Here is a 144179-nt window from a genome sequence, read left to right as displayed (position 1 = left end):
CCAACTAAGTGCATAGTTATAATGAGCAAGAGTGTCTCTACCAAAATTGTGAATTTAATGGCCCCAGGGTCGGGGTTCTGGTGTTAGGGTGGGGCTCTATAGATTATATAGTGAAAATACATGAATTCTTTGAAAATCTTCTTCTCTGCTCCTAGGTATTAAATAAATAAACTAAGTGCATAGTTATTATGAGCAAGGGTGCCTCTACCAAAATTGTGAATTTTATGGCCCCAGGGTCAGGGGTTCTGGTGTTAGGGCGGGGTTCTATAAATAATATAGAGAAAATACATGAATTCTTTGGAAATCTTCTTCTCTGCTTCTAGGTATTAAATAAACTATGTAAGTGCATAGTTTTTATGAGCAAAGGTGCCTCTACAAAAATTGTGAATTTTATGGCCCCAGGGTCAGGGGTTCTGGTGTTAGGGCGGGGTTCTATAAATAATATAGAGAAAATACATGAATTCTTTGGAAATCTTCTTCTCTGCTCCTAGGTATTAAATAAACTATGTAAGTGCATAGTTTTTATGAGCAAGGGTGCCTCTACAAAAATTATGAATTTTATGGCCCCAGGGTTAGGTTTCTGGTGTTTGGGCGGGGCTCTATTGATATTATAGTGAAAATACATGAATTTTTTGAAAATTTTCCTTTCTGCTCCTAGGTATTATGCAGGTGAACATACCTATATAGATATGATGAGCAAGGGTCCTAATCTTCCAGAATTGTGAATTTCAAGGCCCCTGGGTCAGGGGTACCATAGACGAGGGGGGGGACTTATATAGTGAAAATGAATGAATTGTTTGAAATCTACTCCTTGGTATTAATCAAATATTTCTGAAAAGCAAGGATGCCTTTTTAAAAATTGTGCAATGTGTGGATCTAGGCCTAAAGGTCAGGGGTTCATGTGTGAAAGGGGCACTACTGATTAGTTGACATGCATTTTTTGCTCCCCTACCCTGCCTTTGGGTATTAAGTAACCAGACTAAGCAACTACTAAATGTATTGTTAAAATGATCAATGGTGCCTCCTTCAAAATTGTGAATGCTATAGCATCTGGCTTAAAACATGAATCAAATTCAGTCACTGGAAAGTTGTTGCATAATGCTCAGGTGACCTATAAGGCCCATGGGCCTCTTGTATTTATTTAAGTCGTATATATTATAAACAATAAATAATTATTATATGTTTTGTCATCTCACTTCATTGAAGCTCTTTTAATATTTTGTGTACAGGACAAAGCTTTTTTGTATTACTTTAAACAAGAGGCCAAGGGGCCACAGCACTCACCTGAGCACATCAGCCAGGAAAAAAACACATATCAGATCAGAACTGTAAGTTAACTTAAGTGGGGGGGGGGCTTGAATTTTAACCCCGAAGGGGATCATAATTTGAACTAGAATCTACATTACCTGAGGATGATTCCATATAAATATTACTAATCATGGCTTTGAAGTGCTTGAAAAGAAGATTTAAAAAAGTTTCCCTATATATTTCTATGTAAAACTATGGTCGGCCATTTTGGCCCCGCCCTACCCTCGGGGGTCATGACTTGAACAAACTTGAATCTACATTACCTGAGGATGATTCCACATGAGTTTCATCTTTCCTGGCCCAGTGGTTCTTAAAAAGAAGATTTTTAAAGATTTTTCCTATTTATTCCTATGTAAAATTTGATCCGCCATTTTGGCCCCGCCCTACCCCCGGGGGTCATGACTTGAACAAACTTAAATCTACACTACCTGATGATGATTCCATATGAGTTTCATCTTTCCTGGACCAGTGGTTCTTGAGAAGAAGATTTTTAAAGATTTTTCCTATACATGTATGTTCCTTTATAAAACTTTGATCCGCCATTTTGGCCCTGCCCTACCCCCTGGGGTCATGACTTGAACAAATTTGAATCTATACTACCTGAGGATGATTCCACATGAGTTTCATCTTTCCTGGCCCAGTGGTTCAGGAGAAGAAGATTTTTAAAGATTTTTCCTATATATTCCTATGTAAAATTTTGATGGGCCATTTTGGCCCCGCCCTACCCCGGGGGGTCATGACTTGAACAAACTTGAATCTACACTACCTGAGGATGATTCCACATGAGTTTCATTTTTCCTGGCCCAGGGGTTCTTGAGAAGAAGATTTTTTAAAACATACCATCAAATTTTCATTATTTCTTAATTATCTCTCCTTGAATAAGGGTGTGGCCCTTCATTTGAACAAACTTGAATCCCCTTGACCTAAGGATACTTTGTGCCAAGTTTGGTTGAAATTGGCCCAGTGGTTCTTGAGAAGAAGTCGAAAATGTGAAAAGTTTACAACGACGACTACGACGACGACAACGACGACGACAACAACGACAGACAACGGACAAATTTTGATCAGAAAAGCTCACTTGAGCCTTTGGCTCAGGTGAGCTAAAAAAAAGACGGGGGGGGGGGGGGCACTCACACTGAACACAAAGAAGCACTGAATTGACGACCAAAAAAAACCGACAATATTTGGCATTTTTGGGAGGGGGTAAAAAAAACATTTGAAAGAAATAAAATGCACAGGTTCAAAAATAATGCAAATTATAAATTATGTTTGAAATAATACCAAAAACGTAATTATTAGCTGAGGGGTTATATTTTTGTTATAAATGTTAAGTGCCTGTGAGTATTACTTTATAGAAAATAATTCATTTGAAAGAAAAAAATTAAACAATATAGATGTGTTAGAATCGGTTTGAATGAAAAATAATATTAAGAAAAAAAAATCAACACCGAGGATTTTACTGGGTACATGTATGTGGCTGATTTTTATTTAAGTACCAGTCCACATAAAAATCAGACAAAACTGTAAAAAAGTGATACATGAAGGTTTTCAGAATTTGATGATTTTCCACTCATAGATTTATTTTGAAGCATGAACAATGTATGTAAAATGAAAAATGTTTTGAGTCATGGTAACCATGGAAACCCGGCCAAAGAAATTTCCTTAGCAACCGGCGGATTTTTCAGTGTTGAAGGACAAAAAATCACCTATCTTTGAGGCTTAAAATAACACGTAAATACCATGAAAATTATTCTTACTTATTTGTGTAATAAAGATACACATTTATTGTGTTCTAATAATGTAATAAAAAATATTTAGATCTTAAGTCAGTTCTGTGGTAGACATTGGAAGGTACGCATGTTTTACAAGTTTTGCTGATTCAGCATTTTTCGTGATTTTGGCAATATTCAAGGCCAAATTTTGAAAATGGCCAGATTAATACAGTTGTTGTATGTATCTCACATAAAAGTAGAGGTATTTCTCTTTTAGAATTTGAAGTCAAATCCATGGGCTCTTTTGAAAATCGAATCTGTTGCCTAGCAACAAAAATGGACTTTTTGATGCATAAAATGAGAAACAATGTAAAAAGTTTACGGAAAAATCAAATGACGGTTATTTATGATAAACGAGATACAAATTTTAGAATTGTATAATTAAATTCGGTCTCCCTAGCACATTATTGAATATTGCATAATTCTTTATCTCCATAGCAACGGCAGGTTCTCCATAGCAACAAGGCAAAGAAAGGTAATTTTGGCGTGTATTCGTGTAATCTTATTAAGGCTTATTCAAATTAAGTCAGAAAAATGTGATTGAGCAAAACTGACAATGAAATGTTGGTCAATCTTAATTTTTTTTTCATCTTTAATCAACACATGGCAACGATTCCCAGTGCGTGGCAACCAATGTACCCTATGCCTCCTGTAAAGAGATTTGACTTTTGGATCAGTGTTCGTCATGGAAATGAATATTAAATTAATGTGTTGATGATTGTATTTGTGGAGAGTGCTGAAAAAAATATATGAAATGTTCCATCAATTGTTGTCATGGCAACAACTACATGTACATGTGAGTGAATTTAAAATGGAGCGAGTTCAAAAAACACAATATAACTTCTTAAACAGAACTGTGACTGGACGAATTTAAAACGGGGCAAAATTTCTTGTATGTGTGAACGGGCAAAAATCATATGATACCAAATTCAGGATGTTTTCCATAGATAATGTTTTAATGTAAATGTACGATATTGTGGATTAGATTCAAGACACTCACGGTGCATTGTTTCAATGGCTGCATTTTATTTCCGGAACTATTTTCATTTCCGATATTTTAAAGTTTTCATCTCTGACATTTTTCAAGCAGTACTTTTCTGCAATGAAAGTAGCTAGGATTTAAGACTTAACTCATGAAAAATATTACAGAATAAATCATGAATAAATCATTGAAATCCAAAATAATGAGTTTTGCAATTGACTTTGGGTTATGTTTTAAACCAAAGGCCATGACCTTAGGGGGGGGGGGGGGTTAGGTTCGATATTCAGTACCAAATTTTTTTCCAAACAGCACCACTTTGAATTCCTAATTTTAAACCTGTTCTGCAACGTGTCTGTGGAAAGTGGGGGGCTAAACCTACGCAGCAATATTCAATGTCTATACTAGGAAAAGGCTAAGTCCCTAGCCCCCCCCCCCCCCCCCCCCCCCCTCGGTTCCGACGCCTATGTAGTTTGGAAACTTTATAACCATAGACAGAGTAGGGGAATAAAAAAATGCATTTCAACCACTCTAAGTAATATTCGGCATTACTCAGTAGTGTCCCCACCTCACAAGAACCCCTGACCCACAGGTCCACACATTTCACTTCTTGCTCATCATAAATGTTTGATTTAAGAAATAATTCATTATTAGTATATAGTCAAAAAGACCCCCCCCCCCCCCCCCCCAACCCCAGCCCTCTATGATACCCCTCTTCCGGGGGGCTTGGAATTCACAATTCTGGAAGAACGATCATAGCTATAATGTCTGTAGTCAGTTTGTTAAATACCTGGGAGCAAAGAAGAAGATTAATTATAAAAGATTTATTGCAATTTCACCATTTGATGATTAGAGCCCCACCCTAAGTAACACCAGAAATCCTGGTCCTTGCGCCATGAAATTCACAACCTGATCCTTTGGCCATGAAATTCACAATTTTCAAAGAGGCACTCTTCCTCATTGTAACTACGCATGTAGTTAGTTGTTTAATACCCAGGGACAGAGAAGAAGATTTTCCATTTTAAAAATGCATGTTTACTATATAATCAAAAGAGCCCTGCACCTTAACACCAGAACTCCTGACCCTGGGGCCATGAAGTTCACGATTTTAGATGAGACACCCTTTCTCATCATAACTATGTATTTTTCAAAGAACTAATGCATGTTACCTATATAATCATTTAAGCCCCGTCCTAACACCAAAACCTCTGTCCAAAGGCCATGAAATTCACTACCGTAGAACAGGAATTCTTTCTCATCGATGAACAGATGTGTTATGCTGGTTCTAAAATATCTATTAAATTATTTCTTATGAATTCTATCAACAAAGTGTGACAAATAAAGTAAATATATTCTGAAAATTCGTGGAAAAATTGAGCCAATTTTAACGTAAAACTGACACTTTTTTTAGTAATATCTAAAAATTTGCATCAAATACCCCCCCCCCCCTTTTGATGTTCTTTTCTAAATATTCAAGATAAATTTGGCCTATTTGCTTAAAATCAATAAAGGTTTAAGACTTTAAAATACCTTTCTTGCTAATTAAATTTTCAATGCCAGAAAACTCACTTTTTATTGGTGCAGAAAGTTCAAATAATTGATTTGCGAAGCAATTTGAAACTTTTTCTTAGTCACAATTTTTAAGTGTCTTTTTTAAAACAAACTTAAAGTTCATTTTGTTTCATGCTTTATTTGGATAAAAATATTGGAGTGAAAACGTCAAAAATTTTATTTTTAATTAAGACACAAATGTCAGTGCAAAAAGGTCATATTAAATGTACTGTAGCGCCAAAAGAAGCGTATTGACCCCCATTTTTTAATTTGAATTTTAATTAAGCTATGTATGTAGAAACTAAAAATATACTTGGCAAAAAAAGTTTAAGACTTTAAATATCAGGATCGAACGTTGTTAATTAATCTTACCCAGGAGCAGAGAAGATTTTCAAAGAAATAATGTATTTTCACTATATAATCTATTTAGCCCAGCCCTAGCATATAGAACCCATGACCCTGGGGCAAAGAATTTTACTATTTTGGTACAATGTAGATGACTCAATGCTTATTACAATCATTCCAGCAGTTTCACTGCTTGATGTCTAGAAGTAAAGAAGACTTTTAAAGAATGCATTAATTTTAGTGGTTTTGGTCCCACCCCGCAGGCCCCAGGGACCCTGAAATTCACAATTTTGTGTTCCTCTTTTACCCATAGATGGGTTATTTCAAATTTGGTTGAAACTGGTTCAGTGGTTCCAGAAAAGAATCTAAAAATGTTCAAATGTTTACGACCGCCGAATGACGTACGACGACGAACGAACAGAGATAGCAATAGGTCACCTGAAAGACTCAGGTGACCTTAAATTCTCAGAGACACATCTCCCTTTTAAAGTGCAGTTTTAAGTTTGAACTCAGATATGCAAGGATGGAAATTAAAAGGCATACAGAAACCACTTCTGGTAAATAGAGACCCGTAGTAAGCAATTTCGGGGGTGGGGTTGGGGTGGGGGTTACAAACATATATTTTCAGTTTGGGCACTATCAACAACCGAAAATTGCTTGGCAAACAAACCAAAAAATAGAAGATCGTCAGATATTATTATTATTGAGGGGGCACATTTATATTGTAGTGAAGTTTTCAATAGTATTCTATAGTTATGTATCGGCATAATAGCCTCCCCCAGAGCTTCAAACGCTATTACCCAGAGAACAGGCCTATAGCAACGCGTATCAAAGTAGTGGGAGCAACCTCCAACATCGCTCACCTGAGCACATGGGCTAGGTAAAAACTAGGGATGTCAATGAATATTCGAATATTCATTCGATGAGTTGATATTCGAATATAAAATTATGATTCGAATTTTCGGATTTTAAGTATACAAGCATCAAAGAGAAAAAAATATGGTAAAAACTGAAGCTTTATCAGAATTTGAATCAAATTCTTATCGTTGACCAACAATAAGATCTTAATTAAAACAAAATTAAAAGACACTCCTCTTGGATTATCTTTAAGGGGTGAAGAGAGTGTTTATTAAAATAATTTAAATTATTCATTTGATCATTTAATTAGAGGTTTAACAGTGTCCAGTACTTGAATTAGTTTGTATTGTTGAAAGGACACATTTTTAAAGTAACAAACATCCCTTGTTTATGTATACATTATTTAAAATCATTAACAGGAAATTAATTAGCCAAGTGTAATTGCTTTTAGCATTTTAATATTTCTCCATTAGATAATTGTTCTGTGTGGTATAAATCTGTAGGATTATCAGTGTACACTTTGGTAAGATGATTAATTAATCTGGAGCTTATTAAAAGAATCTTTAAATTTGAATTTTCGTGGGAAATTTTGTTTATTATATTTTAGATGTAAAGTCTACATTTATTCTGTAAAATATTTTAAGAATATAACTATAGTGCATTTACAAAACACTACATGAATTGAAATTATATTCCAAAATAATGGTATAAAAGGTATATTGCTTGACAAGAGAGTGAAGATATACATATTATAATGCAAGATGTACTTATTTTATCTTATTTTATCGAATATTCGAATATATTCGAATACTACTATCGAATATTCGAATATCAATTATTGACAATTTTGACATACCTACTAAAAACAAATCAGCTCAGCACTCAAAAGTTTACTTGGGGAAGGGTGGGATGGACTTGAATTTTATACTTCTTGCCACCATATCAATATAAATTACTAGTATTAATGTAAAAACTTTGGGCCAGGAAAGATGAAACTTATGTAGAAGCATCCTCAGGTAGTGTACATTCAAGTTTATTCAAGTCATGACCCCCGGTGGTAGGGTGGGGCCACAATGGACGACGACCGTTTTACATAGGAATATATAGGCAAAATCTTCTTCTTAATAACAGCAAAGCTATGATTGGTCATGTTTATATGGAAGCATTCTCAGGTAGCGTACAATGGATGATCAAAGTTTTACATAGGAAAATATAGGAAAAACATATAAAAATCTTGATTGATCTTGTTCAAAATTTAGCATCCTCAGGTAGTTAAGATAAAGATTTGTTAAAATCATGACCCCCAGGATTGGGTGGGACCACAAAAGTACATAACTTATTTGGAATAAAGCCACAGTTAGTCAAAATATATGTAAGCACCCTTAGTTAGTGTGGATTTAAGTATGCACAGATTCAAGTTTGTTCAAATCATCCCCCCCCCCCTTTAAGGATCGGGACCACTTAGGCATTTACTGAATTGATTTTTCCTAGCCACAGTGCTCAGGTGAGCGATGTGGCCCATGGGCCCCGTGTTACATGGATGAGTTCGATGTCAATTGTTTTGTTTTTGTTGCATAATATTTCCATTTTAAGACATGAACTAACCGGATACATGAAGATGACCCTCTGACCATTGTTTGCATAATTTTTGAAATATGTTTGCACTACATTAATGCATATCTCACCAAACAACATACAAAAATAAAGTTTCTACTTGTGTGACTAGCCATGTTTTAAATTCATCTGTATTTGATCTAGCTTTGGACATCTTGCAATATTTCTTTCAAATGGTATAAACTTCAATTTTACGCAAATAACCGTACCTGACTGCGATTTTAATGTGCGTCGCCCTCATGGAGCAGTGGATAAAGCGTCTTCTCTAGAGTCACGAAGTAAGGAGCTGATCCTTACGTCGCGGGTTCGAAACCCACTGTGGGACGCAGTAGATGCTACCTTTGAGCTACCGCGAACGGTTCTTCTCGTTTGGAAAAAAAAAACTCTCCAATCTATGACAAGTATCAATAGAATAATTAAAACCTGATCTTCCTATTCATTTGGAAATATCATTGGAAATGTTTCCATAGTAACGTTATTCATTTTATTTATCTATTTATTTTTTAATGAGGAATTAATTCATACATTGTAATACTTTCTGAGAAATCTATGACAAGTGCCGAATCTTTCAATATTATGAATAACGACTACAGAGTATCCCATACTGAAAATGTAACATTGTTTGCTATGTGCTAGAAATAGTTGTTATGGATTAAATGGGTCTAAAAATACATGTACTTTCAAAAAACAAATATTTCAACATCATTTTTTCCTTCATGACGTGATTTAGATAAAGATTTACAGGTAGCATGAATATGCGTCAAACTTTCTTTGTGTCGTTGCTAGTGTTGTGGTGTTGTTGCTATGGTAAATATTCAATAACTTGATACAACATTTTAAAGTCTTTCCGAACTATCACCATGCAATTATCAGCATATTACTTGAATATCCAATTCCATGACAAACAATACAATCCCAAAATCAAATCTGTTTTACAGGAGACCTAGGAACTTTGGTTGCCATGTACACGGAATCCTTGCTATATGGGTTGATAAAGTACAAAAAAAATAACAATAATAAAACCAACATTTAATTGTCAATTTTGCTCAACCGGATTTTTCTAATTTATTTTGAATAAGTCTTAATAAGATTACACGAATACACGCCAAAATTACCTTTCTTTGCCTTGTTGCTATGGAGAACCTGCCGTTGCTATGGAAATAAAGAATTATGCAATATTCAATAATAAGCTAGGGAGACCGAATTTAATTATACTATTTTAAAATTTGTATGTTGTTTAACATAAATAACCGTTCAATTGATCTTTCCATAAACTTTTTACATTGTTTCCCATTTTATGCATCAAAAAAGCCCATTTTTGTTGCTAGGCAACAGATTCGATTTTCAAAAGAGCCCATGGATTTGACTTCAAATTCTAAAAGAGAAATACCTCTACTTTTATGTGAGATACATACAACAACTGTATTAATCTGGCCATTTTCAAAATTTGGCCTTGAATATTGCCAAAATCACGAAAAATGCTGAATCAGCAAAACTTGTAAAACATGCGTACCTTCCAATGTCTACCACAGAACTGACTTAAGATCTAAATATTTTTTATTACATTATTAGAACACAATAAATGTGTATCTTTATTACACCCATAAGTAAGAATAATTCTCGTGGTATTTACGTGTTATTTTAAGCCTCAAAGATAGGTGATTTTTTGTCCTTCAACACTGAAAAATCCGCCGGTTGCTAAGGAAATTTCTTTGGCCGGGTTTCCATGGTTACCATGACTCAAAACATTTTTCATTTTACATACATTGTTCATACTTCAAAATAAATCTATGAGTGAAAAATCATCAAATTCTGAGAACCCTCATATATCACCCTTTGTCTGATTTTTATGTGGACTGGTACTTAAATGAATCCTACGTACAAAATAAGCATGCTTTATTCTTGGTATCAGTTAAAATTTTTCATTGAATAAAAATGTAAAGACTTTGATGGAATCATTGAATCACGATTTATTAGAAAATTAGATGTTGTTCTTGTTTTATTGTTTAAAAATCAATTATCTGAATCAAGAAATAAAGAATTTAATAGATACCTTTACCCGTTTATGTCGAACGTATAGACTGTATTACACGTTCTAAACTTTTAGCTACACGTTGGATTTGACGCCATGATCTCGAAAAACACAATTGATGACGTCATCCGTACAAGTTTTTCACAAAACGTGTGATTAAACCTCTCTAAAATCTACAGTACGAAAGCCAACAAAAACACCTATAAATTTCCAAAAGACCTTAAAAAATTCTGAGGTAAAGCCATCTGAGCCAGGTGATTTATTTGATTTCATCCTAAAAAGTGTTTCTCCTGCCTCCTTCAGTGTAATTTGACCTTCTAATGACCTTGACTCTTCATTGGAAAGCTTTTATATATTTGAAAAATTCATTTCCTCCTGAAGGTTAACATTTTCAACGACATCATCTACATTTCTATACAAATTTTCATAATATTGTTTGGTTGTTTTTAAGATATCTGACTGATTATAAACTGTCTCCGAATTTTCGAATTTAATTTTTGGAATAATTTTACTTAAGAAATTTCTTGATTCGAGATTACAGAAATATTTTGTCGGTTTCTCCCCTTCTTCTATCCATCTTGCCCTTGACCTTATATATACACCAGCCATTTTTTCTTCTCTAATATCTTCCAACTCTTTTTTTTCTTGAAGAGTTTCATTATTACTTGTAGATCCCTGTGCCAATTCCTCCAGGGAACTTATTTCTTTTATAAGTTTTTCTTCTTTGAAAAGTATTCCCGTGCGGATCCGGGTTAGAATAGGTCCTCAGTACCCCCTTGCTTGTCGTAAAAGGCGACTAAATGGGGCGGTCCTTCGGATGAGACCGTTTAAACCGAGGCCCCGTGTCACAGCAGGTGTGGCACGATAAAGATCCCTCCCTGCTCAAAGGCCCTGAGTGCCGAGCATAGGCCAAAATTTGCAGCCCTTCACCGGCAATGGTGACGTCTCCATATCAGTGAAATATTCTGGAGAGGGACGTTAAACAGTATACAATCAATCAATCAATCAATCTTTGAAAAGTCTGGATTTTTTTTAAAAAGACGAATACGAAATACATTTCCCTCTAATTTCCATAAGAAGTGTTTCTAAAAATAACTGGTCATTGACTAAAAAAAAACAATATTTTCATCTTCAATGGAATGCAAGTTATCTGTATTATATACTGGAGCTGCATACTGCTCTTTAACCCTTTGTATCACCCCCTTAATTGAGTTTAGAAATTGTTCATCATATAAAAGTTCCATAATCCTTTGCCTTTTGTAAAATCATTGAACTTTAAACATAAGGTAATAATTGAGTGGTCGGACCTATAACTAGGTTCTATAGAACTTGTTGTAACACTTGACAGTAAATTCTCTGATACAAGAAAAAAATCTTATCTACTTTGCTTAATGGGACTTTTTTTTCTCCAAGTGTATCTCAAAGCATCTGGATTGTTTTGTTTATAAATATCAACTAAGTTATTATCTTCCATAAGCTCTTTAACCCTCTGTCTTGCATTAGAGTTATTTACATGTTTATGATTATAGTAATCTAATTCAGCATTTAAAACAAGGTTAAAGTCACCACATAATAAAACATTTTCACAATCAAAGTCATTAATGTACTCATGTAATCTCTCATAAAAATCAGGGTTATCATTGTTTGGTCCATATATACAACATAAGAGAGACCTTTTTTCTTCTGCAGTAAAATCTAAAAGAAGAAAATTACCATCCACATCTCGTTTTTCCTTAGACATTTTAACCTCAAAATTATTATTGAATAGAATTGCTATACCTCTTACATTTGATGAAAAAGAACTAAAGTAACAGTCATAACCCCACATGCTTCTGATTTCATTTTCTATTTCAGGTGTAAAATGAGTGTCTTGAAGGCAGTAAATATTATAATTCATTCCTCTTATATAATTTAATACATCTCTTCGTTTGCTGATATCCCCCAATCCTTGACAGTAAGCTGATAATATTTTCAAAGACATAATGGATAATTAAGAATTTTACCTCTGACGGAACCTGGAACTTCTGTACGAATCTTGAATAAACAAATAATGAGTTGTAAATAGAAAGATAGAGTAGAAAGGATAGAAATAGCAGAACAGGAAAAAGTTTGTAAAAAGCATTCAAACAGTTCAAAAATTGGCTAGCTCGAAAATTGTCAATGGGCAATATTCGTGTTCTGGCAAAAAGTCACAACAGGAATTTAATATTTGAAAGTAATAGTAAAAACTTCGATGTAAATGGACCTCAAAGTTCCAGAATAATCACATGGATGGAAATTAAAATTCCGAGTTGTTTAAATAACGCTTTACACTATTTTAATTTTTTCTTCAAGATTGTCCAAAAGTCAAACTTCTTTCGTTTACCGTTCACCAGTCCATAAACACTTCCATTAAAGTACCACGCATTGTCTATTTTTGGGTGGTCTTTTAATCGCTTTATGAGGATCCCATTTAGTCTGGTCACATCGTCTGTCAGCCAGGTCTTACCATTTGTTTTTTTTTTAATATCTGATCTTTTGCGCATTATATTCGCTTTATTACGTTGTTCTTTAGTTTCACCAGGATAGGCCTTTTTTCGGAAATTCTGTGAATTGCTATGATGTCCTTCTCCTGAATTCCAACCCCGCACCCATTAACTAGCACATTCTGAACCACTTCTACGACATCGTCTTTTTCTTCCTGAGGAATACCATTGATCTTAAACGTATTTTTCCTTGAATATTGCTCATTACGATTAGCGGTCAGATATGCCTCCCGAGCGAGTTGTTTTGTGTCGCTCAAATCTGCCTTTAACTTTCTCTCTTAATCTACCTATCGTCCCGCTTTGTTCTTCTAATACCTTCTTTCTTTATTACAGTACGAAACCCTATTAGGATCAATCTAAAGAGAAAAAAAATTAAAAGGCGTTATAACGCCTTTCAAAAAGGCGTAATTATGCTAAAAAAGGGCGTTAAAACGCCTTTTGAAAAGGCGTTATTACGCCTTTCCATTCCAAAAGGCGTCATTACACCTTTTTAAAAGGCGTTATAACGCCTTTCTAAAAGGCATTATTACGCCTTTCAATTCTAAAAGGCATTATTACGCCTTCCAAAGGCGTTATAACGCCTTTTGAAAAGGCGTTACTACGTCTTTCCAAAAGGCGTTATTACGCCTTTCCAAAAGGAGTTATTACGCCTTTCTTAAAGGCGTTATTACGTTATAACACCTTTGAAAAGGCGTAATTACGCCTTTTTAAAAGGCGTTATTACGCCTTTTGAAAAGTTGTTATTACGCCTTTCTAAAAGGCGTTGTTACGCCTTTTGAAAAGGCGTTATTACGCCTTTTGAAAAGGCGTTATTACGCCTTTCTAAAAGGTGACATTACGCCTTTCCAAATGGTGTTTATACGCCTTTCTAAAAGGCGTTATTACGCCTTTCCAAAAGTGTTATTACTCTTTTTGAATAATCATTATTTTGCATTTAACAGGCCCATGCTTTCAACCCCCACCCCCCACTTTAGTGGCCAAACCTGTGTGTGTGGGGGGGGGGGGGGGGTTCTCGGTAAAACTTTGTTTAAATACAATAATTTGCTACAGTTTTACACACTGCATCAAAATGTTCAGGAACCAAGCACCCAATAGTTAATTATATCTAAACTGTAGCACTGAAGACTTTTCCCCAAAAGTGCGTATGGGTGAAGGGGGAGGGGTACCCCATTCGCACTCGTATTACTGGCCTACTTGAAAAGGAAAATGGAAAGGCGTTATTTTATGCTAATAAATATATGAAAGATTTAATTAAAACGATCTTTATTTATGCAATTCTCTATATTCCTGCAAATCACACTGACAACTGTTTGCATTCGTATTTTGGGAAGGCAACACTCTACTTGTGAAGATACGATATAGACAGATGTATCTTGGAGCATTGCTTGCCATGGATTAAAATTCATGTCATTTCAAGATATTTTTCTCTCTTCTTGGAAAAAAGTAGGCAAACTGTTTGCATAGGTATAATGAGCAATGGAAATCAATGAACCTTGTTAGAGGTGTGTCTGGTATTAAAGAAGGACTTAGTTGGTTCAACATCGAAAATATATGACGCATTTAAAAATCTTTTTTCCTGGAAATCAAATTGTAATCTGTTTAAATTATTTTTTGAGAAATTACATGCAGTCCTATATCAAATTGTAAAATTAATGTCCCAAAGGTAAGATTTCTGCATCCCCCCACCCCTCGGTTGGGCTAAAAATGTTTAGTCATGTATTCAAAATAAAGACGTAATAATGCCTTTTGGAAATGCGTAATAACGCTTTTTGGAAGGCGGAATAACGCCTTTTAGAATGGAAAGGCGTAATAACGCCTTTTGGAAAAGTGTAATAACGCCTTTTACAAAGGCGTAATAACGCCACCTGGAAAGGCGTAATAACGCCTTTAAGAAATGTGTAATAAAGCCTTTTCTGCGTAATAACGCCTTTTAGAAAGATGTAATAATGCCTTTTCAAAAGGCGCAATAACGCCTTTTAGAAAGGCGTTATAATGCCTTTTAGAAAGGCGTAATAACGCCTTTAAGAAAGGTGTAATAACGCCTTTTCGGCGTAATAACGCATTTTAGGAAGGCGTAATAACGCCTTTTCAAAAGGCGTTATGACGGCTTTGGAAGGCGTAATAACGCCTTTTAGAATGGAAAGGCGTAATCACGCCTTTTAGAAAGGCGTCATAACGCCTTTTGGAATGGAAAGGCGTAATAACGCTTTTCAAAAGGCGTTATTACGCCTTTTTTAGCGTTATTACGCCTTTTCGAAAGGCGTTTTAACGCCCTAATTTTAATTTTTTTTCTCTCTAGATTGATCCTAACAGGCTTTCGTACAACAGAACTAGTACTAGTAAAGAAATAAAATATTTCTTTAAAAAGTTACTATTACATGTTCCCTATGCCTTTCTGATAAAATAAAATTTATAGCCAAAAATAAAATTACGGAGGGGACTGCAAAAAGGAGCATTCCCTCAAAGAACATATCTACAAATCAAGACATTTAGCATCGATCCTGATGGTAATCAAGTCAATTCTGTTTGGCACAGGAACAAACCATCACATACTAACACACCTTGGGGCATTTTCAAACTCACTCAACTATATTGCTAGAGGATGAAAAAATTCAAATACAACACCAAAGCAAGGTTTAAAAATTGATTGAATATTTAGCATATACGCTTAACACTGCTACTTCAGGCAGAAATATTTCTAATCGAAAAGTAAAAAAATTGTATTCGGTTCAAATTAAGAGAACACAACAAAAGTCAAAATATCATTTTTAATTACGAAGTTCAAACACAGAGATTAACTATAGTCCTACACCACCATGCTAAAATAGTGTGTAAATTTTCACGATTATTTTCTGTGAAATTCTTTACTTTTACTCTTTGCCCCTTGCGCTGTCTGTGACGTAATAGTAGCATTAATTGTTACTTTTTGATGACGTTATCCTTTTCCCCGCAGCGCACTTGCGATTACGTGCTGTAAAGACGTGCTTATTTACACGGTGAAGTATGGATAATACCCCCCTTTTTTTAATGAAAAAAAAGTGTAAGAGTGTATAATACCTCGAAAATATAAAATTTCCCCGTCAAACACATCTATATGTCGTTATATGCAAGCAGATTGTACTTTTTCTCACGTTTAAAGAATGGCCTTATTCGTGTAGTGTATTTTTTTTATACCGAATAAGGCCATTCTTTAAACGTGAGAAAAAGTACAATCTGCTTGCATATAACGACATGTTATATTTGTTGGACTAATAGACATACAATAATTGCTGTATCTGGAAATGAAACGGGGGCGTGACGAGTGCCCGCAGGGCACGAGGTCACGACGTTTCATTTCCAGATACAGCAATTATTGTATGTCTATTGGTCCAGCAAATGTTTTGTGGCACGCCTACTTTCACGAGCTTCAGTGGCATTTTTCGCGCTACAATTTAGACCGGGATCGAATCAAGCTGAAAGATGGACGTAGATTTTTTGGATAATGACTTCAAAGTTGAAGAAATTGACGACATGACACTGTCTCAAGTTTGCGACGTAGATTTTTTGGATAATGACTTCAAAGTTGAGGAAATAGACGACCTGACATTATCTCAAGTTTGCGACGAAATGGAAGCTTTTGACGGATTACAGAATATGAGCCTTACACAGACGCTTGCAGAGTACGACACAGGATTGGAGCATGTTGAATTTAAGCTTGAATATGACTTTTTGAGAGAAAATGAAAATAGTCCGAATTTGCTGACCACATCAGGTGATCGTTTTGCGGCCCCAGTGACGGAGAGTGAACTGAAATCTCTAATTGAAAGCCAGGAAAATATTAACACTAAACAAAACACTAGATGGGCGGTCAATGTTTTTGAGAAATGGCGAACCGGCAGATCCGAAACTATTCCAGAACTTCAATTCCAGGGCAGCGAGGAAATGAATTACTGGTTACAACGTTTTATAGTAGAAGCTAGACGACAGGATGGTAAGGACTACCCCCCTAAAAGCCTGTACTTGATTTCATGTGGACTACTTTGTTTTTTGCGAGACAAAGGTGTGTACGATAAAAACTTTTTAGACGAAAAAAACACAACTTTCATTGAATTTCGGAAAGTTCTAGATGCAAAAATGAAGTCGCTGATTGAAAAAGGCATAGGGTGTACTACGAAGCAGGCTGATCCTATTTTACCAGAAGATGAGGCCAAGTTGTGGGATGTTGGAGTGTTTGGAAAGAAAAATGCAGAACAACTTCAGAAAACGATTTTCTTTTACGCATGTAAAATCTTTGGTCTGCGTGGATGTGACGAACATCATAACCTAGCATGTGAACAGTTTACTATTGGATCAGATAAGCTGGGAAAATTTATTGAGTTTACGGGTCGAAAAACCAAAACGTACAAAGGTGGGCTCGGACAGCTAAATGTGTGCAACAAGACCATTAAACATCACTGCCAGTCCGGTAAGAGAATCTCTCTCTCTCTCTCTCTCTCTCTCTGTGAGGATGTACAATTACTCGTTCACTTGGCTAACAAATTCAAAATTTTCTTGTAGGGGAGAGATGCATTGCTGACTATTTTGATCTATATCTGAATTCCCTTGGACGTCGGGGAGCATTCTATCGAAGACCTCTGCCCGCAATACCTGAGGTGCCAATTCGATACGGAAATCAGGTCATGGGAATTAATAAGCTGAAAAACTTCATGCGAATCATTTGCACGGAAGGTGGTTTACAGGGTATTTATTCGAATCATAGCGGCAAACGTACTTGTGCGACCCAGCTATATATGTCTGGTGTTGAGGAGCAGCAGATAATGGATCGGACTGGTCATCGTTCTCAAGCAGGTGTCCGTAAATACAAAAGATCCAGTGTGCAAATGGAAGCAAACGTGTCAAAGATCTTGGATCCGCCCACGGAGTGTACCGAGAATTCCACCGAGAATTCCACTCCGATGAATTCGCTAGATGGATGCGCTCCGTATATTACAGACAAGTGTCCCGCTATTCCACTGACTGCAGCAAGCGTCCAGGGTGAGGAGAAATCTCAGAGCAAGAGATTCAAACCGAACAGATTCCCGTTTGGAGAATTTAAAAATTGTAACATTACATTCCAGTTTAAAAGTGAGGATTTCACAAAAATCAATTACTAGTCAGATAGATTGTTAAATTACTCAAACCAAAATTTTTAGAATTGAGGTTTTTTTGACTTTTTTTGTTTTCAACTTGCTTGTAAGAATTGTACAAGGACATCAAATTTAATTGAAAGGTGGTTTTTTGGAAAAAAAAAGAAAAAAAAAGCTTTACAATGGTTGATTAAAGGATAATTTTTGTGAGGATTTGATTTCTTTTCTTACCTTACAATAATTCTAAAATTATTGTACGGTACAATTACCACGCCCCCTTTGATACAGTGCAATAACTTGCAGTTTCTAAAGTTATTGTACAATGGTAGGCCACGCCTACCTGGAAATAGAACAGGTATTGGAAATTACAGTACACTTATCATCAAAGAAAATACACCGCATAAGTGCCACAAATAGATGTGTTTGACGGGGAAATTTTATATTTTCGAGGTATTATACACTCTTACACTTTTTTTCATTAAAAAAAAAGGGGGGGGGTATTATCCATACTTCAGGTGCCTGTGGTATATATCGCCTTAGTATTTATGCAACCATCTGTAAAATGAATTCAAGTATTTTGATGATGATCTAATTCTGTGTTTAAATAATTCTTTTATGTGGACTTTTACAAACTTAATATATTATATCATAGTTTACAAGTAATTCATAATAAATTTTAAATGTAAATCAAAAACGTCGTTCAAAATAATTATATGAGTTTCCAGACAGGGTATCATTTTTATTTTCGGGTTAAAATGACAGACAACGATACTACCCCCCCTTTTTTTTTTATTTCTTCAGTCACATGCATTTTTTAGTACAAAAAAGTAGACGTAGCTTTCCGCACAATAAGCTTAATTTATTTGTTTGATAGTTTTTTTTTTTTTTTTTTTTTTTTTTTTTTTTTTTTTTTTTTAGTTTTTGTTTTGTTTTGTTTGTTTGTTGTTGTTGTTTTTTTTTTTTTTGATTTAAAAATTTAAATGGAATATCGCTTAATTTCTATTGAACAATACAATTTAGCGCACTGCCGACGGAAAACATTTGAATTTTTAAAATACATAAAGTAAAAATATTAACCGTAGAGATCATGCACATCTTCTTATTAATATTTTGGCCGATGTACGGATGAAATACTGCCGTCGGACTCGGCATTAAAAGTTTCCGATCCGACATTAAGTGCATGGTGGAGATGTGAAGCGCATCGGGATCTTTACACCTACAGGTACCTGTGGACTAAATTGTTTAAAAATAAAGAAAAACTTGGGAGGAGAGGCTAAAGGCAAAAAGTGAATAAATTGATAAAGAAAAATAAAAAAATCGAAAAGAAGTACATGTAATTCTTTGGAATGTAATTTTGACACATTTTTAAAGATAGAATAGTTTACAAAAGAGTCCAAGAACTCCTCGGACGTAGCGATCGGTACTCAACATTTTCCCGATGTTGTCCTAAGTATTCCAATTATTTGTGGATTGAGCAAATCATGCAGTACTCTTAAAAATGTTTCTATGGAAACGCATTAATTGCAACTGTATTTATAGAGAAATATAGAAAATATTTCCACAATTTTTCCAAGGGTTGCCAAAAAGATTTCTATGACACGATGAATGTAATGAACATGCGGCGTCAATTTACACGAAAACTTCTCCTCTTCTTTATTGATATAAAATTTATTCAAACTTTCATAAAATAAAGTCAAATTCAGAAACATGGTATACAATAAAAATTATTCAATCACTAAGGATCTATCAGGAGTTGGTGCGTAGTATATATTCAGATTTTTCAATATCTTTACTTTTGTGATTGCTCGGTTATCCCTATGTTCATCATATTATTAAAATTAATATACAAGTTAACGGCATAAAAAGAAATTGATTGTGTTTATAAAAAATATGCAATTCTGATCGAAAAAAATATTCATATAAATCAGAATGGAGAATAAACAGATTATCTCAATAATTTGACTGCATTTTATTTCAGTATAATATTGAAAAAAATATATTCATTATTAGTACTTTTCTTTACGATATTTCATAATTTATTGTCATTTTTTAGTAAACTTTTATTTTCCGACATTTTTGAAAGAGAAAAACTGGGACTGAAGACTTTTCTTACTGATAATCAAAATCGAACAATAAATTATTGACATTAATTCAAAGTAATAAAGGTAAAAGCTTTGTTTCGTTTTTAAGGAAGAAGGATATGGAAATAACGAACAGTATTCAATCTCAACGTCCATTAAACAAATATACAAAATAAGAGCAGAGCAAACACGGACCTCCGAAACATCAGAGGTGGGATCAGGTGCCATGGAGGAGTGAGCATCCCCTGCCGACCGGTCACACCCGCCGTGTGCTCGTTGTCATAATCAGGAAATAACGGAAAAAATCCGTGGTCAATTCAGTGTATAAATAATGGACTAACAATTGGTATGAAAAACATCAGTCAGCATTTCACTCAATGATAAATTGTATTTGCTGACAAGGTCATTGTATCGACCATAGAATTTACGAAATGATGACTTTAAACGAGACTGTTGATATTCTTGTTTCATTAACTTGCTTGTCAATAATTTACCTCGTTTAAGAAATTGTTCATACGTAGAGCATGCTCTTGCGTATCGAATCAACTGAGATATAAATACTCCGTATGCAGGTGATGAAGGTATATTGCTGCATAAGTAAGGGAAGTTGACGATAGAAAAGTTAAAGTCATCACGTTTATCATATAGCTTGGTTGTTAGATTACCATTAGTGTCTTTTTCAAGTAAAATATGAAGTATGAAGCAGAAGTGTCGGACTCTGTGGTATCCTTTATCTCAAGCTCACCAGGATATATCGTGTCGACGTAGGAATGGAAATTATCATTATTAATTGACAATACGTCGTCGATATATCTAAATGTCGAGTAATCATGTTAAATCAGAGATCAGTTTCATGTGTCTCCGACAAAGTTCAATCTTTGACATACATGTAACATGAGTCAAGTGTACTTGGTTTTTTCTTACCTATCGATTATTCATAAACTTGGTAGACATAAAACTCACCCTCAACCCCCGAAAAAAATAAACAAACCGGAAACACAAACTATGTCGGAAATGCTGAGCATAATTCCTGAGATTATATAAATGAAGTACATAATTTATAATCAGTTCTTCTATTGAGCAAGCTGTTGATCGAAGAAAAAAAACCGAAATGCTGAATATACCGGTAATTCCGGAGATAGATTCAGGAAATAATTTAGATCGCTGTTGGTCAAAGATGTTTACCCCCCCCCCCCACCACCAAGAATGGAGTTTTTAGCGCCTGTATGCATTGCTCCTCATACATGTATATCTGCACTCCATTTGAATACAGTCACAAGGTGGATGTCAATCAAATGTTTTCTTTTCTGTGTATCACATAGACATATAGCTGGTGGAAGAGTCGCATCAGACCACATCGTTGTCCTCTTATGGAGAGTTTACTCCCCTATTAAGTTCTTTTTTTTTTTTATAATTCTTTATTTTTGTTTTACACATTCTGTTATTTAATACAATAAATGATTACTAACAAATACAGAAGGTGTATTTTTTTCATTTTGGAAAGAAGAGATAGAGAGGGAGAGAGGAGGGGGAAGAAGAGGGGAGAGAAAGATAGGGAGGGGGAGAAGAGAGAGAGGAGTGCATGCATCCACAATATTTATATTAATCTAAATATTCATTGAAATAAAAGCTTCCAGTAGTTCCAGCAGGTATCAAACATATCCTTTTCACCCTTTTTGTAAGCAATATATTTTTTAGTTTCATAAAATGTATTCATAAGCGATATCACAGCAGGTACATTAAGTGTTTTTATCTGTGTACCTCATTGTGTAGATATAATATTTAAGCCATAGAACGAGATTATTTTGTGTCTTTTTCCTATTATCTAAGAATCCAAAAATGAAATTATTTTTTGCTACTGATATATGAAGATTTGTTTTATTTTCAAGGTAATTTTCAAATTCTCTTAAAAAATCTTGTACATATGCATGATCACACTCCCAAAGAAAATGTTCGATTGTTTCTTCTTCTACTTGACAGAAGCTACAATTTTTGTTGTCTATGATTTTGATTTTGAATAGATATGAGTTTGAGGCCAAAATTTTGTTCAGAATTCGGTACTGGAACCATTGCAGTTTGCAATTATTTGTAACTTTAAAAGGCAAGTAAAAAATCAATTTCCATTCTTTGTCGTTCAGTTCAAATATTTCATTCCATTTTCTTTTACCAGTAGGTTCTGTGCTATTTTGGTTGAGAAGATTATAAAATTGCCTTGATTTTTTGCATTTTAAAAGATTATTCATATTTGACATAACCATAGGGTTTTGTGACTTAGTTACACTTCCATCAAAATTCACTTTTTTCATCCATGCTTTAAGAGCACTTATAATACTCATATATTCTAAAAAATTAATTTTCACTTGTGGATATATATCACAAACAGATTCATAAGTCAAGAAAACTCCCTCTTCATTTATAACATCATTAAGGTGTCGGATATTAACATCAAACATGGATTTATTGAAAAATACTTTCCCCCCTACAAGGATGTTGGTATTATAAAAAAGAGGAGCATTTGATGTAACTACAGTTGGGTTTTGTTTATGATGCAGCTCAATCCATGAGTCAAATACATCAACCCAAAATTTGATCTTTAGTGATTTTTTAATATTTTTAATATATTCAATTCCACATGTTGCAACTTTATTTATATCTACTATTGGTATAAAATCATGTAGATCTCTATTTGACAATAGGAGTTTTCGCATCCAAAATAATTTTAAGGAAGATGTAAAAGCCTTTACATTTATCATCTTTAATCCCCCATCTTCATATGTTTTAACAATTACATCCTTTTTTATTCTACGTTGAGAGTGGTTCCACAGGAAGGAAAAAAAAATACTTTTTCCAACTCTTTATAAAAAATTTCATCTGGGTTTGGAATTGCCATAAAAATATGGTTTAATAAAGGCAGAACGAAAGTTTTTATAACAGTGATTTTTCCTATTGGTGTTAAGTGTCTTTTCTCCCACTGATGCAAGATTGATTTTATTCTGCTTAACTTTGGCTGATAATTCAATTTAGACATATTTTGAAGATCTACATCAAAATTAATTCCAAGTAAAGTGAATCTATTCGTCCCCCATTTCAGATTAAAATCTCTATAAATTATATCTTGACTATATTTTTTGGATCCAATCCATACTGTATTAGTTTTCGAAAAATTAACTCTTAAAGTGACTCCTTGCTACCATCAAGGATAATTGAGGTATCATCAGCTAGTTGTGAAATTTTCTTTTCATTATAACATACAGTTATTCCTTTAATTTTTTTTATTTTCTCTAATTTGTATAGCTAAAATTTCTGCACAAAATAGAAAAATATATGGTAATAACGGATCCCCTTGTCTACAGCCTCTATGGATATTGAAGAATGCTGAGAGATTGCCACCTTGATTAATAGCAGAAGTTTTATTATGGTAGAATAATTTTACCCATTTGTGTATATCAGGTCCAAACTGAAAATATGTTAAGGTTTTTTGTATCAATTCCGATGAAACAAGGCTTTTTCAAAATCAATAAGTAGTAGAAGACCAGAAATTTCCCCTATATATCTGTTAGAAATAAAACCTGTTTGATCAGGATTGATAAGTTTATCCAGATAAGTCTTAAGTCTATTTGCAATAGAACCAGAAGCTATTTTATAAACAGTATTTAAGAGTGTAATTGGACGCCAGTTTTTCAGATATTGTCTTGGTTTTTCTCCTTTAGGCAAAAATTGTAATAATTCCATGTCTCTGTGTTACTGACAGACTATTATTTTCATAAGCATAATTAATTGACCTTATAACAAAAGCTCCGAGAAATCGCCAAAAGACCTTAAAAAACTGTGCTGAAAACCCATCAGACCCAGGTGATTTATTTGCTTTCATTTTGCTAAGTGTATAAGAAGTCTCCTGTAATGTAATTTTACCCTCCAAAGATGCACATTCATCTAATGATAACTTTGATATATTTTTGAAACTATATTCAGAATTTGAGTCATATTGTTTTAACTCTCTGTTAGGTGTAGAGTATAAATTTTCATAAATTGCTTTGTTTCATCCAAAATTTCAATTTGGTTTTGAGTTATCTCCCCATTGTCTTTAACAAGTTTTGGAATTATTTTACAAGTAAAATTTCTTGATTCTAGACCACAAATATAATGAGATGGTTTTTCCCCCTCTTCCACTCATTTTGCTCTACTTCTTATATATGTTCCTTGAAGTTTGTGTTTTCTAAGTTTTTCTAACTTTTGCTTTTTTTTCATTCATTTCCTCCACATTGTGTTCATAAACATTTTCTTCTAATGTCTTTATTTCTTCAAGTAATGCTTTCTCTTCATTAACTTGTTTCTATTTTTAGATATGCAGAGTATGATATGCTTTTCCCTCTTATTTCCATAAGTAGAGTTTCTAGAAATAATTGATCGTCAATGGTGAAATAGATGTTTTCATCTAGAATAGTATCAAGATTATCATGATCATAAACAGGAAGTGCGTATTGCTTTTCCATCTTTGAGATAACATCTCTGATACATTTTAAGTATTGCTTATCACTAAGAAGGGAGTTGTTAATTTTCCAAAGACCCCTTCCCTTTTTAAAGTCATTAAAAGTTAAAACCATAGATATCATAGAGTGATCAGACCTGTAACTTGGTTCAACTGTACATGCATTAAGACAAGGTAGCAATGACTCATATATTATAAAAAAAATCTAACCTACTTTGTTTGAAAGGATTTTTTTTTCTCCATGTGTACCTTCGAAGTGTTTCATGAAGCTGTCTAAAAGGATCTACATAACCAATTCCTTCCATGATTTCTAATACTTTTTCTCTAGCCTTCGGATTATTAATTGATTTGTAATTATAGCAGTCTAACTGTGGATTAACACTAAGTTAAAGTCTCCACACCATATGACATTATTACAGTTCATTTCTTCAATTGACTCTTGAATATTTTCATAAAAATTTGGTGTATCAGTATTTGGACCATACACTGTGCATAAAACAACCTCATGACCTTCTATGCATAATTTCAAAATGTGATAATTTCAATCTTAATCACCCTTTTCGAGACAAACTTTAAAGTCAAAATTATTATTCAAAAGTATTGCTACCCCTCTTGAGTTTGAAGTATAGGAGCTAAAGTAACATTGGAATCCCCACATATTTTTAACCTCATTTTCTACATTATTTGCGAAGTGAGTATCTTGAAGACAATAAATATTATAATCCAGACTCCTTAAGTAGTTAAAAACATCTTTGCGTTTAGTGATATCGCCTAAACCTTGACAATTAACAGATAAGAATTTAATCCCCATAAAGATTTATAGACGGAAGTTTTTGAGACCTGCTGGAATGTGATCTGAAATAGGTATGTTCACCAATGCATGCATATACAGAGAAAAAAAGGGATAGTTAAGAAGTACAAGATAGTACAGAGAGAAGACTGAAAGAAACAGAGCATAAAAAAACAAGATAGTGTAATGACAACGAGTCCTTGCTTTTTCTAACTACAGGCAAGTGTCCAAATGATCTTTAATCTATGTCGAGCATGTCCGAGTGTAAACCGGAAGTTGTATAGTGATTCCAAAACAAAACAGTATTTAAGATCGGATAAACGATTTCCGGAAGGGAAACATTAATTCAGGTTGGCGATTTTCTCCTTAATATCGTCAAAAATATCGAACATGACTCTTCCGTCGCCGATTTGTCCGTACACATGGCCATTAAAATACCAGGCTGCTTTAACATAATCGTTTTCCAACAGTTAATTAATCAGCTTACCGTTGAGCAATGTCACATCGTCACTAAGCCTGATTTCGTTTTCAGTATTTTTCTTTAGAGTTGAACGGTGTCTCATAACTCTTGCTTTGGAGGAATTGTTCCCAAGTTTCATTATTATCGGTCTGTGATACCCTCTTCTGCCAGGAATTCTATGTATTGCCATAATATCGTTATCCGTTATTTCTACACCTGTATTTTCAAGGATGATATGTTGTGCAAGTTGTGTAACATTTTCCTCAGGCAATTCTTTTACTCCGTGAATTTTCACATTGTTTTTCCTGGAATATTGTTCATTCAAATTTGCCTTACTCATTGCTGCCCTAGCTAAATTTTTCAGTTCATTATTTTCTGTAGACATCACCCGCATTTTATCTTTTAATTCCTCGATTTCCGTCTTTTGTGAGTCAATTATATCAATCAGAACTTTGTTTTTCCCCTCAATGAGTTCTTCCATTTCGCTTTTGTGATCTGAGAGAATTTCTCTGACAATCGGGCCAACAATATCCTTGATATCGTCCGTCTTAACTGTTTTTCCGACGCTTTCTTTGAGGGATTTAAGATCCGCCAATATATTTCTTAAAGATTCGTCATGGTTGGACTGTTTTTCATGTTTTTCATGTTCGCTCAAACTCGTATTTACTGATTTTGATCTATTGGTATTTGTTGACTTACCACTGGTTGATCTGGTACTGATGTTTTGTGTTGACATGGCTCAATACAATAACCATACAAATTTAGAATCTTTGGTGTGGATACGATAGGAGATTTTTAGATGAAAACTAATTACTCACTCGCTGTTCTCACAGTTCACACGACGCTCAACTCTTAAATATCCAACACCGAGTACACCGTGCGTCTAAAAATTGTTATAAAACGGCAACTGCATTATACCTAATGTTTTTTATCATAGCGTTGCTGCCCATATTACACAAGAAGACACACTAAACACTTGCCTTTCTACGGAGCCCACTAAACGTGCATAACACACACGGCCATTACCGGAAGTTCTTATTAAACCTATCATTTCTCGTGTATGCAGTGTTGACAAACTTGAGTCACTGTTTTACCCTAGTGTGTTTGTCCGTCTGTCTAACTGTTTGTGTAGCTGTCCATAACAAAGTTTTGGTTGTAGTTTTTGCAGCAACTACTCGACACAGATGCTTGAAATTTTAGCACATTCTTCACTGAGGTATGCTATATATCGTGGGATCCATTTTTTAAAAATCCGATTTAAAAATCAACTGCCTGTTAATCCGTGCGTCTGTCGTACAGTACACAACACATTTCCTTCGCATTTTTTCCCAGCAACTACGTGTATTGTAGATGCTTAAAATTTTAACATTTACTTTGTTGTGGCATGCCATATGATGAGATTTATTTTTGTTTGAATCTGATGTCAACTTCCTATTTGTCCGTGTTATTCCAGTAACTGAACTTGTGTACATTTTAATTAACATATCAGTGTATTTTCACATCATGGCGGGGTATTACTAGCGAGCATTGGCTCACAGACTTGTTGTTTGTCAAGTCCTGTTTAAAAAATATCAAACAAGCATGTAGTATACTTGCATAACATTTTCCCGAATACCTTGTTTTATGTACATGTAGTGAAATACATTTTTATATGCATGTACGTATATTTTTAAAAATCAATACATACGAGTAAGTGCAACACTTTTTTTTACGAATATTGGAAACGTTGACTTGATAACGAAATCAATCAAATTAAATTTAGATCAACCTACATCTTTTTCAACATGATATTGTCATTTCTTTAGGTTTTTTCCCTTTCCAAGTGTGTATGTATTTTTTTATTGCTGTGTAATAAGGTTGTTTTTTTACGAATCTGAATTTAAATCGAACAAGAAATTAGATTAAATGTAAAATAAAGCAAAGCTTTATTCTATGAACAAAACCTCTTTTATCATCAGTTGTATGCGTATGTATTAACTTAAATATTCCTTTGTAATTTTATACGGTCCTTCTGTCGATTTCTGCACGGGCTTTTATGAAACAATTTACATAAAAAAAACATTTGTCGAATTCGATAAATTCTGGATCAAGGGTTCCATCTCACAAAAGATCGAGGGACTTCCACATCACTAAACCAGTGGATCAAGTGGTGAGCTTATTAAGACATTCTTAATATTTGTCTCGCATCCCAAGTTTCGTCAAATATATCGAACGACTCGGACATATTTAATTGAGGAAAAATATTCGTACTTTCGAAATACATGTTTATTAGAATGGAATTACAAAAATTATTATCTAATCATTTATTATCATACCATCAAAAATATACGCCTAATTAGAGCAGAAAACGTCAAAAACGAAATGTGCGTTAAAGTGCGTGATTGCAGGGAAACGGTATATGCGTTAAAATGCGTGATTGCGGGGATGGGGGTTAATGGCTGAAATGTATTAAAAATGACATGAAATTTTAAAAATGGACCTTATTATGGTTAAAAACTACTCACTGTAGACTGTCGCCTGAGCTGTTGCTTTGACAGGTAGATATACATTTGAGTAGATTGATTGATTGTATACTGTTTAACGTCCCACTCCATAATATTTCACTGATATGGAGACTTCTCTCGGCACTTAAGCTCTTTGAGCAGGGAGGGATCTTTATCGTGCCACACCTGCTGTGACACGGGGCCTCGGTTTATACGGTCTCATCCGAAGGACCGCCCCATTTAGTGGCCTTCTACGACAAGCAAGGGTGTATTGAGGACCTATTCTAACCTGGATCGCCACGGTGTACTTTTGAGTGGATAATTGTAACATCTGGGCTTGTACAAAATGGTACAAGAAAGGAGTAAAACAAGTAACAAACAACGATTGTAATGAAATAGATAGAGACACAAAGGGTTTGATTTCACTTGTGAATCATGTATCTATCCGTTGAAAAAAACTCATTTTTTTTCGTCATTTGGATCAAAAACATCAAATACATCTTCCCCCTCCATCATTCTTCGAATTTATTATTTTTCTTTTCAGACAATTAGTTTTTACTATATGCTTTCAATCAAATAAGATTTTTTTGCAGCTTAGTTTATATAATGTTTTAATTTCTCCTTGTCAATACTTTTTTGAATTTAAAATGCTTTTAAACAATATCAGAATATTTAATACACGATAGATTTTAAGGTAAGATAGAATGCATGTTGTTTTACGTCCCTCTTGAGAATTTTTCACTCCTATGGAGATGCAACATCTTACTGGTGAAGAGCTGCAAAATTAGTCCTATGCTCTTTTTAGGGCGATTGAGCAGTACGGAATCTTTTTTCGTGCCAGCACCTACTGCGACATGGGACCTCGGTTTTTACGGTCCCATCCGAAGAACCGGTCTTCAAGTCTAACACTGAGATTCAAACCCGCGACGTAAGGATCAACTCCTTACTAAGCGGCTCTATAGCGGACACTCTAATCACTGCACCACACGTGCGACTTTAAGGTAAGAAAATAGGTCCTATACGGTAAGAAAAATAGGTCTCAAATTGGGTAGGATACCGAAACATGCCACCTAAATATGTAAACAAACAAAACAATTTAGTTAACGTCAAAGTTACCCATCCCTTCCACAAATCTGATTATAAAACCGAGATAATAAGCACCAACCCCAGATTTACCTTGTTTGTATTCCCCCGTCAATCAAATAAATCAAGGTCCGTCATTGAGTACTTGAAATTGATTAACATTAAGCTGCTAGTCCCTGTGTATATCTCTTTCACCTTGTTTGACACGCATGGCCAGCATTAAATTAACTTTCAGTCTTTTGATTTTTACCGCTCAATTACCATCGCACTGCAAAAGCCATTTCAATGTAAACAATTTTAGCATCATTATAATTTATATTATAATTATCTGTATTACAAACATGTCATTGAAAAATGAAAATTAGTTCATAGTGTTTCAATAAAATAAATCAATATTGTGTATATTTTTTCGTATGAAAAGTGAATAGGTGACTGAAATCTTGTTTTCACTCGTTAAAAGATTTTTGTTTTGTGACTCGGTGAAAAAATTACGATAAAACTCAAAATAAAGAAGAAAATAAGCTGGAAACACTTTTTGCAATGCATTGGATAGGAAGGTAGAAAACAAAATGTCAGATTAGTAATAACTTTGCCCGAACAAGTATTATAAGGTATTTTCAGGCAAGTATTATAAAGTATTTAGAGTTTCTTTCTTTTCATTTTTTTTTTTTTTTTTTTTTTTTGCTACGTGGAGTTCATCCTCACAACGTCAGGGGTCCTGAGTCAACAGGTTGCCGTTAGACCCCTGACTTATTTCATTCGAAATCTGCGGGTTGACTACAGCGACGTCTTTCGGGGAAATTACAATCTCTCGACCAATCAAATTAAGCCTAACACATTACCTTTCGGTAAGGCAGCCAATATGGCCGATATAGAAGTTGTAAACAGAATTTGTCAGAAATTCAATCTGAAGTCACTTACAGATCAACAAATTTCGGCGATCGATGCCCTGAAGAAAGGAAAAGACACATTTGTTGGGACAAAGACGGGGAGTGGGAAATCTCTGGTCTACGAAAGCTCGCCTATTGTTTTGGGAGAGAATGGTGTTACAACTGTGCTTGCTCCGCTGAACAGTATTATGTCTGAACAAATAGAGAGACTGAACAGGCTTGGATACAGAGCTGTGCAAGTATCGAATGACACTGATAAGCAAGCTGTTATGAACGGATATTTCCAGTTCGTGTTTGGAAGCCCCGAACTTCTCGTTGGTGATGACAAATGGAGAGAAGTTTTGAGAAATCCAATCTTCACATCAAAAAACCAATTGATTGTGGTCGATGAGGCTCACACCGTAATTCAATGGTAATTTAATAAGAATACATCAATCATTTGAATATAGAATAGAATATAGAATTGCATCACCTTGAAATTGCCCCTTTTTAACAATGCATGTTTTAAAACTTCCTCACATGTCAAATGATGTTTCTTTAATTAAATTTAGTTTTCCAGGAAATCGATTATTAATTTATTAAAATTGAAAGTTTGTGTATACTTTTAGGGGGCTAGAGCATCAACAAGAAGGGCCATTTCGAGAGTGGTTTGCTCACATAGGAGAGATGCGATCACTTTGCATTGGGGTACCTATACTGGCGCTCACCGCGACAGCTAGCCCTACACACAGACGCCAAATTATGCAGAAACTGTGTTTTCGTCATCCATCCTGTGTAATTCTAGACAGTCCAGATAGATCAAACATTAAATTGAATGTACTGAAAGTGAAAAATAATGTAGAATTAGAAAATGTATTTCAGTGGTTAACAGCTGCATTAGTTGAGAATGGGCAAGAATTACAGAGGCATCTCATATTTTGTAACTCAATTAAAGACTGTGCTATGATTTATATGCTGTTCTTAAAAATCTGTGGGCCTACAAATCATTTTAACATGTATCACAGTAAAACAACTGATGCCACTAAAGAAAAAATCCGTAAAGACATGAATGAAGCGAATGGTAGAATAAAAGTGTTAATATGTACAAATGCAGCAGGGATGGGAGTGAATTTCCAAAACTTAAATAACATTGTTCATTATGGTCCACCCAGAGACCTTGACAATTTAGTGCAGCAGATGGGCCGTGCCGGCAGGGATGGATCCCCATCAAATGAACTGATTATCTACAAGGCAAATCAATTACAAAAGGTGGATGATGATGTGATTAAGCTTCTTAAAAGTACTAGTACATGTAGGCGAAAAATTCTAAATGAAGCTTACATGAAGAAACACACAAGAGATTGTGATCACCTCTGTTGTGACATCTGTGAATTAATGTGCAAATGTCAAAGTGAAGGTTGTCCGTCAAAGCATTCTGCAAAGGAAACATTTTTGAATTTGAGAGATGAAGATAATGAATTAGACATGAGAAGAGAAATAGGAGGAGAAGAGAAAGCCATTGTTCAACAAAGACTTCAGTCATTGAAGGACAACATATTTGAAGGAACCAAATCTTTCATTCACAGTGACATTGTTTGTGGGTTTTCTGTTCAAGAAATCATAGCAAAGTTACCTTTTTTATTTACTGTAAATGATATACTAGATAAAACAAGTGTTGATTCTTTCTCATTAGCCAGCAAGATAATCCAAATAATTACAGAAATATTCAATGACAATGAAATGTATGCATTAGAGGAGATTGACTCTGATTAATAAATATAAAAAAAACAAAAACATAGTTAATCGGTTATTAGTTATTCATTGTCCTTTTTTATTTGGTTCATTCATGATCATTTTATTTATTTCTATACATTTTCAAAATACTTGGGATTCATTTCACATACATGTAGTCTAATTTATAGAGCTTAGATCATTTAATTCTCTGTTTAATTTCATTTTTGAGCACAATCTGGCTGGATGGATTAAATTATACCATTAAAAAAAATTATGTTATTTTGGGAACTTATTTTAAACAAGGAAAATAATTGTTTTCCAGTGTAATGAAACTGGATAAAAATAATAATCCAGTGCTAAGTCTTTGTTGAGATGCTGGTAATATTGCAAGACTCTGAAAACTCTTTTAATACAATGATTTTTTTTTTCAATAAATAGTGAAGCTACGAAAGGTTAACTAAAATCATCGATATTCACAGGAAGTAATTATAATATATGATCAATTTCACAAATTTTCATTTAAATGTTGAAAGTAGATTTAGATACAGTTTGCTTTAGGTCTAACATAAAAAATATGTTTTTAGGCCATTCAAAGTTTTTCCTATGTTGTCAGTCAAAGGATTTGATTTCAATTTTTTTTTCTTGTAGAAAGACCTTAACTTTAGCAAAATTAAGGTATTTAATGCTTAAGATATACCTAATATGACATACTGTAGACAAATCATTACAGAAAATGGCCAAATTCAAAGAAGTCAACCAGAATAATCGATTTTGGTTCTTTCGATTTTGTTTGTTTTTTCTGATATTGGGTGTCAAAAACCTAGGCGGCCATGCTAATCATAGAAATAACTTGGAATGGCATTACCTGACTGACCCATACTTTAGGAACAAAGTTTATTTTTAAAGAAAATACTTCTATACTTTTTATGTCAATAAAACGTTAATACTAATAAGAGGTACATATGAAGAAAGCCAAAAATACAACTTTCACTTTTGGAAATCTGCTGGTCATTTTGTGTACCGCTATGGCAAGCAAAAATATTAAAACATGGCAATGAAATAGCTTTCAAATATATATAAATTAAAAATGATCAGTATATTTGACCATTGATTTATATGTGTATTTTTGTCAATTTTCTTTAAACAGTAATTCGTAGAATCTTATCTCTCTGTTTTCTTTCCAATTAACAGTAAACACTTTTTCTCCTTCCTTCCCACCTTAATCATGTTAATTGATGAAAAAAAAGAATGAAGTTTAATTGATATTTTAATTATGAACATGACAAATCACACAAAAACACATCAAACTGTTACTGTTCATAACTTGCTCTTTCTTTTTGTTTTGTTATCCATTTGTGAAGTTGAACCACATTAACACGCGAAAAAATGTCCTGAAAACTTTTAAAAGCACTGAATTCCCTCCCAGGAATGTAACTGAAAATGTCATTAGCTTTAAGTTCCATAATGATCAGTTGAAGATCTTTTTTCTTATCCACAGTAGGTTTGGATTGACCTGAGGTTTTCATGCCAAGCTGTTTCTGAACACTGGACTTTATTTCTTCCTGCATTTGCACACACGAGGCAATCTTCTTAGCACTTTCAAAAGTTAGATTTGCACCCTGCTGTCTCATTTTCTTCTTTATAACATGTACGCATATTTCAACGAGATTGTCATTAGGGATATTTTTCCCAGTCCCTCCATGAATATTTGAGGAACAATTCCACTTGTACTCAAATGCCTCACGTGGTGATAGGAGAGAACACTCGTAGGCTAAGAGTCGCCAAAGCCACAGTTTATATTTGGAATGGTTAGCAATATCAGCACACATCATTTCAAACTTTGCATTTCTAAATATACGTATTCCATCACCAAATTTGAAAGCATCCTCTGTGTCCCTAAGTAATAATGCAAGTTTCATAAATAATGAACGCCACAGAGCTATGTGGTCTTGCTTTGATGTTGCTGATTCGGGAGTTTCCTCTTCTGTTGTATGAAACACCCAGTTGTGTTCATTTTGCAGATGTCTCTTGAAGTGACCTTTTTGTCTTGTACTTTCGGTTACAGGTGCAAACATACTGCTTTGATTCATCTTGATACATTTCACTCATCAAAAGCTCCTTGTTGTCCATTTCTGCAGCTTGTGCTGTGACAGTTTGCAAACTATCTGCAAATTAAATTTTTACTGTGCTTTAGGTCACATACATGATATCTCACATTGCCAAACAGAACAAAAATTACTATTACAGCACAACACATTTGACTGAGCCAAATATATTAGGACTCTGACCCCTCCTCCTGAACATGACAAAAGTATCCAACAACTTCATTGTGAATAAGTATAATCTGAATTATGAATTATGGCTTTAATCTGACAATTAAATGTAGGTATTATATGATGCAGATGTAAAAGTCATATTACATTTATAGATAGACAGATGCAGATAGAATGTGAGCCCAAATCAGTCATCTACTAAATACCTTCTTCAATGTAGACAAAAGTGTTCAAGATCTGGAAACAAAGCTCTTTTATCCAATCATACTGGTCTTCTTTACTTTGAAGATGTAATAATTCTGGAAGAATGGTCCTTTTAGGTTTTTCATCAAGGCTCTTGATGTCCAACACCTCCATACAGGCTGTGAGAAGAAAGGCATCTAAACAGTCCCTGATGAATGTCATGTGAGACCTGTTGGAGTAAAAATGTGATTCTGAGTATCATTTTAGTAATCATCTTTGAGCTATATTTAATTCATATAGAACATGTAGGTTACTCTGTCTACAGATCTGTGTATTAAAGTGTAGAAATATTTTAATAGACCAATGATGATCCATCCATATTTTTCAGACCACTGACCTACAATTGTGAAGCATATACTACTCTCCCAGAACTCCCAATAAACTACTTACTATAATATAAAAGAGATTTACCTAAAATTCTCAGTGACACCATCTGGTCCACTAACGTCTCGTCTCTGCAGGACATTGCGCAATTGAAACAAAGTCCCTTGATCTGCAGCGGATGAAGGCTTGTAGAATTGCTGATAAATGGTCTGAATATAGAATTTTAGAGATCCTTAACATTTGTTAATTATGTTAAATACTGATATATCAATTTGCAAATAATGTCAAAAATGTAAATAACAAAATTTAAATTCAAATTACTATTAAATTAAACTCTGGTTTATATTATTAAATTTATTTTTTTTTAATTTTGGCTTTTACTGTGATTTGGTATTTATTAATAGTCGTGAAATCCAAATCAAAAGACAAATAACTGCATAATAAAATTAGTAAAACTACAATCAACTGCATGCTTAATTAGTAAAAATGTAATCAAATGCATGATTACATTTATAGAAATATAATCAACATTTCATATGAAAATGGAAAAGGGGGGGGGGAATGAAAGAATAAGAGGACCTTCACCAATGTCTGAAAAACATTGCAGTAACAAAACTACTAAAACTTACTAAAATAAAGCATCCGATATGAAATTCAATATAGAAAATGCAAACATCAATAACATCTTGAACAGGGAATAATTGTTTTACTGGATACCAAGAGTAAATTCATGATCCGATGGAGACCCTCTGGCCTATGAACAATTCCTGTAAGGCGACTAAAATCACTTTCATTGTTTATCATAGCCAGCTGGCTAGAGTATGCCCGTTCATTGGTGAGGACATCCCCACCAAATACAATTTTCTCTACAATATCTTCACCAGAATGTGGGACATAATGTTTATGCACATGTTCGAGAATTGAAATCATGTCATCAGACTTATTTTCACTTTTATCGAGTAGGTCTACAATGTTATACACTGATTTTTCAGACAGCTCTTTCAAATACGGATGATCAATATATTTGGGGACACATTGTGCAAATGGCTGCAGACAGTCAATGTTCTTAGTAACAACTAATGCAATATGATAGATCATATTGATGTGGAAACTTTCACAGTCTTCCCTGCTAGGTAAAAACTCACTATTAGGTACCTTCAAAATATCTGCTTTAGGCTTATCACTAGGTAAATCATCTGCCAACACTCTTCTTTGAACTGCCACATTAAGAAACCAATGGAGGCTTTTCCTCTGTTTATCTTTAGTCATGTTTGTTGGTGATATAGTGTGGTCTAAGTTGTCTCCAATGATTTCAAACCTTGGTATAGTGGGTGACATCTGATCAGCATTTCTTGTTATAAAGTCTTTCAAAATCATGCTACTTCTATCATGCTTGGCAATTACATTGACCGGTTCTTCTAACTGAAAATGCTTCAGTGGTCTTGAGGGTAAACTTGGAAACTCTATACTGCCAAGTTTGGTGTTCAAAGTCAGTGATTTCACCTCTGTGGTTGGATTACGTAATACATGTACCTGCGCTGACTCGGGTAAAGTGTTTTGGCCGTAGACATCGATAAACATTTTCTTTCTCATCTCATAATCATTGCTTGATATTGTCAAGCAAGAATGCTCAGATGGGCTCGTAAAGGACTGATTTGTTTGGGATGTCTTAAAGGAATTGACCAAATCAAAATACTGAATATCAGATGTACCTGATTCTGTTTTTTCCGCCGGCTCTGGTTCATACTCCAAAATGGATTTTTCTGCACTCTTGCTTAATGATATGCAATGCTTCAAAACAGTCTGATCAATCTGTTTCTGGAAAATATCATTTAGCTTCTCTTTATTTATTTGGACAAGTTTTCCTCTCTTAATTGAGACTGACTGTGGCCCAATGGACAATCCCATTTCCGAAAGAGTTTGAATAGTCTGAAATTAGAGAGAGACTTACTTTCAAGGGAAAATTTTATATTCAATTCACTTGAAATATTTTTTTTTAAATCAACTTTCATCACATATAGATGCTTGGTGTAGTATTTCTCTAATTTGCATGACTGTTTTAATGTATTTTTAATCGGGTAAAAAAAAATACCTCATCTGTTGCACCTCCATGATCTAGAATCTGCCCAATGATGTGATGTAGTTGTGACATGTGCTTATTTCTGTTCCAAAGCAAAACTGATGCAGCAACAGATAATCGGCAATCATTTTTCTTCTTGGTAACTGTTTGAAGTACATCATACAGCATTGGTGCTTTCTCTTTCAGCTCTTCACATACACTCTTAAACTTAAAGTGAACTTCATCGTTACTACGCAAAACTGAGGGGTGCGATATTTTGCATAAATCTTGGCATTGAGTGTTCAGTTCAGACAGCATCAACTTAATCATTTCTGTCTTAAGAACCTCTATTTTGTAAATTTTTTGGAGATGATCTCTGCTTTATTGCCTCTTACCAGGGATTTTAATACTGCCACCCAAGGACTGTCTTTAATAAAGCATGTCCTTACTTTTGAATCATTTTTTCCTCTAAAATGCACCTACAAAAAATAATAAAATTAACTGTTGCATTTTTTTCATGTACCATGCTTACATTAAATCTTACTGCTAATCTAAACATGTGTAACAGGAGAAAAATGTAACAGATCAGACCAGGATTTGAACCCTGAATCTCCAGTCAGATACTCTACCGAGCTATCTGGCCAATGGCCATGGAACCTGTCTGCCACAAGTTACAAAAATTAAAAAGAATGAAAAAGATATATGTACAATATCAAGATGCACATTGTGTGATAAATTTGTCTTAAAACTGTATATACATATGTTTCTTGGGAATATTTTATTCTTTATTCATAAGACCAAACCATCAATTGAAAAATTTAAAAATGTTTACATTGAAGGGAAATATTTTTATTTCCTATTTGTACAAAAATAGAATATGTACCTTTACTTTGCTTGGTGTCAGCTGATCGTCTGCTAGTCTTTTCCTGACTGTTTTTTTAATATTTTGCTGTGGATCTCGAAAGACTTTCTTATTTTTGCGTGGTGTGGGAGTCCTTAAGATGACACGTTTTGTTAACTTCCTTGGAGTTTGGATGGAACTAGAGGCACCGCCAAAATTGACCGAGGGGACTTTCTTTGCTGGAGACAATAAAACATTCCGACTTGGTCTAAGTTCATTGATAATGTCACATTTTTCTCTTTTAAGTGCTGATAATTTGTTTTCTAATTCATATTCAATCTTGCATAGCTTATTCAGTTTGTTAAAACACCTGTAGCAAGTGTATTGGGGCGATGAATGCTTTCCCTGTTCGGGTACAAAACCTAATACCTCATTTAACTGTTTCTTCACAAAAAACGTGTCACTGTAAATATTTCTTCTGTTCTTTTTCGGTAATTTTTCCAAACACAAAATACAATCATCCATGCTTGTGCGCCATATTTGTTTACGTCTTATGTAACGGGCAATTTGATTGGTGCTTCTCAATGAGAGAAGCAAACCCGCAGATTTCGAATGAAATAAGTCAGGGGTCCAACGGCAACCTGTTGACTCAGGACCCCTGACGTTGTGAAGATGCGTGGAGTTGTTCCTCCGATCAAAGTCACAGGTGTAAGCTTGTTGACTTTTTGAAAGTAACTTGTTTTGCTTATTTATAAAAATTTAACAAAATAATTTAATTATAGGTATAAAAATGTAAATTACAGTTTTATATAACTGATTTTCTTACTGATTTTGCCACTGATAGGTAGGTTGACGTCGTTACAGTGTGTTTTTGACGTTATGATAAACTGAAGCTCTTAAAGAAAAGGGTAATAAAATTAAGAATAAAGAAAAAGTAATAAACATATGCACTTTGAATTTAAAACATACAAATTTGAGAATATCTCCATTATTTTTATTTTGTTTTCATATAATTTCTTGTGCCTCATATTTTGTAGTACTCTATAAAAGCAGGAAATTTCGTTAATTTTTGGGTATTGAGATGCCCTCTCTAATAACAAGACGGTAGAATTTTTTGTTTCGTACATTGTATAATACTGTATTTCTCATTAAGTATTATAGTTTGAACAAAAAGAATATTTTAGTATTTGTATAATATGCATTAAATTGCTAAAAATTGGCATTTTCCTATATAATCCTATAGAAAATGAACCTGCATTTTGAGACGTAATAAAGAGTTTTGGTATTGTAGTTTTCCCACAATAAAACACCAGTCGGTTCCCTTAAGTTGTTTAATTATTATAATTTAAATTCACTTAACATACGCACACAATATATGTTATTTTAACTTTACGAAACTGGACCAGGAAAGCTGAAACATATGTGGAAGCATTCTTGAGTAGTGTACATATTGAATTGTTCAAATCATGACCCGATTTTTCACACTTGGATACAGACTGTACATTCGCAAAAAATTGGACTTCGAGACTTTTTATGCAAACAGCTGTATACAGAATGTGCATTTGCTAAAAATAGGACCACGCGACTTTTGTACAAACAGTGAGTAACTGTTGATATAAGTGTGAAAGGGAATTTTACAGTTATTAATTTTATAAATCACTAAAGATATTTCCTTTATTTACGATGTCGAGATGTACTAATATTATGATGAAGCAGGCCAACAAGCTGTAGAGGGTCTTCACACGGTCTTCACGACCGCCAATGCCTCGGGTTGCTATGCATGCAAAATTAGATTTCTAACTTTATCTTGAGAAAACCGTACGGTTCAAAATCTCGGCCTTAAGGTTTAAGGGAAATTTATTTACATGCATTTATGTATTATTATATATACATCACACACGCAAGATGTAAAAATATTCTGTTGATAAACGAGTTATTCAAGTTAATATGCGAGATAATTAATGTAAATATGCGACTTTTATATGTCATAGCAAAAAATATGCAAGATGTGCATGGCGACATGCAACTTATTATCTTACATGTTACATGTACATATATTACAGATTTTTTTTAACCATTGCTGGGTGCCAGTTCTGAACTCTACAAATTGAGATAAGGATTTTACTCACTTTCCCAAGCTTGTAGGAAACCATTTATCTGACACATCCAAATTGCCCCCCACCCCATCCCCTAAAGAGAATGAAACGTCCTGATCTCTTTAGGAGTACCGACACTAATTGATTAATCATTCTGATATGTTTAATTTATAAGCACACATTCAAGTACACATTCAAGTTTTCCATTAAATCTCAGCACCTATTTAATAAATACATGTAATGAAATTTTACATGTTTAGGACATACTTATAGCCATATTAAAATAAGGATGTAACGACTAAGTGTATAGAAAAGTGTTTGGATTCTAAAATAATTTCTTGCAGTGTAATCCAAGCTAGTACGAAGCCATGCATCTGACACCTTCACACGTGCTTTCATTACTATCTTGTATATTAAAGGGGACTGGACACAGTTTCAACTGATTTTTTTGAAAACCAATTTTAATGTTTACAATTCCTACCCAAGGCATCATCAATTGATATGCAAAAAGTGAACATCATTTGTTTATCATCAGACAAAATACAGAACTTAAAGTTCTTCATAATGTTAACAAGGCTCGTCCTTTGTTTTTTTTTTTTTTTACACATAGAAAATATCATATTTCTAACAAAATGAAGTTCAGCAAATCAATATACATGTATTAACTGTCGAATCGTATTAAGAATTAACTTATACTGAAATTATCTTCTTTGAATGAACATATATTAGTATATAAACCCGTGTAAACAAAAACATGACACAAGCTTTGTTTACATAACAAAGACTTGGAGCTCTAAATCTGTCTTGTATGGTGGCATATATATGCCATCTACATATTATTTTGTAAACATAAGATATAACGTCAAGTAAAGATAACTATCGTATCAAGTCATTAACTTTCTGGTTTGTCGTCAAATACAAACTTTTTTTTGTACAGTCAAGATTTGCGATAGCTATCTCTACAAAACGAGATAATTTATATTGTATCGCGATTAAAAGTTATAATTCATCATGTCAAGATAGCTATTGCAACGAAACGTGATAGCTTATCTTGATTTGGCAAAAAATAAAGTCGGTGTTTGTCGACAAACCAGAAAGTTATCATCACTTGACGAGATAGTTACATGTATCTTGAATTGACATGATATGCTATGTTAACAAAAAATTAAGTGGATGGCATAAATATGCCACCATAGTCTTGTATCTAGACAACTGTCGTTCAAATTTACCCTCGATTCAGATGAGCTTAAACTGATTAATTAAATGCATTAATATACAGAAGAGGGATAAAAATCAGTATCAAATTAATCATCAGTATTCAGCATTGCATTGATAAAAAAAACCCAGCATTACCAGGATGAATATTAGTCAGAAAAGGATAAAACCAGCATTGACCTACTTACATGTAATTAATATTTCTTTAGTATTCCACAAGCATAAGTTTGATTCAGTAAAAACATGAAAACAGAGAAAGCAAATTAGTTAAAATATTCAATTCATTATTACATACATGTAGTGAGATATCATAACCAATAATTATAATAGGCACTCTCATTTCTTTAAACGTCAATGCTGAAATTCATGATTTACTCTTGGTAACATGATGTTTCTTTCCGTGGAATTGACCTAATTTTAAAACAGCATCAGGATAAGAATATTTGGACATTTGCGGATAAGTGACAAGCGCTATATTATAGCTCAATTCGCAGAGAAGAAAGGTTAAACCTGTGCATTCTTTAATTAATTAAATAAGAACAAGCAGCTGACTATTAAGTATAAAAGAAATCTAGATTTTTTTTTTCAATTAAATTTTTCAAAGTCGAAGGATCACATTTGGATGTCTTCAGATACCACATTATAATATACGAGGGTTGTCCCAAAATTCCGTAGACTGAACTCATATCTTTTAAGGAAATGAACGTATCTTTATAAAATTTATAGGGTGTATAAAACATGTTCTTGGTAGATAAATTACGAAGTTTTATCATGTTAACTTGAAAAATTGTCGAATAATAACACTTAAAGTGATATAGTTCTCTGACACCCGGAGCAATCTGCAACGTCAAAAAATACAAATGCCGATGGTTCAAATTTTTGGAAAAAATATTTCAATTCCCAGAATCAAATTCTTAAATTAAATGAACAGTTATGGTTATAAAATGTAAAATATATTAATAACTATTATATGATAAAACATTAAAATATGTAAACAAAGTATATGCATTTAAACGTATTAAATAATAATAATTCTAAAACGGTATATTTCTACGGGTTTATCGTCTGTTTTCTCTAATTGACTTGCACAATGGAACTCTTGACCATTTCTCTGTCCTGTCATTTATTTTAGTTACTGTTATTCACATATGCATGGAGAAACCGTTTTAGTTATTTTAAATACTAAGGACGAGAAAAAGTTTCCTAATATACCAATGTATAAAAATATACATTTTTGACTATTACATTTCTGTAAGAGTAAATTCAGGATTATAACACTTGATCATAGTCCAGTGCGCCGCCTGGGCCAACGCAGCCGCCATTTTTCAAAAATTCGGATTTCAACCCCATGGATATAAAACTTTATAAAATTCATATTTATCAAAGCATAAACACGAAAATTTGAGAAAATATAGTTAATTAAACAATATTAAGAATTTTCAGTTCCATTAAAAAAATATGACGTATTAATTACTTTTCCTTAGGATTTCATACATGATATATCAAATTTTAAATGCAACTTTTGGGTATTGCGCCGCCTTCCTACACCAGACAATTGAATATGTCTTTTATATTGGAATATTTTGTATAGTTACTCCATATTTGTCCGTAAATTTATTAGATACTGTTTGTTTAATCTATATAAGAAGTTTTATTAATGTATGACATAAGGTTCCTACAAAACAACGCTTGTCTACGGAATTTTGGGACAACCCTCATATGTATTTATATGTATGATTGTATGAATTAAGTTTTATTTTTCCAATGAATCATTCGAATGCTGGATACATTGCATATTGAAATAATTCTGATGATTTTTTGGTATGACTCGATCGATTTGTTGCTATGTAAAAATTGTCACAATAGTATTTTTGTACCTCAATAGAACACATTACAGTGTTTCCGGAAACGGTAGGTTTTTACTATCATATTGATGTCCAGGAAATTTAGAGCAGATGTTAAAGATCGGTACCCTGTTGTATACAACTACCTGGAAAATATTTGAGATTCCAACTATGGCCCCTACTGTATATGCTGTATAGGACAGTTCTTACCTCCTACATGTACCAGTATTTTTCTTTCATGATACAAAAGAGCTACAATATATGTGTAAGAGGTTCAGAAGTGTTTCTCCTTACAAGACCTGAGAGTTATTTCAATTTAGGGAATAGATATAGAAGACGGTATTTCTTGTAACATTTTAGTCATATAAAAAAAGAAAGGTGTTTTTATTTGGATTTGGTATGCAGGATTTATTCTTAACAAAACAAAAGTACCATGAACAATGTCCAAGAAATAGGATTCCGTTTCTTCTCTAGTTACGTTATGAAAAAAAAATTTTTGCGGGGTGCTAATTTTGGCTTATTTTGGTGTGTTGATGATAGCCTTTAATATTTTTTATCGCTCAATATTCAGAACACTTCATCTGCTAGGGTAAAGGAAAACGAATATATAGCTGTTTTGTAAACACGTTTATCTTAAAAAAAGATATGTCAAAATCCTCTCAAAATTTGTTGTAGTAAAGTCATCTGACTCCGATAACAGTTAAAAATTGCTAAAATTGCATTAAAAAATCTAACAAGCATTCTGGGAGAATAGCATTAGCAATATGTGACCCCTACCGGAATCCCCAATTTTCTTGAGGATGTCATTTAATAATATTCTGTATAAAAAGTGCCCCCAAAAAGTGTATATTTCGGTAATTACTTGTTTATTTAAACAACAAAATGCTTTCATTTTTTGTTATTACTGGAATTAACGGCAGCAGCTGTTGCAGAAAAAATACATAACCCGAGTAAGTGGGTTACGTAAATTTTTTCTACAATAGATAAGACCGTTAATTCCAGTGATAACGAACAAAGAAAGGCATTTTATTGTTTATATTTATATCTGTTTCAATAATCATTTAAAGTAGGATTAAAAGATTAATAATTGTATTTATGATGCAACATCTTTATACGTTTCATTGATGGAACAGCCACTGATCAAGAAATCTATACAGACTAATGTAGTTCATGCAGTAATTAACGCAATGGGATTTCCAAAGAAATAAAGGAGAAAATATTCAGTGAATGTAAATATAAATAAAATATAAGAGAATTGTTTTCGAATGCCATTAGATATATACATGTATATGTCTGCTAGTCCCTAAACATATAGAAGTTCACTCCCAAGCAAATGTCCATTTGCACAAAATTAAAAAGTAAAGCATCAGTGAATGCTGTTACAGAATTGGAACTGTGCACTGCATATATACATGTACATGACATGTTTTTATAAATTATATTTGCTTTCAAAGTATAATTATTTCGTTCTGTTCACTGCCTTATCAACATGCACAATGATTACATTACTTCATATAATTATAATTTTTTTGTAGAAACTTCTTACTTCAAAGACTGGATATCAGCGATGAATGACTGTAAAACATACGAGAATTCAACTTATCTATTTAAGAATCTACAACTCAATAATATAACTACTGATTGTGAAAATCTTCACAAAGTCCCCGGCTCCCCTACCGCACAAAATTGGATAGGCGTTGCTCGTCAAGTTTATATAACCGAGGATCGTGGTAAGATTTTTCAACATTTTGGATATCGGTATCTTTTTTTTAAATGGAATGTCTTAGTCTAAAGAAATACACGCGCTTACTCTCGATTCCCGCCTACATTTTGGAACCGTTTAATTCAGTTAAAATTAAAATTTGGCCATAAAATCTTTGTTAAATACAAAGAACAGTTCAATGGTAATTGATGCAGTGTCTTAATACCAGCGCTAAACAGTAAATTATCCATGATTCCAGCTCTTGAAAAAAGGGGGGTTGACGATATTTTCCATTGTACTCGGAGTTTCAAGCATGACCATATATTGAAATAGTCTTGGATATGATTAATTGTTCATTATATATTTTCTTATGATTTAAGCAAATAAATAAACATAAATATATAAATAAAATATATTGTTTCAGATGAAAATCTCTTTGAAATTGGTAAAAATTATAGCATTTTTATCGTTTTTGTTTAAAAACATGTTTCCCCCCGTGTCACATAAAAGTCTTTGGTATGAATTTGTGAAATAACATTCCATATAACCTGTCGAAAGGAATTTTTTTTGACACGGGGGATGGGGGGGGGGTTAAAAACATTTTCCGTTTCCGTGATTTCTATAGCGAAAACACATCAAGTTTTACCTATATTTTACAGTTATCTCTCTTTGTTTTCTTAAATAAGTAATGTTTTATGAAAATCCATATAATTATCTATTAAAAATATCAAATATTCATTGAATATGTTAACTTTTGAAAATTGACTTGGAGGTAGGCGGGTGAACAATACTATCATTCACAGTTCTTTGTCTGTGTACAGGTACACTTTCTTGTGAAAAAAATGCTCGGATTTGTTCTTCATGAGATAAACATGTAAGCTATAAAATTAATTTTTCGAAGGTGAGTTCACGCGATATCAACATAGGATTATTTTTTGTGTGACCTAACAAATTTTTTTTTTAACTTTTGAATTTTGATATCTTTTAAAAGAAAAAAGACTTTAGGGGATATAATTTGACAAAAGTTGAAACAATTCATGGACAATTATTTCTCAAAAGGAGAACGAATATTTTTTTTCTCGATTAGAATCGGACTAAGCGGCTTTAAATTTGTTTCTCGTAAAATAATTCGCTCACTTTGAAACAAGTCTTAATGCCACAAACAATGCGGTCACAGAAAAACAACTCCTTCCATTGGCAAAAGCTACAATGTGCTGCTTAGAACTAAAGGCTGTGAATCAGACATATAACTGTGATTTTCGACCATTTGTTTATTCCTAGAATCAACTTTAAACGTCTCTAAAATAACCTTTAATGTGCTGTTTTCTTTGGCATTTGTGAATGTTAAGTTGTATTTTTCCCCCAGATTTTCTTAATTTTTTTCTTTTTGTTTCTGCATTTCATTTTTTGTTCTATATTTTTTCTCACTTCTACTTTTGTACGTTGATATTTACAACAAAGCAAAACATGTTTGCTGTAGTAAAAAATATTGAAATCAATGCTTTATCTTTTTCAGGCTATGAGATTAATGACACATTAATATCCTGCCAGTCTTGTAGAGGAAAGCAATGCAACTTCTCTGACTGCAATGGAAATTTTTTCTTTCAGTGTGTCCCGCATGTACGAGTTTTGTTCTGTTTTATTTTATTATTCTCTAAACATTTGTAAACTTTTCTTTGACCTGACCAAAAATAAGCACTTTTTTTCATTTTTAAACGTATTTAAGTTGATGAAAATTCTCATCTATTACATTTAGAAGCTATGGAAATCATTTAATGGTCCATGGAGAAAATGCTTTTAAGAGAAGAGTTCTAGGGTTTTCCGGAAAGTACTTGGACTACTGTCACAGATTTTTAAATAAACATCATATCGTATTCAAATTTTGTATTCAATGTCTCATTAATGAATTTAAATGCAATGTACATGTATAGAGTGGTTATTAGATAATGTTAATTTAAAAAAAAAAAACCTATTTACATTTAAATTGATGAAAATCGGATCGCACAGTCGGTAAAATTTTCATGTAATAACATGCAATGCACCAAATGATGTCTGCATTCATTTGCTCAATCTGTAAACTGCGCACAAATGAAAAATAAATTCTGAATACTTGATATTGCGATTACTTATCTAAGCGGAAGTCTTTGGGATGGAGGTAGGAAACGTCCATTGGCAGGGGACAAATGTGCTATTGAATACAATGCAAGACAGATCATTGCAGAATGCACAAGGACAGACAAGTGAAAAAAATCCTGGCGGAATACCTTGCTCTACAATCGCTAAACCAGCCTAATTAATTTTTCGAAGAGCTTATCCTAAAATATTATATTAAATTTAATAACGATATTTTGAAATAGTAAGTGGGCTCTTCTCAATAAATTTTCATTGAAAATCGTTGCATTTAAACGCTGATATTATATAATATATTATATAAATGTATATTTAATATATAATATAAATATTATAATAATATCATATAATAATAAATAAATATAAACTTTCCCTATTTGACAATTTACTCTTTGGAGTTCATTTCTTGGCAATACATTGTACACTTTCGGCATAAAATTGTTCAAATTGTTCAAATCATTCGATTGTTACTACTGCAAACAACGTCATATGCTTCAGTAATCTTGCAAAAGAGCGATAGTATTAGATAACTGCAAGGTACTCTCGATATTTCGACCCAATTTTAAATTAATAAATGATTTTTTTTACCTTTGACAATAAAAAAACAACCACAATGTTTTATGATTCTTTTCAGGATGATAATATTTAAAACCAAATTTCCAAAATAAAAAAGAAATGATTAAAGACGGTTTTTTTTATGATGCATAATTTAATTTAGATAAAAAGTCAGAGGCAACAACAAAAAAAAATTATGGAATTTTTTTTAAAAAACTGTATATCTTTATATGTATAATGTACGATCTTACTACCAACCTACTCAAATGTTTTTTAGGATTATGATATTTCAACGCCAAGAAATTCGAACACAACTCTAAATCCTACCACAACCATTGGTGTATCGACTGTATTTCAAGAGTCACTTTCCATCTCAAGTGAACATGTTACAAATACAAAGCAAGACTCATCCACAGAAAATTCAAACTGGACAGTTTCTCAGACAATATCAAGTTTTTATTCAACAGAATCTATTACAAATGGCGTTTTGAAATCTGAAGGTAAAGAACTTTTTTTTTACAAAAAGAAAAAAAGCTATGTTATTATGGGCTTATTTAAGAAAAAAATGTTTGTAAGGATTCACTTTATACGGTCTTGCTAAATGTAGAACAAAACATGAATATCCAAGGAATCTCCTAAGTTCAACAAGCTACAACATTATTTTGACAATTTAAATCGATGTAAGCCATTGATTTTTTTATAATACAGATTGGGATAAAGTATACCATAGAGACTGACACATCTGTTTCATACTTGGATATTTTATTTGAAAAAGACATTAATGGTAATCTAATATTCAAGCTCTATGATAAACGCGATAATTTAAACTTTTCTATCGTCAACTTTCCTTGAAGCATTATACTTTCATCACCTGCATACCGAATTTTATATTTCAGTTGATTTGATAAGTAAGAGCATGCTCTTCGTATGAACAACTTCTAGAACGAGGTAAATTGTTGACAAACAAGTTGATGAAACAAGAATATCAGCAGTCTCGTTTAAAGCAATCATTTTGCAAGTTCTATGGCCGATACGATGACCTTGTCAATAAATACAGTTTATCATTTAGTCAAATGCTGACTGACGTTTTTCATACTAATTATTAATAACTGTTAGTGCATTATTGATTCTCAGTACACTGAATTTACGTAGGATTTCTGGGTTATGTCCCGATCATGAAAAGAAGCACACGGGGGGGGGGGGGCTGCTGGCAGAGGATGCTCACTCCTCCAGGGCACCTGATCTAACCTCTGATGTTTTTGAGGTCCGTGTTTGCCTCTTGTGTTGTTCTATGGACTTTTGATCTTGAAAACTGTTCGTTATATCCACATTTCATCAAAAACCTGAAAGAATTTTAAATATAGATCAGTATTTTTGTAATTCCTTACTTTTTGCGAGACCCAATCCTAAGGTAAAAATAAATGGTTTATTTAAGCAATCTAGAATTCATCATCGGAAAATGATAAGGATGACCAAATGTCCATGTTTGTAATTCTGCCAAGGTAGAAGAGTGAAATTGGCTCAATTATCCAGATGCCGTTTCTCCCAAAACTTGTTTATTATCATTTGAGACTTGACAAAGGAACTCTATTTATATATGTAAATCATTACATAATGAATGTTAGTTAAATAGAAAAAAATGGTTTGTGAAACTCTATAATTCCTGCCCACACCGGATTTGAAAGTTTAATGATATTATGAGGAGTTTCGTTACGATTCCCTTAATGATATTAAGTAGCTAGTTTTTTTACGTTAAATGATACTGGTATATTACGGTTATATGTACAGTGTACATGTATATATAGCAAGTCTGGAACAAATAATGAATTTTTTCTAAGACTGACTTTTATTTTACTGTATCAGTGATGAAAAAAATTACAATAATAATTTATTCCTTTCGAAGGAAAAATCACGGTGTAAAAAAAACATGTAAATAAATTTCATTTAACTAATAACATTAATCAGTAAAGTCTATTGATAAAAGAGTTGATAAATAATAAATATCTTAATCATAGGTAATAAAAAAAAGAAAAACGTATTACAATTATGAATAAAAATGTAAGCAATTTATATGTATGCAACATTCTAAGCTATCTGTTTTGAATCACAGTTAAGGTAAGTCACTCCTGAAATTTGTTATATCAAGGATTTTTTGACAAGTATATTTTAGATAAGTACTAATAAAGTGTAACTCAAAATCGCAAAGAAAATATGGGGTCAGTGTGCATCCTACTGATCTACGGTACATTTAAGTTGACCTTTTTGCACTTAAATTTCATCTCTTTGGTTAATTACTTTAACACTTATTATATTTGCTTAGATGTAAGCATGGCAATAAATATAATCTTATTTTACGTAAAATAGTTTGAATAATATTTATCATTAAACATATCTTGCAAATCAATGCGCGTAAATTATTGTGTGACCTTTTTGCACTAAGAAAATAACATATTTGGGGTATTAAAAAACTTAATAGGCAATAAAAAATTTTCTTATATCAAACTTTTTACGACTTGAGTGCTGATCAGTCACAAGTATCAAGTAGTTTAAAATAATGAAAGAAAAAGGTGGGGTCAGTGATGTTAATTTTGAAATATTTGTCAAAATATGTGATTTTCGGGCAAAAAATGGTGTAAATTTGACCTTGACTTCTTTCATATATTTTCATTTTTTTGGAAAAGTTTGTTGAGGGAAGGTGTAAAACTTAGTCTAAAAATATAAATTAAGACCTATATTAAAAATTTTGAGCAATATCAGAACGGAAAATATTCTCCGAGTAAAAGTATGTGAGGCTAAATTTCCATTACATCAAATTTTACAAATGAGCAGATTTGCAGAATTTTCTGCTAAATATCCTTCCACCAAAAGAAATAGTCCCTCATAAATCTTGCTTCTTTGTAGATTTTTGAGCAGTTTTTTCTTTGAATGTTAAAAAATTTACATTGTTGAATTTAAATATGTTATAAAAATTGAATTTTAATAAGTAGTTTTGAAGTAAAAGCTTCTGCGTGAACTTTTCTAAAAAGCTGACGAGTGACTTACCTTAAGGACGTTCGATCCTTTGCTTTTGATTCGATTTTGGTCTAGACCTTTATTTATAAAATCCTGCATCGTTTTTAAGTTTTAGGGTTGGATTTAGATTTTACAATGCAAATTAAACTATATCCATTGCAAGAACAGCAGTTAAATTCCATTCAAGAAGGGTTAAGCCAGGGACTATATTTTGTGGCGGAAGGTTTTTTAAAAGAAAATTATCAATTTCTCCCTTTTGAACTTTATACCGTACTGTTAATTTTAGATTCCTATCTTTCCAATCTGGTTGCACACAAAGCTGTTTTTTGCAGTGAAATGTGTTGTGCGTGTTCTAAAATTTCTATTAATTTTTTTCTTATGAATTTTTTCGACAAATTGATGACAAATATAGTAAATATATTCTAAAAGTCCGGGAAAAAGTTGAGCCAATTGTATCAGGAAATTGACAAATTTTTCGTAATATCTAAAAATTTACATCATATACCCCCACTTTTGATGTTCTTTTCTAAATATTTAAGATATCTTTGACCTATTTTCTAAAATTCAGCAAAAATTTAAGACTTTAAAATAATTTTCTTGCTTATTAAATTTTTAATGCAAGAAAAATCCCATTTTGTGAGTGCAGAAAGGTCAAATAATCAATTATGCGTAGGAATTTGAAACTTTTTCTTTGTCACAATTTGAAAGTGTCTTTTTTAAAATAAACTTATAGTTTATTTTGTTCAATGCTTTATTTGGATAAAAAAATATTAGAAGGAAAACGTTTAAGGTGTAATTTTTTATTAAGACAAAGATTTCAGTGCAAAAAGGTCATATTTAATGTACTGTAGCTCCAAAAGAAGCGCATTGACCCCCATATTTTGATTTGATTTTTAATTAAGCTATGTGTGTAGAAATTAAAAATATGCTTGACAAAAAAAGTTTAAGACTTTAAATATAAGGATCGAACGTCCTTAAATTAAAAAAAAATTCTCGTGTAAATTAAACTGACTTATAGATATATGTATAGTTACACAATTTCATATTTCAGATAAAGGCGAAAGTACAACTGTTATAGTGTCGTCGGTTGTCGTTGTTTTTGGAATAGCTGTTACAGTTTTTATATTTATTTTACTTTGGTAAGAAACTAATATGGTCCAGAAATGATTTTTTTGTTGGAAATTTAAAATGATATATTTTTGGAAAATGTCAACATAAAAACTTTTTTAAGTTTATACATTTCTTCGGTCAAATATTTTCCGCTTCACTTTTTTGAATATCTATTCAATTGCCTGATATGTCTTGAAATAATTAATAACAAAAAAATCTGAATTTTGTTCATGTTTTTTTAACAGGAAAAAATTTAGAAGTTCAGAGAAAGAAACTACCAGGCATGATCAAAAAGCTGATAATGAAAGTCATTACGCAGAGGTGGAAAACTCCCAAAACTACAATTACTTTGTTCTGACACCTCTAAACGAAAAATCAATGGCATACAGTTGCAAAGAAGAGCCAAATACAGAAAGCCCATATGATCACACGGAAGGGGAATATGATCATCTAGGAGAAGCTCGCTCTAAACAGAACTGTGCTGAAGACACATATAATCATGCTAACTTTACTAAAGGAGCCGATGAAGGCGACTACGATGTTTCAAACACATGTCAGATGATGGAGGATAATGGGGAAACATACGATATAGCTAGTCCTTCAGCATCAGGAGAAACAGCAATTGGTGCTAATAATTATGGATGCATATTAACAATGGAGAGAACTAATAATACTGATTGCGATTACTCTTCATCAAGTAGGATACATTAGTTGAATTGAATACATTATATTATGCTTCACGTGTTAAGTTAATAAATATTTCACCGTGACATGTGATTTAAAAACTTTACTTATTTTCTAGAATATATGCAGTGAAAGGGAAAATATGACATAACTTTCTTAAACGATTACCTTAAAAGATTCAAGTACAAGTACACATTGAAAATTTCATTGCGCACAGGTTTCACTTGCAAAATTTAAATCTAGGAATGTGAAAAAACCCTCAAATTTTCTTCAATACATATATATACGAGGGCCGTTCAAAAATTACGCGGACTGTGCTATTATTTACTCTTATAGATGTCATATAGTTATGAAAATTCACAGAAATGTGTATCTTAAAGATTTCAATAAATTTTAGGCAAAATTTCTGCATTTAAGAAAAATTCAACTAAAATAATCGCTATGTTGATATCACTGACGAAGAGGTACGGAGCAAGACAAAAAATTTGAAGCAAAAGCATGCGGAATCCAAAATTTAACTCATTTATTTTCTATAATTCGCGATATTTTTCGACAATTTTCTCAAATGTATCTTTAAACTGTTCTATTATTATGTATTTAGATTTCTGACATGATATTCGAAGTACTAACAGAAATATAGTGATTTTTCCCTGATGTGATCCCCGAGCAAACGACTGTAAAAATGACGTCTCCTGAATTGACGGCGCACTACACTTTGTTAAATTATGTGTAATGCTCAAGATATCGCCAAAATAGATCCAAAATATGCAAAATTAAATATGTAGTAAACCAGGGTATTTGTGACATTCGTCTACAAATAGCTTATTGAAATTTTAGACCGTTAGACCTCTGTAAAAAGGCTATATGGGAGGACGGGAAGAAGATTATCGGCGAAAACTTTATCCGGTGTAAAGACGAATAATGACCCCCATCGAATAATGACCGGGGGTCATTTTTCGCTGTCGAAAAATAACCCCCGGTCATTATTCGACGTCGAAAAATGACCCTTTTGCCCGTAGAAAAAGTGCCACTTCCCTAAAAATTTGCAGAACCCACGTGAAGAAAAATGACCCCCGTAGAAAAATGACTCCCTGTGGATTAAAGCTGAACTTTTTAGAGGGCAAAAAAAAAGATAAAAAGAGCATATTGGCTAAAATGCTCACCTGAGCTATAGCTAATTCAGAATAAATTGATGATATGTTCATCTCATAACATTATACAATAACAGCTATATTTTAAGGTCAATATGATGATTCAGAATCTAAAGGAGTGAAAGATTTATCGAGCCTAAAGGGTTAGGTAAACGTTGTTTTTCGATGGTGTAAATCATCGTACTGACAGAAAAAATCAGCAGTATTATATATTATCATATCCTCCGCTTGAAAAGCGGGGGGGGGGGGGGGTATATAGTGATCGGGATATCCGTTCGTCCATCTGTTACGCTTTGGGGTATCAATCTCTTATCCGCAACTCCTCTTATATAAAAAAAAGATGTGTTTGTGAAACAGCTATGCCCCTGTATGGCAACATAGCGAAGATTAAACTTTTCTTAAATGCAATTTAAATATATTGGTACCCAAAGTAGGATCTTCTCACAAGAAAAACAATTATAAAATAGGAAAGCCCTAGCACCACTTGTTCAAAAGTCATGGCTAAGGATAAGTTTTTGAAAGGTAGGTCAAACTCAAAGGGTCAAAGTTGATGGTTTCTTAAGAAAGGTTTAATGTAACAAGGATTACATATGCTAAGTATGAAAATCCTAGCCCTTACCATTCAAAAGTTATGGCCAAGGTTATAAAGTTTTTTTCATAAGTACGGAAATCTCCAAGGTCAAGGTCAAAAGGTCAAAGTTTTTAGTATGCAATGAAAGGTCATGCCAAAAAATACATATGTGAAGTATGAGAGTTGGCATTTTTGTGTTAAATGGGACAAACTCCAAGGTAAAGGTCAAAAGGTCAAATTTGGTGGTACCCAAAGTAAAGTCTTGTCAGAAGGAATACACATATTGAATATGAAAGTCATCGCTCCAATAAATGAAAAGTTGTGGTCAAGGTTAAAAGTTTTTGCGAACAAACAGACCGCCAGATAGACAGACAGACATACAGACGGACACGATAAAACTATATACCCCCGAATCTTCGATTTTGGGGACATAAAAAGAAATGGTCTTCAATTAACTTTTCATATTATGATACAATATAAAGGAGACGTTACAAAAATGAAAGTGTTTGTTCTGATTTTCATATTAAATTCTCTGAAAAATATACTCAGAACTGAGTAAAAGGGTGGAGTAAAACAAGAATTAAGAAATGTAATGAATATTATGTGCTAAATCAAAAAATTATGTTTACATGTATAGTTTTTGCATTAGAATGTGTATTTTACGCTAGCCCATAGCTTTACAAAGCATATTTTTTGGTGTTATACCCTTCCCACCCCTTTGCTTATTTAGGAGGAAGTCGATTATCAACGAAAGCAACAAAAAAACTACCCTACCTTTTTTTCTATAAGGCGGGACTAAAAATAAGTTTGAAATAATCTACTATTAAGCTTATACTAATTTTCAACTGTTACTATGCGACAATACTTTCAAGTATACCCCCACCAATATTTAAAGTATGCTTTAATCATGGCGAAGTAAATTATGATATGATAGTACTTGTGGGAAGGCTTAACTTCATTTCTATTTTTATCTAGAGCCTCTTTCAGTATTATTGAAAAGTATTGAGTTTTATCTATATATTTGCTTTTCATTTATTAGGTCTTTCCACCTTTCTGTGGAAAGACCTATTGATATTCTTCTGTTTATTATTAGGTCTTTCCACCTTTCTGTGGAAAGACCTATTGATTTCCTTCTGTTTCTTCTTTTTTATTATTTTTCCGCCGTGTGATTTTTTGTTTCAAGATTTATCGAAAAGATTTTTAGTCGATGAGAATGTACTTCGTAAAAGATTATTGCAGTTCACCCTGCGTAAATGAAACTTGACCCCTTTTGAAGTTATTGCCCCTTTTGCAAGAAATGCTTGTTATCGCTACTCCTCTGAAACCGTAAACCCTAGAGGTATGAAACTTTCACCAATGTCTTCGACTAATTATGGAGACTCTTCAATCTATTCATTGTGAAAGCATTCGGTGATCCCTTCAATGAGTTTTTGCCCCTGAAACTTTTTGAATTTAACATATAATTAAAAATTTTCAAAATGACAAGTCGTAGAGACATGGAACCAACTGCATAAGATTTATGGACCTTTGACCTTAAAATTCATGTAAAAGTCAAAGGTCAAGGTCATTCCAAAACTGAGAAATTAAGCTCTTTTTTATATCTCTTTTGTGTTTCAACATATACTTAATGTCTATGCATGATTAATATGTACTCTTAAAACTGTTTCAAAGATTTCATTCTTGTCCCCTAACATTAACGCCTATAAAAGTTATTGCCCCTTGTGCTGAAAACCTTGTTATCGCTACTCCTCCTAAACCGTAGACCGTAGAGACATCAAACCTTCACTAATGTCTTAAGGGTGTTTAGGCCTTACTTCACTGTATAAGTGCAAAAGGATCTGATGACCCCTTATATGAGTTATTGCCCTTTAACTTCTTTGTACTTACTATTAAACCTTATAACTTGAAAACTATAAGTCATAGAAGCATGGAGTTAATTGCATTGTGACCCATGACCTTTGACCTTGAACAATTTTTCAAGGTCAAAGGTCAAGGTCAATCTTTTTTTTTTTTTAAATTTCCATTTTTTCTATGCTTTTCTATGCGCTTTGTTTTTTTTTTCATGGAATTTAATTTTTAGGAGTCAGATGTTAAAAAAAATTTGAAATTCAAAGAAGGTGGAAAGACCTCTTATTGTTCTGTGAACAATAAGTCTCCTAGTTCTTTTTTCTTTTTTTTATTATTTTTCCGCCGCATGTTTTTGAGTTTCAAGATTTATCGAAAAGATTTATAGACCAAAAAGATGTACTTTGTAAATGATTTTTGCAGTTGACCCTGCATATATGAACTTTGACGTCTCAAGGAGTTATGACCCCTTTCGCAATAAATGTTTGTTATCGCTACTTCTCCGAAACCATAAGACGTAGAGTCACAAAACCTTTATTAATGTCTACGACTAATTTAGTAGATGCTTCAATCTGTCTTTTCGAAAGAATTCGTAAACTCCTTTTATGAATTATTGCCCCTGAATGTTTGCGATGTTTATGAATGTCGAGATCTTTTCTTAAACCACAAGTCGTACAGACATGGGACCAACTGCAAAAGGTTCATTGACCCTTGACCTTGAAATTTAGGTCAAGGTCAAAGGTCAAGGTCATTCAAAGTATGAAAAATTAAGCTCTTTTAATAACTCTTTTGTTCTTCACCAAATTCTTAACATCTTTGCATCTTTAATATGTACTCTTAAAACCATTTTAAAGATTTCAGTCTTGTCCCCTAAGATTGAACCCCCTAAAAGTTAGTGCCTCTGTCAGTGTAAACCCTTGTTATCGCTACTCCTCCGAAACCATAAACCGTAGAGGTACAAAACCTTCAACAATGTCTGCTACTAATTTAGTACACTTTTCATTCTATAAGTGCGAAAGAATTCGCAAACCATTTTAAGCAGTTTTTGACACTGACAGTTTCTCATGTTTACGAAGAACTGAAAACTTCTTAACGGCAAGTTGTAAAGACATGTGGACAATGCATGAGATCTTTCGACCTTTGACCTTGAGGATAAGGTCAAGGTCAAAGGTTAAGGTTACCAGTATTGGGAAAGTATCCAAATTGCTTATAAACTTTTTTTTTTTGGGGGGGGGGGTTAATGATCTTGACCCTTTATTTTTGATCTTGATCCTAACTCAAATTTATTTCAATTTGATTTAGATTTAATATCAATCGAATAAATCAAAAAAAAAAAAAAAAAAAAAAAAAATAAAGCGACTTATCCTCTCAAATAAATTTCCACGCTCTCAGTGACACAGTTTTCTTCATGAAATGCATGTTTCAAGTTTAATTTATGCTGATAACTATTAATACAATCCAAATACAGATGATTATTTAATCTTACCTATGAGTTCACCATATCTGTCAAAACGAACGCGCCTATATTTTCATAAATAGTAAACACATTGCCGACACGGAAGTTCGAATGTATCATAAGCTCTGTATGATTAACTCAATCTATTCAAAGTATAAAAAAACTCAAATGATTTTTTTAATAGGAATTCGGCATTTCCATTATACACCAATCGTGTTTCTCAGAACTATTCATTATTCTTCTCTATGTTCCATCACAAACAAATAAATACACGTGTTTCTGTACTATTTTAAAACGCACGTGTGTCTATTTTTGTTTAAATCCATGTGCTTTCATTTCGCCTGTCAATCTGAAGGTCCCGAGTTCGAATCCGGCGGGAGGCACATTTTATTTGGATTTTTTTTTTTCAACCCAAAGGACACGGGACCACTTAAAAAGGTGGAAAGACGTCTCATTGTTCTCTGAACAATTAGTTTACTAGTTTTTATTTTTTTTGTTTTGATTTAACGTAATGTTCTCTTCTTTTTTTTTGGGGGGGGGGGATAAAAATTTCCTCCTCTTTTATTGTCAAATAGGATTTGCCAAACTTATAAAAGCTAAAATTTGAAATGAAGGAAAAGTTAATTTTTCCTATTAAAGAGATTTAAACCTGATTGTTGCATGGTTTGATTTTTAAAACAAGTGGAATATCATTCTTTAAGCAAACATTATAAGGAGGAATATTAAAAGAAATTTAATTTACTTGACAATTAATGAATCTGTATTCAAACACAATTTTAGCATTGAAAGAATACTAGAATCTCTTAATTATTTCATAAGACTTTTTGTATTTTTCTGTAAAATGTAAAAATAAGTTTCGCTGTAAAAATGATATCAAAGAGTGTATATTGTGAAAAAATATAAAACAACGTATCAATGGGGGCAGTAAAGAAAAAAAATTATCGCAGGTAGGTTAAGGTTACAACCAAATATTCTACTTGCCTATATGATATGACGTCATAGTAAGCTATATGACGTGAAGTGTAGAGATAACAATTTCTTATAATCGATATCTAAGATTGATTTGAGGTCGTAAAAATTAATCAAAATATGCAGAAGCATAATACAAACAAAATTTTGTCGTTTCTGGGTCTCTGTAGTTATCATAGGGGTTAAATACCAAACCCGTGACGTCATAACTGTTGATCATGCAGTAGTAGAGTGAAAGTGAAACGTAACGAGAATTCATGTAAACAAACACAAGAAATCGGAGTTTAAAAGCATTTAGAATGAATATCATGTGTGATTCATGTGGGAATAAAGCTTATGAATAAGGTATGGTAATATACTTCAGCAATTTCTTCGTAAAATTAAAGCAGGGAGGGTGTTTACTTGCCGATCAGCCTTTCCTCTGTCGTTCGTAACAAATAAGATGCAAAAGTTAAACACTACGCCGCACACTTTGAAACTTAATTTTTGTTTCTATCTAAAGTTCTTATTCTATTGTTTTTGGAAAGTGCTGCTAGAATCGTGTGGCTTACGGGAATTGATGAATTTTTATCAATGTTTTGAAAAAAATGTAAAATTTTCGGGAAGGTTTCGTCCGAAAGTGCTGAATAATTATTTCTGTGATAGGACAGTAGGATTCTAGCAGCACTTTTCATGGTACAGAGATGTTTTAACATAATTATTATTACATATTGAAATTAATTATCCCCGGGGTAGTGTTGAACTTTTCACTTTTTCTTTAAGGCATATTTTCTAATTATAGACGTCACGTGGTGACGTCGTGGTGAAGTGCTTCATATAGTATAAGTCCCATTGAAGTCTATGGAATGCATAATTATAACAAAAGTTTTATGCTTGACTTTTCCGATTTATTAGTGTTACATAATTATAAAAAAGTCTTAATTCGCCGAATTTTGGTCCATATGCTGCCTTAACATACCCGCGATATTCATAATGTTGTCTACAGCTTGTGTTTGATGTACCATCTTTGATTTTTAGGTTTGCTCCTTTATCAGAGAAATGAAGATTGATTGATTGATTGTTAATTGCTTAAAACTGATTTGTCAATATTTCGTCAGAGCGAAATGAAGAATTCATAATTTTATCTACAGCTTGTGAATGATCCATTTACATGTACATGTACCATCTTTGATTTTCTAGGTTTGCTCCTTTTTCAGAGAAATGAAGATTAATTGATTGATTGTTAATTGCTTAAAACTGATTTGTCAATATTTCGACAGAGAGAAATGAAGAATTTTATTACCCCTACGTGCTAAAGATCCAATCTATTCGAAAAAATGCATGAATTATTCGAAGTAAGAACAATTATGATATACAGCATATTTTTCCCTTTCACCTGTTATAAATTTTGTATCACTTTAAAGGGGGTCATTTTTCAATGGGGGTCAATTTTTTATAGGACCTACATATAAAATAATGACCCCCTAGGACTCTTTTTCTACAAAAAATGATTTTTTTCTACGGGTTGGGGGTCATTTTTCGACAGCGAAAAATGACCCCCGGTCATTATTCGATGGGAGTCATTATTCGTCTTTACACCGGACTGTAAAAAACCTGATTTAGAGTGACCAATGTCACGCTGTATCTCATAATTACCTGCAGTTTTTGGTTTTAAAACAAAAAAAAGAAAGAATATTCTTTACTTGTTTGATAGATTTTAAGCGTGACAAGAAATGGCGTTTGGATGTTGAGTAGATAAGGTAACTCAAACTGTTCAGGAACTCTGGGGAAAATGTTGAGAAAATGAAAGCTCAATCACATATTTTTGTATAATGCCCGTGACGTCGAAGATTTAGCTGCTCCGTGACTTAATGATATGTCATGAAAAATCACTCAAAATTGATACCAATTTACATTTAGATATGAAATTTTGAAGACCATAAAAGTAAAGATTTTTTTATATTATGTGTGGCATTTTGCCCGATTATGTCGTCAAATATTTTTTCTGTGCAACAAGTCCGCGTAATTTTTGAACGGCCCTCGTATACATATAAATATATAAACTTCAATATTTAGGAGTACATGTTCCTTGCATGGTTTTTTTCCCATTTACATCATTCAATAAAAAATTCATGTAGGAATTTTAAATGTGTACAAAATTAAAAACATATTTTTTAAAATGACAAACTTACAAGTAACAAAGTGGGTTTTTTGTTGTTTTTCTTTTGTCTTTTTTTTTTGTTTTTTGTTTTTGATTTGTGAAGGCACATTTTCTCATTTTTTTTTTCACTAAAGTCTATGACTTTACCAAGCGTAATCTTGATGAATTTAGGAGAAATCACTTCTTAAGTGACAGGAGATAGTGTCAGCAAAGATATTTACATTTCAGAATTCAGAAAAAATGTACTTTTTATATCCTTCAGTAAGCTCAAATATTTCGAGTTTTTTTTATTCTCATGAAATAAAGTAGCTTAGTGAAACATACAGTTATCAAACAAAATAGACATTACTTTAGTTAGATAAAAATTGTACAAAAGCGTATTAGTGCCACTTGAACACTTTATATTTTTTTTATTTCTTCACTTACGCATTTGTTGTCTTCGTGTTTTCTATTAAATTTATTTTTACTATAATATATAATATAATACATAAATATGTAGAAAACTACGAGGCCCATGAGTAAATCCATATTTATTTATCATAGAAATTTACATGAACATGCCAAAAAAATTATGCAAATAATTGTCAACATCATAAGGTTTATACTATTTTTCTAATGTCATATTGCCCCGTGGGGATCCGGGTTAGAATAGATCCTCAGTACCCCCTTGCTTGTCGTAAAAGGCGACTATATGGGCGGTCCTTAGGATGAGACGGTATAAACGGAGGCCCAGTGTCACAGCAGGTTTGGCACGATAAAGATCCCTCCCTGCTGAAAGGCCGTAAGTGCCGAGCATAGGCCTAAATTTGCAGCCCTTCACCGGCAATGGTGACGTCTCCATATCAGTGAAATATTCTGGAGAGGGACGTTAAACAGTATATAATCAATCAATCAATCAATCTATCTATCTAATGCCATATAAGTATAACATCAAGAAACAACCGTTTGGTCATAACAGATTAACATACAGAATAAAGTTTAAATTAACAGATTAAAGTGTAAATTTTACAGATAAAAGTGTAAAATTTACAGATGAAAGTGTAAAAAAAAAAATACAGATTAAGGTGTAAATTTTACAGATAAAAGTTTAATTTTACAAATTAAAGAGTACATGTACATGTTACAGATTTAAGTGTAACATTTACAGATTTAAGTGTAAAATTAAGAGATTAAAGTGTAGAAATAAAAAAAAAATAAAGTGTCTAAGTGGCATTAAAACACTTCCGTAAAATTATTTAAAAGAGTTAAAGATACTTTTTTTTTTAGAAAACACTTTTCCCTAATTTTTTCCTCAATTTTATTAATTCAGTTTAAATTTGTACTTTTTTTGTGAAAAGAAATGACATAGGAAAAATGCATTGTTTTAATAATGAACAGTGGCTAAACACATAATTATATTCCATATGGAGTTTTCATGTTGAAGGGAGCTGACTGGGATATTTTTGTGTGAAAACTACTCTTCGTTTTATACCATGATATATAACTACATCCCCCTGTATATTGTCAACATTGTACATGCTATGGTTGTAAACCATCTACCGTCCAGGTGTTTTTAAGTAACCGTATCAAAATGCAGGTACATTTACACTAGGGTTATATAGATAGGAAAGTGTAACATTTTCACTCTTTAAAGTAAATTATCAAATAATGCCATCTATCTTATACATATAAAATCGTTGATTTTTATTTTACGGGAAAAAGTGTTAATTTTTGGTATAGATAAGCCTGCGGCTTTGGGTATTATATAAGTCGGAAAGCTCGAGATCAACATTCTTTTCAACAACTTGCTGGACACAGAGTTAGCTAGTCAGTAGGTTAAATATTTCTATGACAAGCTTTCTTCATAATATTCAAAGTTTTGCATCAGTCTTAAATATATTTTAAATATTGTAAAGGGATAGTAAAATTGTATTTTCTTAATGTCATTTAAATACAGCATATATATTTTTTCTGGAATACGCGAGATTTAAAGCTCCAGGCATATTTGAATATATATTTTTTTTAATATGAAGCGTAACGTATTCCAGGTCCTTTAGGAAGCATCGCCGCCCAAGCATGTATAAGGGAGACTTCGTACAAAGATTAAACCAACACTATCTTATAAATTTATGGACAAATATCGAGTATCAACACAAATTAACCCAATTTAGATGCTACATTTCATTGTCTGAAATAAGAATGCGGCGCAATACCCAAAAGTAGCAATTAGAAATCAGTGTATTAAATTTCATATCCTACGGAAAAGTAAATACTACTCTATATTTTTTTATGGAAATGCAAATTCCTAAAAACTGTTTAATTAACTATATTTCCTCAAATTTTGGTGCTTATTCTTTAACAGATAGGAATGTTATAACGTTTTGTATACACCGGGTGAAATCCTAGTTTTTTGAAAATGGCGACGGCGTTGACACAGGCGGCGCACTAGACTATGATCATGTGTTTTGATCCTGAATTTCACTCCTACAGAAATGTACAAGTCATAAATGTTTGGTTGACAAAGAAATGTTTTCTGGCAATTAGTATTTAGAATGATTGAAATGGTTTCTCTCTGTATATGAATAAAAAAAAACTAGAAAAAAGACAGACATTAGAATAGGACAGGAGTGCCATTGTGCAACTCCATTAGAGAAAACAGACAAAAAACATTGTGATACTGGGGTTTTCAAATTGTTATTATTTCATAAATTTACAAGCATATACTATATTTACATGTTTTAATGTTTTATCACATCATACTAAATAAGATATTTGGCAATATATAACGTTTATCGTTTTGTTTAATTAAAGAATTTGATTCTGGCAATTGAAATATTTTCTCATGAAGTTGAACAGTTGACATTTGTCTTTTTTGACGTTGCATATTCCTCCGGGGTGTTAGAGAACGGTTTCACTTCAAATCTTATTTCTCGAATTGTTTTCAAGTAAATATGATAAAATTTTGAAATTTATCTACAAGGAACACGTTTTATCCTCCAAGAAAATTTTATTAAGGAACATATTTTCCTTATAAGATATTAGCCCAGTCTACGAAATTTTGGGACAACCCTCGTAGTTGTTGCGAAAAAGCCGAACTCTCCCCTGGCAGTTTGACTGCTTTAGGTCTTGAATCTCAACCAGGTACAAGTATTGATTCTGAGAATCAATACGTAGATGGCATTCATTTACTATTGTCTAGCAATGTCTCCAACTAAAATTATTAGTTCACATACAGAGAGAATAGTGTGTTGCTTGATAACACTTCTCTGACAAAATCTTCAGCGAAAAAGGTAATATTTTAATGAAAATTGGGAGTTGGTTACAGGAGAGCTTGTTAAACCTAGCATTAAGATTCAAAATATCAGTAGATAAACAGAAACATTCCTAGTAATTGCTAGCATTAATGCTTCAGCCTTCCCAGAATCTTATCAGGGTTTTCTGAAATATTTCCATAACGTAAGACTCGGGGCATCAATTTGTGGGAAGGGCGATTTAGGATCGAAGATATATGACGAACAGTTTCTACTTCGCCGCAGTATCGATCCCACCAAAGATTGGTCTGAGGTAGACTATTAGTTATGTGTTGATGTTGAAGTTTATGTCATTATCCCCACAATCTACACTAACAATCAAACCGAATAGCTTAGCCCACAACAAGAGTTATAATTTCAACTTCACGGGTCATTTTGATAGACCCTCTTGCCAGTACATACACAAGTGTATTAGATGTTCTGGGATTCATCCACATATACTTGCCCCTATTTGCATCCATTTGCATCCCCCCACCCCCAATGAAATTGCTTCCAACGGGCCCGAAAAGGAGAGAATGAAATCATATGGTTTTTAAAATAATAAAACAAAATTCATATTCAAGGGAAATATATCTACATAGTACATGTCATATGCAACTTCTCGCAAGATCTCTGTGAACATGTAAAAAGCCGTCGCACTCCTTTTCGTTTAAATTTCATTCGGATTCCTTAGTTTAATTCTGTTGCGTACCGTAGTTCTACTCTTAAAACTTTCGATTATTCTTATAGTTTTACCCCAAAAAGTATTATTTATAAAGAGGAAAATAAAACAAACATGATTTTATACACGTTTATTTTAATATTGGCGATTGTTGGTCGTGGCATATTTTAAAGCAGCAAGGGGGTGCCAAGCAGGCGACCCCAAATAATTACAACAATCAACAACAGCAATCAACATGATAGCGAAATTATTTAAGAAACAATCGTGATTGAAAGCATATTTTTTTAGAAAATTCTGTCTGCTAAAATTCGTATACCTTTCGTTTTTAGGATCCAGGGCAAAGAGGAGGAATTTGAGATATCCCGAACCCGATCCAATTTATAGCTAACCCAACTCAAATAGCAGCAACACAGTTTTCCTCATAAAATAAAGGCATCTATTCTTTAAATTAATAGATGCTAATAAATTAGGAAAAGTGAAACATAAATTAAAATATCAGATAAAATGAAAATACGAATGGAAGCAACAAAAAATGAAGAATAGGTCCGTATCGTTTGCATTTGGATTTATAAACTTACAATGAAAGGTGGTGGATAAGTACTTATTTATCCTATCCTACTTCCAAAGGGATCAGTGACTGTATAGACCAAGATTTATTCACACTGCAGAATGCATCTTTTGATAGTGTAGTCGATATGAATGCAAATTCGGGAAGAGGCGAATTGATAGCCATAAGGTTAGATGGATATTGAAAGTGCTTTTCGTTTTGTTTCAATTAATCTAGAGGATTTTGACATGTAAGGCAGGCACGTAGCATCGTTTTTGAAAGTGGGGGGGCCAACCTGAGAAAAATTTTTTTTACTTACCTAAAGAAAAAGTTGACAAGCAAAAAAAAAAAAAAAAAAAAAAAAAAAAAAAAAAAAAAAAAAAGAAACAAAGTTGCCCAAACTCGAAAATCCTATTTCGTGGGGGGGGGGGGGGGGGGGGGGGGGGGGGGGGGGGGTGGGGCAAATTTTTTAGGGGGGGGCCCCCCCCCCCCCGCGGCGCGGGGGGGGGGGGGGGGAGGGGGGGGGGGGGGGGGGGGGGGGGCAATGGGTTTTTCCATTTGTTGCAGTATTTGAGTTACATTTGGCAGGGTCTTTGTACACATAAGAATGTCAAAATGCAATCAGGATGGGAAGGTGGTATCTCTAGGAAGTGAGGGAATTACATGTATGTGTCAAGTAGCAAATTTGATAGATTTTGATAGATCTTGCAGTGAGATCAAAAGTTAAAGGGCCATACATCTATCAACTATAAAAAAAATCCCCTCGCTAGGTATCAGTTTTTATACAAAAAATCACTTTATTAAATTTTGTGGTTTCATGGACATGATATGGCCCATTCATTTCGTATTTGGGCACTCACTACAGCATTTGAAGCGGGTTGCTCACAATATGTCATAATTGAAGCAGGGCGTTGGAAGTCTTGGGCATATAATTATACATAAGATGTCCTATTGGACTTTTGCGAAGACACTGACTTTTACGGTTGACGGAAAATATACAGGAGCTCTTTTGTGAAAAAATTTTGATCTTAATTATCTTTTAATAAAGCGGTAATAACGATAATAACGGGCTATTTCAAAGATCATTTTATGTTGTCTAGGAGGGAAACATTCCTACCCTCAACACCCTCCATTCCAATCTTGAATAATTACTGCCGAGTTTTCTTTCCGAAATCGCTTTCCACAGTCCACAATTTTCTGGTTACAGATGTTTCAAATAAATAGGGGTATTATTCTCGAGAGACAACAAAGCAATGGAGCGATCCCGTCTGAAGTCCACTAGGGTAGCTGCCTCATTAGCTTCAAAATTGGAAGTTTGTTACAGAAAGTACCCTGATTTATTAAAAAATATTACAATTTTTATTGTCAGATGGACACCTCAATAAGCTAGGAAACAAGCTCTTTCTTAATAATATCCAAGAGGGGGTTGGGGTTGGGGTGGGTGGGTTAGAAGTCTTTCAGATAAAAAAATGCAATGTTTACCTTATACAGATCTTCAAGAACATTGGTTTGTGATGGCTTTTGTTGTCAGTTGCTTGGGTGCATCTCCCATGTGTGGGATGACTGTAGACTCTTTTTAGGTTGTCCGTGGTGATGTGGCACTTGCGCACACCAAAGTAACTGACACCTACATGAACTTTGTATTGTTGTTAAGTTGTCACCATTGAATTGTGAAGGGAGTTGAAGTGTTGAACCATTTTATATGTACAATATTTACTTTTATGTTGATCTACCTTGTTTTGTTATGAACTGTGCATATGATATTCACTAAGTTACATTAAATAAATAACCACCCGCGGTTTACCTCGGATGGTCATTTTTAAACATAGTTTTTGTGTTGATACATTTTGTTGAATTTGTGTGGGTTTGTGGGTTTATTGGCATCACATAAAATAGTACCGTATATCAGGTTTTTTCCGCGTCATGTTTTTTCCGCGAATCAGAACCTAAATCAGTATATTAAATTTACGCGAATCAAATTTTCACTATTTCAAAGTCCCAGTGATTTTATTATTAACAATTGTTTAAGCCTATGAAGGAATTGGATGTAAAATGTAAAGTCATTTAGCTGGACATACCGGTGAGAAATAGATCTATCGACCTTCACCTCGTCAATTCCGCGCTCGACTGATTACACACCTGTGTTGCATATTAACTTTCAAATCCGCTGTGCACAGATATTATTTTTTAAGATTTAAACAATAATAGTTCATTTACTGTTCCAGACTGACCAGCAGCTCAGGTATAATTAGTTTTGATAGCTTCTCGCGAGAAACGTGACACATATAATTAGCTTGCTTGTCAATTAGTAAACAAACAATACGGGCATATACCTATTACCGGTATCCTGCGCTTGTCCTCTGATCCCGCTATTTCTACCCTCTACGATATAAGTATCAAGAAATAATCCTACTACAAGAAGAAAACTTTGTATTAAATTTACGCTGTTTTACTTTCCGCGATTCAGAACTCGTCGCGAACAAAGCGGAAATTGGATACACGCGGAAAAATCCTGATATACGGTATGCCACAGCCAATGTTCGCCGAAATAAAGTAAAAGCAGAAATCTTGTCAGTTCCCTGCATAAATACTGTAAATTCCTAAATATACACCAGGAATTAATTATCGTGTAATTTCGCGAGAAGCACCACGCGCGAAATAAAATTACTCGCCTTTATTATTTTGGTGCTGAAATCTATGTAAAATCTCTTGATCAACCATCCATTCCCGAATCATTATTCTCGCGATTTGACGTTGAAGAGCCTATTCGCGATAAGTATTCGCGAAAAAAAAGGAATCTACAGTAATGTATAACAGCTACATTTCACACATGAATTAACAGATATAAAGCAACAAGTTTTCACTTACGTGTACATGCCATTCTACAAGTTCTAAGAACATGTAGAAAATTGTCATCACTAAAATTTCTGACGTAATAGGCGAGGAATTTATAAATTTCAACTTCTAGACGTACCTGTTCACGTAAGAAATCTCAACCTCTCTTTTTTTTATTTTTTTTTTTTATTTTCCTTCTGTTTCCAATTGTTTGAGTAGCATGTATACTCCATCTTAAAAGGTAAAAGACACAGATTTGATGATGATATTTTCTAAAATTTGCTGTATAATATCATGAATTATATAATGAAAAAGCAATTCATATCAAAATACTAGTATATTAAAAATCTTAATTCATCGTAGAGTTACTGAAACTTCAAATTTTTGGACGGGTTTGATTGACACATCCTTGCACTTTCATAAATTTTAATTTGATTCTTAATACTTAGGAAATGTGGCAATCATGTTGTGCACTAATGAAAAATATTAAAACTATTATCCAATTATCTAGAAAAAAAAATCGGAAATTGAAGTTATCTACGTTTGTCTGAAATTCAAATAGATAATGAAAATTGAATGCCCTACTCAATGTACCCAAAATAATCAGGAATTAGATAAAGATGTTACGCACATGCGTTTTAATTAAAAAAGAATATTTAAGGGACATCGTCAAATTAACTAAAAAGCGGTTTCAGGTTGTTATTTATTTTTTCAATCCGGGAGGACATAATTCGATGAACAGTCCTCGTATATCGTAGCGAAACAGCATGGCGTCATATGAATGAAACCCGGACATCCGGAAAAAAGTAATTCAAACACGTTTAGAAAATTAGTCAATAAAGAGAACGTATCTCGCAACTTGCTATGATATAACATTTTTTTTTAAAACCGGACATCTGAAAAAAAAAGTTATTTGAGAATTTTAAACAAAATTATTCAAACGCAATTAGGAGAATACGCAACTCTACCTTAGAGTTTGGCGTGATTTGATACATTTGTATACATACATTTAAAAAATAGAATAATGATCTATTTTCTTCCAATATCTTATATGTCTATCATAACCGGTACTTATCATAACCATGTCAACCAGGTCAACCTCACTCTGGACTTCAGTCTTGAAACCGTTTGTCTCCCCCGCATGGCCAGTGGTTGCAGCGTCTGAGTATCCTTACGTCGCGGGTACGAATCCAATTGTGGGACGTTGTGATAGGTGACCGGTCCTTCGGAAGAGACCTTATAAACTGAAGTCCAAATAGGTGCTGGCATGGAAAAAAGACAACTCACTGCTCAATGGCCGTAAGTGCCAAGCATTAAAACGGAAGTTTGAGAATGTCAGAATTCTGAATGACATAGAGCCGATCATGCATTTGTTTTGCAAAAAATCCTAAATCTTTGGCTTTCAATGTGAGATCCTAGAGGATACATCAAATGGAAAACTCTTGCAATCCATGAGCCTGGTTGGACTGACCGACGTCAATATTTTATTGATAAGCTACGAAATAGGTTTACTTGGCTAGTAAAACATGCGGATCTTTCCTGACCTACCTGAACAAAGCAGCTCAATGGTGTATGGGAGTGGAGTTGTTACAGGTATCCAAACTGTATAAAATGCAACCAAGACAGTCATAATACTTTCTACTTTTTATTGTACAGTCTTTTTTTAAAAACTATAACTACAATACATAATTTCACACAATATACTTAAAATTCTTAAAAGTATTACTATCTTTACTATTAATATTTAACGTTTTTCCACCCATCCAATTTTATTGATTCAAAGTACAAAAACTGCATTTAATTTCATTTATTAAAGTTTAAATTTACCAATTATCGCAAAAAATTTATAAGTTGCAATATTATTTTAAACGGGAGACATAAATAAACAGAAGTATATGTCAACATGAAAATATTGTACATTTTTTAAAAATAGCATTGTAAATATTTTGTAATAACTAGTTCAAATGCATAATTCTGATACTAAGAGTCCCCAAATCCTTGCTTCTTTTAAGTTAATTTTGAAATGTGAATATCAGGGAAACTATTTTACATTAAAAGTAAAATAAAGAAAATGTCTGAATGAAGATATCTGAGAAAGAAATTATAAAAATAGACAAAATGCCGCCGCAATAGTCATTTTTGACTTTTTGACACCAACAGCATGCGCGACGTCAGGTACACGATATATCCAAATATCCCCTCCTTTGAAGGCTTTTCCTATCGCTTGACATTTAGATTTTAGTATATTTTTCTCGCTGTGCAGTTTATTTTATCAATGTTTTCACTTCTTTTAGCCCTTGACTGAGCTTTCACAAAATAAGCAACTCTGAAGCGCCCATGTCTTTCAATAACCATCAGAGGTTTTTGCTAATCCCCTGTTCATACATAGACGCCGCTTCTACTACGATCAAAGAGTGGCCAAAAACGTGGACAATCGTAACGAATCGCAGGAGAAACGTCGTGGAGTCTTAATTCAAGCAGTATGAACATGGTAGGGTCTTCATGATCGAAAAGCTCTGCGCTCTCGCCACATTTATTTTGAACATGGTCAAAACAAGCGTAGCCGGATCGTGGCCAACAAGAATCGGGGTGAATTCGTAAAAAGAGCGTAGTAGAAGCGAAGTAATCGTAAAAGCAGTGCGGAAGCATCGTGGAGAGATCTTCGTGATCGTAGTAAATGCGCAGTAAAAGCGTAAGAACTTACCAATTAAGCTCTTACAACGCTCCGATCATCTGTCAACTACTTGTTAAGGTGGCACTTTACTTGACGATCATATGCAGTTGAAACTTCGAAATTTTCATATTTTGTTACAGTTACATTTGAAACCGCCCCGTAAACCATGTGGTAAAGTCCGCGAAAAAACTGCGTTTTCAAGATAAATATGTATCATCGCCAAAATCGTACCAGTTAAATCTTCGGTTGCAAGATATATTTACATCATCGCCAAAATCGTAAAGGAAGCCTAATGCATACGTACTATGATCGGCACCACCCTAGCGATATCTTCATACAGTCGTTTAGGTCTGCGAAGCGTCGTAGAATGATCTTCAATGTCGTAGTGGCAGCATAGCGTCAACGGAGTAAACACGGCTGCTTGTCTGCAACGGTCCATGTAAAATTGTAGTAGACTCGTTTTAGCAGCGCGATTGACGTAGGGACATCGTAGCAAAATTGTAATGAAGTCCATAATTTGCCAAATTGCTCTATTTCGAAGCCGATCTGCCCCGATCCATTTTTTTCAGATCATGGCCTGATCGGAATGACCGTTGTCAAGTCGCAGCTCTGTGTGAACGGTAGTTAGATTTTTTCAAATCTTTATATCAAAATATTAAGCCATACTTTTGAATATGAATCGATGTACCCATTCTTAATTTAAACGTCAGGAATTTGTATATGTTTTTACTCATTTCACGCAAAATGTCTACATATCTTATTTTGTGTTTTGTTTGTAATATAAATCACTAAATTTTGACATGCTATGTGATCGGATTCTTACATTTTTATACCTGAATTACTTTTAAAATATATCGTGATATTTTTAAAAGAATAATAAAAATTGTTTGAACTGATTGTTTAAATATTTCTACCAAATTTGTTCAACATAGATTTACATCCAATAAAAATGGTTCCCTTTACTTATTCTGAAAAGCATTGCATAAATCAGTTCATGAACGACACTGAGCAAGTCACGTGTGCAATTTGCCTGAACAATGGCTGTTCCATCAGTTCTACATACAATGACATATTCATCTTAAAACAATTGTAAACAAATTTATCTTTTATTTTGATGATTTTTAATACAAATGTAAATATAAACAATAAACAATTCTTTGTTTGTTAGTATGGAAGTCATCGTCGCAGCGATTGAAGAAAAAAATTACATACATTACATTTTTTTCTGCAATTGCTACGACATTAATTCCCGTACTAAAAAACGAAGAAAGCATTTTATTATTTAAATGATGGAAAATAAATAAAGATATTTTAAACCCTGTATTGCAAGTATTTGCTTCCATTAAATGACCCTTTATTGCAAAATGGTCATAACATTAGATTTCAAGATTGTACTGGTATTAGGTGCGATTATATCACCGTAAGTGAGAAATTATCTAATAGAATGTGTTAAGAAAACATTAAAAAAAACAATGAAAGTCTTTAATGGCGTTGTCAGAAAATACTTTACTACTTTCACCTTGCAGGATGACTCATTACGTAACAGGTGCATCTTGCAAACGGATGCAGGTTGTGCTTACATTAATGTTTTTACGCCACCTTTTCCTAGCGTAATTTAATAACATAACAAAAAGAAGTCATGACTATATATAAGTCAACCACAGAAAGAATAGAAAAGTTCTTCCTTTGTAAGCATGATTCTGGTATTCTTCTTATGTATTTTAGTTGCAGCAACTAAAGGTTAGTAACTTTCTTTTTCCATCGGTCTAAAAGTATTCCAAAATATATTCTAAAATTTTATTCTAAAAATATTCTTGTTGACAATGTTTCGATATACCGAGAGACAAAAATATATTTTTAATAAGAAGAGACCGTGAATTATGATTTTATCTTATAATCTTATATAAAACAGAATTATTTTATACCCAGCAAAAACAATATACCTGTAGTTTACGATTCAAATAATTTTTTATTACTGATTCCTTTTTGAGTTAAAAAAAAGATTTACATCAAACTTTGTTAAAACATTAAACAGTGTTTATGAACAATCTAGTTTATTTGTTTGATTGATTATTATTGTTTAAGGCCAACTAGGCAATATTTCGGCCCTTTTATTTAAGCAATATATATTTTGGGGGAATTTTGAAAAAAGTTTAGAAAATATCTACGTTTTATATCTATACATTTTTATTTTTATTAACGACTACTTTAAAGTTTTGATCAACTTGGTATTTGTTTGTTTTGATGACCTTTCCTATTCATTGAAATTATGAAAAAAGGAACATCAATTCGTTATTAATCAATATAAATATGAGTCATAGATATAGTTTGATTTTTATGATTATCAGGGTTATCAAGACTTCCCAGAACTTTTTCATTAATTAAATATATTCATAAAATGAATTTGATGGAGATATGAACATTATTCCAGCTCAAAAGTCCATGAAACAAACAATACAAACACCCCCATACACAACTTCCCTTACTCCCTCATGCAAACACGCATTATACGATGATAATTATAGAATATAAAATGCAGCTGAAAATATATATACTTGTCAAAGTCCCCACTTTTATTGTTTCAAAAAGTTAAAAATCTTAACTTCAATCAACTAGTTGCTTAGAAACTTGCCTTTAAGGACATTGGCAACGTTTCTATGTAAAATGTTTATAAAATGGGCCTTTATTATTTTCAACCATACGTTTTCTCCAAAACCCATTTATTTCATAAGGTTTATACATAAAATACATTGTTGAAACCTTATTTCCGATGACTTGAATATACTTTGGCTGAAAATGCAAGTATAGAAACAAGACACAGAAATACCAGCACTGTTCTTTAATTTTGAGTTACTTCCCTAAACATATAATCAATATTCATTATGATCAAGAGACTGGTTGTTTGTTTCTATTCTTTAATTTACTTTATTGGAAACGAACTGTCATAAAACATTTTTGCAAGGATTTATAGTAACTTTTAATGGTTTCTCATTCACATAAACTATAGAATCGATCTCATTCGGTCTAACTAGCTCTCACCACTTTCAGCATAATTAATTACACATTTTTGCACTTCCCAGCATTAATGTACCTATTCTAAATGACGACCTGTTGACTGTCTGCCCCCTCAGCACAATGTAAACAAACCCATAGCTGCTTTTTTTTTTTATTACTGAAGAGTTGAATATATCCGATAAAAAACACACGTGCTTTTGTTTATCTCTAAGTCTGTAGCATGCTTTATTTGTTTTCAGCGCCCAGAGAATTCCATACCGGAGATCACTCTCAATGACTTTTTTTTCATAAGTGAGAAAATATATGTATAAACCTTTTTTTCCGGAAACCCTGGGTTGCAAATGACCTTAATGCGCAATACTTATTTGTCAAGGCCAAAAAATTGTAATCGAATGTGTAACTACTCGACCGAGATCGTTTTTGTTAAAAAGCATGCAGTTAGAGTTCAATATGTTTTTCGGGTGTATTCTTTATATTTGTTACTCCAATGTGTTCTCCATCTTAACGAAAAACAGAAGAAAAATTTGAACAAATGCGGTGTATGTCCACACATCAATGTGCAAGTGAAGTTAAAAATGGTCCAAGCTGGTCGTAGTTAACGAAAGTTATGTTTCCTTTCACTGTATGACTTAATTATACCCCCCGCTTGAAAAGTGGGAGGGTATACTGTAATCGTTATGTCCGTCCGTCCATCCGTTCGTCCGTCTGTCTAGCCGTCTGTACGTCCGTCCGTCTGTTACGCTTTAGGGTACCCATCTCGTATCCGCAACTCCTCTCATACTATTGAACGACATTTGATAAGACTTTCACACAATCTTAATTACATATTGCCATTGTGCACCTCCTCTTTTACCTTTTGATCCGACACATATTTTGGGTTTCCCGGCCACAGCAATACATGACCTTTGTCATCAGTTACAGCCATATGGGAGGCGGGGGTATCATTTAGTGAGCTCATTGCTCACAGTATCTCTAGTTTTGCTTAAACTCTTTATAATTTTCGCCCGAAAAACCTACAAATCATTCCTTCCAATCATTAGAAATTGCTAGATTTTCAACAAACACCACAAAATCATCCTAGAGTTTATCCGAAAAAAATCAATGGAACCGGAACCGGAAGTGTCCTCCCCTGAATGTCAAACTGGAGGAGTGGGGAATACATGTAAGAAAACGTTATGTAACTATTGTTGACAAGGCACAGACAATTTCGATAAGCCCCTTTGTCATCTTGAACAAACCTAAATTAGCATGTATGTAAGAAGATAGACCGGAGTTGGAGATAGTTTTTGCAGCAGCAGAATCTAGCGGAAGTAGAGAACGATCTAGTCCTCACATGGAAAAACAATCATAAAAAATTTTCTTAAAAAAGTGTGAACTCTTTAAGGAACGGTTGTCTTGCTGTGAATTCGTTTGAATGGAGAATAATGCAGTATTTAACGTTATGATTTTTTAATTCTAGGGTGCCTTAACGTTTCTGCATATTGTGTTCAAGCGCTTTTATAAAATAAATTGAGAAAAATTGCTTTTCCAGCTTAAATATCCTGTATACCTATTAAATTATACTGTTAAAATAATTCAATATAAGAGCGATGTGAAGCTAAAACTTGCCGTAGGACTTCGAAATTTTGACTAGTGTTTAATACATGTACTGAAATATTTACAATTCTGAATGTTAAATATACTTTAACTGAGAAGTAAATGCCAACAAGAGCCTTTAATAATTCATATTGTACTCACTTTATACTGTTTAACCTTTCATTTTAAATGCCATTTTGAATACATTTGTTCGTTTTATAGAGCCATTATATCCTGTACAAACTTTTAATCAGATGGGTTCCGTTCATCATTTCCCACTATTCTTAATCGCAATTGTTCATGTTTGTTTATTGTTGATGTGCAAAACCTCCGAAAACTATTAATAATTTTACACATCTAAAATTAGGGTCACTTCAAAATTTAAAGTACATGCATGCAATGGAATACTGGTTCCTTAAGTTATTTGATACATATTTCTTAAATTGAAGAACCCTTTTGAATATAATAGTATTTCTGATAATAGAGGTTTTAAGCTGACAGATGTACATGTACTTGATTTTTCAGCCGAAGAGGGGAAATCAGTAGGTAAAAATTAAACTTTGCTCGTCTAATTTATTTTCTTGAAGTATTTTATTTTTAAGTTTAATGTCAAGATCTAGAAAATGAAAAATGCCTACAAATTTATCAAGTTTGAGAAATTAATACCTTTAATGAGGTTTTACAACTTAAGCTTGGTCAAATAAGGTGTTTCGGGGATAACATGGAGGTAAACAAGATTAAAAACCTAATTTTAATTTTAAATTAAGAATTATTCAAACTAGTCATGAGTACATGTACAGTGGCTGGAACGTTATTGTTGACAAACCGATCGTGTAGAATCGTTCGTTTAACGTGCGCGATCGTTCGTTAAACGTGCGCGATCGTTCGTGTATCAGAATCGTTCGTGTGCGTTTTCAATCGTGCGCGATCGTTTAATTTTTTTCGTTTTGTGAAAATTTTTCGGAATGTTCAGTTTTAAAGATGGCGGAAGGCAGTAAAGGAGGGAGACTTTCGGTGCGATTGAAATTGAAGATTTTAGACCTTCGTGCGAACCAAACTTCAGTGCAGAATGTTATACGTATTCTATGGAAAGAGGACGGAGTGAAATTTTCACGGACAGCTGTTTATAACTTTCTGAGGCGACACAGTTATACTGGACTCTTACGGAGAAAACGCCGAGATGTTAAACCGCATTCAGTGAAGTTAAAGACATTGCATCTCAAGTTTTTGGATTCGTGGATGTATGCTAATCAAGAACTTAAGGCTGTAGAACTACAGAGACGTATGTTTGAGACTTTTGGTGTTAATGTGTCAACTAGTTTGATTTGCAAGAGGAGAAGGTTAAACCTTGGATGGAAGGCGCAGTCAAGCAACAAAAACTGTCAGCTGATCAGCAAAAAGAATAAGAAGGTTCGTATGAATATCTCACCAAATCACTGTCTCCTAATATGTTTTTAAAATTTGTGTTAGTGTATGATTTTGTGTTTTCATTTAATACTAAGTTCTTAGGTTAAATTTTCGTGGCTCTACTGTCTACAGAAGAGTAAAGACAAAAACAATGTTTTTATCACCCCCAAAGTTTAGTGCTAAAGTGTTATAGAAAGTATAGTAATATTACTAAAGCTTATGTAGATTATTTCTGTTATTTGGAAGGCCTACTTATATTACAATTTTAAAAGCTTTTCATGATTATTTGATATTTCTATAGGTACGGATGCAGTGGTGTATGGATTCCTTATCGCGGAAAGAAGATTTCAGAAATGTTATCTTTGTTGATGAAAGCTGTGTGGAGATGTGCTCAAGTGGCAGGCTGATTTTCCACCAGAAGTCATCAGATATTCAAAAGAAATGTGACCGTGTACCCAAACCGAAACATGCCTACAAGGTAACACAATATTTAAAAAAAAAAATCATATTCAATAAAATGAAGTGAAGTCTTCCTGCCAATATTTCCAAACTCAGTTTTTAATTAACTAATATTTTAATTCAATTTTAATTTATTTTCATCAACATTGAACATGTTGTTCAATACTTGTGTTTTGAAAATGGTGTTTGTGTGAGCAAAAAAGGCATATTTACGTCCAAAATATTAACACATTTTGTTTCTTAACAGGTTAATGTTTGGGCAGGGATTTCTTATAGAGGGAGAACGAGCATTTGCATTTTCAATGGCATCATGGACTCTGTGATCTACCAACAGATTCTTAAGGATAATCTGCTGCCTTTTACAGATGAGAAGTTTCCTGATGGATATCGGTTATATCAGTAGTGTTAAATCTAAAGCAAACTAGCATGGCGCGGCGCCATGCCCCTTTTTCTCGGCGCCATGCCCTTTTTTCCAGCGCCATGCCCTTATTTCTTAACCCAAAATTAAATAAATATGCCCAGTTTAGGCAATATTCCTTTGCTGTTCGTGTATTCAGTGCATGCTGATAATCCCTTTGTTTACACAACGACAGGAAATCACTTCACGGTTGAACGCACGCACACAGCCACCTGGCTAATTAACATGCCTTAGGCTGTCAGGGTAGAGGATTTAACTTGAGAAACTGTCATTTGATTGCATTAATTATGCAAGAATTAGCCCAAGATTAAAGATAATTAACTTGTAAATTATTAACTAATTAAAATCAGGATCGTTTTTTAAACAGAAAGTAGAATAAAACACATAGTTGAACTTGAAAAAACGGATATTTTATCTGAATAAAATACATATAGTGCACCAAAAAACTGAATGTAATATGATAAAAATGCTTAAAAACAACAAACTAAGATAGTTTCTTTGATTGAACTGATATATTTGATAAGCTGAGGGTCAATGTTTCTAATTAAAGCCAGAGTTTTTTTTAAACAAATTATACATGACATTAATTTTTTTGGGAGTAAGACCTTTTCACTTTATCCTGTTGGTAGAATATTTTCCAAGTAAAGAGAATGGTCTCTACATGTATTTTTGAAAATGCCCCTCCCCCCTTTCCTGAAAAAAAGTGTTTTTAAATTGACTGCACTATTATACAAATAACATAGTCCAAGCAGGAAAAAAAAAATCATACCTCCAAACTTTAATAATTTATACAGATGTTTCAGCTAGGACAACCTTACTACTTTTTTGATTAAAGAAATTGGATGTAAATGCCTTTTTTATATCCTCGTTTGTTTCAATAATTGTCATGTCAGCCCAGATGTGCTAATTGTGTTGATATTTAAAAAAAAAATGAATGGAATACAGATATATGAATTTATCTTTAAATTACTTGTTTAAATAAAGATTTCAATATGAAAGGATATTAAAAGTAATTAAACATGTTAAAGTATGTAAAAATTAATGATCAATATAATCTTTATAAAGACATTTTAATACATTTGTTTTAAAAGTGCCCTCGTGAGATCCTGTCGCGACACAAAGTGCCCTTTTGATTCCTTGATTACCATGCCCTTTTTAGGGTCTAGATTTAACACTATATCAGGTAACCAACAAGTTGATTACATCTGTTTTATGAAATAAAGCCTACATATCATGTACTTTATTATACAGAAAAAAATAGCAATAAAATTGTCTGTTGATATTTGTAGCTTGATATTTAAGATATTTAAGGCACATAGATAGGAAGAAAAATGCTTAATCAGGGAATCTGAAACTTAATATAATTATTTCATTTTTATGCAGGACAACGACAGTAAACATACATCCAAGTCCACCAGAGCATGGATGGAAGAGAACAACATTCTCGATAACATCATGAAGTCACCAGCATCCTCTCCTGACCTCAACCCTATAGAAAATGTATGGGCTTCTATGAAGCAATACCTCGCAAATGTCCACAAGCCGAGAACCAGAGATGAGCTAGTTAGAGGAATCCAAGTGTTCTGGGAGTCCCTTACTGCTGAACAGTGCGGACGTTACATTGATCATATTCATCGTGTGATTCCGTACGTAGTGTTGAATGGTGGAGATGCCTCTGGATTTTAAAAGTACAATGACCTTAGAAACAACAAAAACTGTGCCATTACACATTTAGTGAAATCCAAGTATTCTGGGAGTCAGTCCCTTAAAGCTGAACTGTGCGGACTTTATAGGATAGACCAAATTCATTGTGTTTACCATGTGATTCCATACATTGTGATAATTGATGTAGAAACATCTAGCATGTTAAAGTTACCATGTCCAAGATAAAAAATGAAAACTGTGCCATTTACTCATTCAGTGACAATGAAGACTTGAAATCTTATTGTTTTTCTTTTGATATTTATCTTGGCATTCTATGCAAAGAAAGTTTGACATGTGGGAAAAAAAATGTTTTGTGACCTTGACTTGAATTCCCAAAGTCCATTTTGTGAGAGAAAGGGATGGATAACACTAACAAGTTTATTGTAATAAAGCAAATTGTTATGAGTACTTGTATTATTTTATTCCTTCCATTTGCACTCCAATGCTTTTAAAAGTAAATATTAAATGTTTGCAAAATTTCTTCAAAATTGAGTGTCTTGTCTATCTTTCTGTAGACTTTTATTATGTACACAGTTTGTAATTGTGCTCATAGAAAAGACACTTTGCCATAGGATCATAAAACAGACTTAGACGTAAGTCATAATTTTTCAACCGCAAGTAATGTTAATTTCTTTATTCTGGTTTTTGAAACAATGTTTAAATTCACACGTCATGTTACAAATAACATAACTTTGTAAACAATTATATTTACAAATACTTTTATTTCTGTCTCTAACAGTTTAGTTAGATTTTGACTTAAGCTTAAGGTGTTTCATGATCCTTAATCCAGGCCGTTGGTCCATAACACTAGGATGATCATAAGAATTGCCTAAGTTAGGCATAGTTAACATTAAAATTAGTTTTGAAAATTCAGTAGAAACTGTGTTTATGTCCCTTAAATCTATTAAAAAACCTAATGGTAAAAATGGCAAGCTTGATATTGCTTAAAATGAAAGAAATGCTCAAAATCAATATGAATGGCTGCTTCAAATAAGAGTGATTTATAATTTTAAGATTCTTTTTGAAAGAAAACAGGTTTACAAATAAATGTCAGATGAAAAATGAATTTAAATGAAAATTTTAGGCATATCCAAATTTTGTTTCCTTGTTTAGTGTCCACAGACAGATTAGTTTTGAGGTAAGACCTGGAGAGTCAGGGATTGGGTTTTCCTTCTTTAAAATTCATTCTTAAGATTTAGAAATTAATATACACTGAGAACATGAAGAAAATTTTCAATTGTTGCTGAGAAATTTCTTGAAAATTGTAATTCTATTTCCTGATTTTGATTATCTGATTGAGTGATTAGCAAAACTTCTGTTTTTAATGTGGACACTAATCATTGAAAGAAAACTTGAAATACCCTTATACTGTATAGAAAAAAAAATAGGATAACTTACATAAAACACCAGTTGCAAAGTTTTTGATGATTTATTACTAACTCTAAGTATCAAAGTATTACAGACACTTGCTTACAATAAATAAATAATCCTCAATACAAACACACTGATAGTATTAAATCCAATATTATGCTCTAGTAAGTTTCAAACAATAAATAATTTACAATAAACACATGTAGTGATACAATTAAAAAAATCATAATCAGTGATTTCCTTTCGAGAAAAACAAAATATTTATGCTGGAAACATTTTATTTTACTATACAAAAATCCATCTAAAAATAGGAAGGATCATAACATGTACACAGATTCACTGTTGATGATGTCTGTGGCTTTCACATACTTGTAGCATTAAATAACCCAATATCATTAAAGCTCTGGTTAGATTCAAATAATAAATAATCTAAAATGAACATACTGGTACACAAACTACACATGTAGCATTATAATATAAAGACATGATTTTCAGGAAAACAAAAAGTTTATGCTTGAAATGCTTTTTACGACTGGTAACGCAGATTCAAAAGTCCATTTAATAAATAAAGGAAGGATCATCACATGTTCACAGATTCACTGAAAAATCACTTCCTGGAAATTGAACGGATACCACTGTTGATGGCGCCCATGGCTTTCACATATGCATCAAAGTCATCTCCACAATAATCAATATAGATGTGTTCCATCAAATGAACTCGTCTCGGAGAAAGTGGATCCCGACTTTTTCTTCCAAACACGTTTCGGCCCCTCAACTCCCAATCATGATAAACTGTTTTAGCCACATTCCACATAAAGTTACCCTCAGAACATGATGAACCCTTTAGTTTTTCCAGAACGTCCCTCCTTATTCTGAACTCCAGTCTTCCTGGCTCGATGTCGTCAGGACACGAGATTTCCTTTACAGTGTGGTTGGATGGGCAGCTGGGAATAAGAGTCCTTTTTCTCTTCCTGTTTTCCGGTAACTCTCTCAATGGCGTTCGGTCACTGTATGAGGTGGTTGTGGTTGAGAAAAGGGCTCTCTTTGTTGGTGGTGGATTGGCAGTAGTGGTGGTGTCTTCATCTTCATCTGTATTTTCTCTTCGGCAGTTCTCTGAATTGTTGATTGGTGAAAGTTCACTTACAATGGTTGGAATGTTCATGGTTTTAACAGCTATTTCTTGGATAACTGGGGTTGATGTTGGTTCCTCTGGTGGGATGATTGTAATGGATGGTGTGGTCTGGATGGTGCTGCCATTTGGCACATTGTTCACTGCCCATCTGTACACCTCACTGGCACTTATTGATCGGTCACACTGCTGCTGTCCCCTAAGAATGGCTAAGATTTCATCAAGCTTCTCATGTAATGTCCCACTTTCATGAGGATTATGAGGATTTTGATGATTAGGAGCTTCGGCTTGCACTGCAGCATCCATCATCACAGAACTCTTAACTACAGATGTCTGTGTTGCTCTTCCGACGGAGGAGGCAGGTGAAGTCTGAACTGTGCTGTCTGTTTTGTTGCTGCCACTAATTAGTTCCAAGATCTCCTTTTCATCTTGAACCACGATAACTTTATCCGTTTGAGAAGTGGAGCTCACTTTCCCAGCTTCATGAAACACGACTTGCTGCTGCACAATTTCCCTTTCATCTGAGGAGAGGTCATCCAAGTACACAGGACTGCGCATTGGTGAAGCATTCGAATTGGTCAAATCCGCCGATCCTTCATACAGCACTGTTATCTTCCGTCCCTTAGACCCCTGCAAAGATAATCTAAATTTAATCCTTTGCACCAAAGGAAAGCAAATTTTTGCATATTGTAACATGTTTAAGGTCAAAATCTAGTAAATGAAAGGTATCTACAGATTACCCTCAATTGAGAAACAACTTCTTCTAGGGCAAAAATAAAATAATTGTTTGTTTGAAATGACTCCCACCTCAATGAAATGCCCCCTCCTGAAAAAAACTTTATTGACCAAAAGAAGAAAGATTTTTTTAATAAATGTTCCCCGTTATCACATGCACCATACAAAACACTGAAATAAACTTAAAAGTGTCAGATCTAAGCAAAATTAGCTTTCTGTGTTGATTGTAGAAACTTCTTTTTAAAAGTCAGAAATGTGTTTACTGATTACTGATTTCTTTTTTTAATTAAAATTTGTCTTCAATTTTGCCAAAAAATAGCTTCCCTCCTTACTGTGTCTGAAACCTTCAAACGGCAATTCCAAACAAAAAAATTTTAAACAATGGCTTTATAATCCTTTACAAATGTACAGTGGCTTGGTAAAATAACAATAAACATGTATCAGGACATAATTCTTACATAAACTCCATGAAAGTACATATTTCAAACTGACATTTTAAGTTTAAGTAATGTGTTCCCAGGAACACACTTGTCACATGCTTTTAGCTTCATTAAAGAATTAACTAATTCTAAGAGTAAGAGTGGTCATATATGTATATGTTCCTCAACTATCTAGCATTTAAGAGTTTATGAAAAAAGCTAAGGATATTCATGTAGTAAGACTGCGAAAAAATAGACAGAGGCTGTGTAAAGTGTACTCTCTAAGTTTTGCTTTGCTCTGCCAGTGACAAAAAAAAAGAAAATGGTTTTGCATAACAATTAAGAGATGTTTCATTGCAAAAAGTTTATGCCCCTCTCCAAGAAATAATTGGATATTTTTCTAAGTCCAATGAACATAACTCTGTCCAAAATAGCTTGATTCTACCCAAAACAGAACTCGGATTAGATATTTTATGATAAATCTGCATACTATGAATTTCATTTCAACATGCGCAACTAATTAATCAATTAATATTTAAAATAAATTTAAGTTACCTGCTTAACAGATCCATTGTTTCTGCCCTGTTGTGTTGTTTCATGTTGTCGCCTCTCTGTGTTCTGAATTATGAAAAAAAATTAAATTTAAAAAAATGCTAGATAGTTAAAAGAATATTTATCTTAGAGCTGTCATTGGTGTAACATGTGTAAGTTCTAAATATATGACAGAACTTATTTAAACTTGATTTCATTTGTTCTGTTTTTGAAACATTCTATGTCATCATTTTCAAAAGTTAAAATATCAGAGTATCTGTAAGCTGTCTGCGAGTTTGAAGGTTGACAAAAAAATGTATCATATTTCCAATTTTTGACTGACTTTTCGCAGAAAAATGAATTTCATCTACTTATTAATGAAATGTTGAATATTCAAGGAAAGGGGAAATTTAGTGTTGAGTATTTATAATAGATATTTAAGCTATGATCAAGAAAAGTCAGTTGTTGCACATGAGTCTCATGAGCCTCATGAGACTCATGAATGTGAAGCAGTATTCTAGGTGAGCAAAATGATTCCTCATGTGAGCAAAGAATGCTAATGTGCAGAACCCTGCTCATGTGAGCATTTCACCTAATTTGCATGTTAAATTGCACATGAGACTCACATGAGCAACTCAGGTGAGGAAATCTGGTTAGTCCTCACGTGAGCTGCTCATGAGCAAATTGTGAGAATGGTTTGGTATGGGTTACCTTGCAAGATCTTTGTAATTGTAGTGTAAGGAATGCAAAGACATCAGGTAATTACTCCCTAACAATAACAAATTTAATGCAAATGTATGCAAACATGGGTGTTTGTTGTGAGGCTATAAAGAGTGCCATTGGCACTCAATTATTAAATTTTTCATGAAAGTCCATGTGCAATTCCTTTAACCCTTGATATCGTAAGTGGAACTCTTTCAAGTGGAGGTAAAGAACGTCTCTTGGATAGAGGCATTGTGCTATTCACAATACAAGATTGATCATTGTGGAATTTATAATATAAGAACAAATAAGAGAGAAATCCTGGTGAAATATCTAGCTTAACTTTCTCTAAATCAGTCTAATAAATCTTTCAGAGAAGTTAAACTTTTGAAAGCTGATTAAATAATCTAAACTATCTTTATATGACATTTATCTACAATTTGTTGAACCCTTGGCAATACAATGTACTTTCAGCATAATGATTGTTCAATCAATACATGTATGTCTATCAGTATGAAGACTGAATGCATTGTAACATTCAATGAGTTGGATAAAACATGTTACAGCATTGCAATTGTTTACATGCCCTTGTAAGAAATATTTGTAATGCTTTATACCTGTTCTACAGTGGGATCTGGTAGATCTTCATCTGTGTCATCTTGTGTGTTAATACCAGGATCGTTCCAGATGTCCAAGTAGCCACCTTTCTTCCTACGTCCCCTGGAAGCTTGCCTTCTCTCCTTTTCCTCATCAATTGCCTTTGCTCGATGCGTCTGTGCCCATTCTGTATCATAGTCCTCAAGCTGTTCTTTGGTGTCTAAATAAAAATTGTTCCATATAATTAATTAGTAAATATAATGCTTTATTTTATTATTTTTTTTTTTTAATTTTTTTTTTAAGTGCAAGGAATTTATTTAAAACTAGAGGTACTGTGAGTAATGAGCTCAGTAAATGATACCCCCACCCACCATATGAATATAGCAGCAGTGTCCATGTTTTGCTATCATGGGGATTGGGAAAATACTTGTCGCATGAAAAAGTAAATAGGTGGTAGACAATGGTAATATGTAATGTCTATTCTTTTGAAGTTTCATCAAAATTCATTTAGTGGTAAGAGAGGGAACCCAAAAGCTTAAGAGACAGGAGGATGAATGGACAGACAGACGGACGGACATGTTGAATACTGTATACCCTCCAGTTTTTTAAGTAGGGGTATAACAAAGAAGGTACACTACCTAAACACTGCCCATATACATATTTAAATGACAAACTAAGTAGGTTTTGTTGTTATTTTCATTTGATTCTTTTTTTTATTTAAAGATATTCTTATATTACGGTAATAAATTTATATATTATATCCATATAAAACATTGATCGCCTATTGTGACCCCACTATACACAAGGGAAGCAGGGGAACTTGATTTTAAGCAGATTTGATTCTACAATATAAGCTTTCATTTTTTTTTCAGCCCTGAGATTCTTAAATTGACTTCTTTTTTTTAAAAAGATATTCCTATAAATATACTGACACGCAAAAGAAACGCAACATCCTACTTTAGGGGGGAATAATTATGTCAAGTAAAAGAAATTGTATCTCAAAATGATGGAAATCTTCACTTTGGTACACACCGGTTATTTAAAAGTTGAACGATTTTCATACCATAACCGGAAGTCAAGTTAAGTCTGCTTAACAAAAATTTAACAAAACATTTCGCAATATTATGGAGTATTTAGGGTTTTAACTGTTCATCATAAGTAATGCACCAATATTTAAAAAAAAATAAACTCTCCTTTCTTTTCCCGATAACTGCAGAAATTTGAATCCCAAATCTCCATTTATGCATTTTGGTAATTTGATCAAACTGTGTCAAATGATTCTTAAAAAGTTCAATGTAACTCTCAGACAAACTGACTCAGACAAAACATGATAGGATGTTGTGATTTCACCTTAAATGAGCATAAAATTAAAGGCTTAAAAATGAATTTTTTCTTCAAGTTCTACACTTGCAAAAAGAATGTTTTGCTGCCTTTTTCAGAATTAAGCAAATAAATATTGTTTTAATTTTGTGTGTCATCACATTTTTAAATAATTTCATATTGACATTGCTGTAACAGCTAAACAAAAATTCGAATTTTTTGAAAGAGAGAGGGAAAAAGAGAAAAATGTCAACACTGACACCGATCGATAGCCCTGCCTCCTGTAAATATTGATTGTGTGACATCAAAACCACTCTGGGTACATGTTGAATTCCAGAAGACGACACTCATGTATCATTGTTTTGATTTTGATACATGACAACAGGGCATTGTTTTAGCTCAAATTTCCACCTAATATAACCAAGACTAGTATCTGTTGCTCTTTCCATTGCTCATCATTTATTTTGGATTCACTTCATTTGCAGATTTTTAGAGGAGTCGCAGAAAGATCAAAAAAAGGGCGTTAAGTCCAGCCATTCTTTATTTAGTTTCATTAATAAACAAGTTCATTAATTCACTATTTTTTAAATATATTTTTACATGTTTTACACAGGTTTCCTTTTTCGTTATATTAAAAGACAAAAATAAAATCTTTGAAATGCAGAAAAACACTTTGGACAAATGAGTAGCTAAATCAAACATGATAAATTAAAGGTATACATGTAAGACCTTCAAGCTATGCAGCTTATTCTAGAGAAAGTATTGATTAAAAAAATAACTTACCTGATAAATGAAGGATTTCAACTTTGTGCAGTTGTCCATCATATGAGAGAGACCCTCTGCTAGATCTGGACAGGACCCCTCTTGTTGAACTTTGAACCCTGGAGCTCTCGACAATTGAAGTAAATCCATCCCAGTCAAATAAAACAAGAGCATGCTTTGGATGATTTGGCATGGCTCTATTAAAAAATAAAATTTTTATTTCTTAATTACTTAATCAATGAAGGTATTCATAATACTAAATTTTGAGGGAAAAAAAGCATTCTGAGAGTATAACCATGATAACACTGGCAATTAATGCAAGACAATGCTATTCCTTATTGGCAAAACTTAAGTGTAATCTGGCTCTCATATAAAATTGAGAATGCAATAGTTCCGCCAAAAATCTAAGTTTAAAACTTATCAATAAAGATCATATAAATTTCATAAAAAAACATTGGAACAAAATGACATGAAACTTGATTTATAACTCATCAGTATTCATTCAAATTCTGTAGAAGTACTTTTCTCTGCGTGTCTGATATTAATTTCCGCGGAAATTTGTCCAAGCTTACTTCAAATAAATGTAAGGCATATAGTGACAGTCAAAGAATTCCGCATAATTTTCTACCAGCAGATTATAAAGAAATTGAGATTCCGTGGAATTATGACTTTGTGGAAAAAAGTATGTCTACATCTGAGCTCAAGACTTTCTACATCTGAGCTCAAGACTTTAATCTGCAAGCATGTTTCAGAAAACTGTCAAACAGAGGGATAGCTAATATGAGCAGATATTTTGAAGTTGTGACTGCTATAATTTTTTTCTGGTAATTAAGAGATCAGAAGGTGGCCTCAAGGCCCCCGTGGGTCTAGGGTCAAGAGTTAAACCAGGCAGAAATACAGTAAACCTTGGTTATAAGAAAGTCCTCCGACAGTTTGAAGTTAGAAGTACGACAGATCATGTCACAGCAGGGATTTAAGCACAATGGAATTTTCAATGAAAGTGTTAGCGTATCGAACAGCAGAAGGTCACGTGAAAAAGGTGATTATAATATCAATCGCTGATGCTCAGTGACTGGCTATCTCGATCCTATTTTGGGGACATTCTGTTAAAATTAGATAGGAGCCGCAACTTGGCCAACGTTGTCCTTTGGATATGTTTAAGTTTTAGTTAAAATACACATTCTGTGCAAATAAGAAAAATAGCCAATTTGCGACTCGATGTAAACAAAGTTGTTGAAAACTGGTAAAATAACAATAGAAATGAGACAAAACTGTTAAACCCCTGTCTCAAAAGCTAGTGTCAATCGGCATTATAAAATACTTTCATGTAATATAATATACCAAAACCTGCTATTAACCTTAAGAATTGTTTAATACCTATAAAACATAAATTTAATGAATTTTGGAATTTTATTTTGCGCAAAACATCGGGATCAAACTTTCATAGATTTAGTGCAGTCATTCTTTATATAGGGTATTATCAGTAGACATGGTAGAGGTATAATGTACTTTAAAACACCTGTGAAATATCAGTTTTACTGGTAATTCATTCTAGTTTATCACATAATCATGACACAAAAGATACAAGAGGCCCATGGGCCACATCGCTCACCCGAGTAACTTGGGTGATGCAGTTCTTTAGCAGATTTCCCCTCTTGCTATACCTATCGTGCCCCCCCCCCCCCATTGTTTATGTTGCGGGAGAATGGTAGCATACCCCCTCCCCTTACATGATTTTAATATTTTAGAATCTACACTACCCAAAAATGCTTTCATATAAGGTTCAGCTTTCCTGCAAAACAAAAAAGCGTACGTTTTTTTTTAAATATACTCTTTTAATAACTTGTAGCATTTCATTAATCAATGATTATTCACATATCTTATTATAATATCGAGGTTCTTGAGAAGAAGATTTTTAAAGATTTGTTCTATATATTTCTATGTAAAACTTGGATTTCCTATTGTGGCCCCGCCCTACCCCAGGGGGTCATGATTTTAACAATTTAATATCTACTCTACCCAAGGATGTTTCCATATAAGTTTCAGCTTTCTTGTCCCAGTGGTTCTTGAGAAGAAGATTTTTAAAGATTTGTTCTATATATTTTTAGGTAAAACTTGGATTCCCTATTGTGGCCCCGTCCTACTCCTACCCTAGGGGGTCATGATTTTACCAATCTAATATCTACACTAACCAATGATGCTTCCACATAAGTTTCAGAGTAATATACTGGTAACTGTTTTCAAAAAAATATTTGTCTATTTTCTCATTCTTGTGTCAATAGTATAAATTAATTTTAAATATTTCATAAAATTCCACCAATCAGTGATCGTTTCTGTGGCGTAATCGACAAAGCATTGACTGGCAACCTCATGGTCATGGGTTCGATTCCCGGCGTGAGCGTTGCAGAATTTATTTAGTAAATAAGTCTGTGCACTATTTCAACATAGTATGCTTACGCTACATAAATACTTAGAACACTATGCGAGAATAGTAGGGTATGGGTTATATAGAGACAAACTGACAGGAAGCATAATAATATGACATCATGCTGTGCTATATATACCTCATAATCTGTTCTCTTTTATTTTGAATATTCCAAGCACTAAGTATATAATGAAAATTGTTGCATGAAAAGATTTAATTTTCAAACTTCATTTAAAGACTTTTTGAATTTAATTATAAATTAAAGAGTTGTCCTTCTTGGCTGAGGGTCGAAGTCCCGTCATATGAAAACCTTCTATCTTTTTATTAAAAAATTATGACCAATTTAAGTTTTTATTTTTTAAAATAGTTCAAACTTCAAGGTCATACTTCAGATTTTTTGGCGGGTTACATTGACACATCCTTGCACTTCCACAAATTTTAATTTTATTCTTAATCCTTAGGAAGAGTGGCAACCTTGATGTGTATTAATGAAAAAAAAAATTAATTCTATAATCCAGAAAATTTAGTGTAGGCATGCTTGAAAGCAAAACAAACACACAATATATTGTCAGTCTGTGCAGTTGTGGTGAACAGACTTTGGCGATTGAACGCACCTGGTGTATCGTAGACATCAAACAATAACATGTTTACAAAAACTTGTGTGCATAACATGAGTGTGATCGATGATCAGAGTTGCAAAACTCTGTACACACTGGAATGACGATACTTGTGAAGGAGCTCTGCTTTCTAACATTTCTACTCTGAATAAAATTATTTTTCTGGATAATTATAAGTTTAATTATTTCTCATTAATATACAACAAGATTGCCACTTCTCCAAAGTATTAAGAATAAAGTAAAAATGTGTAAAAGTGCAAGGATGTGTCAATCAAACCTGCCAAAAAAATTAAAGTTTAACTTTTAAATGAATTAAGATTTTTAATTCATTTTTGTGTGAAGTGCTATTAAAATATATAATTTGTGATATTATAGAGAAAATATTAACTTCAAATCTGTGTCCAAGTAACTTTAAATAAGGTTAAAGTTTTTGTGATGGATGGACAGACTGACACATGTGACAGATGAAAGAGATTTAATGTCCCCTTGCTTTCTCAAAACCCCTCAGAAATTTATTGATGTTTTCATTACATATTGAAAAGCTACGTAGATAATATTTATTGCTATAACAATTGTCACTTGAAAGCATCCTACAGAGAGAAATTATTTACCTTAGCTTTAAAATGAAGCAATTTCTCTCTCTACATGTTCTACATGTATTTTTTGTTAATAAATATTTTGACAAACTTTAAGTGCTGAAAAAAAATAATTGTGTAGGAGCAATGAATTATGATGGGTCGGTCGGAGTACAGCAACCAATGAAATGAATTTTGTTATTATTATACGTCTACTGATAACATTCGAATTTGATTGGCTTGTAAGAATGCTTTAAACTTAAATAATGACTCGAAAAGTACTGTTTACATCAATAATGACCAAGGCTAGGATCCATTGCACATTGGAGATGACTGCATGCTCATTATAAGTGCTAAATAATGACCTTTTAATAACAATTCCTATTATGGTTTAGTTAATGTCTAAAATTATAATTGAGAAAAAAAAATTAAAATATTAAAATTATATGTGCATTATCTGTATTACAATACCAAAAAAGAATAGAATATTACGATAAAATTAAATTGATTATGAAAATATCTGATCGATTATTACAACTCATTTCCACACTGTTCAAGAGAGGCAGACACGGTTTCTTCTTTACATGCACAGTTACATTGCATTAGCATGATTAGGTTTTGACTATACACAATAATAGTAATTTTTCTTGGTGCTGCCAAGAGCTAAGGACCTACATGTAATTCTAAAAAATATAAGTAATCTAATATCGATAGAACATAGCACACTGTTCAATGTAATTTGTGACAGTAAGGTGACGTGAACGACGGAGGTTTTTGTAATCAGAAAATCAAATCACTCTAAGTAAACAACAAAATAATACATATCAAGAGTTCAGGTGATAATACAACCAGGCCATACCTTTTGCACGCCCAATATTTTCAAGTTATTCGTTGTCAATAACATTTTATCTATCATTTTACCAGTTCGGCAGTTTTGCTATTTTACTAGGATAAGACGAATGACCTTCGCTAAGAATTCAGGAATCCCATGCCCGAGCAATAAAACGAGTTAAATCAGTTAAATATCGATTCCTTTCTTGCGAGTGCATTCCTTGAATTTACAAATTAAGTAACGTATACTTACGATGTTCTTCAGGCAGCGTGTTTTCTGTCTTCTCTCTTCAAGGAACTGGGAATAACTGTCGCTCTCCAAGTAATTAGCGAGGGGCATTGTTTAATGAGGGTATACCGAAAGGGTCAAGGATCTCCAAATTAACCCCCTGTACACACCAGACTGACAGTTGTTAAACAAACATATCCCAAACAAACTACCTTCTACCTGTCTTTGGACACCGACAAAGTGGTATACAAAGACGCGTGCCATTATTGGGCACTAATGAAATCTAATTGCTACCTGTAATTTTTTTGAATTGAACAAGATGAAAGGAAAAAAAAAGTCTTAGAACGTAAAATTAAGATATCCACCATATTTCGGGAAATTAAAAAATTGATCATTTTTCCCTATAGTGTACTTGAATCGCACATATTGAAAAGTCTCTTAAATTAGGTTTATTGTAACACCGTGGCTTTATATATAGCGACAAGTACGTGTACAACAGTCATTAAAGAACATTAGAATAATTTTTAAAAAAAGATTTTTAGGCAGAATTATTTATCGTTCATAAACTATTAATAAAAAAAAATACTTTACATATTTCAAGTTTTCAATCAATATACAGCTGCAAATAAATTTTCAAAAAATATTTAAACTCAGAATCAATAATATTTTATCGATTTAATGTTTGCGTACATTAAATATACAATTTGCATTATTATCGTTTTGTCAGTTTTCATTCTTAAAAAAAAATGAAACTTTTCCGTGTCGAAACGTGAAAGAGCGTGCGTTTGCGTGAAAGATCGTTAGCGATCGTGTAACGTGAAAGATCGTTGCGTGCGGAATCGTTCGTGTATCAGGTTTAATCGTTCGTTAATCGTGCGGGATCGTGCGTTTAACGTGATCGTTCGTGTAAGTTGTCAACAATAACGTTCCAGCCACTGTAACTATGTACCAATAAAGTTAGGACATCTTTTACTTTGCCAAATCAGTTATTTAACGGTTGAATGATTTTCATTCCATTACCGGAAGTTGATTTTTAGCTCCCTGAACAGAAATAAAAAATTAGCATTTTTAATAAAATTTTTGACAATATTTTGTGTTTTCAAGGTTTTGTACCTGTTAATTATAAGTCTTGTACTAAAAGTCCTGAAAAATATCCTTCTTTCTTTTCCGGATGTGATGCTTGTATTTCCTCAAAGTAACTGAAAGCACGCATTTTCATTGCTAATGTTGGAAATGTTCAAAATAAAGAAAAGGGAGAGCTACAGATGAAAATATACACTACATAACGACTTTTCGGGCTCATGTGTTTCAAAAGCATGAATGACAGTTCCTTGATCGGAAGTCCAAGGGTTACTACACTACGCCAAGTTAGAGAAAATTCGACCTCAGTATCTGAAAAACAGGCATTTAAAAAAGGACAAGAATATTTATTTCGCTCAGATGAAGACATTGATAAACTTAATGCATGGTAGAATTCGGGCTGCTTATGTTGTACATGGCTGACTAGCACGTTTTAATTGAATGGTCGGAAGGGGGGATGTTTTAGAGTTATGTGTTGCTTTATAAGGTTTAAAGATAAGATTAAGAATGAATACATAAATATAAAAAGTAAATTTACAAAACAATGATACTTCATTTAAACTTTAAATGTTATCTTTAGACCTTAGAAAGTAACACATAACTTTTAAAACATCCCCCCTTCCGACCATCAATTAAAACGTGCTAGTCCGCCATGTACAACATAAGCAGCCCGAATTCTACCATGCATTAAGTTTATCAATGTCTTAATCTGAGCGAAATAAATATTCTTGTCCTTTTTTCAATGCCTGTTTTTCAGATACTGAGGTCGAATTTTCTCTAACTTGGCGTAGTGTAGTAACCCTTGGACTTCCGGTCAAGGAACTGTCATTCATGCTTTTGAAACACATGAGCCCGAAAAGTCGTTATGTAGTGTATATTTTCATCTGTAGCTCTCCCTTTTCTTTATTTTGAAAATTTCCAACATTAGCAATGAAAATGCGTGCTTTCAGTTACTTTGAGGAAATACAGGCATCACACCCTCAAGACATAAGTAATCTTTATATAAAACAGGAACTTACCAAGTTTGTCCATAGGAAAGATATAGACCGGGCATGTGTACAGTACGTGTTTGTCTGCAAACACCAACCTACGCCATAATTTTGAACCATGCAAGATAGAGACTTCATACTTGGTATGAATACTTCACTAATTAAGCAGTTTCAAATGACACCAAGGTCAATGACCTAGTGACCTTGACTGTGACATATATGCTAAAAATAGCTTTTTTTCTTCGAATTTGAAACTTCGCCATGACATTTGAACCATAAAAGATAGTGACTTCGGTTTGGTATGGGACTGAAGCTCTACTGGGTTGCATTTATAGCAAAGGAAGAGAAAACTATACTCACCGTCAATAAAAGGAAACAGGAGGCCCATGGGCCACATCGCTCACCTGAGCGCTAAGGGTAGGAAAAAGTAGAAAATGGCTTTTTTCGTAAAGTTTAAATCCAAAAGTAGTCCAATGACCAATCATGGATTTGCTATTTTTAAAAAAAAAAATTTAAGAATTTTCCTATATATCTTTAAAAACTTTGATCGGCCATTTTGGTCCAGCCCTACCCCTGGGGGTCATAGTTTGAACAAACTTGAATCTACACTACTTGAGCATGCTTCCATATAAATATGATGAAGTATGGCTTTGTCATTCTTGAGAAAAAGATTTTTAAAGAATTTTCCTATATATTTCTATGTAAATCTTTGATCGGCCATTTTGGCCCCGCCATACCACCGGGGATCATGATTTGAACTAACTTGAATCTACACAACCTGAACATGCTTCCATATAAATATGATGAATTATGGCTTTGTCATTCTTGAGAAGAAGATTTTTTAATGAATTTTTTCTATATATTTCTATGTAAAACTTTAGTCAGCCATTTTGGCCCCGCCCTACCCCCGGGGGGTCATGATTTGAACAAACTTGAATCTACACTACCTGAGGAAGTTTCATCTTTCCTGGCACAGTGGTTCTTGAGAAGATTTTTAAAATATGCCACCAAATTTTCATTAATTCCCAATTATCTCCCCTTGAATGAGGCCGTGGCCCTTCATTTGAACAAACTTGAATCCCCTCCTAAGGATACTTTGTGGCAAGTTTGTTTGAAATTGGCCCAGCGGTTCTTGAGGTGAAGTCGAAATGTGAAAAGTTTACAGACGGACGGACGCCGGACAAATTTGATCAGAAAAGCTTTCAGCTCAGGTGAGCTAAAATAGTTAATAATTTGTGCCAGGTTCATATCTTTCTTATGGATCAAATTGGAATGTCCTTTTTGCTTATAACCTGAGGGTGTGTTTTGACTAGAGTGCAAGCTCCAGGACACTGGCGGAAAAAAATTACAATTCATGTCCGGTCCATATCTGTCTTATGGATATACCTGGTAAGTTCCTATTTTCCACAAAGATTGCTTATTAAGTGAGGTTGTGTCATGACTTTGAACCAAGGTCAAAAATGCAAGTTCAAGGTCACTACCAGACAGAAAAAGATAATAATGTGTGTCTGGTCTTTATCTTTTAATTTCTTTTATTAGGCTACATCCTCGTTTCATTCATACAAAATATAATGAGCAATAACATTTGCTCTGAAAATGTTCTAGCATTTCTTTCTTCTCTTAGTTATATCAATAAAATATTCATGATTTGCCACCTCTGGAAAAAACCCAGCAGGGGAATTTTGTCCCTTTTGGACAGTTCTAGTTTTTAAATCTTCGATTCGATATATGGGAATTAACATGTCTGTATTGCTTTCAAATACTATTGATACAATTACAGTATTATATGCACAATTTATAAGCTTAATACTACAGTAGAGAAAATAACATTCATTTTCTCGAAAATTAATTTACATCAGATATTTATTACACGCCAAGACATGTATAGCGTTGTAATCACGCATAATCTTGAAGAAGAGTGTTTCCTGAGAAACCATAACCAACATAGTACCCATGTCCATAGATAAGAAGTCCGAAAGGTGTATGGCTTAATGATTGTATTGTAAGTTCACCTGGAGTTACACTCAATGTCAAAACCGTGAAGTGACCACTTGTCGAAGTCATCGAACTCTCACAAACTATATTCGATTGCCAAATTGACGTTCCGTTTGTTAAAATGCCAGAAACAGCACTAGTATTTATTGCGATGGATATGTAGTTGGTGGAATAATCGTATGGGATTGGTACCTTGTAGTAATAAATGAATTGATGAATTCCAGGAACAATTGTCATGTATGGGTCTCCATTATTTGTGGATGTTGAAGCGACACTTACACTTGTAACAAGAACAGGGCCTTCAGACTCAATTAAACAAGTTTGATTAGTATAAATTGATAATTCATGCGAATTTCCCGTAATCAAAGTTAAGTTTCCGGTCGTGGTGGAATTTATTTTGTAAGTTAGATTTGTGTCCTTTCCTGCTGTGATCCGGACGACTGTAATTCGATCTTCGGCATGAGAGGGTACGATGAATACATTATCAAGATTTGAAAATGGCGGAACCTGCTCTACAAGATGATCGCATGCCCCACGTGACATGAGCCGTGTCCATTCATCTCCAGAAAATACAGCCACGGGTGTAGAAGAGTTTACTAGCGTTCCTGTCAAGTCTGTAGTATGAGCAATCTGAAAGGTTGCGAACTTGTCCAACCGCAAATTGAAAACATCACCGTCTCTGAAATTGTGTCCATCAATGTATAAGGGATTATCAACTGCCATTTTAAAACGTATCGATATTTCTGTATTGTCTTCCAACGACGCAACTGCAATTTGACTTCGAAACGAATCTGGTGGCATTGTTACGACAATGTGATAAGTCCCCAACTTGTTTACTGGAATGATTGCAGAAGAATCGGCACTATACTGCGCAAAATCCTCAATAAATACCGAAACATCATGCGACGTTTCAAGCAATATAGCCTTTTGTTCCACGCTGTTTTGATTCAACTCTATTGCATTAGGTAAAGAGATTTTATACGGAGAACTTGCTGTAGTAGAGCGATCTATTGCCGTTTTCAAAGACGGGTCAAGGTGCTCAGAAGTTGTAATGTTCAGTTTAAAATCGTTTTCAGCTGTGACATATATAGATTTCTTTGCGTTTGGGAGGTTTTTGGTGAAAAGGATCACGAATTGTTTTCCCCTAACACCTAAAAAAATAACAAAAAGATTTCATACATTTTGAATTTGTAAAAAGAACATCTATAGACATGTATTATTAAATTTAATTACTTTCCCTTAGATTTCAAGTTAAAGGGGACAAAATATTTTTCTGAAATCATTCCTGGGAGAATGATTGAGAGCTCTCATAATGTTAAAGTTGGATTAGAGAAATAAACGATAAATTTTTTTTAGATTTCAGTAATATATAAAGACCTAAAGTAGGCTTCCTGCTAAAACTCCTAATCTTGAAACTGGCGATTGTGTTAAAAGATCAATGAAAATATATTTTGTAAAATGTATTTATCGAATTGTTATTAGAAAAGAATAATTTTATTCCACGATGTCCATTGAATGAGAAATGAGTTTGAAAATTAAATTAACTTGGAACGTATGAAGTGTTGAGGAACTTTCTAGGAAATATATTATGTCTCCAATAGAAGAATAAATTATTTGTAAATGTATTTTTAGTATTTTTAACAACAATAACCTGTTACAGTTGCTTAGATCATTTCTTTATTTTGTTCAATCTTAATTTAAAGAACTTGTTTTAATAAACAGTAACGGAAGTCCCAAAAGAATGACTGCACTTAAGGACGTTATTTGGAACCTTTTCGGCTATCCATTTGAAGCTTCTGATTATAATGTATCGCTAAACTAATAAATGATCATTGGCCATGTATACTCGTACATTTCATATATATGTATCGATTTTACAGTCATAATTATGACTATTATAATTATACATACAACGCTATTGAAAAGAACATGTATAAGACATAAATTCTAGAAAATTGAACCCGACCGCTTTCGATTTTAAGGTCGCAGCAAAGAGGCGGAGACTAATAAATCGCATGGGAATGGATCATGAGCACATGGTTTTCCGTATTAAATCTACATTATATATGAAAAAGGCGGACAGGAGGGTTTTGTGTTCATTGTGTACAAAATATAAATGATTTATAAATATGCATATAATTTAATTCATTTGTATTTACGTAAGTAAGTAAAGTAAGTAAGATACTGTAATTTATTTATTTTTAGTGACATATGTACATAATTATTAAATTCTTTTGTTTAAAAGACTTTATAAAAAAAAACAACCAACACCCGGCCCACCGGGCCTATACGCCACTTCAACATTGAAATACAATTTTTATTGAAAATAAAGAGCACAACATTAACCATTTCTCTACCGGCACATTTAAGGTGATTTTGGAGACCTTTTCATATGACATTATTAAATTATTTCCAACTTTTTTATCCCAGCAGAAAGCTAGGTATATTGCATACCATTTTGTAGGTATAAATTTAAATATAAATATAGAATTTCTAAATATATACAAACAAATAATTATGTTCCCCAAACGAAGTTGGGGAACATATTGTTTTTACTCTGTTTCTTATTATTATTATTATTTTTCTTCTTCTTCTTCTTCTTCCTGGGTACTTTTTTGTCCGGGAATGATCTCGTAAACTATACATCCGACTAAGGTGAAATGTTTTTAGGGTCAGTAGACATGTTATGTAGATTTGCGGAACGAAGGTCATTTTGCGCGCACGTGCTTGCAAGAGCGTGCACGTGCAACATGTGAAATGACCGATTTAATTGATATTGGTGTAACTTTTTAAATTTTTGATGAAATGCTTTAAAACTTATAACATAAGGATATATTAGAAGCATAGACAATATGACATGGTCAAAATAGCAAGATCTCACGCGCATGCACGTGCGCTTTGCTCTGATTGGCTGAAACTAAAGTCTCAATATCTTTCTTGTTTTTTGACGAAATCCTTTGAAATTTTGAAAATAGCCATGCATTACAATATCCTACAACTTGATATATAGCAATTATCATGAAAACACGTGCTTGCACGTGCGCTGCAATCTGATTGGCTGAAACTTTAAATAGCTATAACTCCTTTGATATTCAACCAAACAGGATGGGATTTGGAACATAGATAGATATACTGGTCTACTACAAGAAAATATGGTCACCATGCACATGCATACACGTGCCTGTACGTGTGCTGCAATCTGATTGGCTGAAACTTTAAACAGCTATAACTCCCTTGGTTTTCAACCAAACGGGGTGGGATTTAGAACATAGATAGATGTAACGGACATCTACAAGAAGGTATGGTCACCATGCTCAAGTATGCACGTGCGTGCACGTGAAATGAGCAAAATCCAAAAAACACTTGAATGAGCGCATCTTTTTTAATACTTTTGGATTAAATACTTTAATAATTAGTATATTAAAATATATAGATTGTGTTGACAAGATGATATGGTCATTACACACATACACATTCACATGCGCACGCGTGCAATGCTAAAATTTGAATTAACTTTGTACACTTCTGGGTAAACGTAGTTAAAGTCTCAAATGCATCGAGTGTGTCTTATTTAATGAAGCTTCCAGGGAATATGGCACCAAAAGGGAGTTGGGGAGCGTTTGGGGAACATCTGTAACGGTCCCCGTTACAATTAGCACTAGTTGAATATGCGATGGGTTCTAATTCAGGAACCCCATTCTGTATGCGATATTCGCTAATAAAATCAATGTATAAAATTATTAAAATACCAGCATATTCAAAAGAATTATAAGGATTGCAATACAATCCTCCAAGAAAAATCTATTGTGTCATTTAACACATTAAAAATCTGAGTAATATGCTCCTCTTCTAACTAATTCAATAATCTGTATAACAGATGTGCAAATAGGCTCCTGATGATGGCGGATTTGCAGCTAATTAATATACTATCAAAATCTTAAACCTATATATCACACGCTCTAATGATTATGTAGTGAAAATGCGAATTCTTTGAAAATCTACTAGTATTTCTTTGCTCCTAGGTATTATGCCAAAGATCTTAGTATACATATTTACGATGAAGGAAAATCCAGTTAAATGTTTAATTTCATGCTCCATTGGTCAGCGGTATCGGGGGGGGGGGTTGCATAGTTTGATAAGAAATTAGTGCATGGAAATCTGCTCTTTTGTATTAATACACCATTTATGATGATATAGATTTATGATAAAATTTTTAAATATACGGCCCCAAGGTCAGTGGTTCCCATGGGGTCGGGTGCACAACTGTGGAAAGTGGAAATGAAATTTCTCTTTATTACTTAAAAACACAAAACGATTTAAATTGTTTGAAAGTTGTTACATGATACTCAGATTACCTATAAGGCCGATGGGCCTCTATTTATAAGTACATGTACATGTACAAACCAGTGGAGCTAGTCTCTATAATTTCCACAACCAACCTGTCAATAAACTATCTCGTTCTAGAAAATGTACTTACGTACATGTAGAGCATGCTCTGGCGTATCGAATCAACTGAAAGCTATAAACTTCGTATTCAGGTGATAAAGGTACATGTATATTGCTACATAAGCTAGGGGAAGTCGACTATATTAAAAAGTCATCATGTTTATTAGAAAGCTTATTTGTCAGGTACACTGTAACCTTAAATTAACGTCGTTTTCAAGTGAAATATTCAAATATGAAACAGATGTGTCAGACTTCGTTTAAGAAGGGAAATAACCATTGTTGCATAATTGATTTTTGTTTTTTTTGTTTGTTTTTTTTTTTTTGTTCAATTTGTCTTCGATATTTCTGTCGAGTTGCCGTTGATTAAAGCATACAAAGGTTTTAATGAATTATTTAAACATGATATCTCTTACCCGATGTCGGTATTGTTGTCGTAGTCGAAAATTGCGTTGTTGTTTCTAATGTTCCTTGTTGAGTGGGTTGTTTATTATCTTAAAAAAAGAAGTATACTGCTAGTAATAAAACATTTTGAACCTTCCGTTAAATGAAAAGAAATATATATTGTATTGAACGTTTATATATTCCTGTTATCTGATGTTTATAGATATTTGTGTTCATTTTTTTTTTTGGCTAAAGGTTCATTTTTACAGACATGTTTCGTTTGCAAGCATTTAATTGTGTCTTTAAATTGAAGTTTAAACAGAAACCTTTCATTTTCAATGATGAAGAAGAAAGAAGGGAAAGAATATATTTAATATACAGCTCCGCGCACATTTTTAGCTCACACGGTTTTTCGCACAAATTAAATTCAGTTTATATTTTCAAATTGACTTTCTAAAGATGCCCTACTCGTCTCGGTTTTGTCGAAATATAGCGGCGAAAAATGACAATGTAACATTATTAAGGAAAGCATGCCAAAGGATAGGATAATAATTAATGTATCGTTTATCTCTTAAAATAGTAAATTAGAATATACCTTTACCTTTACGGTCTGAAACGTTGAAGTTCTGCGGCGGGATGTATCCTTTTTGATGCTATACGAGGGCTGTTCGGAAATTATTGAGACATTGTGTATATTTTGCTTTTTAATGAAAGTCTTTCGGTGAAAATTTGCATATACATTCGACATACACTAAGAAATAATAGAAGCAAAAAATATTTTACAAATATTAAATATTTTCTGTACAGTGGTATATAAATACGTCATCAGTAGGGGTACCCGGAGCAGTCTCGAAATCAGATATTGAAAATATGCAACACCAACGTTCGAACTCTTTGTGGACCCATAATAAGAGCGAAAATAATTCTGTTAATATGTATAATTTTTCAGCTTTAATTCAAATTCATGTTGTGCAATTTTGTTAGAATTCTGGTGACGAATACGGAGATCAGAAAAAAATTAAATAGCGGTAGAGAAATGCGCTAAGAATGAAAAAATGGATTTTGACGTCAAGGGCGGAGCAGCGAACATACCTAAAATTTTGTGTAGCGCAATGTAGAACTCTTTTCCAGCCTCAACGACCTGTTAAAACAATAACAACGAGAACATATGTGTTAGGGTTTGTTATTTCATTTGTATGCATTTAAAAAAAATAATAATTTAAACAGAGTAAAATCGGAAGCTCTGGACGACCATCTTATTACGTACGATATTAATATCGTTATGGTAATAATATCGTTGACCCGCGTTGCATAAATCGTCATTGCATGATTTTAAGTCATCCTTTCCCACAAATGAAAATTTTATATTCGGGTAGCAACAGCCTACATTTTTAAGGAATAGTTTAAGGAAAGAGACTGCTTGTCTTGTTATATGTAAATACAAAGAAGTTGTCACAAGTGACATTGTGTCAATGTTTAATATTAACTTATTGTACAGGATTTGGTAAGAGTTATCTTTATTTTGGCATTAGGAGTTATCGTTTATTTCATTTACGCACTATTGGTCACTGAGTTGTATTTGTTCTATTTTTATCAACGTATACTCGTCGAACCCGTTTGAGTAGTTTGGTCAGTTATTTATACTGGGTGTTGGCTAGTGTGTGTCAGATGGGGTCTGGACGCCGTGAGTTATACTTTACCCATGCTTAGTGATCTTGGGTGTGCTTTTATGTAACCCATGCTGTGTGAACTTGGGTGTGTTTTTGCTGTTTCCCCTGCTGTGTGACCTTGGGATTCAGGGATGTTTTGTAGCGGCGTTGAGAGCAAGACCTGGGGGCCGACAGTATGGTTTTTATGTATAAAATGCCACAGCTCAGTAAGTTTTTATACTTTACAATATTTTTGTTGTTAGCTTTAAAGAGCAATTTTCTATGTAAAACTGTAAGCAATATAGCGAGAATATAGATATTTACGCTCTAATTCATTTACTTGTTAAACGGCAAATACATGTTTTCTTTCGTTATTTGTTTGTAAAATCTAGTATATTGAACAGATATGTGTTTCGAACATTTTATTAGAAAACCCTATGAAAATTGTAGGTGACCAAAATTGTATATTAAGCTTTTGTTCTGGACGGGAGGATTGGTGTACATGGTGAGGATACTTTTAGGATATGGTGGACCGGACGGGACACTATGGTGGACAATATGGTGGACCATGCACGTGGTGTGAAGTGTGAATCTGTCCAGTGATGACCATGATTGAACTTTTGGCCGTTTTCATATTTATTGTACATATGTATATAAATTTATTGTTAATTTTTATAAATCTTGTTGTTTCTTGGTATACAGGAGGTCTTACAAAATATTATTTATTTTGGTTTGTAAATTCTGATTTAACGAATCCATCACAACTTGAGGTCAGTTGTGACATTTTTGGTGGCAGCGGTGGGATAGACTTCCTGTTACCAAGTATACCTGCATTATTTTCACGTTTTGTCGGAAAAGGTTTAGTTGAAAAAATATTTCTATTGTTTGAATTATTTTTTTTTCGCAGGTTTTGTACAAACTATTTTTTTTCATATGCATTTTGTCATTTTCATATTTTCATATTTGTTGTTTGTTGTTGCATTGCATTTTGTAACAATGGAGTATGTACAATTAGGAGAAAAGTTGGGTTTGCAAGGAACTGAGTTACAAGAGTTTGTTGACAGAAAAGAGAGAGAATATTTTGAAAGGATGGAAAGGGCAGCAGAGAGAGAAGCGAGAAAGATTGAGAGTGAAATTGAATTAGAAAAACTTAAGAAAGAAACTGAATTACAAAAATTAAAAGCTGGAGAATTAGCTGTAGGTCCGTTAGGTCTTGCTTCTCAATCGCTTGCTAAGTTGCCAAAGTTACCTCCATTTGATGAATCTAAAGATTGTATTGATTCATATTTACAGAGATTCGAAAGGTTTGCTTCGTGTACTAAGTGGGAACAGTCTTCATGGGCGATTAATCTTAGTGCTCTCCTGAAAGGTAAAGCTCTTGAGGTGTATTCTAGACTTCCAGTTTCAGAGGCTCTGAATTATGGTACCTTGAAGCAAGCGTTGTTAAGGCGTTTTCAACTGACAGAAGAAGGGTTTCGTGTCAAATTCCGTTCCAGCAGACCAGAACAGGGTGAGAATCCTTCACAATTCTTTGCTAGGCTGAACAATTATGTAGAGAAATGGTTGTCTTTAGCAGATAGTCCAAAAACATATGACGGTCTTAAAGATTTGTGTTTATGAGAACAGTTTTTAAACAGTTGTAGTAAGCAGTTGGGAATGTATCTTAAAGAAAGACATCCAAAGAGCGTAGAAGAAATGTCAAAACTCGCAGATCAATTTATTGAAGCTCATGGTTATACTTCATTCACTAAAGACTTACAAGTTTTTCAGAAGCAACCATCAAGTATTTCCAGCGTTCAGAGTAACAGCAGTGGAACCTTTCAAAAGCAACAGGCGTACCAAGGATCACCACAGCAAAAGGGTGAGAGAAAATGTTACATATGTGGGAAAAGTGGTCATTTGGCAAGAAACTGTTTCTCCAAGCAGAAAATTCCTCGTGCAGTACCTACTTCGCACAATACTCAAAAGGCTGCAATGTTACAGAGTCAACATAACTGTGAGTTGAATTGCATAAAATCTAATGACAATTCTAGTTCCAGCTTACAGAATTCTGCTGAAGTCAAGACGGACAATGCTATATCGCATCAAAATCAGCCTCACATAGGATCAGCATGCATTCTCAAACATAAACTGTTGCAGTGTTGTGTCACAGATGGACTTGTAAAACTCGCATGTGGACACATATTACCTGTTATTGGAGGCGTCTGCAAGGTTTGTGAAAAGATGCCCGTTGCTATGGGTTATGTCGGTGAGAACTTTGTTAAAGTATTAAGAGACTCAGGTTGTAGTGGTGTTGTTGTGAAGAGAGATTTGGTTACAGATGATCAGCTGACTGGGCAAGTGCAGAAATGTGTTCTGATAGACGGCACAGTTCGTACAGTAGAGGAGGCTTCCATCTATGTCGACACTCCCTATTTCACAGGTAATATCAATGCTCTATGTATGAAAGAACCTGTTTACGATCTTATTATAGGTAACATCAATGGTGCCAGAAATCAGACGGATCCTGATCCACAGTGGTGTAGAAAAGACGTTAGAGAAGAGTGTAGTCAAGTTCTTCAAGCAGTACAGACAAGGAATCAAAAGAAAAAAGAAGAGAAAGGTATGAAAAAGCTAAAAGTTACAGATTTAGTGGATACTGATATGACAATTGATCTGATGAAACAACTGCAGATGGATGATTCTTCCTTGAAAGTGTATCGTGAGCATGCAGCGACTGGCAGAAAGAAGAACATTGGTGAAAATATAGAAACATGGTTTAGTGTTGAAAGAGGACTGTTGTACAGACATTATCATTCAAGAAAGGTTAGTGATGAAAAACTGTATAAACAACTTGTTGTTCCAGAACCTTTGCCACAGAAAGTTATGATGATTGCGCACGACAGTATCCTAGGCGGACATCTTGGTACAAAGAAGACTCTAGACCGTATCATGTCGAATTTCTATTGGCCTGGAATCCAGGGTGACGTGACGAGATATTGCCAATCATGTGACATATGCCAAAGAACATTTCCTAAAGGCAAAGTGACGAAGGTTCCGTTGGAGAAAATGCCACTTATTGATACACCATTTGAACGGGTAGCCGTAGATTTGGTAGGTCCGCTTTCTCCAATTACTGACAAAGGCAATAGATATATTTTGACTGTTGTAGATTACAGTACTAGGTATCCAGAGGCGGTTGCATTGAAGAACATCGATACAGAGACGGTGGCAGAAGCGTTGGTAGAGATATTCAGCAGAGTTGGCATTCCAAAAGAAGTCCTGTCGGACATGGGTACGCAATTTACCTCCAACATCATGAAAGAGGTGGGTCGACTTTTATCATTTAAGCAATTAGTAACAACTCCATACCATCCAGCATGTAATGGACTAGTAGAAAAGTTCAATGGTACTTTGAAGTCAATGTTAAGGAAAATGAGTTCTGAAAGACCAAAAGACTGGGATAGATATTTACCAGCATTGTTATTTGCTTATCGAGAAGTTCCACAAGAAAGCACTAAATTTTCTCCATTTGATCTAGTTTATGCACGTAATGTTAGGGGACCTATGGCAGTTTTGAAAGAACTGTGGACAAAGGAGGAGAAGGACCCGGAAGTGAAAACTACTTACCAGTATGTGCTAGACCTTAAGGAGCGACTAGCAAGAACGTGTGAGCTGGCTCAGAGAGAACTTCAGAAGTCCAAAGATTATCACAAGAAACAGTACGATAAAAGAACAAAGCCGAGATCTTTCAAGGTTGGTGATTTCGTTCTTCTTTTGCTTCCAACAGACCGTAACAAACTTTTAATGCAGTGGAAAGGACCTTTCAAAGTAGTTGATAGAAAAGGACAAACTGATTACCAGATAGATATGAATGGACATATTCGTTTGTTTCATGCAAATTTATTGAAGAAATACAATGTTCGAGAGGAAAGGAATACAGACTCGCCAACAACTCTAGCATCTTGTGTTGTTTTGGAATCGGAAGAAATAGAGGACTCAAGTAATGAACATTTGTTACATCTTCTTCCAATGAAGGCAACAGAATCATTCACAGATGTTAAGGTAAATGATTCACTGTCATCAGATCAGCTTGAAAACATAAATGATGTTTTACATGAATTTCAGGAAGTTTTAACAGATCTACCTGGTAGAACGAATGTTATCCAGCATGAAGTTCATCTCACTACCAAAGAACCAATCAGAAACAGACCATACCAGATACCGTATGCAGTCAGAAGTGCAGTCCGAGAAGAAATACAGCATATGATTGACATGGATATCATCGAACCATCAGAATCACCGTATGCTAGTTCGATTGTCGTGGCAAAGAAGTCCGATGGTAGCCAGAGAATATGTGTGGATTTTCGTAACTTGAATAAGGTAACGATTTTTGATCCAGAACCAATGCCAGATCCAGATGAAATCATGACTAAAATAAGCAATAGTCGTTTCTTTTCTAACTTGATTTACGTAAGGGTTATTGGCAGATCCCGATGAGAGAAGAAGACAGAGATTTAACATCATTTTTAACACCAGATGGTTTGTACAGATTTAAAGTAATGCCCTTCGGTATGAAGAATAGCCCAGCTACTTTTAACAGGCTAATGAGGAAAATTCTCAAAGGTTTAGAGCATACTGATAGTTTTGTTGATGACATTCTCGTTCATACAGAAACTTTTGAAGAACATATTACAGAACTGAGAAAAGTGCTGGAGAGACTTCAGAGAGCGCAATTAACAGCAAAACCATCCAAATGTGAGATAGCGCAGACGAAACTCGAGTACTTGGGTCATAAATTTATTCCAAATGACATCTCACTCAGTTGACCATGGGTTTGTAAGGATTCGGAAGAATCAGTGTATGCCCATGGAACAAATGAATAAGATTCATTTCACTATTATTTTTATTTTTTTTTTTTTTTTCAAAAAACACCAATGTTGCAAAGTCCGGACACACAATAACAGTTAAACTTGTAATTTGCCATTCAAATCATCATCAACCACACCCTCCTTTCCGGTTCGAACTGAATGAATATTGGTCAACTCTCGCGAGATCTCACTTGGAATATAAATTTATTCCAAATGACATCTCACTCAGTTGACCATGGGTTTGTAAGGATTGGGAAGAATCAGTGTATTATGGAACAAACCCATATAGCTTAACAGATCTAGAACAATAAACTCACCAATTAAGTGGTCCCTTTCCCAATACTCAATAAACCACTTAATTTCCCAATCCTTACCCAACCCTGTAAATATTTTAAAATGAAAACTACAAATTGAATTAAATGCATTATCTTTATTTCAAATCATATCAAAACAAATCATTGTAAGTTTGTTACACTGTACAATTCCACATTTACAATCTCTTTGAATTTGCATATTGGAACAAAAAACTGCAATTCATAATGTTTAATAGCTGGGGAGATATAACCCATAGTACTGTTCTTCACATATATTTTCAACTAAATGCTTTAGGGAGTGTTTCATAATCACCACAACTTTTATAAACATTTTCTATTCCTTGAATACTTGGTACTTGTGCAAATAAATTGGAAACAGAACCTACATCAACCAAATTCCTCATTTCACTATATCTAATCCAGACTTCGGCTAGAAAACCATCCTATGTGACCCATAATGCTTTTCTCAACCTCCGCTGAACCAGAAAGTGAAAGGGTCACTGCACAACCTCTTCTCAAGCTGTGGGGGGTTTCTCCTTCATCAATATTCAATTTTTGTAAATAGAACTTCAATCTTTCATATACAACTGAATATGACAAACAACAATCCAAAACTGACAACCTATTCTTTCCCAATGGTCTGAATAAATACCCTGCACTCATGTTTAACCCCATAAGCTCTGCAGCACAGACATAAGCTTCAACTGCATGAACTGGACAAATCAACAGATCCTCAACTCTTTGAACTGCGAAAATATTATCTCTCCCATTACTCAAAGTTTTCCCTACTGTGTGGCAAAATAAAAGTCCTGCATTACCCGATAAAGCTTTTATTTCCTGAATAAGGACCTGACCCAAGTCATTTGCCCGTCACCTGCAAAGAACTGAAGTAAGAAGAATGCCTTATCCCTAAGAAATACAAACTTATCTACATTTGCACTTGCTAACTTCAACTGTTCCTCAATGTACATAACAATTTTCCTTAACTTCCCAATAAAAATAGGCTTTGCTTGCTTAACCCTAACATGAGATTGAGCTTGTTCTTTCTGAATAGCTTTCACATACTTTTGAACTTGTAAACTACCAACAGGATTACCAGAAGAAGATTTTGGGTCCCACTGCTTACCCCTACCATACGCTTCGAATAATTTTGACAATTTACCCAAAATAGACTGAACACTACCTGCCGATAACCTACAAGGGCATCCACACTCACCAAACTTTTCACCCACAAAGCTGCAATTTATTTCATGCACTTTTGTCTTCCCTCCCTTATCTTTATATATTAGGAATCTACAAATATCTTCTGGTGATGAATCCAGCATTTTAATGTCAGATAATTCACTTAAAAAATTTCCAAACTCCTTTTCTAAAGAAGATTTTTGTTTCCCGTATTTAGTATCATCCACTAATGAATTCAGATACCTGAATCTTCTATCCATTTCAGAAATCTGCCAATTATTTCTCTGAGAATCTCCAATTGTCAAGATCTATAAAATAAAACAATTAAAATGAAAGTCTCGAAATCCCATACAAGACCTTTTGTATCTGGAATAAAACCTTGTTTTGATGGTACCAACAAAACATTTTTATCACCTCTTCTACCCAACACTACACTGTCATGCCTACAAGATAATAAAAATGGCCACCATATAGGTTTTGGAGATGTTAAAGGAACTACCAAAGTACATACCCTAACCCCAGAGGACTTCAAAAATTTCAACAATGGGAAAATGAGTCCAAATGGTGGAAAAACATACGGGTTCTTTTCATTTTCTAACCTCTGAGAAAAAACATTCACTCCTGCTGAAAAGGGTGTAGGATAAGGTGTGAAATGTTTAAGTGGTTTCCCAAATTCATCTTTCATCACATTTGAATCTAAGGACATTAAGTCAACTGAATGGGGGCCAAATTTCTCTTGAACAACCTCCCACACCTTTTTAGTAAGCATACAGTCTAAGAATGCAAGTTTTCTAGATGGGGCATCAGCTGGGTTACATTTTGATGGAATATAATGCAATTTCAAATCAATATTGTTGATAAAGGTGACCTGATACAAATCTTTCACTATTCTATTCAAACTAATGTCCTTTCTACCCTGATTTTCCCATACCCTAACGAGAGCTGTGTTGTCGACATAAGCATCTACCCTATGATTTTTCAGTGTGTCTTGGACAGCAACAATAGCACAATAAAGAGCAGACGCCTCTTTCAAGTGAATAGGCCTCGAGTCATCCACAGACCAGAAATCACTCATCTCAACTTTTTTCCCCTGCAACATAACCATTGCACCCCACTTAAACCTAGAGGAGTCAGTGAACAGGGGTAACTGAAGATGCCTCTCCTCTCTCCAAGACACAAAACCTTCCCAAGAATCAATAAACCGCCAATGTTCCAACTCGCACCTTAAAAAATCGTCCATAATCACTTTCTTACTATTTCTTAAACACCAACTAATTGATCTATTGACCTCAATAGTGTACAACTTTGCAGCTGGGATAGCCAAAGAGAAAGAAATACACTTTCCTGCAAATCTTTGTAAACTTCTAACCTCAAGTTCCGTACACGATAACAAATACTCCCTCAACTCTGAAAATTTCTTGATTTTATCCTTAGGTAAAATAAATGCCTGTTTTATGGAATCAACCATAAATCCCAAGTGCTTAAGACACTGAACTGGATAAAAAATACATTTCTTCAAACCAAAGGTATATCCTAGTCTTGTAAAAACTTGACAAACAACATACAGAGCAAGCTCAGCCTTCCTATAACCTTGATTCCTATCATAATAAGAAGTTTCTAACTCACCTATCAACCTGTCATCTATGTACTGTGAAATTGGAACACCCAACTGCCTACAATATCCTGTTGCAATCATTCCTAAAGAATGATAAATATAAGCACTGCTATTAAAACCAAATGGAAGCGTTCTGTACACCATGTAATATCCCCCAAACTGAATGCCAAAATAAGTTCTAGAATTCTCACTTAACAACACATGATCATAGCCAGACTTATCATCAATGGATGTCATGTAACCATCTTTTGGGATTAGTCTTGGAACATCTCGTAATGTTTCTAAACTGAAAGGACAATCCCTTATCCACAAGTTAAGAAATCTATCATCATGACATAACCTAGGTTTACTGGGTTCAATAGTAAGGGGCATAACCAAATGTGGAGGATCCACCTCCCCAATTTTACCAAGCAATTGTAAAGACCCATTTCTCAACCTAGCTGTTAATTCTGATACAATAAATTCCTGAAATTTTTCACAAGCAGCAGAATTTTGTATATACATCATAGGGGGCTTGTCTGAATTATACGATTTCCCTTTAAAATTACCTTTAAAAGGTTTAAAAAATTTTTGAACATCAACTCCATTTTTTAACCAATCCCGCATTTCACCACAAATATCTAATTTTTCCCACTCTTCCAAATTATCATGAATGCCTCCTGGGACAAAAGTACCTGGGTCCCTTAAAGGCAAATCAGACATACCCACAGATATATTGTTATTAACTACGTTTTCTGCAGAAACAATGACACGGGATGAGGGGTGAATTACCTCTCCGTTTAAGTTTACAAATCTTGCACATGTATTTCTCTTATATACCATACATGTGTCTTCATAATCCGCTAAAAGACCTGCTTTCAATTCCCATTTTGGAACAACTGGACAAAATTTTTGGCGTTTTATCTGAAAGTAAAATAATAGGAGAGGTAATTCAACCCTCAACCCGCGTGAAATAATCACTAAGGCATCAGAGTCCTTTGGGATGATGGTTGAAATTACTAAAAATGTGAAGCCAAATACATACTTATCAGGTTTATTGACGATTCAACAGTGACATACAAAAAATTTTTAACATGCTAATATCAAATTTTCATGTTTCATTTTACACAAGGCCTACTTATCCTTTTCTTTCATCAACTTTGGGCACTTGGCCACCATATGGCCTGGGCGTTTACAATAATAACATGCACCTCCAACATAAGATCTGTGTCTAGGAAACCTAGCCGGCATTGGCCCATACATAGGCATACCTTGCCAAGCTCCCATAGGAGATTGCCAAAACGGAAAATTTGGACTACCGGGTACAAAATTAGACCCCTGAGGACCTGCGAAACCTGCAGAAGACATTGAATTTACATTTTCCTTTGACTCTTTATTCTCGTCTAAATACTTTTTATTCTTAGACCATTCTGCCACAACAGATGAAATTTTCTTATCATCTGCTGTTCCAAACAAACGTTGACACAAACCGAAAATATCAGGATTATTTTCAAATTTCCTACAAGTTTGCAAAGCCTTCGCATAAAAATCAGCCTCTTTATGCCCAGATGAAATTGCGATATCTACTAATGATTCAACCGCAGCTAACATAACTGCAGGAGCCGTCAACTTAGGTCTGCTAGCCAAAATAGAAATGTTCTTTAATGCCAGGTTCACCTCTTTATCTGTATTCCCCGTCACTTCTTTCATGGCAGACTCCATTTTTTCCAGTCTCATCTCAATGTCATCCTTTTTCTTCTCTACAATATAAAACCACCATTAAAAACTTGAACTTACATGTCCACTCATATACTCATATCACTAAGCCTTAAATAGCCCTTACCTCCATCCTTTGACTCTTTAGACACATCTCCCTCCCGAGATTCTACAGACTGAGACGTCGAGGGACGTGAACCAGGTTCCACCAAAATAGATGACCTAGCAATTGGGGTTGACTTAGGGGCCCCAACATCATTTGCCATGCAGATAGCAACATGCACCAGGAGACGAACGTTATCGATATCCCTTTGCTTTCCAACTAGACTCAACACCTCCTTCGCTTCCTCCCCTGTAAGGCTTTTGAATTCAGTCTCCAACTCCTCTAAGGAATATCTAGTGAGGGGATGTTCCTTCTTCAATCTTGCCAATTCCCTCTCGTCCTGAATATCTGTGGCCAAATCCTTTAACCTCAATGCTAAGGGTAGCAAGTTCTTGCCCAACAGTGAGTGCCTCTGCTTCAGAACTATAGACATCTAGTAAATAGATATATAATGTAGTTTAATGTTAAGTTAAACTCCACATTATAAAACAAAAAATAAAATATCTACAAACCAAAAATGCTCAAATTATAAACAAACTCAATGTAAATCCTGTACACAGCAAAAAACTGAACCAAATGGATCAAAATATATTATCATCTTAATATATCCTTAAAATGAAACAAGATTTTAATTACATCCCATTATCATAAAAAGGCGTACACAAAATATGTAACTATGCCAAGCATGCCTAACTCCAAATCTTGTACCTTCCACATACATTTAGTGCACATTCCAGAATACAAAATACTAGTAAAATATGTATACTAATTCAAAAAAACTACAGCTCTCAAAATGTCACAAAAGTGTAACAAACGCTCAAGAAGCATTGTATAACCACACTTAAAATATTAAAACCAAAGTGGTGCACCATAACACCGAAGTATATCCCTATATAACACCACATTTAAATATAAATTCTTATATATCCAAAACAAACTTGCATAGTGCCTATAAATATCTAACTACTTTCCATCAAATACTGTACAACAAAAACATGCACAGCACCACAACTCTAAAATACTGCATATTAGAGTAAACCAAATACAAGACAGAAACTTGTGTAATACCATTAACTGAACAGTGGTGTGCAACCAAAATACAAGAAAACTTGTATAACACCATAACTCTAAAATCATATAAAGGTGTAACCAAAAATACAAGACAAGCTTGTATAACACCCTTAATAAACAGTGGTGTACAACCAAATACAAGAAAAACTTGTATAACACCATAACTCTAAAATCACATACAGATGTAACCAAAATACAAGACAATCTTGTATAACACCCTTAATAAACAGTGGTGTACAACCAGATACAAGAAAAACTTGTATAACACCACTTCTCTTAAAATTACAAAAAGGTGTAACCAAAATACAAGACAATCTTGTATAACACCCTTAAATATTAAATGTTCAACCAAATACAAGAAAACTTGTATAACACCAAATCTCAAAATCACATAAAGGTGTAACCAAAATACAAGACAAGCTTGTATAACACCAATAAAATCTAAAAACACACGTGGCACAAACCAAATACAAGTAAACTTGTATAGCACCACAAGTATATACATACTCCGCGACTCGAGAAATGTGTGCATGAACAAAATTTGGCGCGTAAAACCTCGAGCAATGAATCAAAGACAAAAATAAACCCGAGAACATGCACACATAAATAAATAAACAACAAAACACTTACTTCTAGATAGATGACGGTAATGTCGAAACAGCTGGGCTAGGAGAAATAACAAGGAAAGTCGTATCGTATGACCGGTCACTCAGCCACTCAAACACGTCTACCTTGCTCGGCTTTCCGGTTCAAACTGAATGAATATTGGTCAACTTTCGCGAGATCTCACTTGGAATATGTTATTGGAGGAGGAACCTTACAGCCAACCAACAAGAAGTTAAGAGCTATCCAAGAAGCACCAAGGCCAGAGACAAAGAAGCAGGTTAGATCTTTCCTTGGTTTGATTGGCTATTATAGAAAATTTGTGCCAAACTTTTCCACTATTGCTGCTCCTTTAACTGACTTAACCAAGAAAGGTGTTCCAAACAAATTTGACTGGAAACAAGAACATGATAATTCATTTAAGAGTTTAAAATCCATGTTGCTATACAGCCCAATTCTCAGATTACCAGATTTGACGAAGCCATTCATCTTAAGAACTGATGCATCTAATCATGGAGTTGGTACAGTGCTGATGCAGAAGCATGATGGACGTACATTTCCAGCTGTGTATGCAAGCCGGAAGCTGCTTGACAGAGAACAACGTTATTCGGTTGTGGAGAAAGAGTGTCTTGCAGTCGTATGGGCTATACAGAAATTTCAGTCTTACTTGTATGGAAGAGCGTTTGTTGTGGAGACAGATCATAGACCACTACTTCATTTACAAAAGACTAAAGTTTCAAACAGCAGATTGATGAGATGGTCTCTTTTTCTACAAGCGTTCAACTTTAGAACTGAAGTTATTAGAGGTGTAGATAACATTGGAGCTGATTTTCTCAGTCGTGTTGTTCCTGAGTAAGTTCTTGTTCATAAAGACTTTGTTGTGTACATAGTTTTTCATTTATGTCACAAAATTGCATTTTGTGTCTTAAGAAGGGAGGTATTGTCACAAGTGACATTGTGTCAGTGTTTAATATTAACTTATTGTACAGGATTTGGTAAGAGTTATCTTTATTTTGGCATTAGGAGTTATCGTTTATTTCATTTACGCACTATTGGTCACTGAGTTGTATTTGTTCTATTTTTATCAACGTATACTCGTCGAACCCGTTTGAGTAGTTTGGTCAGTTATTTATACTGGGTGTTGGCTAGTGTGTGTCAGATGAGGTCTGGACGCCGTGAGTTATACTTTACCCATGCTTAGTGATCTTGGGTGTGCTTTTATGTAACCCATGCTGTGTGAACTTGGGTGTGTTTTAGCTGTTTCCCCTGCTGTGTGATCTTGGGATTCAGGGATGTTTTGTAGCGGCGTTGAGAGCAAGACCTGGGGGCCGACAGTATGGTTTTTATGTATAAAATGCCACAGCTCAGTAAGTTTTTATACTTTACAATATTTTTGTTGTTAGCTTTAAAGAGCAATTTTCTATGTAAAACTGTAAGCAATATAGCGAGAATATAGATATTTACGCTCTAATTCATTTACTTGTTAAACGGCAAATACATGTTTTCTTTCGTTATTTGTTTGTAAAATCTAGTATATTGAACAGATATGTGTTTCGAACATTTTATTAGAAAACCCTATGAAAATTGTAGGTGACCAAAATTGTATATTAAGCTTTTGTTCTGGACGGGAGGATTGGTGTACATGGTGAGGACTCTTTTAGGATATGGTGGACCGGACGGAACACTATGGTGGACCATGCACGTGGTGTGAAGTGTGAATCTGTCCAGTGATGACCATGATTGAACTTTTGGCCGTTTTCATATTTATTGTACATATGTAGATAAATTTATTGTTAATTTTTATAAATCTTGTTGTTTCTTGGTATACAGGAGGTCTTACAAAATATTATTTATTTTGGTTTGTAAATTCTGATTTAACGAATCCATCACAACTTGAGGTCAGTTGTGACAGAAGGAAAAGTATTGTATATATAAACGCTTCCCGATCATTTTTTCATGCAAAACCATCTTCGGCTGAAGTGACGTTAAATGACGTAGTGATGCTGCTCCGGGTCATTAGACATATGCATGTTTATCATTTCACCAAAACTTTTCTTATTATCATAGGAATTCGAAATTTTGCATAAGTGCTTTATTCATTCTTTATAAAATGTCGATGAATTTTCATGAAAGTAGCTCTGTCCTTTATGGAGTAAATGTGATTGTCTCAATAATTTCCGAACAACCCTCGTATTTTAGAAAGTGACCTTAAAAATAATACGAGCTTAATAAAACTGAACGCAGTCAAACAGATAAAAATTTGTTATCATCTTGCGCTTTAGGATAATGTTATTGTACAGAAAACAAAGAATGGACATGGGCTGCACTGTTTTTGTGTCTATGCAAGGCAAGGGACTACTTGAAAAGGAACGGATATATAGAGGACTCTATTTGACGACAAACCATGAAAAACCATGTGGGAAGTATCATAATCTATCAACCAAGAGCTTATCAAAATCCTACAGGCATAAAGTGTAAATTATGTTTGTAATTTGTTAAATAAGTTCAAATTAAGTTATAAATCATTAATTAAATATATTTTGTTACCTCTATACAGACTTTTGCATTATATCAAATGTGACTTTAATTTGCGAAGAACCATGCGAGTTTAAAAAGTTTTCGGAGCTCGAAATAGGGTATTATCCGTGAAATGGGGTAAACACCTAATATTAGAGTACCCGCAAAATCGGGTATAGGCGGTGTAAGCACCTTATAAAACTTAAACAATGGGATAACAGAAAAACAAACAAAAAGAAAAAAGCCTGCGTGAGTTTAATTTTATCAGAAAAAAGGGTGGTTTAAAAGTACGTTTTCTGTTTTTTTTCCAATGGCATGATGCGCGAGGGGCAACTTCCAAGCTTGAGTGGAAATCTTGTTTTCCATGGCCACCAGTATTGAGGATTTTTAAATAAGTGATATATAGTGTAAAAAAAACTACCTTCTGCTTCTAAAGAATATGAAGTTTGATCTGCTGTAGTCTCCCCGATTGATGATGCCGATAATGATGTTTTTCCAATTCCATTTGTCGTTGAAATTGCTGTTTCTACTTTAGTGGTTATTTCTGACATATTTGATACAGCTTCTGATGTTAAGGGCGATGTTACATCATCGGCTGCTACTTCCGTTGAAATCATTTTAGGTGTGATGGAGGTCATTTCAAATTTTGTTGTTGAATACACTGACGATGCTTTATCCGGTTCGTTTGATGAAAGTGTTGTGCTTTTCGTAAGAATTTTAGTAGGAGCGGCTTTTGTTGACGATTTTAATGTCGGTGTTGTAATTGGCATCGATATTTCGGTCGATGTTGTCTCAGGTATCGATGTTTGCGGTGATTTGTGAAATTCCCCTGTTGTTGTCCCTTTTAGGATGCTTGATGTGGCTGTTGTTGGTTGCAGGAGGTCTGTACTTGTTTTTGATGACATGATTGAGAGTGGGAATAGTGAAGTGAATGAAATAGCTGAAGTTGCTTTTTGAGTCGTTTTTACTTTTGTTTCCTGAGCAGTAGTAGTCGTCATTTTTGTTGATTTTTCTTTTGGTGTTGAAATAATCTTTGTTGTCAAGGACGATACTGATGATGAATTTTTATTCAAGGGCTCCGATTTTTTATCTGTAAACAAATATTTTTTTTTTCTGAATAATTCTCTAAATGATTAGCGAAAACTTTCTCTAAACAAGAGGCCAGTAGACTTAACAGGTCAACTGAGCTTCATGTAAAAACTTTCCTACAAATGAATTTGGTTAGTATTTAAACAAGAGCTCAGGACAATCTCTATTTTGAAATAGTCAACATTGCTCATTATAACTATACAGAGTATGCTTAGTTTGGTTGAACTACATCTCAAACGGCCCCACTTTCAGCAACGAACATTTGTAAGAAAATCACGAGTGTTCAATACACTCTCTCATAAAGGCACAAAAAATCGCAAATATCCTCTATTAAAATTGCTGCATATCCTCTATCAAAATATGAAATAAAAATCTCAAATATTCCGTACCCTAAGTCAACTGCTAAAGTCTGAGGCTGACTTGACTTAAGAGAAAGGAATTATGCACCAAAGATTTTGAACAGAGTGCATAGAAAGTAGATTAAGGTTACTGTACATTCATTGACCAGTGGTACTTTGTGAGTGAAGTATGAGCCACATTGGACCAAGGGGAAAGAACATATGCCCCAGACATGGATTTTTCAAATAATTCTTCTTTGACCTTATCCTAAGACTTAAAAATGGTTCAAAATCACTGCACTCCCTTCAACCAAAGGCACTCTGTGGGTGATGTATGGGCGAGACTGGGCCAAGGAGAGAGAATATAAGCTCTGCACAAACGATCTCGGACAAACTGATCACTATAGGGAGCTCGCATAACTATAGGCAGAGTAGGGGAACAAATAAAATGCACGTTAGGGCCATAACCATGGACAGAGTTGGAAAACAAATAGAATACATTTAAATATCCAGTTATAATCAGTAGTGCCCCCATCACACACGAACCCCTGACCCCGGGGCCACACATTTCACTATTTTGGAAAAGGCACCCTTGCTCATCAGAATTGTTCAATTAATACCAAGGAACAGATTTCAGAATATTTATTTCATTTTCAGTGTAAACTCATCCCACCCTACCGGCAACTCTGATCCAGGGGCATTGAAATTTACAATTAAGGAAGAGAGACCCTTGCACATCATAGCTAATATATAGGGAGTTCATCTGCTCAATACCTAGGAGTAAAGAAGAAGGTTTTAAAGAAGTTATGCATTTTTACGACATAATCAATTGAGCCCCAGCTTTACACCAGAAACCGTGATCCTGGGAACATCATAACTACATAAAGTTAGTTTGTGAAATACCCAGGAGCAAAGAATACAATTTTCAATTAATTGTAATTTCACTACATAATTCATTCATCCCCGCCCTGACACAAAAAACTTCCTCATCATAACTATTGTTTGTTTATTACCCAGGAGCAAAGAAGAATATTTTCAAACAAATAATGCACTTTCACTAGAAATTCTATATTAACCCGCACTAGCGCTAGAACCCCCGACCCTGAAGCCATGGATTTCACAATTTTGATAAAGGACTCATCACTAATTACAATCATGCCAACAGTTTGACTGCTTGATGTCCAGAAGGAAAAATTAAAATATTAAGAGACTGCATTAATTTAAGTGGTTTTTGCCCCAACCCTTCCCATGGACAGAGAAATTCACAATTTTTGTTCTTACTCACACATACGAGATGCTTTATGCCAAAATTGGTTGTTCGAGTGGTTTCATGGAAGCTGATATTGTTCAAATGTTAACGCACATTGCACGACGACGGGCGAAAACAGAAAGTAATAGGTCACCTGAATGACCTACAAAGCTATAGTTTACTAAAGCAAGCTATATAATAATGACTTTATCCGGATCAAATTATTTGATTTTAGTAATAACCTTGACACCGTAGTTTTCAGAAGTGAATTTTTAACCTATAATTATCACCATGACACTATTTATATTATAATAATAATGAAAAAGACCAATAAATGAGAAGCTTTAATAATGCTGCTTATGAGAACTTTTATTTAGTCTAGTTATCCTACATAATGTGACTTGCTCTCCAAAAATTAAAAACGAGTTTAATAAAAAGTTTCAAAATATATCAAACAAAAATCTGAATTAAACAAGAGGTCCTTATGCTAGTGATCACTAGTAAACCCCCGTCCTGATGTGAATATACATTGTACACTATTTTGTTGGCCTTTCAACTAATTTTTCAAGTTGCACATATGGTAAAAAACATTTCATAGATTACACGAAATTATCAAAAAGTTAATAACGTATGCATTACTTTAATTAAAATTTAATTAATCATTAAAAAGTTTAATTATTTATAATTGACTTGTACGATGTTGAGTTTTAAGGACAGGTAATTCAGGTGCGAAAAACGACCAACTAAGTGCCGATTTATGAGTTGTCGTTTATAGGAACTGCATATACAGGCTGCTTCAGCATTGGTATTGTTATGAACACAAGAGGTTTTCTAACATTGTGTTGTACACAAAATTGCTGTCTCCACTCTATCTGAAATAAGAGAGTCAAATGAAAGGGGAACAAACTATAATCAATAGTTTTAACCCTCTTTGACGACAGACACACGGACGGACAAACAGAAGGACAGACACACAGAAGGGTTAAACAGTATACCCCCAACTTCTTCGGAGCGGGGTATAATTACATGTATATTGCATGCAAGAAGTATAGGCAAATACCGTTATGTATTTGGTACATGTAACTGTTGGTGGACCGACAAACAGCAGCAAAGCAATATATATATATATATATATATATATATATATATATATATATATATATATATATATATATATATATATGTGTGTGTCATCTTTTCCCCGAAGGAGGGGATACATACAAGACCAATATCGTTGCATAAATAAGAAAAAATCCGCAGTTGGACAGAACAAATGTTGTGAAATTAGAAAATTAAATGTCATTCACGTAAGATAATTACTGTGTTATAAGAAACCTTTTAATTTTAATTACTAGTTAAGTTATAACCTCTGAAAACACGGGGCCAATTTTAACCAATCTTGGTACAAAGCATCCTTGGGTAAAGGGACATTTAAATTGTTAAAATGAAGGGCCAAGTCCCCTCACAAGAGGAGATAATCACGAAAAGACAAAAATAGGTTGGGGACATTAAAAAATAGCTTTTCTACTTGGCCAGAAAAGCTGACACTTATGTAGAAGCATTCTGGGGTAGTGTAGATTCTAAATTATTCAAGTTTTGACCTCTGGGGGTTGGGCGGGGCCGAAATAGGGAATCCAAGTTTTAAATAGAAAAAAAACTTTAATTTTTTTTTCTCAAAAACCAACGGGCCAGAAACGCTGAAACTTATATGGAAGCATCCTGAAGTAGTGTAGATTCTAAATTGTTCAAATCATGACCCCCAGGAGTTGCGCGGGGCCACATTAGGGAATCCAAGTTTTACATAGAAATAAATAGGAAAAATCTTTTAAAAATCTTCTTCTCAAGAACCAGAAAAGCTGACATTTACGTGGAAGCATCCTATGGTAATATAGATTCTTAATTGTTCAAATCATGACTCCCGGGGGTTGGGCATTTTATTTACACAGTTCACCAAAACAATGTTGGAATTGAGGTGCAGGAAAACTTTTTTTGTAATTGAAAACAAAAGAATTTTTTTTGTAATTTGATAGCGAACATGCACGAATAAATACAATGACAGGCACAAAGCATCGTTTTTGAAAGTGGGGGGCCCAACCAGATAAAAAAAATTTTACTTACCTGAAAAAGTTGACAAGCAAATAAAAAAAACGAAAATTAAAAGTTGCCCATACTCGAAAATCTTATTTCGTAGAGGGGGGGGGGGGGAGGTGGCAAACTTTTGGAAGCCAAGTTAATTTCACTAACAATTTTTTCCCTACATTTCCTTGACATCACTATACTATGGTAAAAAGTGGGGGGCCAACCATCCTTTCAATGAAAATTACTATAGTAAAGGTAATGTTGGGGAAAAAAGTGGGAGGGGGGGCAGCCCCCCCCCACCCCGTTGCTACGTCCCTGAATGGCAATATATGAAAAAATCCAAGAAGTAAACAATGTGTTAAATTTCACTTAGTTTGAGATAAATGAATGTAAATAAGGTAAACCTCTACTCTCTCAGACCTATAGTCAAACATAAGTTTAGGTATGGGATGGCAAAGATAAAATGTATCTAACCTGTACTTTTTGTTCTCTCATTTACGAAAAGAGCAGCTAAAATGGCAACTGCAATTATCAATACAATCAAGATGGAGGTAAACACAATCATTGAAGTTAATCCTGATGTACTCCCAGCTTTCTTCTTATCTCTTGCATTGTTCGCAGATGGTTTTCTTCTTTCGACCTTGGTTCTAGTTGCCTTGTGTAAAGAGAAGTATAACATATTCATTATCTCGATCCTCTCACAACTATTTGCGGAGGGGATATATAGCATCGACATTATGCAAAAGGGTTAGTGAGAGGAGTTGGGTGTTTTTGTGTCCGTCAGAGCTTATTGGCAAGATTAAAAAGAGAACATTGAAACTACCAATTGTGAACCTCAGAATACAAAGTGGTATAATGAAAGGCCAAACCTTTTTCATTTTCAAATGAATCGGTGAAATATTTCTTAAAATATCGCGTTTACTACCTTCAGACCCGGGTATTTTATGTACGACTTGACAATTCTTACTTCCGCTTTTTGGGGTTGCTTCGATAGACTGAAATTTTATGTATGACTTGACAATTTTCACTTCCGCTTAATCAACCTTACCGGTAAATTCGGGTCGCTTCGATAGACACGCTCAGTAAGTTCTACAGAAGCGTATACGAGCCACTTGGACACTTTTTAAAAATTTCTACACTTTTATCTGTAAATTTAACACTTTAATCTGTAAATTGTACAATTTGATCTTTAAATTTTACAATTTGATATTTAAATTTTACACTTTCATCTGTAAATTACGCAAGTGAGCTAGGGCTATATGGGGATTTCTAAGCAAATGAGCTAATAAAAATGCATAAATTGCATATTTAATATACAGAAAAAGTTCAAATTGATTTCCTTCATTTAATGCCCACAGCATATTATAGCTAGTACACATTATGACGTCATTGTTCTTTCTCATTCAAGGTAATAAATGCGTCAGCGCAAGGGCATATCCTATTTACTTCAAAATAAAAAATGAATAATATTAAGGAGAATATTCTAAAGATTAATAAAATTGCTGCACAAAACCTATGCTCTTTCTCATGCTAAAAAATTTAACTTACACTGGCCCGTGAAATTTTACCCTGTTTCAACTTAAGCCTCTAGATATTATAACTAAATAATTGAAGTGCCGACATTTTTGCAGAAATATCTTAAATCCCTGGAATATCCTGCGTCTATTTATACCTTGTTTCTGTAAAAAATAGTAAGGTATGCCCTTTAAGTATGTGTCCAAATGTCGTTGAACTCCCCGGCATACCCAACAAACTTGACAGTTATCCCTGTATATACTCTACATACCTGCTTGATAAAAGACGGCCCTCCTTCTATATCCCTGTTATATCGACTGTCATCTCCTATGAAGTAGTTCATTTTGTATGTAACAGTAGCCTAAAATTAAAGCAGGTTACTTTTGTTTATTCCAAATAAAAGAACTTTGGTATTCCTAGTATAGAATACTTAGAGTAGTCATTATAGTCATATTAAACAACATATCTTAACAAGGGATGTCAAAGAATATTCGAATACATGTATTCATTCGATGAGTTGATATTCGAATATAAATTCATGATTCGAATATTCGTTTTTAAGTATACAAGCATTAAAAAGAGAGAAAAACCTGGCAAGTTTCATTAGAAATTGAATGAAGTTTGTGCAAAATTAAAATAAAACACTCCTCTTGGATTACCTTGAAGGTGTGAAGAGTGTATCAGAGTAATTTATTTATTTGTTCACTTAATTAGTGGTATAATAGTATCCAGTACCTACAATCATCTTGTATTGTTGTAAGGACACAGTTTTACAGTAAACACACGGATCCTTTCTTTATGTAAATATCGTTAAAATCATTATCAGGAAATTATAATTAGCAAAAAGTATTTGCTTTTGATATTTCACCGTTAGATACATGTAATTGTTCTGCTTGGTATAAGTTTGTAGGAGTTATCGGTGCAGACTTTAGTAAGACGATCAATTTATCTGGAACATACTAATTAAAGAACCTTTGAATTTTCAAAAAACAATCATTACATTTTTGATATAAATTATATAATATTCAATAATTTAAAAAAAGCAATATAATTGCAGTGCATTTACCAAGCTCTACACGAGTTTTATTCCAAAATAATGCCACAAAACCTATACTTCTTGACAGGAGAGTGAAGATACATGTGCAAGATGTATTTATCTTATCGAATATTCGAATATATTCGAATACTTCCATCGAATATTCGAATATCAATTATTGACAATTTTGACATCCCTAATCTTAACAGTTGATAACTTTGAGGGAAACCTATCTTACAATGATTATATACATTGTATGTGTTGAACAAACCATTTGAGAATTTTTCACGCATATAGAAACGTCATCATTTAAGTCCTTTACGGACTTGTCACTCATAATCATTGAGCAGTGAGGGATTTTTATTGAGCCAACACCTGCCCTTACACAAGTTCTCTCGTAGTTGACATCTGTAAGAAGTGCGTTTGAGCAAATAATCTTGCAAACAAAATAGCAGTATAACTAGAAACGAACTCGTTGCGAGCAACGAGAGGTCTTCCGTCCGAATCTGGAAAAAAAACTCGTCAAGTCGAGCTGAGAAGTGATAAAAAAAATTTGGGCACGAATTGAATCCAGGTCGCCAGCGTGAAAATCCAATCCGCTTTTTTCTCCTTTTATCCCCAACGCACTAACCATTGCGCTATTGGGAGTACTGCTCTGAATGTACTTGTGTATACTTTTGCTACAGTACACCTGTCTAAGAATTATAAAAGACGGGCCATTATTCATAACTTCGCGCCAAATGCCACGTTAAATCTTCGCGTCTTTTCTTTGGACTGATCTATTAAATAGGTGTGATAGCTTCAACGAAATTAAGAAAAAAGAACGTTCTCATAGCCTACATTTCGAGGTTTAGAAAATATATTTAACACACTGTACACATTCACTTTCATAAAAAGGTTGAAATGTTTCGCCGAAAAACATGCCTCGCTCTACGACAGTCAAGGAATCAGATACCATTTATGTTCAATAACTTGATTCAGATCTTTGAGAAAAGAATGTTAATTTAAACTACATTAGACGATCTTATTAAAATGGTTTTCTTATTTTTGTCTTTTCTATTCGTTTAATATCACACAAGCGTGCATGGAAAAACAGTGGTTATACGTTTTATACTTACTATATACATGCATCGATACTGTTTCTTGAAAAACTATAACTTTTAACTATGATTTAAGGTCTGTTTTTCCGTCTTGCAAAGCAAATGATGATAGGTATCTCTCATTTGCACATTTAGTCTTTTCTTTTTCTACTTTGAGAACCAACCAAACCCAGTTACAGAAGACGTTTGAGAAGACCCTGGAATAAATCTTTAGTTTGACACAGAATTGTAACGTAATTACTACGTGATCTATTAACACGAAAACCATTAAGCTATTGGGAGCACTGCTCTAAATATAATTGTGTATACATTTGCAACAGTACACCTGTCTAAGAATTATAAAACGCCGGCCACTATTCATAATTTCGCGCCAAACGCCATGAGTAAATATTTGCGCCTTTTCTTTGGACTGATCTATTAAAAAGGTGTCATAGCTTCAATGAAATTAAATAAATAAAACGTCCTTATCGCCTTTATTTTATTTCGACGTTAAGAAGGTATATTTCACACATTGTACACATTACATATCGTATCTAGCCCAGTTAAAATAAAGCAGTGAAACGGAAATTAAGTTTTAAGATTGACACGTAATTACAACGTACTTCTACGTGGAATTCCAAGTAGTTTTTAACATTTCATGTATCCTTATGTCAGAATGGTTTAATCAAACGCTCAGCTGCCGCCATAAACCCCTACTCGCGAAATGGCGGAGTTGACAGAGGCAGACGCCATCTTGGACCCGCTTCAGATTTTCAAATATTAATATCTAGAGTTCAGATTAACCAATATTCAAACAACTTATATAGTAAGCATCAATAGAAGGGTCTCTATTAATATTCCAAAAATAAATAAAAAATATTGAAAAACATAAAAGTTAGAAAATGCGATTTTTTCAATCCCCTTCACCTAACGACAGGAAGTACCGACGACGAACATAAAGTCGCGTCCTGGATAGTATATATCACGATCTATAATCCCTGAAAGTTTCATGTTGATATCTTTTACCGTTTTTGAGTTTAATCGTGGACAAAATGTCAATTTTATTTCAGGAAATTGTCCGTAACTTGGCACCGGAAGTGAGTTTTCAAATTTTCTCTCGGATATACAAAATTCATGTTACGACACATCTTTTCTGAAAATTTCACGTCATTCCATTCAGTAGTCTTCGAGAAATCGCGTGCAAAAAATTAGAAAGTCAAAAAAATAATAAAAAGAATAGTAATAATAAAAATAATAATAATAAGAAACAGTTGAATCACTATAAGGTCTTCCGTGAAGACGGAAGACCTTAAATAGACGAAATTTTTAGATCTCATTTCAAGGCTGGAGGGTTATTAACAATTATTTGGAATGTTCTGTTGTAGAAATAGTGAAATAATATGTTGGGGACATTTGGTAAGTGACACATTATTTTGAGATGACAATTTTAAAAACATTGAGAAATAAATCAAGAAACAGCGGACTTTTTGTTCGCAATAAATATATTTTTTCAATGGATGGCACTGAAGCTATCCACTCCGACAATATATTTTTTGGACAGCCACAGTTCCGCAGCTATTCCGATCAGCAGGAAAATCCCTTAAACGGGTTATAATTAGCTTCTGTCATGGTTTATTGTTAAACGTCCCTCTTGAACATTTTCACTCATACTGATCGAGACAAATTGCTGTTTATATATTATATAAAAATTTTCATGCGGAATCACTAATGTATATTTGGCGGGGCATTCAAGTCCTTTGGACATATTTCGATTTTTTTATTCAATTGTAATTCAATATCTGCCAAACAAGCCATGTCTGGTTGCAGCTTTTCCCGTTCAATCGGAAGTGGTCGAAAGTTACCAAACGAGATAGAAAATAAGAATTTCAGATTTCATTAAAACCAAGAAGCATACCCTGGCACTAAGCAACAGGGGGCCACCCCCCCCCCTTTTTTCGCAAAGTTTAACTATTGAAAATATTCTTGGAAAGGCTGGCTGCCCCCTCCACCACTTTTTGCTACAGTACATCGATATAAGGATACTGTTATATTGTATGCAAAAAAAAAAATGGTATTGAAAGAAGTTCATATTGGAAAAATTCCCCCCCCCTAAGTTTTAGTGGTTACTGTATTACATTCAGTGTCAAATTGCATTGTCATCAGCTCATAAAACATGTATAAATGCAAATCATCAAATTCCTGCCTCTCTAAATTCAAAAGACAGTTTACCTTAACCCTCTGGAGTGTATTTGGCAAAGTAGGTCAAGGTCAAGTGAACTGTCAAGCTAGTGTCTCTGGATTTTTTAAAATAATAAACAGTGTACATTCTAAACAGCATAGCCTTACCTCTTAAATGTCAAAGAGAAGTTGTCTATCTCTACTATCAGCTGTTTCAAGTAGTAGGTCAAGTTCAAGGAAAACTTTATTAAGGTCGGAAACGATGGCCATGCAAAAGGTCCACAGTGCCAAGATATGTGCAAAATATCAAATACGTACCTCTAACAGTACTAGTTCTGAAGATGTAAGGTTTGACAGACAGACGGACAAACGCCGAGTAATATGATCCCTTAGTGCCCCTTTGCTCTGCAGGTGACACAAATTTTTTTTGCTCTATATCGTTTAAAATCGAGAACGTACATTGTAGTTTGCCGTGAGATGCATTTCTCTATGGATTATATGACCACAGGTAACTGCAAAAACATTATACTTTGGGACAATGGTCAAATACATTCTTCCCCCAGGTGTTGATTTAAGAGCTTGTAGTCTCGATCAGCGCGCGCTATTAAAGCAATATGAGCTGCATTTTTTGAAAAAAAAAATTGCTGTTGAAATGTGTTATTATGATAAATTTAATTTTAAAAAGTGTGAATTGATAAAAGCATTCATGGAGCATTTCATTTCATTCCTCTATGTTTTCAAAACCTGGCCAGAAGCTAGAAAAGCCTATGCGATACATAGTAAGGTGTCTGTCTGTAAACATTTTTTCGAAATGCTACTCCTCCTACAGTTTCGGTCTGATTTCAATATAACTTAGCAGACATGTAGACTACGCGATCATACCTAAACAAAACTTGACTTAGCTATTCTTATGATGAATCTTCATGTATACCAAATTTAATTTTGAAAATGTGCAACCTCTGCGAAGAAAATGAATGGAAACTGATAGTGGACCGACAGACATCAGCAAAGCAATATGCCTTCCCTTCTTCGAAGGAGGGCATAAAAAGAGTATATTGCGTACAAAAAGTGCGAATCGCGAATTCTCCGTGTTTTTCAACTGTAATTTAAAATTATTAAGAACCGTGTGTCTCTAACATATTTTTTTCAAAGTAACATAACTCCTTACAACCGTTGTAAATACTCCTTGTTGGCCTGAGTTTATACAATCGAAAAATTGGCCTATAATTATCCTGCCATTTAGGTCCAATGGCTTCATGCAGATCTCATAACTAGTAGTTACACAAGTACACGATGCACAAATATTAACTGCATTTTACATAAATAAGTAAATGCACATTTTTTTTAGAATTCGGTTAATCCTAATTTGCTTTATACTTCTAGGTGATACTAAATATTGGAACTAATTTGAGATAGCCTAAAGAGGCTTGATAATACTGTCGAACTTTTTTTATTTACAAACCACAATTGTCATTTCATCTGAAAGAGTCTGTCTATTTTTTCTGAAATCAATGATTTTATATCAAAAGGAATGTCTTGTAGTGTAAGACATATAAACAAAAAAGTTTTCCTTCATTGTATTGCACAATGGGCATGAACGTGATACGCACTTTTTCTTGCAATCTAATAGGTATTTATGTAAAGCACTGAAGGTTAAAAACAAGAAATAGGGACAAATATTTTCTTCCTTCATTGTATTGCACAATGGGCATGAACGTGATACTCTCCTTTTCTTGCAATCTAATACGTATCTATATAAAATACTGAATATTAAAACCATAAAAAAGTACATAAGTAGATTTTAATGGTCACTTGAGTAGATGAATCCTCCCTGAATAAAAAAAAACCACCCTATAGATAGGATAAGTTATGTTTTATTACTAGTTCAGTGCCCAAATCAGGATAAAGAGAACAAACCCTATATTCAGAATCCTTCGCAACCCGATACAGCTGGAAAAGGATTGGTAATATGAAATTGAACTATTACATTTATTAGATTATTTCAGAACATAGTTCAAGTCGATACATCTTGTCCTCCAATGGCGTTTTTGATAAACTTAGCTTCTTTGATGAAGAACAAATTCTTAATTTTTTTTTTTTTTTTTTGGAAAGAAAACAAGGGATCTTTTTATCCCTTATTACAGGGGCCAACCTCATTTCCGTGATATCGTATAATACATTGTGAAATTAACGTATCGCACCCCCCCCCCCCCCAACGCGACATGGGAGATAACTCCAATGATGCTCCGACATCTTCAACATGGCGAGTAAGTAGACGCCGGTTGACTTGTCCGAAGTAATTGATGATTTTGCTGCAAAATTATTGCCGTGCGAACCCATTTTGAGACAAAAACAAAGGGAAATGCTTTTACAAAGTGTTTATATATTCAGTCACTTAAAATATTCTAAAAGATTCCGTATTATCCCTTTCTGGGACAATTTATCGAATCACGAGAAAGTCCGAGATCCCTCATACTGTAAACATCCATGTTCATGTCGACGAAGACAAAAAGCAAATTTTCGACTTCAAAGCTGGATAAATGATAAATTGCAACAACGACCTTTAATTAAATTTACAATGTAACAAATCTGCAATGATACAAAACACGTACGCCATATTAAGACATGCTTTTAGTTTCCATCTATAAGCAGACCTGCCTACCCTTTCATATCAAAGGTGTAATTTCAGTAAATTTTTGGTGGAATTTTCAGAAGTAAAAGCGTAATCAATCATGTTTTCCTATTTGTTTGTTTTACTATATTAAATACTTTTTTTTTCTTCAGAACAACCGAAATTGTACATTACTAAACAAAGCTTGCATAAACTTTTCTAAATTTTTCGAAGTTTCTTTTGGCAAAAATGTGTCTTAAATACCTGTATCCTATATCAAACTCAATTCAACCATACATCCCTAATGAAGCATTTGGTCAATTTGTATTAAATCACCTAATTGAAGGCTTGCGTTTGAATGTTAAAACAAATTGTACAGTATAACATTGTTTTTTTAACATTCACATTTCTCTTGTTCTAAGCAACGTTAAAATAAACTTAATTGAGCATAGAAATGGTTGTACGTTTTGCAACATCGTTTAATAGTTCACGTAAGTAGTGCCTTCTCGTCTTCTTCCGAATCTTTGCCATACATGTACCAGTTTACATGTAACTACTAGGTATATTACGTACATTATCGAACTAGTCCTCTTTGAATTACTTTTAAAATAAGTTCTCATTTCATTTCAGCATGTCGTACTTTAACTAAAAAATTCAAATGTTTAAAATGCAATTTTAACCAAAATATCAAAAGCGTAAAATTATCAACTGTGGCGTAATAGTGTAATTTCGTGTTAAAAAGCGAAAGAATTACGCCAAAAGCGGAAGGATAGGCAGGTCTGTATAAGAATTGATTGATTACATACTGTTTAACGTCCCTCTCCAGAATATTGCACTGATATGGAGACGTCACCATTGCCGGTGAAGGGCTGCTTTAGGCCTATGCTCGGCACTTACGGCCTTTGAGCAAGAGGGATCTTTATCGTGCCACACCTGCTGTGACACGGGGCGTCGGTTTATACACGATCTCATCCGAAGGACCGCCCCATTTAGTCGCCTTTTACGACAAGCAAGGGGGTACTGAGGACCTATTCTAACCCGGATCCCCACGGGGCAAGTCTGTATAATAAGGAGAAAATCATTTGATTCTGAAGGTAGTTGTCTGGCTGATAAAGGAATTCAGTCATTTAGTTATTTCAGAAATAAATAATATGTCCCACCCAAACGAATAATCTTGAGTTGTCAACGGTGTTTTCCAATTTTTTTTTTTTTTTTGCTGTTAGACTTTTCAGTGAAGCGGAGAATAAATAATCTACCATTAGAAATAAATAATCCGTCCTTCACTGACCTGAAAATAAATATGACTCGGTAAAAAAAATGCAAGCCCCTTCCTCCCCCCCCCCTCTTTCCAGAATCAAATGGTCGTACCGTAAATCTGTCCGGTATAATTTCGACTCTGTAAAAATCTTTCTTCCTCACTTTAAAGTTCTGATGAAAATTTTGCACACGTTCTAGCAATAATAAATACTAGGTGTATGCATATTATGAAGATTTTGAATAATTTGGTCAGATATATATTTTACAAATCTAATATACAAAGTTGACGTTTTTCTGGGACAAGCCTCGTTTAACACTTTTACAAATAAATTCATTTATAAACACCCTCCTTCTGTGAGTCGGAGTAATTCGATAAATCATGTATTACATCATTTTTTGAAATATTAATTATAATATCAGTAATGTCAATGTATATGTCTTTAAAAATATGAAGTAATTACATTTTGATAATTTCGATATTTTGCCAATGGATGACGGTTTTCTCAATAAATAAATAAAACTAGTAAGGGGGTGTAATTAAAAGTTAATTTTTGAGTGATGAAATAGAATTATTTATAATGGGTTGATTAAATCTAATTTAATTTTTAAAAAAATATTTAAAAGAAAAGTACTAGTTTATAAACATAATCCTGCATATGCAATAAAAACTGGTAATAAAAACTGGTTCAGACAAAAGTCAACACGATAAATGTGAAAATAAATGTGTACGTATTTTGACAATAATTTTGAAGCTAAAACATGGAAGTATGTAGAAGTGTTGTGAACTGATAAAACAGAGATATTTATTATAAATACTTAAGTAATGACTCTAATTCTTGGCCATATTATCGAGTATAATCTGGTTTGGGTCAGTTTACGCTTTATAATCCGCAAAGCGGATTATAAAAAAGCGTAAACTGACCCAAACCAGATTATACTCGATAATATGGCCAAGAATTAGAGTCATTCCTTATAATTTAATTTTAAATAATTAAACAACTTTGGATGTAAAATTGTGTTGCTTTTTACGAGTTCAAATTTACCGCGCAATAATACAACCGTAGTAACGGAGGTGATGTGAAGCGAGGGGGGGTAATAACTGATACATGGATGAAGCAGCCTTGATGTGTGTTTACATGAGGTAAGATCGAGTAAGTGTTTGAAGTTAAAGATAGAGTTATTAAATCTTGAATTTTCCATGGACTCCGAGGATTGGAAATGAGGGGATTGCATGGATAAGATGATTAAGCTGGTCGTCAAGGGGGCGTGTCCCCATACCAAACCAGATTATACAAAATGTTTTGCGTTCCTTTTTGGAAATCAACCAATGAGAGGCGAGAATATAAACAAAATTAAATTATATGTAGATATATTCATATGATATGCGTATATGCACGTTATTACAGTCTGTCAATCTCTATATTGTGCATAGATTTATCATTAAGTTCAATATCGATTTTTAGCTCTTCTGAGCCAAAGGCTCAAAGAGCTAATGCTATGGCCATTTGTGCGGTGTGCGTTAACTTTTTAGAATATGGGCCATAACTCAAGAACCCCTTGGCCAAGCAGTACCAAATTTGTCACAGGGTATCCTTGGCCCAAGGGCTACCATTTATACTAAAATAAGGGTTAGGACCCGTAAACAAGGGGAGATAATCAGGAAAACAAAACCAAAAGTACTGGCTGCTAAAAAATCTTCTTCTCCATAACCACCAAGCAGATTTTCACCAAACTTACATACAAGGATCAGGATATGTCGAATATAAAAATTTGCACGGGGAATTACCCTGGGGCAAAGGGCGTGAATCTCAAGGTCACTTTAAAGTTGACCTAATTTACAATTAATAAAAATATGTATATTTTGCTACATGTAACTATAAGAACTAGGATCATCAAATCTTGTAAGTTGATGCATCTCAGGACTTCACATCATGTTAACTCAAAAGTAGGTCACGGTGACCTACTTTTTAAATTTTGCGGGGATGTGTTTTCAAATTGATTTGAAGGCATATTTTGGACACTTTAAGGCCTATGATCATCAAACTCTGTCAGTTGATGCATCTTTGTTCCTGGAACAATTTCAGCTTAAAATAATGTCACCGTGACCTTCTTTTTGAACTTGACTTATCTTTTTAAAAACATTAAATTTCATTTTTTCAGACACTGGGACACTTTAGAATAATCACATCTTGTACTTTGATGCATCTTGGGACCTTAAAACATTTATGAAAAAGTAGGTCACTGTGACCTACTTTTTGAATTTTGCCGACATTAAAATGCATATTTTAATTACCTTCAGACCTACGATCGTCAAACTTGGTCAGTAGATGCATCTTGGGTCTTTGAAAAATGTTGACCAAAATGTAGGTCACGATGACCTATTTTCGATATTTTATGGCTATATTTAAGAATCTTAGATATTTATTAGCTTAGAATCATCAAACTTTGTGAGTCGATGCATATTTGGTTTTCGGAGAGTGACTACCAAAAAGTAGGTCACGGTGACCTACTTATGGCATTTTATGGCTTTATTTAAGTATCTCCGGTACTTATAGGCTTAGAATAATCAAAATTTTTGAGTTGATGCATCTTGGGTTTTCGGAGAGTGACGACCTAAATGTAGGTCACAGTGACCTACTTTTTGACATTTTATGGCTATATTTAAGTATCTCAGGCACTTATTAGCTAAGAATCGTCAGACTTTGTCAGTTGAGGCATCTTTGGTTTTCGGTGAATGTCGACCAAAAAGTAGGTCACGGTGACTTACTTTTGAATATCTCAGGTACGTATTAGCTTAGGATCATCAAACTTTGTCAGTTTAGGCACCTTGGGTTTTCGGAGAACGTCGACCAAAAAGTAGGTCACTGAAACCTACTTTTGACATTTTATGGCTATGTTTAATTATATCTGGTACTCATTGGCTTGGAATCATCAAACTTTGTCAGTTGAGACATCTGAGGGTTTATTGAATGTCCAACAAGAAGTAGGTCACGGTGACCTACTTTTGAATACCTCAGGTACTAATTGGCTTAGAATCATCAAATCTTGTCAGTTTAGACATCTTCGGTTTTTGGATAACGTCGACCAAAAAGTAGTTCACCGTGACTTACTTTTGACATTTGATGGCTATATTTAAGTATCTCTGGTACTAGTTGGCTTAGAATCGTCAAACTTTGTCAGTTGATGCATCTGTGGTTTTCAGAGAATGTTGACTAAAAAGAAGGTCATGGTGACCTACTTTTGAATATCTCAGATATTTATTTAATTAGAATCATCAGTCCTTGTCAATTAATGTATCTTGAGTCCTCAGAAAATTTCAATCAAAAGGAAGGTCACTCTGACCTACTTATGGTATTCTATAATTATATTATAATATCTTCAGTCTTAACTGGCTAAATATAATCAAACTATGTAAGTTGATTCATTTTGGGTCTTATGATACTAATAGAGTTGCAGGCTTCTAAAAGAAGTGATAGATTGTACAATTTATCAGAAGAGCGATTCAAGGCCATTAGGCCTCTTGTTTGTGTATCAAACTAAGAAAGTTTAAATGTATGAAAATAACAAACAAGTAAACATAAAACGAGTTTTATTTCATTTCATGATCAAAATATTTTGAAGTCCAGAATTGTGTTGTCAGGACCCAAAACGTCGGCGTCCAGAAGCATCGCGGTCCCGAAACATCCATAATGCCCTTTCTGGATACCTGTCGTCGGTGTTACACGTTCCTCAACTGCATCTTTTAACCATAATGAACTGATTTGTCCATTTTGTTTATTGGCGACCACTCAGTCCACTGTGAATGTTTTTCGGAGCATATGGCGGAGCAAGTGCTTACTGAACGCGCTAAATAAACGAAATTATTTCATTGGTTGAGAATTTGCTGTGATTGAGAGCGGGCGATACGTTAATTCTGAACGTTTTAAAAACAAAATACATATATGTAAAGGTAGAGATATTGTAGAAATATATTAAATTTTTTAATTACCGATGTGACTGTTTACGGTTCAAAGTGTCGACGTTTCGATAGTTTGTTGCTGAAAGTGGTTGATATTAATTTCCGAATGGATTTCTGTCTGTTTGTAACACTTTGGTACCACGCAGCAATATTAAGGCTTGAAAAAATGGCGGGGCCTAATTTATACGGGAAAAGTTTACTGTGACGTCACGCAAAAATATTACTTTTATGTATTTCTCATAATACGTGAAAATGAAAAAAATTGCAAATTTTAGCTGTATCAGCATAATAAACAACAATATAACTTATCAATGCATTAAAAAAAGTTGCTAGTTAAATCAATTAGCTGGTTATAAACATAGTACTGATCGCTATGAACTTGTAAACATGACGTCATATTGGTAAACATGACGTATTTCATGTGCTTTGAGAATCAGATAGAGGATTATTTTAACAAAAAAAATGCGTTTTATTATTAAACGGAATATTATTTACAGGTTTTAAATAGTCGATTAATACCAAAGTATATCTTTTGTTTAGTGCGATTATTAATTAACTACCAAGAGAATGTATTTTATTAAGTATGTCGTGCTTTTATGTACAGGTTACGTATATTTTACATCGAGTTGTCTCATAAAATCGTACTTTCGCAAGGGCATACACTGCATAGATCTGAACCATTTTTTAAAAATATAGATAAAGGATATTTTCCTTAACTTGAAAAGTGCTGCTGCTTTCTTTAAATCGAGGGCGTGATTTTATAAGTACACAAAATATTTGGTAAAAGTCAAACATAACTCGACATTGGCCTATTTACATTAAAATTTAAGTATTAAAACGCGAATTCTATTCTAAGCAGCAGCACTTTTCAGAAACTACAAAGTATGCAGAAACAATTAATAGCTTGAATTTCTAATTTCAACTAGGCTAGGGTATGCCCTTGCGATATTGAAATCTGTTAATGACTTACATTCAGTACACGAACTATGTATTCATCACGTGACTGTCCATTGATGGGACTAAAATTCATACAGTACAGAGTGGGTTATACTATGCTAAGCATTAAAGTTCTTTGATAATAAAACAGCTAAATAAAAAATAAATTCAATCTTTCAAAAATCCCCCATTTTTGCAAGCACGTCTATTTTCCGTTAATTTTTCATAGTAGGCCTTAACAGTGCTGCGCAACGAGATATCTCGAGAAACCTTTCAGCTTTTACAATGAAATTTTATACTACAATTCCCTATGGCCTGAGTAGAATCCTTATCTATTTTTAAGTCAAAAGGGCCAAATCGTTAATTCATACATTCTTAGTGTTAAAACTTTTATTTCCGCGCAACATCTCAAGAAGCAATTGTGAGTATTTGCAACAGAATTTCTATATTAACTCCCAACTGTATCGTTTTCTAGTAATTATAATGTGGGTTCTCTAGCTGGATATGCAGATTCACAACACGTGTGTTCAAACAGGACACGTTTGTTCATCGACACAGCACATTCAGTTCGTTCATGTACATATTCGTGTAATAATAACATTACACCAATGGCCTCTCCCGCCCTTCTTAAAGTGCCCCCACCTCCTCCTGCCGATCAGCGCATTTGAATTCCCTTCATTTGTCGCCCGAGTGGCACAGTGGTTAGAGGGTGTGCTCTAAGAGTCCTGAATTAAGAAGTAAATCCTTACGTCACAGGTTCGAATCCCACTGTGTGAAGAGGAGACTGTTCCTGTAGATGAGACCATATAAACCGAGGTCCCGTGTCGCAGTAGGTGCTGGCACGAAAAAGACCCCTCACAGGTCAATGGTGGTAAGTGCTGAGTATAGGACATGATTTGCAGCTCTCCGCGTTAAGTGGTTGTATCTGCATATGAGTGAAAAATTCTCGAAAGAGGCGTTAAAAACCAAATCTATTATTTTTTCTTAAGCGGGGGAAATAAGATTTCCTGAATTAGCTTTCACTAATACGAGAGTGCGGAATTCATTAGGTAACGTTGCACACGATTTTGGCGTCAGTTTCAGTAAAGTCAAAATGACGTTGTTTTACGCGAAGTTCTAGAAAATTAACATGACGTTACTTTTTTGGCACCATTTTTTATGAAGGAAAAATAAAAACCAAGTATAAAGCCACCAGTTATATGATGCAGTTCATTGAAAACACATGTAATAAAATTTTCTGCCCTTTTGCATGCATATTTTGAGACGAAAATTAAGCATGATTTGCCTCGTTTAATTAAAAGCTTGGTAGAAATAACAAAACTTTTTTGACATCACAGTGTAAATTACATGCTTTTTATAAAATTGAGATATATTAAGAACGATTCCATGTCATATCAGTAGGCCCTAGAACCTGTCCTTTGTTTTCAGTAAATTGTACGATAGTAGATATTACTGATTAAGCAATGTTTTTTTTTTCGTTCAAAGTCCCTATTCCCATCTTTAGCATCACATGGACCCTCACGTTGTACATAGACTCTTACAGTAGATCTAAATATTTCCGATTCAGTGGAAAAAAGAGAGGAATCGAACTTGAGAATCGACCCTTCCCTCTCCCTCAGTTTTAGTTCTCCATGAAAAGAATTTCCGATGAAGCACAGTTTAGAGGTTTCGGTTTTATTTATTCGAAAAAAATATTTCTCCTGTCCATCTCCTCCTTTTTTATATAAATTGCAACGTACGTTTACTAGTATGCACTGCACATGTTTTGCTTTTTTATATAAAGAATATATTATTTTAACCATACAAGGCTCATCAGCATTGAGAGTAAGGTTTTTTTCGGGGAAAAAAATCTTTTGACGTTTTAGATTATATTTGGATTATATTGTATGCATTGAACGTAATAACGTCAAAAACGCCATATTTTTACGTCTATGCTATAACAAACTGACATTTATTTTTTGTTAAGATTCTGCCACCATTCAATTGAAATTATTTTCGAGATTACGAATAAGTTTTTGGAGAAATGCACATTTCATAAAAATCCTCTAATTTTCAAGATTTCTATATTTAATTACTTTGCATATGATAAAGTCATCAAATTTATACAAATATAGTTAGATTTGTTCAATGTGTGACATTTATGTTGACATTGTAAAAAGCCTCTACAACAAACACTTCTTTAGAGAATCAATTCATTTTCATATCTAAATAAAGTTTTGATTTTGCACATTTTGTATTAAATGTTGTTTATTCCAAATTAGAAAAAAAAATCATATAAGGCTTTTTTTCAAAGAATTTTTCTTGATAAATATTCTTATTCAGTATTTCTTGTAGTATCAAGTGGTACTTTCTGTCTGTTAGTCAATTATATATTTAAATTATGAACGGTGTAAATTTCAACTTTATAAACCACATAGATTTGGAGCTATCGTAAAATTGAATTTTGGACATGTTGACCTTTTATGAGACCTTACAATTTGGAAATGAAATTCTAGAATTCTCAATTTGAAGAAGAGTAAATGCCATTGTTATTGCATATAGTTATAGGTGTAAAATGTATAAACGAATTCGGAAAAACAAAAAAAAAAAAGATATGCACGCATGTATCCTAATTTTTAAAACAAATCATAAATAAGCATGCATAATTATGCAAAATATCTTAATTTGAATACCGACGTCTTTATCAAAATCAAAAATTGTAATATTTTGATAACTATTATAAATCAGTTTTTTGGATATTTCAACATTAAATTAAATTAGTTTGATTATAATTAATTAAAGATATTTGTTGGTGAAATCTATTTAATTTTTACCTTATACTGGTTTCTCTCTCTCTCTAGAATTTTAATATAAATCAGAAGACCTGTTCATGTATATATACATGTATATAATGTTGAAATCTAATACTTCTAAAATTCCGTGTCTCTGAAGGGGATTTTTTAACATAGTTTCAGTGAAATATTTATTCAAATTTCAGTAACGTTATACAAATATGCTATTTATTTTGTCTTGCCCTTCGTTTTACATGTATGTTTTATGTCTTTACATGTATGTGATCTGTTGTTAATGTACTACATAACTTTCAATATGCTTTTAAAAAACAGTATTATCCATTCAACCACTAAATCATACTTGTCATATGTTAGGACTTTTTCTGTTGTTTTTTTTTTAAATCGTGAAAGTATCATTTAGTTTTCTTCGGAGAATTATACTGCTTTGTTTTCATTACATGCATGTATAATTTTTCACTTTTAAAGACAATTCTGTAACTTTGGAATGGCAATGAAAATTTAGAATTACATGTATACATTATTTGGTCGAAGAAATATAATAGACATTTTAAACATCATTCTATTGATAATACTCGAATTTGATACTCTATTAAGAAGGCTTTAAAACTTAATAATGACTCAAAAAAGTACTGTTAACAGCAATAATGACCTAGGAATCATTGCCCGTGGGATATAATGACCCAATCATTTTAATTACTGACTGCTAAGTGATGACCCCTTAATGCACATTCCTTTTAAGGTGAAGTCAACTCATAAAATCTTTTAATTATTCAGGAGATAAAAACACAGAATTTCTTTAAAATGACTATTGTCTGCTATACATTACCATAGAGAATACAATGAAATTTTATGGTTTACTTATTTGAAAATATTCTTAAACTTCAGTTAAAAGTGATGCAGGCATGACTGTACTATACAGTTAAAAGTGATGCAGGCATGACTGTACTATACAGTTAAATTCTGTGCTAGATTTTGACTGTACAGAGAAATAGTAATCTGTAATAAAAATGCATGTCGCTATCAACTAAATTTTGTTTAATTAAAAAATATGATGCTGAAACAACTTCATTAAATGAGTCTAGCGAATGCCGATCAGAGAAAGAATTCTCCGACGTACAGTTTTTAAACTTTTCAATATGCCGGTGTAATAAAACAATCTCCCATTTTGAGTTCAACAAGGTAAAAAAAGGCCGCTCGACCTGGCCCAACCACTGGCCTGATCGACTTCACCAAGGATCATTCGATCTAGGGCATAAAAAACTGGTCGATAATTTTCACGATGCCTGCCTTTCATAGATAATCAGTCTACAAATTACCTTTTAAGATATTCACCTATGCAACAAAAAATAAACGTGTAAAATGCTATTGAAATTTAATATGTCATGCTTGATAAAATTAAGAAGGGGGTTTTATTTAGGTGTTTAAATGTAACAAATTTTATGTTTTTGTAATTATATAGGTTACAAACAATTTATCGGGTACTTTCCCCTCACTATACATCTTTTGTGCTTGAAGTTGGTGCTGACAAAATTGCCGTCAGTGTCCGTATAAATCAGGAAGCATAAAATCCCGAGTCCCATGGCATATGTTTAAAAAAGAGGTTTTTTTTACGTAGACAATATCACTACGTGTAATAATATAAGATCTTAAACAAGAGACTAGTGCTAATTGTAACGGGAACCGTTACAGATGTTCCCCAAACGCTCCCCAACTCCCTTTTGGTGCCATATTCCCTGTAAGCCTTATTAAATAAGACAGCATCTGTACATTTTTGTCTTTAACAACGTTTTCCCAAAAGGATACCAATTATATTCAAATTTTAACATTTCACGCGTGCCCATGTGAATGCACGTGCATAATGATCATATAATCTTGTCTACACTTTCTATATATTTAAATATACTTTTTATTAAAGCATTTAGTCCAAAAGTATTAAAAATCACTCATTCAAGTGTATTTTTAATTTCACTCGTTCCAAATGCACGCACGTGCGTGCACGTGCATGATGACCATACCTTCTTGTAGGAGTCCCTTATATCTATCTATGTTCTAAATCCCATCCTGTTTGGATGAAAACCAAGGGAGTTATAGCCATTTCAAGTTTCAGCCAATCAGATTGCAGCACACGTGCATCCACGTGATTTCAAGAATTTTTTTCTAAATCATATTGTAGAATGTCCTAATGCATGACTATGTTTTAAATTTCAAAGCATTTCATCAAAAATCAAAGGAGATATAGCCATTTAAAGTTTCAGCCAATCAGATTGCAGCACACGTGCATGCGCGTGATTTCTTGAAATTTTTTGTATATCAAATTGCAGGATGTCCTAATGCATGACTATGTTTTAAATTTCAAAGCATTTCGTCAAAAAACAAAGGAGATATAGCCATTTAAAGTTTCAGCCAATCAGATTGCAGCGCACGTGCATGCGCGTGATTTCATTAAATTTTTCCATATTATATTGTAGGATATCCTAATTCATGGCAATTTAAAAAATTTCAAAGCATTTCGTCGGAAAACAAAAGAGATATTGAGATTTTTGTTTCAGCCAATCAGAGCAAGGCGCACGTGCATGCGCGTGAGTTCGTGCTAATTTGACAGTGTCATATTATTAACACTATTAATATATCCTTATGTAATGAGTTTCAAAGCATTTCATCAAAAAATGTAAAAGTTATAGCTATATTAAGTATATCAGTCAATTCACTCATTTCACGCGCACGCACGTGCAGGCGCATGCGCGCAAAATGACCTTCGTTCCGCACTCCTACACTACACACCTACTAACCCTAAAAAGGTTTTAGCTCAGTTGGGTGAACAGTTTCTGAGAACACTCGCGGACAAAAAAGTACCGGAGAACAAATAAGAAAAAAAATAATAATAATAAGAAACAGAGTAAAAACAATATGTTCCCAAACTCCGTTTGGGGAACATAATAACACAAGTAGTATGCCCCCCCCCCTCCTCCCTTTCCAGAAATAAATAGAATTTTCCTGAGTTCAAGAGTAATATCTCTGGCGGTCCCATAAATATGAACATACATTTACTATTTTTTTTTGAAAACTAAAAAAACGAGCTTTAGTGTACCAAGGCATTAGGGGTATGTAATCCTTGACACGGGGCACCGTTTAAGTACCATCCGACGGACTTGGAATTAACAAGAGATGTTTGTAAAACACTTATGCCCCCCCTTCCCCCCCCCCCCCATGTTGGAATTTTTTTTAAAAGTCCAAAAGGGCTTAACTCTGTCAAAAATTGCGCGATCGTACCTAAAACAGAACTTAACATAGATAGTCATCTGAAATATCTGTATACTAAATTTTATTTCAGTATGTGCAACCTCTGCGAAGAAAATGAACGGAAACTGCAAATAATTGGAATTTTTCTAAGTCCAAGGGGCATTACTCCAAAAAATAGCGCGATCGTACCCAAAACAGACCTTGACCTAGATATTTATATGATACACGTACATCTGTATACCAAATTTCATTTCAGTATGTGCAACGGTTGTGAAGAATATGAACGAAAACTTAGTGGACCGACAGACAGCAGCAAAGCAATACTGAGTATGTCCTCCCTTCTTCGAAGAGTGGCATAAAATATAAAATGTTATATTGAAAATAATACATATGGTAATAAAAACCAAACCAGAAGTCTCTATCAAGACTGAAGCTCTCCTGGTTTGTACTTATAGCAAAGGAAGAGAAAGGTACTTAAGCAGTTGGGAATTGAAACTTTACAACAGCAATAAATAGAATAATGATTATTGATAAAGTCTCTTTATGTTCTTAGTGTAGTCTACTTGTGTGCCAAGTTATATTGAAATCAGACCAAAACTGTAGGAGGAGTAGCATTTTGAAAGAAATTTCACAGAAATTTCTATTTTTAGTTACCACGGCAACACCGTTTATCGAAATCAAAAACCGGTATACGAATTATGTATCTTAGTTTAGTCTACTTGTGTTCCAAGTTATATTGAAATCAGACCAAAACTGTAGGAGGAGTAGCATTTTGAAAGAAATTTCACAGAAATTTCTATTTTTAGTTACCATGGCAACACCGTTTATCGAAATCAAAAACCGATACACAGAATTATGTATCTTAGTGTAGTCTACTTGTGTGCCAAGTAATATTAAAATTAGACCAAAACTGTAGGAGGAGTAGCATTTTGAAAAATTGTTTACAGACAGACGGACGGACGCCGGACGCATTACTATCGCATAAGCTCTTCTGGTCTCTGACCAGTAGAGCTAAAAACTAAGTATTTAAATCTTATTATAAATATCAGGTTTTTTGCAAGTATGTTAAAACAGCACTGATTTGAATTTGTAAAAAGATCACACATTATTAACACCATTAAAAGATTTATTAAAAATTTTAATCTAAACTGACGTACGTAATATCAGAACATGGTTTATAGTTATTGCATAGTCACATGGTCCCGCTCAATAAGAATGAATGGTAAACCATGAATGTCCAGTTCTTATTCTTGAAATAATGACTTCGTCCTGACTTTTCTGGCCGAAATCGGATGATTAATTGGTAAACTTTGTTATATTAGAGGAGAATTTACATAAAGTTTTTTTTTTTTACTTTAGTTAGTACTTACGATCGGTGTGGTGTAAGGAATTTTAAAAGGTAAATATTCATATTAATTATTGAATGGTAGTTTTAGCAGAACTTTCAGCCATGTTATTACCCGGAATGCCAATGTGACACGGAATCAAACAAAATTCAACAATTTTACCTTGTTCAGTGAGACGATACAAATTATATTAATACATCCAAAATGTAAGGGCGATCAGTGTTCATATTTTGATGGACTGCATACATGAAAGCGAGTCTGAGATTGTTGTAAAAAGGTTTTTAGTAGAAGTATTTTATATTTTTTGATTCATTTGGAAGTCGTATAGAAATAAAAATTATTATTGACCACTGTAGCAACTCTGCCTCTGTCCTTTCAATAATCTGTGTAAATTTTTATTGAAGTATTTTTGGATTATTTTATTACGGGTAATTTCTGTTGAAAAACAAGAGGTAGGTGGTCTTTGATATAAATATGGAGTCTGATGTGCTGCTCATGTCCCATCCGCTCCGTGTGGGAGGGGACAGTGCAGTAATTTGTGAAGTGACCGCTTCAAATTTAAATGTGAACTTGACGGGGACAGACTCATAAGTACGGCAGTGGAACTGGATCCACACCAGCTTGTGTCCTACCTGGTGCAGACGGTGGGAAGACCAGATGTAGAGGAACATGGAGCAGAAACTAACCCCTCCCCACGCCATCCCCGAGGTGCATGAATTTCTACAGGATTTGTCCGAGCGCTCCTCCGTGGAACTCAGTTGAGAGGTGAAAACCAAGTTGGCATATATGCTTACTTAATTTCAGGAGGTCTTTGCTCGAAACGAGTTTGACTTGGGTAACTTCACTGCATTAGAACAGAAAAGAGATACCGGAGACGCACCCCATTAAAAAAGAGCGGACGAGACTTACTCTTGTGCAGACCTGTTTACTCTTACGATTTCGCCGTATTTTGTACGGATTTTAGTCTAAAATACGTCTCAAATTCTGCTGTTATGAAAATACGGAAATCGAAAATACGTTCTTTTGGAATTTAGAGAAGTGAGTTTTCGTCATGATCTGTCTTTGTTTCACGCTGTTGAATCGCTAAAAAAAAAAAAAAGAAAAGATTTCAAACACTTAAGTGATGTCGGGTTACCAAAAGGCTGTGGTATTATATAATGACAAAGATCATGTTGTTAAATAAGTTTTTGTAATTAGAAGAGCAGATTTCTTTCATAAAATATGTAAAAAGCGATGGAAAGTTCAATCTTACTGGTAAATGCCAAATTTCACAGAAAAATCAAATCGAGAGTACTGAGACACCACGATATGGGTAAACAGGTCTGTCTTATGGTTTTTGCTGGTGAGAAGGTATCCCATCATGCTGGAAGCTTGTATGATAAGCCGTTTATGTCTGAGGGGGGTTCAGCCCTAGTCCTAAATAGGAAAGAATGGATTATGTCCAGGATGGATTATGTCTGGACTCTCGCTGTTTGAACAAGGTGTCAAGGAATGATGTATTTCCCCTATGTGTGGTAATAACTCTTCCTAGAATCTGCTTTCTGATACATAACATAACAGTCTTACTGTGGCCTACTATTGAATTGTCAAGACACCCCCCCCCCCAAAGAAAAAGAAAAATGAAGTTAATTGCTCGGCAAAAAGACAACGTTTTAAATTTGAAAAACTCAAAATCGCCCAGAGAGGAGTTATACTCACACACACAAGTTGTATGAATTTACAACCTTGACCTTTGACCCCTACATCAAAAGGGATCTTCCTTAGTCCATGGAAAGTTGTTACCGACAGACAGGAATACAAACTGACGGGCGGAAAAACTGAAATCAATTACTTACGTCATACTTGCAGTGAAGCGAGGCC

The 144179-nt window shown here is 33.8% G+C and overlaps 6 protein-coding genes across 7 annotated transcripts; 2 read left to right on the top strand and 4 right to left on the bottom strand.

Moving 5' to 3' along the window:
- Positions 1–16377: 16377 nt before the first annotated feature.
- Positions 16378–18116, top strand: LOC134283553 (uncharacterized). The gene is made up of 2 exons (XM_062766067.1): positions 16378–17464; positions 17521–18116. The coding sequence occupies exons 1-2, from the start codon at positions 16444–16446 to the stop codon at positions 18114–18116; spliced, it is 1617 nt and encodes a 538-aa protein (XP_062622051.1). The 5' UTR covers positions 16378–16443.
- Positions 18117–30337: 12221 nt separating this feature from the next.
- On the top strand, positions 30338–32117 carry LOC134283551 (uncharacterized). The gene is made up of 2 exons (XM_062766066.1): positions 30338–30777; positions 30974–32117. The coding sequence occupies exons 1-2, from the start codon at positions 30338–30340 to the stop codon at positions 32115–32117; spliced, it is 1584 nt and encodes a 527-aa protein (XP_062622050.1).
- A 1271-nt stretch (positions 32118–33388) lies between these two features.
- LOC134283550 (uncharacterized) lies at positions 33389–38356 on the bottom strand. Its single transcript, XM_062766065.1, has 8 exons — positions 37861–38356; positions 37373–37456; positions 37011–37205; positions 35636–36847; positions 35006–35127; positions 34558–34763; positions 34156–34243; positions 33389–33974 (listed from the first exon to the last, which is right to left on the bottom strand). The coding sequence occupies exons 1-8, from the start codon at positions 38341–38343 to the stop codon at positions 33389–33391; spliced, it is 2976 nt and encodes a 991-aa protein (XP_062622049.1). The 5' UTR covers positions 38344–38356.
- A 41746-nt stretch (positions 38357–80102) lies between these two features.
- LOC134283555 (uncharacterized) lies at positions 80103–91000 on the bottom strand. Of its 2 annotated transcripts, XM_062766070.1 has the most exons (5): positions 90926–91000; positions 86471–86646; positions 84388–84587; positions 83093–83155; positions 80103–82013 (listed from the first exon to the last, which is right to left on the bottom strand). In XM_062766070.1, the coding sequence occupies exons 2-5, from the start codon at positions 86640–86642 to the stop codon at positions 80862–80864; spliced, it is 1587 nt and encodes a 528-aa protein (XP_062622054.1). In that variant the 5' UTR covers positions 86643–86646; positions 90926–91000; the 3' UTR covers positions 80103–80861. The 2 variants fall into 2 exon arrangements, with proteins under 2 accessions (XP_062622054.1, XP_062622053.1); XM_062766069.1 differs by lacking the exon at positions 90926–91000 and having other exon boundaries at positions 86471–87113.
- A 19497-nt stretch (positions 91001–110497) lies between these two features.
- Positions 110498–113259, bottom strand: LOC134283547 (uncharacterized). Its single transcript, XM_062766063.1, has 3 exons — positions 113127–113259; positions 111450–111858; positions 110498–111366 (listed from the first exon to the last, which is right to left on the bottom strand). The coding sequence occupies exons 2-3, from the start codon at positions 111856–111858 to the stop codon at positions 110741–110743; spliced, it is 1035 nt and encodes a 344-aa protein (XP_062622047.1). The 5' UTR covers positions 113127–113259; the 3' UTR covers positions 110498–110740.
- A 2291-nt stretch (positions 113260–115550) lies between these two features.
- On the bottom strand, positions 115551–122229 carry LOC134283562 (mucin-2-like). The gene is made up of 4 exons (XM_062766080.1): positions 122158–122229; positions 120846–121026; positions 116038–116706; positions 115551–115558 (listed from the first exon to the last, which is right to left on the bottom strand). The coding sequence occupies exons 1-4, from the start codon at positions 122227–122229 to the stop codon at positions 115551–115553; spliced, it is 930 nt and encodes a 309-aa protein (XP_062622064.1).
- Between the last annotated feature and the right edge of the window lie 21950 nt (positions 122230–144179).

Source organism: Saccostrea cucullata, unplaced genomic scaffold (assembly GCF_032062105.1).
Source record: "Saccostrea cucullata isolate Sc308-1 unplaced genomic scaffold, CSIRO_AGI_Scuc_v1 ctg2296, whole genome shotgun sequence".
Lineage (NCBI taxonomy): Eukaryota > Metazoa > Mollusca > Bivalvia > Ostreida > Ostreidae > Saccostrea > Saccostrea cuccullata.
This window is presented reverse-complemented; position numbering and strand designations above follow the sequence as displayed.

Excerpts from the sequence above, each read along its gene's own strand:
- LOC134283553 (XM_062766067.1), top strand. The coding sequence starts at position 16,444 with ATGGACGTAGATTTTTTGGATAATGACTTCAAAGTTGAAGAAATTGAC. Across the intron at positions 17,465-17,520 it reads CTCTCTCTCTCTCTCTCTCT|GGGAGAGATGCATTGCTGAC; the intron begins GTGAGGATGTAC and ends ATTTTCTTGTAG.
- LOC134283551 (XM_062766066.1), top strand. The coding sequence starts at position 30,338 with ATGGCCGATATAGAAGTTGTAAACAGAATTTGTCAGAAATTCAATCTG. Across the intron at positions 30,778-30,973 it reads GCTCACACCGTAATTCAATG|GGGGCTAGAGCATCAACAAG; the intron begins GTAATTTAATAA and ends GTATACTTTTAG.
- LOC134283550 (XM_062766065.1), bottom strand. The coding sequence starts at position 38,343 with ATGGATGATTGTATTTTGTGTTTGGAAAAATTACCGAAAAAGAACAGA. Across the intron at positions 36,848-37,010 it reads ATGGAGGTGCAACAGATGAG|ACTATTCAAACTCTTTCGGA; the intron begins GTATTTTTTTTT and ends CTCTAATTTCAG. Across the intron at positions 34,244-34,557 it reads TTTTGTCTACATTGAAGAAG|ATAGTTTGCAAACTGTCACA; the intron begins GTATTTAGTAGA and ends TTTAATTTGCAG.
- LOC134283555 (XM_062766070.1), bottom strand. The coding sequence starts at position 86,642 with ATGCCAAATCATCCAAAGCATGCTCTTGTTTTATTTGACTGGGATGGA. Across the intron at positions 84,588-86,470 it reads TGAAATCCTTCATTTATCAG|ACACCAAAGAACAGCTTGAG; the intron begins GTAAGTTATTTT and ends ATTTTTATTTAG. Across the intron at positions 83,156-84,387 it reads CAGATCCCACTGTAGAACAG|AACACAGAGAGGCGACAACA; the intron begins GTATAAAGCATT and ends TTCATAATTCAG.
- LOC134283547 (XM_062766063.1), bottom strand. The coding sequence starts at position 111,858 with ATGTCTATAGTTCTGAAGCAGAGGCACTCACTGTTGGGCAAGAACTTG. Across the intron at positions 111,367-111,449 it reads TAAAGAGTCAAAGGATGGAG|AGAAGAAAAAGGATGACATT; the intron begins GTAAGGGCTATT and ends TTTATATTGTAG.
- LOC134283562 (XM_062766080.1), bottom strand. The coding sequence starts at position 122,229 with ATGAACTACTTCATAGGAGATGACAGTCGATATAACAGGGATATAGAA. Across the intron at positions 121,027-122,157 it reads GGCCGTCTTTTATCAAGCAG|GCAACTAGAACCAAGGTCGA; the intron begins GTATGTAGAGTA and ends TCTTTACACAAG. Across the intron at positions 116,707-120,845 it reads TGAGAGAACAAAAAGTACAG|ATAAAAAATCGGAGCCCTTG; the intron begins GTTAGATACATT and ends ATTTGTTTACAG.